The sequence below is a fragment of the Equus caballus genome, chromosome 15 (assembly GCF_041296265.1).
Source record: "Equus caballus isolate H_3958 breed thoroughbred chromosome 15, TB-T2T, whole genome shotgun sequence".
Lineage (NCBI taxonomy): Eukaryota > Metazoa > Chordata > Mammalia > Perissodactyla > Equidae > Equus > Equus caballus.
The window spans coordinates 28,441,631-28,584,956 of record NC_091698.1 but is presented as its reverse complement, the minus strand read 5'-3'; the positions used below and the strand labels follow the sequence as shown (position 1 = coordinate 28,584,956).

The following is a 143,326-nucleotide window of genomic DNA, read 5'->3' as shown; positions in this document are numbered from 1 at the left end:
ACATATAGTCTATCCTGGACAATGCCCTGAGTGAAAGTGAGAAGAATGTGTATTCTGTTGGATAGAGTGTTCTGTGTGTGTCAGCTAGACTTTGTTGGTTTGTTGTGTCATTTACGTCCTCTATTTCTTTACTTATGTTCTCTCATGCTGTTCTATCCATTATTATTAGTGCGGTACTGAAGTCTTCCCCATGTCTTCCCCTGGAAGTTGCAGGCCTTTATGATTCCAGAGTTCCAAAATAGTTACAACAAACAGATTCCACCACTGCAGCTGTTGTCCAGGTGGGGAGAGAGATTCCTGGTGCTTCCTACTCCTCCATCTTCCCAGAATCCTCTGACTGACAGCTGTACTTCTTAATCGGAAACTTTGTCATCTTTGTAAATGGAAAAACAGCATAGTACCATATATAAAAAGGAACTCTGAAAATAGATACTATGAAAGCCAAAGAGCAGGATTACATTCCAGAAGATTATGTGGCCACACTGGGGTCTCCACTGGGGCCTGAGAATGTGTGGAGATATAGATCCAATGACAGCATAAGAAGGATGAGATCCACTGGCCCTCAGGGTACAGCCTCATCTGCAGCTCCCTGTGGAGTGGGCTAACTTGACTCTCACTCCCCCAGGGCAGGGCTCCTGTCACTCCACATCTCCAGCACCCAGCATTGCCAAGTTCTTTAAATTTTGTCAATCTTAAGGGTCTGAGATGGTATTTAGAGGCATTCTTTATTTTTTTGTTTTGTTTTGTTTTTTGTTTTTTTGGTTTTTTTTGGAGGAAGATTAGCCCTCAGCTAACTACTGCCAGTCCTCCTCTTTTTGCTGAGGAAGCCTGGCTCTGAGCTAACATCCGTGCCCATCTTCCTCTAGTTTATACGTGGGACGCCTACCACAGCATGGCTGCCAAGCAGTGCCATGTCCGCACCCGGGATCCGAACCAGCGAACCCCGGGCCGCCGAGAAGCGGAACGTGCGAACTTAACCGCTGCGCCACCGGGCCGGCCCCTAGAGGCATTCTTTATATTTTCTACTCTTGTGACACTTTTATTCTTTGCAAATGTCTTTTCCAGTCTGTGACTTCTGGGACAGAAGTTAGTTTGTTTTTAGTGAAGGAGACTTTATCAGGCTTCTCTCTTATGGTTTGTGTTTTATGTGTCTTAAGAAGTTCTTCTCTATCTCAAGATAATGGTTTTCTTTTCTCATTTAGGACTTTAATACAAATGGAATTGGTATTTGTGTGTGGTGAAGGTAGAGATCCAATTCCATTTTTTCATATGATGGGTCATTGTCCCAGCAACATTCACGGAATTGTCCAGACTGCTCCACTGCTCTGGAACCTACCTTTAGATGCCTGGGACATTTGGGACACATGCACAAGAAGTTGGTAGCACTAGTTGCCTCCTGGGAGGTCAAGTGGGTGGTTGGGGAGAAAAGGGTGGAAAGAAAAATTATTTTTCCCCATTCACCATTTGGTATATTATGAGTTTCTTTGAACTAATCAATAAAATAAAAAGAATGATTTATTGAAAAGGGAACACTTTTCTCACTGTAATTTGGTGCTACTTACAACCTGAAATCCCCTGGCTCAGGCACTCAGTTCTGAGGGAGGGAGGGGGTGTAAGGAATGCATTCACACCACTGAAGGAAGAGACCGGCTCAAGTAGGGCCCCTGGGGAACTGTCAGGCTCCTCCCCACAGGCCAAGAACTGACTGGACAAACCCTCCCTGAATCTTTCTTGGTTGTTCATGTTCTTAACAAGCAAAGGACAGCTGGCTCCCTGGACTTTGCAGATAACTTGAAGACACTTCACGGAGCAACTCCTCAGGGACTTTCTAAGCACTGCTAAGGCTGGTAATCATAAATGATAAGCTTGTTACTCAAGTTTTTTCTAGGGCCCTAGTTCAGTATTTCCCTGAGAAATCTGTCTGGTGAGGAGTGTTAGGCTAAGGCTCCCACTACTAGGTCTCACTCTCATGAAAGTGGGTATAATTTTTACAATTTTGAGGAAGATCACCATAAAACAAGAGTCATCCTGAGTTTCTCATGGGTTTCAATAGCTATTTCACTTGTATTAATTAATACAGCCTTAGAACAATTTATGCTTTCTTTTGTTGATTGCTTTGTTCCTGTGTCAATGCATCATTTCTATTTTGAACTTTGTGGTCACCAAATTCTTCCTGCATTGGAAAGCAAGAACAGTGTGGTGGTCGGCCACCAAAAAACTTGCAACCCTTGGCTCAAAAGCCCACAAGGGGCCAGAAGAGAAGACAGTTCTCAGCTCCCTGTTCTGGGTTCTGTCTGCTAGTGTGTTCAGTAGAGAAAGATAATAAGTCAGATGTGTTTTCATCAGCTATGACCTGATCAGCAGAGTCTACAGCATGGAGAAGAGCGCCCAACTCTTGAGCAAGCAGGAGGAGAACCGGAGGCTCTGCCCAGGGCAGGGGGTCGGGTGGGACCAAAGCAGAAAAAGGGTGGTAGGGAAGTAGGGCCTGTGGAGCCCTAGGAAGCAGAAGTGAGAGTGAGGCTGGAAGGCACCTCTCTCCTGCTCTAACCTGAGCCTGCGGACACCCATTGGGCAGCATGATCTCCTCTCATCAGCTTCACACCAAAGCCCGGGAAGTTTCCAAAAGATCTCACCCATCCATCCATTCTCTCCTCTCCCTCACCGCCCTGCTCCAAGCCTGAGGCCGCCCTGGCTGGGGCCCCTGGGCAGCCTCCTTGTGGGTCTGGAGGAGGCTTCTCGAGCTATGCTCAGGGCACTTCGAGCCCGTGCTCACATCTTCTGATGGCCTCTCCTCCACAGCGCTGCCCGGTTCCCCTGCCCCCCAGCCTCATCTCGGTTGTTGGGGCTGTTCAGGTCTCACCGCCCCTCCTCTCCACTCCTCAGACAGAGGAAGCCTGTCCCCACGTCAGGGCCTTTGTGCTCTCTCCACTCAAAACCCTTCTTCCTGGAGGACACAGTCATGTGATCTCCTCTTAGAGAGACTTTCCCTGACACGCCCACCCCAAAAGACCCTTCCTCCCCACATCACTTATTGTGTCCCCCTGATCACTTCTCATGGCACTTTCTTCTATTGAGAATTGTCCTATGTTTACTTGTTTAATGAATGCTCACCCTCTGGAAGGCTTGCCTTGTCCTCCATCCTGGAATAATGCTGGCACAGAGAAGGCCCTCAATAAACAGCTGTTGGGTGAGTCAATGCATCTCATAAGGTAATATGGTGAGATCCTTCCAGAAACTGGAAGCTAGCCTAGTTCAGAAGGTGCAGCTGGTCCTTTTGTTCATACTGATGAGAGTTAATCTGCAGTTGGCACTTGCTGCTGAGCTCTCTGGGAGCCAGCGCCCACCACAGCATCCCAGGATGGAGATGCCGTGTCTGCGAGTGGGGTCAGGAGGTACCACGTTCTGAATCGTCTACAGTCTGACTCATGATCTGCACTGCTTATGTGAGGCTGCCCCGCCTTCTTGCATCTCCAATCAACATCATCATTTTTTCTGTCAGTGCACATTTCCTCCCCCTCAGAGATCCGTCAGAATTCCCTCAGTGTGCACTTTTTGTGACCTAGAACTGATGTCTGATGTGATGCTCGCAGGTCCTTTGCGTGGCAACCAGAACTTTCTTTCCTTTCTCTGCATCTGTGCATTCACCTTCCACTCTCTTTTCCACTTGCCTCTTGACCCAAGGTACCACCTGTGTAGCCCCCACATGTCTCCTTCCTCCACGCCCTAGGGCAGCTCCTTCCCAGACCTCTTGTGTCACTTTATTCACCTAGCATTTCTCTACGTTAATTATTCACTAACCCCCAGAACAGGTCTGGGAGTTTTCAAGGAAACAACAATTTATGTGTGTGTGTGAGGAAGATTGGTCCTGAGTTAACATCTGTGCCAATCTTCCTCTATTTTATGTGTAGTGCAGCCACAGCGTGGCTCATCAAACAGTGCTAGGTCTACACCTGGGATCCGAACCTACAAAGCCTGGGCCGCTGAAGTGGCGTGCGCGAACTTAACCACTGTGTCACAGGGCTGGCCCCAAGGAAAGAACAATTTTAATCATCTTTCTATCCTTAAGGCCTGGGGCATAACTGTCTGATAAGCGGGTGAATGACCAAGTCCCTAAATATGTGAATGACTGAGGGAATGAATAAATGAATGAGTGAGTGAGTGAATGAGCAAATGAATATGTGAATATCTGAGTGAGTGAATGAATGATCTATCCTCCCTGGCTGTCATGGCACCTACACAGTGGTTCTGACAGAGGACTTACAGGGGACAGACGTGGGCTGGCAGCAAAGTTCCTCCTTTGGGGCTGACCTTGGAGGCAGCCTACTCACATCCATCCCCATCTTGCCGTCTTCCTGGCTCAAGACCCAGACTTCCATCAGGTCCTGGGCCCCTATAAGTTCCACAGCACCTTCCCAGAGCCAGTGCTTCCCAACCACTCGTGAGTCAGAGAGCATTTGGTGCACTGGTGTTTTATAAAATTTAAAGATTCTTTGATGGTGAACACAACACGCTGACACTTGGGTAGATGAAAAGCATCTGGCAAGGGACTGAGTAGGGGAGGCCGCCCCCTCCTGCAGGGGGAACATGCAGAGGGCCGAGGGGTGGCTCCATCCTAGATCAAGGAGGCCTCTGTAGCCGTGCTGAGTTTGTGGGGTGTTGCCTTCACGACCCGAGGCAGCTGGGTGCAGAGGGTCACAGGCTCAGGTCCGTGAGGGCCTCTGTGTGCAGGAGAGCCCGGGACGTGGTCAGCCATTGGTGATCCACTGTGGGCAGACGGAGCTGAGAAGGGCAGGCTCTGCCTCAGAAGCCCAGGGGCAACTGCGGGGCAGCACAGGCCGCCCAGAGACCCCAGGAGCCCGAGGGGAGGCTGGGACCTCCTCTGCAGGGAAGGGGTTTCTAGAGCCCTGGCAGGAGCGCCTGTTGATGGGCATCTGGAAGCTTCCAGAGCCTTTGGTTGGTGAGGGCCCCACGGAAGGAGGGCTGGTTTGTAAGGAGTAGCACCAGTGAGATTAAGTAGAATTTGTCAGTGAGGAATTGTTGCCTCCAGAGCTCAAACGGACTAAAGGATGCTGGACTGTGTGTCCTCAATGAAGCATTAAGCACAATTCCCTGGAGGAGGACGTCATCCCTGTAACGTCACAGCCGTGCTCCTGGGCAAAAGGGGTGCAGGTAAGATCTTGCCTGGAAGACTGTGCAATGGCAGAGCTATGGGGGGACCCCTGGGTAGCCCAGAAAAGGTGCATTGTGTCCTCTGGAGTGTTTTACAGTGTAGATTTTATGATTATTCAGGTCTGGCGAGGCCAACAGCTCAGTGTTCAGATGCCACTGAAAAGACAGTTTGCAGCTCACAGTCCCAGGAGGAGGGGCACGCCCCAGCACAGGGGTCACGTGGGGAGGCATCAAGGTCAGTGAGGGGGCAGAGGGAGTGGGAGCCTTGTTGTGGATTCACAGGAAGGAGCGGGCAGGGCAGGGTGAGCAGGCTGAGGATGGGCCACTTTGAGTCATTTCTGAGGGCTCTGGGGCTGAGCGGTGGCCCTAGGTGTCCTGTCCTGGCCCTGGGGATTAGGGAAGAGGAATACTGGCTTCTGGAGGGTGAGAGCCAGGTGGGAGGGGGCGGCCAGGGGGCGGGGGGGCGTGGGCTTTGCATTGATTGGTTTGCAAATGAGTTGCCTGTATCTCTAAGAAATAGCTAAACTTGGGAGAGGTGGTCTCTCTTTATCAGCAAGACCTCAGATGCCACAGCATCAAGAACACAGGAAATGAGAAAACACAGTTACTCCACAGGGGCAGGCACCCTGCAGCTGGGAGGCTACTGAAACAGGCACTGAACAGCACACACCATCCAAATCCACAACAGCAGAGCAGTCACTGGCTGCTGACTGGATGGAGTCAGTGATTTCAACAATGGGTACTGGGTATGGGGGTCTGACTGGATGGACCACAGCACGGAGGCTGCAATAATTCACCATGAGGGGCCACATATCTTTTCAGGCTTAAGAGCAGGCAAAACTGGGCTGTCAATGGAGAAGCAGCGGGGATAACCACCCAGTCATTCATTACATCTTATATAGTAAGTTCAATCCTAGACGGCCTTGCTATAGCTTACATAGGACCACAGTAAATATTATATCTTGGGATCTGAGAGATTCCATTTTGTCAAACCAATTTGTAAGTGCCCAAGACTTAACTTAATTTTAACTTATTACTCATTGTGTGAGAACATCGTGGGATATTTTAGGGCAATGAGTATGTTGACACAAATAATCCATAACCAATCTAGAAATCAAAATTGGGGTGAGCTTATTATGAACCAGATCTGAGGACTAGCCCAGGGCCTTCCTTCCCCAAGGAAGAAAAGGCACCAAAGACGTCAGATGTACTGAGTGGTTATATACCATCTTGGAACAAGCATACATCACATATGCTAAGAATGTCCCTCTTATAATCATCATAAGATTGCTTTGCTGGCATAGCAGATAGGTGAACATAGCAGGTCACCAGGTGAGTGGTCACAAGGTCACAAGCAAGTCAGTAATTAATCCTTAGTTTAGGGAGAGATGCTTATCCTAAAGGAAATGCCAATATGGGGGAACTTACCTCCCTATCTTTAAGGGCAGTATTCTTGTCTTTGGGACATAGTATATTTAAAGCAGTTGTACAATGCATGCGCGGCAGGCCACGTCAGGCCCTTTTAGAAAAACAAGGTCAGAACAAATTCGTTTTAAACCAAATGGCTTCCTCGTATACTCCAATCTATCATATTGCTTTTCATTTATTTATTAGTTACTGTAACTATGAGAATTTATCCAAGGCTACAGTTAAAGGGAGGCACACCTATCTTTTCTCTAGCTTATATTTAGTTACTTCCTTAAGATTACAGGGGTGTCATGTTTAATTGTAGTGGGGTTCCCCAGGTATAACTACAATTAGAGCCCCAATATTGATTCAGTCCATGAAATTTTGTCAATTGGTGCATTTAAACAAATGTTAAAGTTAATTTAGAATCAATGCTGTCTGGACAAAAAGCTGATCAGCACTCTTTTATTTTTTTTGTTACATCATTTTTTAAAGTAAAGTTTAGATTTCAATTGAGTCACGTTATAGACTTTCATTTCAATTTAATTATACATGTATGTATATAAATGTGTAATTACATATATGTATTTTAACCTCCTTTGCACATCCCTTATCCAAGTGTCTTTCTTTTTTTTTTTGGAAGGAGTCTCCCAGCAGCCTAGAGCCCTGGTTTAGTTTCTGTCTCTGAGAACTGATGGTGTGGCCCTTCTAGGAGGTTACTGGAAAAGGAGGGGCAGGGGCCACCCCTTCCGGGGTCTGGGTTTGCTCTGAGGAGAGAGAGCAGCCACTCCTGGGACAGCACAGTTACCCCGTCTGAGGTCTCAGGCCCTTTGCACGTGGACATGCGGGGCCCTCACTCAGGCCCAAGCACACTGGCAGGGGCCCTGCAGTATTTAAGCAGCTGGGTAACTTCTGCGGGTGTTGGGGTGGGGGAGGGTATAACTCACAACACCCCTGAGGACCTGGGGGCAGCAAGTGTGAGGTGACAGCAGTGAGGTACAAGCAGCAAAGAGACAGGTGGGCCACTACCTGCACTTGAGCCACACCCACAGTGAGACTGGGGTGCCATTTCTCTATCACAGGGGAGGCCAACCAACGTCTTCTTCCACAAAGGTCACCCGAGACACACCAGGGTTCTGCCCCAAAGAATAATAAGCACAAATGACACTGAAGCAATGCTCTAAATTGGGCCTCGCCTGAGCTGGCATGCAGCCCCCAGAGTTGGGCCAATTAGCACCTCGTTTGCAATATCCCCACACTGAGGAAATTGGGGTCAGGAGAGAGTGGTGACCACTGGCAGACACAGCAGTGGGCAACAGGGCCAACACGCCAGCTCTGTGCCAAGCCCCTCTCCATGGACTGGACCAATTAACAAACCAAGAGCAGTCTCCCCATGAGGCCATGCAAGAAGGAGAGCTCAGGGCCACACCATCCTGTCACAGCACCAATTGTTCCATGAGATTTAAAGGTTCCTTTGATGGGGGACACAATACAAAGACCCTCAGATGAAAGGCAGGCTCCTTGTTACTTACAGCTCCAAACCAGGGCCAGCTGCCAGGCAGGGCCACACAGGGGCTTGCCCCAGGGACAGGGGACAGGCAGCTGGAGCTGTAGGGACAGCCTGTGTGTGGCAAGTGCACCAGGAGGAGGTGAGCGGCAGGGGCCGTGGGAAGCAGGCTTCCCAGCAACCAGGGGTCAGGGGAGGTTCCCAGAGGAGGCTGGATTGGCCTGTCTGAATAATCCCCTGGGCTGGCAGGGAGCTGACACCTGCTGCTCAGGGATAAACAGGAGCCGTGCCTGGTCCCTTGATAAGGAGGTTGGTTTGGCAGGGCCCTCATCCACGGGCAGAGCGGGGAGGGGAAGGTGCAGTCAGACCAGTCAGTCCTCCTGTTTCACCAGACGTCAAGGCAGCACATGAAGCTGGGCCTTAGTTTTAGGCCTCACAACACAGAGGGGTGCTCTGCACCGTGGCTTTTTCATGTTCTTGGATATTACTGTGTGAAGATATGATGCTTGAAGCTGCAGCAGCCTCCCTAAGATGATGAGGGAAAGCCATGGAAATAACAGAGAGGCTGACCCATGAACTGACTGGGGTTGAGCTACCGAATTAATCCACCCTGGAGAACCAGGCCTCCATGCTTTTCAGAAGGTGAGATCCAGCACTAGATTCCTTATAGTTTGAGGCGCTTTGTTTGGGGATTCTGTTCCCTGCACTCAGAAGCAGCCTGACTCACTGTCCACACTGCATGATTCCGTGCATTTCAGGGCCCCAGCTCCACATGGCCAAGGAGCTTAGACCTGCTGTGGGTCCCTCTGCGTCTCTCTGTGTGTCTCTGATGTGCCCTTTATACAAAGCCTCACAAGCCCCCAATCTCCTGGAGTGTACTGGGGGACAGGTCCCCCAGGGGCTGCCCAGCCCTGGAGAGGCCGGTGCTGTCCCAGGCAGGACGCCCACCTCTGACTTGGAGTCAGCGAGGCTGAGGGCAGTCACCGGTCAGCCTGGCAGTGGGGGAGGTCAGAGTCAGTGACACACTGAACCAGACAAGGGGAAGCTGGAGGAAAGGGGACCGTCCCCTCTGCTGTGGTCACTAATGACCTGAGAACCTGAGGAGAAGGTCGAAGTGCTGACCACCGTGAGGCCAAGGTGCTGGGACCAAGGCCCTGAGCCCTGGGCCACAGGGGGCTCTGCACCCAGGAGGAAGGGAGCCCCTGGGAGGGTGAGGCCCTGGCAGCCTGTCCCAGGGCCAGAGAACACTCTCCAGTGGGCTGGGCGCTGTTGGGGGCTGTCCCTTGCAGCCCATGACTTCTAGGCAAGGTCGTTGGTGCATGGAGCTGTGTGCCAGGTTTCCTGTTGATGACTAGAGCCACGCCCCAGGTCCCTTCTGAGAATCAGAGGGTGGCAGTGGTGATATATTGGCCATATATTAAGTGCCAAGGGCTTTTTAGCCATGACCTCTGATCTTCACAACCATCCTTATTCACAAAGAAAGTGATGCTCAGAGAGGCCAAGTGACTTCCCTAAGCTCACACAGCAAGGAAGTGGGGAGCCTGATTTGTCCCAGATCTGGCCTGGAATGCAGAGTCTGCTCTTCCTTCTGGCCATCAGCCTGGGTATCCAAAGCCTTGGGCAGTCGCTACAGTTGCCACCGTGGTGATGAGGACAGGTGGGGACGTTACTTCATCCCTGAGCTTCATCTGTAGAGTGGATCCCTCATCTGTAAAGTGGGGGTGGTCCTGCTGTCATTAGAGTTGACAGGGATGTGTGAGGGGCCTGGCTCAGAGCAGCCCTTGACCGCTGCGTGACTGGTCTCTTGCTGGACTGCCTCCTTTAAAATTTACCTCCATCCATTAGAGTAAAGAGAGGAGATGGAGCTATGATGGCAGCATGGAGTCAAGCCCTAGGCCTTTAAGAAGATCACAGATGACCCCACCATCTCGTCTCCCCCACTGCAAAGCCCAAGGTGCAGAGCCCCTTGTCCTCACAGCCCCCAGTGTGCTAGGAGCTGAAGTTACACAGGCCGCTGTGCACACACATGGGTGGGGCTGCCAACATGCTCCAGGGTTTATTGGCTGGCAAGAGACCTTGGAATTTAATCTTTGTTTCCATCACTCTGCAGCCAGAACAGGACTGGTCAATACCGGTTCCTGTTGGGCTGGGCAGTTGGTCACTGGGCGCCTCTAAATCTTCCTTCCAAGGCTGACTGGCAGGTCTGGAGCCAGAGAGCCAACAGTGTGACTCATTGACTGATTGGGGGGAGAGCTGGTTCCTGATCCTGCAGCTCTGCAGGCTCCAACAGCATAGGATGGAGTGGACGTGGGAAGGCCCACTCTAACTCCTGGCTCCTGGAGGGGAGGACATGGTGGCTGTGGGGTGAGGACAGAGGAGTCTAAGGAATGGGCCCTCGGTGGGTGCTGTGAGGCCTGCTGGGAGCTGGGTCACAGAGCATGAGTTCAAGTCCACTTCTGTCACCTGGAAGCTGAGGCAAGTCACTTCACTCAAGACTCAATCTCCTCCTTGTGAAGCAGATACACTCGTGGTCCTCCCCTTGGGATCCTTAGGTATCCACTGAGTCTTTCCCGTCTTGAGTGTATCCCATCTGAGCGGCTAACAAAGGAGAGCCTCAGGCACTAGTTATCACCCAGAATCCTCCCCACCTCTCCCCGCTCTGTGCATCCACCCAGCCTGCATTCCCACCCCTGGGCCTTCCCCCTGTCCTGGTCCAGGACAGCCCCTTCCTCCCACCTTCAAATCCTGCCCCTCCCACAAGATCCTCCGTGAGCCTTCCAGCCTGCGGGAGCCTCAGGCAGAGTGGGACACTCATCTGAGACACCACTTTGCCCGCAGTGGGAGGAAAGGCAGCAGCGTGCAGTGAGAGGACCATCTCCTGACGGAAGGAAGCCCTCGTGTGGCCCCGTCTCCTGGCCTGTTGTCTCCTGGATGTGCTCCTGCTGTCTGTCCTCCAGGCCTTTGCTCAGCATGGTCTCCCCGTGCCATGTGCCCTCGCCCCGCACTCGTCCTCCATGGAGTCTGCAGCTGCCGAGGTGCTATGGGCTGAACTGTGTTCCCCCAGGTTCCCAGGGGGAAGCCCTCACCACTGTGGTGAGGTAGCTGGAGGGGGCCTTGGGAGGTGACTAGGTTTAGATGAGGTCATGAGAGTGGGGCCCCAGGATGGGATTAATGTCCTTAGGAGAAGAAAAGAGAGACCAGAGCTCCCTCTCTCCACCATGTAAGGACAGAGGAACAACGCAGCCGTCTGCAAGCCAGGGAGAGAGCCCTCACCAAGGACAGAATCTGCCAGCACCGTGATCCTGGACGTCCCAGCCTCCAGAACTATGAGAAATAAATGTCTGCTGTGAAGCCCCCAGTAGATGATGTTACAGCAGCCCGAGCTGATTCATACACAAGGGGAGAGTCTCCACCCTTGATTCCAGCTGTAAACCCACCACGTCCACTAAGAGCCACCAAGTGTCCTGGGCAGCAGCCACTGCCCTGAAGCTGATGGAGATGAGCCCACACCAGCTCTATCAGGAAGTCTGCGGGAATGCCCACTGTAAGGACAGGAAACAGGGGCACAGAAAGATAGAGTCACTCGCCTGAAGTCACACAGCTGGAAAGTTGGGATTTGCACCTGTTCTGCTGGGCTCCAGAGCCCATGGTCTTAACCACAGTGCTGGATTCTGCCCCAACCCAGAGAACATGCCTCTGGGTCTCAGCAATTCAAATTTAGAATTGTTATTTATACACTCACAGTTTGCAAAACTTACATAAAACTTAGCTACTTGAGCCCAACACTAAGGGCCCCTCCCAGGGCCATGGAAGGGCCTAGAAGCTGAGGCTTCACAGCTTCACAGCAAATCCTCCCCTGCTCCTGGTCTAGGCCAGCAAACCTTACAAACAACTGAAGAGCAGATTGATTAAATAATAGGTTTCATGGGGGATTTTGAAATTACTGCCTAGACAATGGAAATTTAGAGCAATAATAAAAATTGTGGCTCCTAGAGAGAAATCAGGTCTTACCTGGACTAGACTTCCTGTTTTCATCACGGCTTCTTCTTCTTTTCCCTCTTTTTTTAGTCCGTTTCTCTGCCCACAGGGCTTGGGCTTTGGGGTCACTGTGGTCCCTCTCCAGCCCCCCAGGAGGCCTCCTCCATGGCCCCTGTCGTCATCCCTGAGGGAGGGTTGGGGCAGGACCCGTCAGGCAGAGCTTCCTCCACTTTACAGTTTAACACCCAACCCACCAGACTCACAAATTCAAAACTGAAGCATTAATTTCAGCCAACACATTTTTAAACTTTACATATTTTATCTTACATATTTAGCAATCATTGTAAAGGTGCCCTTATTTCCTGATAATTAAATTCCTTTAAGCCTTTAAAAGTGTATTTACAAATAGTAATAGTTTGTCTTTTCCTTTTAACTATTCTAATTATTTGATTTATACAAACCTACCTGAATATTTAAATAACTCAAAAATCTAATAAGTTAAATTTAGAACCAAGTATGTTTTAAGTTTTCCACATATTTTATGCTGATGATAAATTTAGGACATTTTAACTTAAAATGACAAACCTCAATTGATGACATATTTTAAACTAATCAAACCTTTTGTTCTACTAGGCCAAATTATTTTCAGCTTGACATCTAGGACGTGAAATGTGTACAAATTTACATGCAAAATTATTATCACAGGTTTAATTCTCAGGTAATTCTGTACTTCATTCTAAACCTTCCTGGGCCCTGGTTGCACAGAGGGGGAGGAGCCAGGACGGCAGGGCAGAGGGAAGGCTGGAGCAATGGCGCTGGCAGAGGTGACCAGCAGCCCTGAGAGGCCAGCAGCCCTGGGTCAGGCCCGGCCTGTGGGAAGAGCGAGGCAGCCAGGGCATGTCCCTGCCCAGGAGGGGAGGCTGGTTCCCTCTCAGGTGCCACACTGCGTTCCAGGCGGCGGTCACAGAACCGGGGGCCTCGAGCCAAGCTAGAGAGGTGTCATCGCACCTGCCTCGCAGGGATTCTGGGATCTGCCCCGTGGAAACTGCAGTGTGAACCTACAGGAACACGGAAAGATGTTCCAATCCGCTACACGGAAGGGCGTGCGCAGTGTGAGCCCGTTTCCCTTCCCACGTGCGCAGCAGGCGTTCCCATGGAAACGTCAGTGGAGGCACCCACACTTCACAGGAGGGGCTGGACCCCTGGGGAACAGCAGGGGAGGGGCCAGGTGCGACCCACCGGAGCCCAGAAGCCGGGTTCTCACTGGACCATGTGAGGACGTGGAGGATGCTGGGGCGCAGGTGCGCAGCTGTGCAGGAGGAAGATGCTGTGGAACAGAGACCAGAGCGCCCGCTCAGAGCGGGACCATCTTTACCTGAGTGAGGGCAGCACCATGACGTCACGGTCTGAACGCGCGTTTGCAGGTGGATGAACCCCAGAGAGGGCCTGGAGTTGGTCCTGCGACCCTGCTGCTTTAGGACTCACTTAGGGAGCTCTTGCTGGACTGAGAGGGGAGGCTCTCGTGGGCACCCCAGGCCCTCTGCTCCCTTTCTCTCCTCACCATTGTCACCCCTTCCTGTCAATAACCTCATCCCTGGACAGCTGTGCAACTGTGGTTTCGTCCTGGGACAACCACCTGCCGAATTTCCACCGAGGGGGTGAAAACTCTTACAAGACTCCCCACAGCTCCCTCACATGGGATAAAAGGCTGAGAAATGAGGAAGGGCTTTTGGGAGCCAGGGGCTGATCCCCAAGGGGAGGGGGAGGGGCCCACCTGCTTGTCTCCAGTCGAGGTTGTGAGGAGCTGCAGGAAGACTTTAACCTGTGACCCGCAGTTTGAGGGACCCAGGGGCTGCTCTCAGAGTCAAGCTTGAAAAATCCAGAGTGAGTGACAGGCTGGCTAGTGCCCAAGTGGGTCAGGGCGAAGGATGCCAGCAAGGTTTGCCACAGACCAGACGGTGGCCAGACAGGAGGGGTCCTGAGGTGTTTTTGGCTCCTGTGGGAAGAGGACAGCACTGAGGGGCTGGAGGCGAGGCTGGCTGCCCAGGGCCTCCTTGGTAAGCAGCCCAGGTGGACAGAGCCACATCCTGCCTCCTTCAGGGTCTGCAGGCCAAAGGGGACAGCAGAGCACCTGGGGGATGGGAGGGGAATGTCCTCAGAAGTCATGGAAACACCTGTCTGAGGAAGAGGCAGCTTCCCACCTCTGCCAGTGCCCCTCACACCATAGGACCCATCTGGAAAAACCTCACCCTGCCGCTCCTGCATCTTTCCTGGTTCACCCTGGGAGGGTCAGAAACTGCACTGGCAAGAAGGGGCCTGAAGGAGAGTGGAGGAGCCTGCCATGCCCCCTCCTGGGATGCAACAGGCTGAGCCGTGGGGGTGGGAGGGAGCGGGGTTAGAAGGAACTCAACATGGGACCCAGTCTCCATCACCTAGGAACACCTGACAGCCGGCCCTCCTCTGCATCCAGGATAAGAACCAGCCCCAAGAGTGAGTTAAAGGGACAGAGGGAAATTCAAATGCAGCTGCTTTCTGACTGCTTGCACAAGTCCCCCTGAACATCACAGGCTGTTGAAGGGACCCGGCTGGTAGGAAAAGTGGAAGCAACTTTCCTCCTTCCCCCTCCTGCCTCTTCAAATGCCAAGCAGAGTCCTTCCTGCCCACTCCTGGGTGAGGTCTCAGCTTATCTGCTCCCAGCAGCACTGTCCCGCAGAGAGAGAGTGACAGCCATAGCTGTGCAGACCTGAGTGTCAACATTCTGGGGCCGCAGGAGAAAAAGTCGAACGGAACAGGTAGAATTAATCGTAACTATGTATTTTATTTGGCCCAATATATGCAAAACATTATCATTTAAATATTTAATTAATATAGAAGTTATTGAGAATTTTACATTCTTACTTTATCCATACTAAGTCTTTGAAATGCCGTGTGCATTTCACACTTAACAGCGTATCTTTATTCGGACCGGCCTCATTCCAAGTGCTCGGTAGCTGTGTCTGGTCTGACATCAGGGATGGCTTTGTTTTCAGGTGTTCAAATATCCAGTGCAGTCTAGAACCAAAGCTGTGATGTTTTATTCCCTTCACACGTCCCTCTCCCAGCCCAGGGTGACTTGGGCTGGGACCCCTGCAGTGGCAGGGGCAGCTGGGGGCTTTCTCTCTCCCTCACTTCGTCTTTTCTTCCACTCGAGAGCTGCTCTTTCTGCCCCCGGCACCCTCTTCCTCTGCCAGGACAAGGGGGCAGAGGCAGTTAGAGGACAAGGACAGAAGCCTGGGCCGCCCGGTCTCCCTGCAGTCCTCTCTGCCGGGGTCATGTCCTGGGCAGCCGTTCCCTCACTGGGGGCTTTTGTGCTGGGGACTCCACTTGTGGGTCCTTCACGGGGCTCCCCATTTGTTTGCAGCTCAGCTCTGGGCTGCTGGCTGTCCACCCCAGGCTGGATTCCCCTGGGGGAGGTCACCCTGCCTCCCCCAGCCTCCCAGGCCCCTTGGGGATGCTCGTGCCTGTGGCTGCCCCTGCTGCCCAGGGAAGGCGGTGCGAGCCCTCCATCACTCTCTCCGCCCTCTGCAGGAGAGGCCCCTCCAGCCACCTGTCCTGCTCTGAGATTTCCCAGACACAAATCTGGAGCTGGGCACTGGCGCTGACCTCCCCACACTCCCGGGGGACCCAGCCAAGTTTTCGGAACACTCTCCTGCTGCCTCTTATTTGGTTTGAGGGCACTCTCCTGTCTCCTCTATCATCAAAGTGGGTAAGGACCCCATTGTCACCCTGTCACATCTACACCTACAGTCAGGAAGGGCTTGTCCACGCCAAAAGATTAACATTGACCGTCCCTGGGGAGGAGCGTTCCAAGGGATTTTTCTTTTCACTTTTTGTGTCTTGAAATTTTCTAAAATGTTTTCCAAATGTCTACAATTTATTATTCCTATAATGAGAATTTTTTCTGAGAAAACCAAGGACTCCCGGGAGTCAGATAAGATAAGGATATGAATGTCTAGAAAAATGCACATCAAGACTGAAGTAAAGAACAGGTGTTGGTGTGCAGTGTCTGTGCACACATGTGTAAGCAGGAGGCTGTGTATTTGGAAGGAAAACTTCTCAGACAGCCCCTCCCCTCCTTTCTCTGCTCTGCGTCGTCTCCCAGGCTCCTGGCTGCGGGGTTCTGTCGCTGGCCCAGGTGGGCTCCGGCAGGACAGCGGGAGGAGGGTGGAGGGGAGAAGCCGGTGTTCTTTCCTCTGCTGCTGGGGGTGGTTCTGGCTGCAGCAGCCATGGGCTCCAGTGGCTCCTGTGGCCGTGGTCCCACTGCTGCAGCATCAGCGGCATTGTCCCCCTGGCTGTGGTGTCACCACCTCCCTCTGTGTCCCTCCCTCCCTCAGGGCTGTCCCGACTTCCTGCAGTTACTCATCTCTGAGCTCCCTCTCGTTCCCCTTTTGATTCCTTCAGCCCTTTCACACGGTCTGTAACCAGTTCCCTGAATTAAAACCCTCCTGTGAGATACCTAACATGGCTGCTGTTTTCTGAACTGGACTCTGGCTGATTCAGTCAGCCGAGCACTGTCCCCACGTCAGCCTGGGCAGCTGTGTGGGCCCAGCATCCTCCTCCTCACTCTTCACTCTGCAGCTCCTGGCTGCTCCCCCTCTGGCCAGGTGCTCTGCCTCCCACAGGGAGCAGGTGTGTGGTCATGACGTGGAGCATCTGACCTGGGCCTGCAGAGCAAGTGACCCCTCAGGCCAGGACTCCTGGTCTCTGGTACCTAACACCCTGTGCCATGCCTGGCCCTGAGACCCTCCCCCCCACCCCAGGGGGCAGGACAGCCCCTGGAGGCCTGTCTGTTCTCTACACCTGAGGAGCCTCTCACTGTGGCCTCAGGCCACACCAACCCCACAGCCGTGACTCCAGACTGTCCACAGTGAAGGACACCTTCGGGACATTTAAACCTTGATTTTCCAGATAAGGCAACAAAAGTGAAAAAGAAGCAGAGGGAGAAGTGACATGCCCAGGTCACACAGTGACTTGATGGAACAGCCACGGCCACATCCCAGGTCTCCTGCCTCCTCATCCAAAGCACTTAAAAAAAAACCCAAGTTTTAATTTTAAATCATTGTAGAGTCACATGTGGTTTTAGGAAGTAATACAGAGAAACTCCATGTGCCCTTTGCCCTGTTTCCTTCAATAGTAACATCTTGCAAACACAGTGCACCATCACAACCAGGGTACGGGCATGGACACAGTCCACGGATCTGTTCAGATGTCCCAGTGTTACTTGTACTTGTTGTGTGTGTGTGTGTGTGTGTGTGTATTTAGTTCTATAGAGTTTTATCACATGTGTACATTTGTGTATCCACCACCACAGTCAAGACACAGAACACGTCCATCCCCACAAGGACCCCTCCTGAGCCCTTTATAATCACACTCATGTCCCTCCTGCCCCACCCCCTCTTTAACTCCTGACCCCCTAATCTCCTCTCCATTTCTATCATTTTGTCATTTTAAGAATATTATTTCCATGGAATCATACAGTGTGCAACATTTGGGGATTGGTGTTTTTCAAGTCGGCATAATTCTCTGGAGATTTATCCAGGTTGTTGTGTCTCTCAGTAGTGTGTTCCTCCTAATTACTGAGTAGTGTTCCATCGTGTGGATCGGCCACAGCTGTTTAACCATCCTTCTGTGGAAGGACACCTGGCTCATTTCTGGTTTGGGGCTGTTACAAATAGAGCTGCTGTGAGCATGCGTGTACAGGTGTCGTGTGAATGTAAGTTTTCGTTTCTCTGGGGTAAGCGCCCAGCAGTACGATTACTGGATCGTGTAGTAATTTCATGTTTAGTTTCACAGATTTTACATACATTCCCATCAGCAATGTGTAAATTTTCCAGTTTTCCTGCATCCTTCCCAGTTTTTGGTGTTGTCATTATTTTAAATTTTACCATTCTGATAGGTGCATGTGTTTAATATCGGTTTTCCTAGTAGTGAATGAAGTTAAACAACTTTGTACATACTTATTGGCCACTTGTATATCTTTTTTTCATTCAGATCCTTTGTCCACTTTTTAATGGGATTTTGTCTTTTTGTTACCGAGCTGTAAGAGTTTATATATTCTAGATACAATCCCTTATCAGGTATTTGATTTGCAAATATCTTCTCCCATTCTGAAAGCTGTCATTTGACTCTTTTAATATTGTCCTTTGAAGCATAAACATTTTTACTTTTCATCAAGTTCAGTTTATTTTTTCTTTGTTTTCCTTTGCTTTTGGTGTTGTATCTAAGAAACCACCGCCTAATCCAAGGTCACAAACATTTACTCTTCTGTTTTCTTATAAGCCTTCAGTAGTCTTAGCTCTGACACTTAGGTCTTTGATCCATTTTGAGTTATTTTTTTGTATCTGGTGCGAAGTAGGGTCCAACTTCATTCTTTTGCGCGTGGATACCCAGTTGTCCCAGCACTGTTGATGGAAAAGATAATTCTTTCCCCACTAAATTGTCTTGGCATTCATGTCAAAAATCAATTGACCGTAAGTGTGAGGGTGTAATTCTGGATTTTCAGTTCTATTGCTGTGAGCCATATGTCTAACCTTTTGCCAGTCCCCCACTGTATTGATTACTGTACTTTGTATTAAGTTTTGAAAGTGAGAAATGAGAGTCCTCCGACTTTATTTTTCTTTTTCACTTTCTTTTTGACTATTCTGGGTCCTGTGCGTTTCCATATGAATTTGGGGGTCAGTTTGTCAATTTCTGCAAAACCTGCCAGTGGGCTTTTGGGAGGGATCCCACCGAATCTGTTGGTTCCTTTGGAGGAATGTTGCCATCTGACAATGTCAAGTCTTCTGATCCAGAAACACAGGATGTCTTTCTATTTACTCAGGCCTTTTAAAGTTTCTTTCAACAATGCTTTGTAGTTTTCAGTGTACAAGTCTTACACTTTTTAAATGAAATTTATTCCTAAGTATTTTATTCTTTTTGATGCTATTGTACATGGAATTGTTTCCTTAATTATATTTTTGGATGATTCGTTGATAGTGACAGCCAGCAATCACTTTCAATGGGTCTTTGATTAACATTTGGTTTCAATTGAAAACTTAGTTAAGGAAATACCTTCCCATATTTTAAACTGTTTTTATAAGTTTAATATGCACTTTTTTTAAGAACTTCAACAGTGTGACAACAAAGTCATTTTGAGCCTTTTAATTTCAAATATTGAATTTGAAATATGATGAACCTCACATTGTCTTAAACGTTCCGACTCTTTACAAACCTCGATTTCAGCCTAAAACCATGAGTCTAAAGCCATGAGTTGGCTCTCACACCAGAGTCAGAGAGTCTCAGGTCTCTAACCCGTTACCTGCATAAAGCTCCAGAAATGAGATTCCTCCTCAACACCCAGGCCCTGGTGTCTACACTTCTGAACCCAGGCACAGTCTCTCTGAGATGGGCATGTGAGCGCCTGCTGGGAGGGCGGTGACCGTCCGGGTACCTGCAGACCTGGGGCCATTCCACTCACTCCGCTGAGCGATGAGCTAAAGTCCTGAGCAGGGATCGACCGCAGCCAGTTCACGCAAACACACCTACACCAAAACGTTTCTACAAAAATGCAAGAGCAAGTTTTCTTGAACAGACTTTATTTTGATGTTTCATAAGAATTCTACATTTAACATCTCCCCTAGTACTTTTAAATTTGTTTTTATCATATTTAAGTATATATATAAAGATAATGTAAGAATTTTTTCACTAAGCCCCACATAGTTATCTCAGTTTATCTGAATGTGAAAAAATTGTATTATTTGCTATTTGATCTACATTGTGTAAAAGTTGGGAAGTAAGATGTAAGGAGGTTCTACCATGTGCCAGGCTGTTGAGCCCCATTAACTCACTTAATTCTCACAACAGAGGCCAAGAAAGAGGATGAACTGGCCAGGATGGAGCCTCTGACTGCCAGCCCATCGGCTCTCAGTAAACATTTGCTGAGGAAGGAATGGCCTTTATCTACCATTTACACTTTAGTGTGAATTTGTTTCTAGAGCATTATTTCACCTCTGCTTGTGAAATGAAAGGCAAACGTTCCCTTTAACCTGCACCAGGAAGAGACGCCTGTGAGCCTGGCTGGTTTCATCCATGCCAGTGCTTCCACCCAGGGCTGCAGAGCACTCCAGCCTCATCCAGCACTGAACACAGAGGTGTGGGTCTTGGGCAGATGAATCCACCCACCTTGGGAACTGTGACTGCACTTCAGGCAGAGGGAGCCAGCAGCCTCCTGGGGCAGCCCCCCTCTTTGCAGACAAGGTGCCCCCTGAGCTGGGGCCACTCACTCCCTGCTTCATCTTGCCCTCCTCTGGAATGCATGGGGGGTGTGGCTAGTCCATTTCTCACACAGCCGCCTGAGGACCCAGGAGCCAGGAGGGCAGGGGAGGAGCCCTCATCCCCCGGGCCTTCCCCTCAGCAGCACAGGCCAAGGGGCTTCAGATGCTCAGTCCTAGGCCTGACCATGGCCCCATCGGTCATCCACTTCATGAGCTGAGGGCTGCTGTGTCCCTTCTCTCACTGTCCAGGAGCCCTTAACTCACACCGAACAAGGACGCAGACCTCCGTCCCAGGGACATGGGCACTAGGGACTGACTCAGCTGTGCCAGGATGGGTGCCTTGGGGACCAGCCCTCAGCCTGTAAGCTTCCATCAAAAGAAAGCACTTGTCACTCACTTGTTGGGAGGCAGCGAGGGTGTCACTTAACACCTGCCGCATCTACTCACAGGTGCACATCCCGATGACCAGGGAGAAATGTCCGTGTGAGGGCTTAGGACCTACGAGGCCCTATGAGAATGTTGGCTAGTATTGTAACTACTGATTTAAATTACTAATTTACTGCTAACATGGGAAGTGTCATCCTCCTTATACATGTATCATGATGTGGGATCCAAATCGGTGGTGTTCAGTTCTCAGAGAACTCAAGTTCACAGATTGTCGAGCGGGACAGAAGCACCAGGAGGCTGTGGTCACCTCCCTGAGTGTCCTCCCCTGCTCGGGAGGCCAGGGTGGCCAGTGCAGGCACAAGGACCTGCCATCCCTGCTTGACCGCCCCCCTCCACCCCAGCTCCCCATCTCTGCAGGAGAATCTTGGGACAGCTCCAACTGGGAGCCCCACAGACTCCAGGCCAGGCACTGTGCTGCTCAGCCCCAGGCTGGCTGCTGTGGCTCCTGAGACACGGCTGCTCCGAGCCTCCAGGCCCTTCCTCATGCTGTTCCCCATCCTGCGTGCCCTCCCCTCCCGGCTGCTCCTCATCCTCTAGATCTCCTGCCGGGGCAGCTCTAGGCCGGGAAGGGCATGTGGGTGACACTGATCATTCTGGGAACTTTCTGGAGCTCCTGTTTTCTAGGCAGCCTCTGTAAATCCCTCCCCTCCCTTTCCAGGTGGAGTCAGTGCCCTGTCCCCTAAGCCATGAGCCCTCTGGGCCCCGCCCACCCCCTCCTGGGTTCCTGAGAGCAGAGTCCTGCCCAGGGCAGGGGGGCAGCAGGTGCTCAGCAGACACGCAGGCCCTGGAACCGAACCTGCGAGTGTGGGCTGACAGCACAGCCCACGGCCGCTCCCAGAAGGCACGTGCCCAGCAGGGCCCTGCCCTCTCCCGAGGTCTCAGCTTCACCTGCCCCGTGTCTCCTGAGTCCACACGGAGGAGTCTGGCTTGGAGGGACCTCGGGTTTGACTTGGGCTTGTGACCTGCCTCTCACTGCATGGAAGTGGCCTGGGGTCTCTCCCCTCTATTCGCCTCCAGCCTCCCTGTCCCCCTCTCCAGGAGGAGGTAGTGGTCCCAAGGGGCCTTTGAGGGCATCTTGCGTCCCCCTCAGCCCACCGAGAAGTAGACCGAGGCACAGAGGAAAGGCCCATGCCTAGGAGTGTGGGCATTAGTGCACGTGGGGGTGGCCCCTCCTCAGATCCAGCTGCAGAATTTCAGCCACAGCAGGTCCAGACTGCAGGGCTGAGGCCTGAAACACCTGCACAAATTTGTCTGTTCAGGGATCCTGGAGGGGGAGGCTGGGGAGCTGGGACAGGTCAGGAAGCTTCTGGATACCTGGGCATGTACCAGACAGGCAGAAGCTGATTAAGGGAACAGGTTGGTGACCCTGTGTCCCGACATCCTCCCCCATCTCCCTCAGCTGCCCCTGGGAGCTGCATGTGTCTCACTTCCTGTTCAGCGTGTGACCCTCTCCATCACAGGCCCCTCCCCCAGGGCCCAGGAGGCCGTGGGCTCTCGGTGAACACAGCTGAACAGAAAGGGGAGGAGGGGGTGGGGATGGGCAGGGAGGATCAGACAGAAGCCCCTCCACGCCCTTCCAGGCAGAGCTGGCCTTTCCCCATGGCTTGGGCCCAGCCATCACCTGCCACAGCAACAGGGGATGCACAGAGGGGCCTCTGAGCGATACCCACCCCATTCCTTCAGCTCTGCCGCAACATGCAAACCGTGTGAAGGTGCAGTCTGTCCCTAAGCCTCAGTTTCCCCCTGTGTGAGGCAGTGGGCAAAGCTCCGAGGGCAGGGGGCACCTCTGTGCAGCAGGGCGGCCTTCCCTGGAAGATCCCCAAAGACTCTGCCTGGGTCGGGCCCCGCACCTTCTGACTCTGACCACCTGGTACCAGCAGGAAAGACCACTCCTCTGGCATCAGAGTGCAGCCCATACGCCACCCAGTGGAGAACTCGGGGAACTGCACCAGCCCCTCCTACCAGTTTCCTGCCTGCATCAGGCTCCTGAATGATTTTCCCTTAAAAGAGTCTTAGCTCTGACAGGAGAAATTGTCCCATCATCTTAAGCGCAGTGGGGTTGTCTCTTATCACCGCTGAAGGAAGGGACATATTTCAGGGGCGCCCTTGTGGGTTCCTGCCAGGTCGGTCACACAAGTCAGTGATGATCACACCTCATAGGCTCCCGAGCCCCCTGATGACCCAGCTTCTACATGGACCTCACGGTGCCCCACCCTCACTGCCCCCTGAGACGACTCCACGTAAATGCACCTTAACTTGACCACATCCTGATATAGCCGCCCCTTAGCCTCTCAGCACCTTGACGTAGCTGCCCCCTGACGTCTCTGAATCTTGCACAGCCGCATCTTGACGTAAATACACCGTGACGTTACCACACCTTGGAGGAATGACACCTGAACCTACTGTCCCTGGACCTACAGGAGCCTCTGCCCTCTTCACCCTGGCATAGCCCCACCTGACACGTCTCCGTCCTGATGGGCCTGCCCTGGGTGTTCCAGGGTAGGGACACCCACGCCTCCCAGGTCATGGATAAGACATGAGTCTTGAAGCCGTGACATCCCTGCCTGAGCTCACAGGGCTGGAAGAGGCAGGGGCAGCGTCCTCTGCACTCTCCTCGCCGCCCTCCGCCGTCCTCCTCGGTCGGGCAGGGAGCTGGGTGGAGCTGCCCAGGGAGCTGGCCCTGCCCTCCCTTCCTCCTGGAGGGGGCGTGGGTCTCCACGTGAAGAAAAACAGGCACCAGGAAGGGGCGCCCTAAAAAGAGCTGCCGCAACCGCTGCCAGCCTTCCCCACACGGGAGTGACGAGGACTCCGCCCAGTCCCACTCGAAGGCCACAGTCGCCCCCCTGGACCCAAATCCACAGGCCTCTCAGGTCCAGCCTGACACTTTGGAAGCCTGGTTGTGGCAGTTCTCTCAGAGTTGCTCCTTGACACTCGGGCCTTGGGGCTCCAGGGACACTTAATGCCTATGTCAGCCCTGCTCTGTGCAGGCCCAGGACCAGGGAGCACTGGGAAGCGGCTGTCAGCCCAGGGAGCTCCAGCATCCACGGTGCTGCCTGCAGTGGGGCCCCAAGGCCACCAGAGCGGCACTGGGCCCTGGAGGTGGTGGCTGGGCTCTTCCTCACTGTAGATGAGGTTCTGGGGAGAAAGGAGCTAAACTGCCACACAGGAGTCCAGGAGGAAAAGGAACGGGGCAGAGAACAGCCCTTTGTCCCGGGATGGCAGAGCGTGGGCTGGAGGTGAGGACCTGGAGGGCTCAGGAGTCACCTCTGCCATCAGTCCCTGCAGCCTGGCTGTGGCCTTTGCACATCCCTGTCCCTGTCACCTGTGCAGGGGCAGAGCACTCAGAGCTGAGGGTGGCAGGGCCCAGCCAGGGAGGGTAGGGAAAGGCAAAGATGATAAAAACATCCAAGAGCCCAACCCCTGCCCTTGAAACCTCCTGGTCCAGTGGGGAGACTCCAGAGCGCAGGGGGCAGTGCAGTGGGACACAGCACACGCCCCAGGGGCAGAGACAGCTGAGGGGGCCATGATTACCCTTAGGGGATGAGGAAGGCATCCTGCAAGATGAACCTGAGTTTCTCATGTGGATGAGCAGGTCAGGGCCTTCGTGTCCCCAGGAGGAGGGAAAGGAGTGTCCACCACATGCAGGACACAACAGCAGGCTGAGCGGCCCCAGCAGCTGTCCTGACACATCAGGGCGGGGTGAGGGCAGGTGGGGCAGGGTGGGGATGCAGCTGGTCATGGGTAGGGGCCAGACCTGCATTTCGGGCCTGGGTGGCCACTTCCCAAGGGGTTTGGACTTTATCTGAGGGCGGTGAGGGATATGAGCCAGGGAGGGACAGAATCTGATCCGTGGCTGGGGGACAGGCCAGGTGTTCCTGCAGTTGGTGCCTGGCTCTGGGGACGCAGGTCCTGCGGTTCCCAGTGATGAGGGCCTGGGGGGCAGTAGGGAGAAGACGGATTCCAGATCCTGCAGGAGGAAGAGCTGGGGTCAGGCCTGAGGGGAGGCCAGGCATTGGAGATGGAGGGGAAGGCGGGAAGCAGCCCGCCTCTCAGGTCGCAGCGCCCTCAGCTGCTGTGTTAGCAAGCTCACCATGAGGGATTAAACAGAGAGCCATCTTTCTACACTGTGCGGAGGCCGAGGAAGGAGGCGGCTGGTGCTGGTCCAACAGCCACCAGTGTCCGGCTGTCCTTGCCCTCTCCTTGGCAGTAGCCCTGGCCGTGTTGTCCTTGCTCAAGGCAGGAAGAGGAGGTGACAGTGTAGTGGGTGAGGTGGTGTCTGCCCAGGTCACCTCTTCAGGCTGATGGACCCCCAGCTGCTGGGGAGAGCAGTGACCACTCACCCATTACGGTCTCGACCTGGAAGCAGTGATGGCTGATGTGGGGACACAGGCTCTGCCCTCTTGCCTCAGGCAGACACGCTGCAGGGGTGGTCAGCTCATGGGCCGGGGCCTCAGCTGCGAACTTATTGCAGACCAGCTTCCCCCTCTGCCCGGTCCTGCCTCCCTCACCTGTCCCAGGGGCATCTTCCAAGAGCCCTCCCCAGTAAGCCTGCACACACAGCCTCGGTCTCGGAGTCCATGTCCAGGAAACTCAGTCTAAGACAGCCAGTTATGTCTGAGCCCTTAATCAGGAAAGTAAGAGGTTTCCCAGATGCCCCACCCCTTCCTCCCCTGGAGCAGATCTCTGCTGTCTCTCAGGGGCCAGAATTGAGCCCTAGGTGCGAGGGAGCCTGCCCACATTGCCGCCCTCAGCAGCATCAGGGTCCTGTTAGCAAAGGAGAAGCCAGAAATGGGTGTCAGGGGCCTGACTGTGATATACAATTTATCAATCTGCAGCTGATGGGAAAGTGGGAAAAGAGCTTGGCTCAGGGCTAGTTAACATTCCTGGGGCAACATTCTGCATGTTTGATAAATTGGGTAATGTTTTTCTGTTTGCTATGCTTTGAAAACTTTTCCTTACAGCTAAGGGTCAAGACAAGGAAGAAAACGTGGAGAAACAGCGGGGTTGATGGTTGAGAGGCCTTGATCTACGACTTGAACGTCCAGTGTAGCATTCTGGGTGTCAAATCCGGGACGTCTTCTTCTTCTGTAAGGTGAGGATCTGGTGCCTCTGAGTGGGCTGGTCCAGGGAGCAGGGCCTGGTGGGGAGGCCTGGGGAGCAGGGATGGAGATCCGCGGGGGCAGGGCAGGGAGGGAAAGTGGGGACCAGAGATGCCCCTCCTGGCTTGAATCCCCTGTGAGGTGCAGCCACAGGCTCTGGAGCAAAGGTAGAAGGTCAGGGGACTCGGGTCAATGGGACGCTGTGGGTGGGCAAAAAGCAGTGTGCTTCCTGGATGCCCCTGGTGGCTGCCTTAGAATAAAAGAGGCCTCTAGATGGGGCCTTGACTCACCCCAGGGGCTTAGTCACTAACCCCGACATCCCTTCTCTGAGGACACACACACGTGGGAGATGGAGGGGCTTAGAGTCCTGTTCCAGACTTGCACACAGAGATAAACCTCAATGCACTGAGGCCCTGGTCCCCTAAGTCAGTAAAGGTTCCTAGGAGTTAAGCCTTGGGGTGGTCCAGTGTCACCGTGGAAACATCACACACACACCCCCACCATCTGTGAACTGCTGGAGGTGATGGCGGAACTGCTGTGTGATGACGAGGCTTGGAGAAAGGGTTGATCTGTAGCCTTGGAGATGGCTGACAGAGGGACAGGTGTGTGGGGAGCAAGGGGACTTGTCATCCTCTGGGGTCCCAGGAAGGGCGAGATCCAGCAGAGGGAGAATCCAGCAGCAGAGCGAGGGATGTGAGCTCTGCAGATTTAGGGGGTTGGCGCTGCTCCCTCAGCGCCCATCACGTTGACCACGAGCCTGCACGCGCGCGGTTCTCCCCGGTCAGCGTCCAGTTTTCGCTGAGACGAGCTCCCCTCCCAGTTCCTCCTACGAAGGTCGGGCACAGATTTGGGGGCAGGAGGAGGGGACCAACACCCTGCCAGCTGAGGGGTTCTCCTGTCCCGCTGTGGCTACCCCAGAAGTGAAGATGCTGTTTATTTTCAAATTTTAACATTTTTTAAATTTTTTCCTATTTTTTTAAATGATCATAGCCCAGTTCTGGGTGAAGTGGAACCTCTGTCTGTCCTGGACAAAGCCACACATCAAACCTACCACCGGCTTGCTCAGCGTGGGGCATAGGGTGTGGCTTGTGGGACCTGCGTCCCAACGCCCTGGGACCCCAGAGCCCAGCTCATGCTCAGTGCTCAGGACATGGTTGTGGGTCATCTTAATCTGAGTTCCCCTGAAAGCTGACCCTGAGGCGAGGACTTGTGTGCAGGAGGCCGGGAGCCCTGTGGGAGAGTGGAGCACAGATGAGGTCAGGGAGCAGAGGCAGTAAAGCCGGCACCCTGGCCCAGGGGGCACACTCCTGCTGGAGCTCTGAGGAGCCATGCGGGGCCCTTGGGTCTTCCTGCAGAGACAGGAGCCTGGGGCGGCCCTGGAGAGAGGAGAGCTGGCCCCCAAGGTGGGAAGGGGGCAGGGAGCTGGGAGCTGCAGCAACTGCAGTGACCTCGGGGGGCCCTGGGCTCAGGGCTGGTCCACACGTCTGCACAGTGATGGGGAGCTCGCAGTGTGGGACAGAAGGACAGCACCCGGTGAGGAAGAGCAGGAACAGGAGGCAGAGGACAGCAAGGGTCCACTGCCCACCCACCGAGGCCTCTGCACCTCCCAAGCCGGCCAGTGCATCCCCAACTTTGCCTAAGCTGTGGGTTTGGTTTCTGGAACTGGCACCCAAACGGTCCTTACTGAAGTTACACCAGGAGCCCCGAGCCCTGGGGACAAACTTGGCCTCCCCACGGCTGCCCCACAAGCAAGGCTGGGTGGGCTGGGGCCTCCAAACCCTCACGGGGCACTCTGGGTGCAATTGCTGTCAGGACCTGTGACATGGGAGCCAGTTCCAGCTGCTGCCATCACGAAAGCCACCAGCTCAGTACTTTTACTGTGCAAACACCTTTTATTTGGATGTGGCTACTCAGCAAATATCGAACAGGGATCGTCCCCGATGGCTGCCAGGCAACAAAGTGAGAGAGAAACGGTGGCCTCTCAAGATCTCGGGGCGGTTAGCCAGCAAGCCGTCAAGGACAGTGAAGCCAGAGGTTTCTCTCTGGTGACTCCCTGTGCCCCACCCCCGCCAGGCGCAGAGAACGGTTGACACAACTGTAAGGCCCGGAATCGGCAAGGACAAGTCCCTTCCACGTAATAAGTTATTTCATTTCAGAAAGACAGTGGCACCTGCGGTCACGGGGCTATGCCCAACCGGCCGGGGTCAGGAGCCCCAGCACAGAGACCGAGGACCAGGGGCTGGAGCCCCGCACAGCTGGACAAATGCCAGAGCACAACCTTCTGCTGGAGAACAGTGACTTTGAACCAAGCACCTTGATGTTGTGTTTCTGTGCGCACAACGCCAGCCTTTTGCTTGAGAACCGCCCCAAAGAGCAAATGCCTGCGCAGGTCCAGGCCCCTATGAGCTCCTCATGCATGAGGCTACTGATTGTCCCAGGCCCCACTCAAGGGGGTGGAGGGCAGTGGGCACACACAAAAGAGCACGGACCTGGGATGGGGTCGTGTCTGGCCTCCTGAGATGTCCCACGTGGTGACAGGAGCCCAGAGGAGAATCCTTGCACGCGATGTCCTGCCTCCTTCCTTGAGGGTCTTGTCTGAGGGACAAGGTGGCTCTAGTCCTTACGGGGTGGGCACTTGGAGGCCTCACACAGGCATCCGCAGCCCCACAGTTCTCTAAGAGCCCTGACTTATGGAGAAGCAGGTCACACCCTCCCCTCTCTGTCCCCTCCACCCCTCCCCAGGTCTTACTGTCTGACAATTTTGTAGTCGGTCACTTATTTTCCCCACAAATCTACCCTCAGAATTGACTTTAGGCAGATTTCCCTTGGATCTCAGAGCTGGGAGGGAAGGGCAGGGAAGTGGAGCGGGGGATGGCAGTGTGCTCCTCCCCGTCAGCATCTCTGGGATGGGGAGGGGTCTGGATCACTCTCCAGAGCAGAGGCAGAGCCTGGAGCCGGAGCAGGTCCGTGGATCTTCTTTGGATCTGGAGGCGTCGGCAGCACCATTTCGATTTTAAGAAAGTGAGGCTGGATGTTCCCATAAACCTGCCACAGGGAACCTCGCTGCTGAGGCGGAAGCCGCAGGTGGGGAGACAGTGGCTGGTCTGGGAGCCTCAACGGCGAGGCCGGGAATTAGTTTTCTAGAAGATGGAGTTCCATGTCAGATAATTCCAAGAGACAGGTACTTTTCCAGGCCAAAAAAAAAAAAAAAACAGTAAAAACAGTTTTTCATATTCATCCTAATGAATTAAAATGTCCCAAACAGATGTGCCAGAGTGTGGCTTCATCGCTCAGTCTGAAAAGATGGTCTGTCAATTCCATTGATGTTTTTGTTGATCTTCTGTTTATCACCCAGATGGCAGACGTTGAAGATCACTTTTGGGAGCCAATCACCCAGGTTCTGAAAGGGCTTTCTCGCGGCCGCGTGGCTCCCGGCCCCTTCAGTGGTAATAGTTGCTGAAGGCATGGAGAATGTACAGCAGGGTGGTGATAAAGGCAAAGAGCTGGAAGAGGACGGGAGAAGGAGTGTGTGAGAGACGCCACTGCCCTCAGCCCCTGCAGCCCGGAGGCCACGTGTTCCGACCCCACTTCACCCCCTGCGCACTGCCTGGCCTGAGGGCAGCACCACTGGACAACTGCTCCATCCTCCTTGAGACTCGCCATCCCCCGGCATCCTGAGGTCGCACTCCCCGTGTCCTGCTCAGACCACGCAGTCTCCATCTCCCCTGCAGACGTGTCCACCTCCACCTGCCATAAAGGTGGCTCGTCTCCACCCTGCCCCTGCCCACCGTCCGTCACTGCCTGTGCTCTGACCACTCCCACAGTCTCACTCATGGCCCAGAATTCTGCTTTGGGCGTCTGTCTGTCCCCTCCATAAAGGCCTCAGAGGCCCCCAGCTCTCAGCGGTTCACCCTGAACTCCTGAGATGTCCTCACCGGCCTCCACAGCTCAGTGGGCTCCAGGACCCGCCTCTCCTCTGGTCCAGTCACCAAGCCAGGAACCTGGGACCCCTCCCTCTCCTCCTTCCCCACCCGCCACGGCCAAAGCCCCCCAGAGTCGCCTGATTGTCCTGCCTGACCATCTCTTGGTGCGTCCACTTCTCCCTCGTCTCAGCCGCCCTCATCCGTCGCCAGGACCTCCCATGGCCTCAGCTTGTCCACTTCTGCCCCCTCCTCCCTCTAATCCGCCCCAAGAGGAAACATGGTCTGGCTGCTCTGTCACATCGTTAGACGGTGTGATGGCTCCCACTTCCCAGGACAGAGGCCATCGTCCCAACACACCTTCCAGGCTGGCCGGCCGTTCCAGCCTCACTTTGCCCCACTGTCCATTCACAGTCTGTTCTCATTCATTCATTCATTCATTTATTCCTTCAACAAATATCCTTTAGGCACCTGCTCTGCTTCAAAACTGACAGTGGCTATAACAGCAAACAAAATGTTCAAACACCCCTGTCTTCATGGAGCTTACATTCTAGTGGCAGAAGCAGGAAATAAGCCCAATAAACAGCAGGAGAGTAGGTTAGCTGGGGACACGGGCCCAGGAGGAAATAAAGCAGGAGGGGGAGGGGATGCGGGGGGGTCAGGGAGGGCCTCACTGAGAGGGCGACATGTGAGAAAGGAACAGAAGGGGTGAGAGAGCTGCCTCCTGGAGCAAGGGCGTCCTTGCCAAGGCTGAGAGAACAGTGTGTCTGTGTGTTCAGGAGGCCAGTGTGGCTGGCAGCGCACCCGGGGCGAGCAGCAGGAGGGGAGGTGGGAGCAGTGCTGGGCCGGGCTCTGAGCGGGGGGGCCTCGGCTGGAGGGCCGAGTTGAAGGCAGTTAGAGGCTTGATGCGGAGAGAACGGAGGCAGACAGGCCGGGAAGGCAGCTCAGCTACCTTGCGGCCCCCCAGTGCGTCACTGTGCTGGCCCGCACCCCATCTCATGCTGGGGACAGCACCCCATACTGGACCCCTTCTTCCTGCCGCCTGATCCCTCAGGAGCCCCCAGCCTGACACAGGACTCCACCTTTCTGATCACAGTGACTGGTCAGGGGTGGACTCAGACCTAGTCCTTCCTGGGGGGTTTTCAGGGGAAGATTAAGGAGGAAGGTCAGGGGGCTCCAGAGGAGGAATCTTCTGGCTGTGAGCTCCCTGCCACGTGAGGGCGCCATTCCACCAACAGAGAAAGAGGCTGCTGTGCAGAGCCTGGAGAGGGGAGGCAGGGCTGCCTTGAGTCTCTGCTCCCAGGGGGCCTGAGGTCTAGGGGTCCTGCTCCTCCCACAATTCTCCTGGACCACCTTGCCTGGGGTCTGTCAGCCACCATCTTCCCCTTGTGGACTTCTGTCATTGCAGGACACACAGTTCAGCCATGCTGGGGAATTGGGGCTCCATCCACAAGCAGTGGGAGCCACCAAAGATCTTCAGTAGGAGAGAGATGTGTTTCAATTTGTGTTTTGTAAAAAATATTCTGAGTCAGTGCAGTGGCTGGAAGAGGGTGCAAGGCTGAGGTGGGAAAACAGAAGACAGAGCTGACACCTGAGCTCCGGCCTGGTGCTCCGTGAGGTGGGCACACCTGTTCACACAGGCACAGACACACACACACACACACACCCTCCCCCATCCTCCAAGCTCCCTCAGCCTGAGGCTCAGGTTGTCTGCTCCCCATGAGACAGAGTTAAGCCTCAGGCGATGCCCCTGTGCCGTGGCAGTCACTGTCCCAGCACTCACCGAGGCTGTGGTGTTGATGAAGTAGTTGGTCAGGTTCTGGGTCTCAGAGACGATTGTGGAGTGCACCTGCAAGACGGCCGCACTCATGTACAGGATGGCGGTGGTCCCGTGGTACAGGCTGTCCTGGAAGGCAGAGCAGAGGCCTTGTCACGTCGGCACGTGAACAGGTGAGCACTTTCCACTCGGACTGTACAGCTGAGAGGAGGGAGGGAAAGAGACAAGGCGGCTCCTGAAACTCCTGCTTTTTTAGGGGGGCAGTGTTTCTAATGAAATATTTACGTAGCCAACAATAGTAGATTAATAAATGGCAATAATAATATTAACACTAGCCAACATTCATTGGGTGCTTATTCCATGCCAAGCTCTATGCTAAGCCCTTCTCTCATTTATCTCATTGAACCTTGTCAATTTGGAGGAAATGAAAGCTCAAGGTTAAGGTCAATGAGTAAATGGATGAGCCAGGATTTGAACCCAGGACACATTAACTCCAATGCTCTTAACCATGAGTGTTGTGAAGACCTACTATGTGCTGGCACTGTCCTCACAATGTGCACATGTTGTCTCCTTTCATTTCCACAGCTAATTTCATAAGGCTGCTTCTATCATAATCTCCAATTCACAGCTGAGGAAACTGAGGCTTAGCTACCAGGTGGGAGGGCTGGGAGCGTCAGGCCCATCCGACTCTAGATTTCCAAATTTGATCCTCTGTGTTAAATCTCAGCAGTGTTCTTCATGTCGTGTAGTCATTAAAAACGGTGATCAGTTCCGGAAGGAAGGTCATAATAGGCAAATCGGCATTTTGCATCCCCTAATGAAACAGTCAGTTCAGGAAAACTCATCAGTAGGTGATTGAAAGCATTAGAGAAAGAATTGATGGAGTAAGGCTGCCACACGGAAAGAGGGACCGCCAGTCACCATGTGTGATGTGACGTGAAGCCACCTGTGAAGCGTTCTTACTGGAAAGGTTTAACCCATATTCCACGAAGCCTTTAGTGCTGACTCCCAGTCGACAGGAAATTCAGGACTAGAGAAGCAATTCAGGTCACACCAGGAAGAAGCCAACAGACAAACCCCAAATGGGGGACCTTCTACAGGACGGCCGACCCAGGGTCCTCAGCAAGTCACTGTAGGGGGAGCCCTTCTAGATGAAAGGGGCCCAGGATCTCTACCTACCCAGGGCAGTGCATGGCCTCGTGAGGACCCGGATTCAAACAGGCCAGCTGCATGAGGCACTTCAGACGCAACCAGGGGAACACGAATGTGACCCGGGTCCCAGACGGTGCTGAGGGATCCCCGTCAGCTTTACGTACGTGTGACAGTGTGAGACAGTTTGCAGGGTCTTTGGAGGCTACTGACGTGTGTAGAATGGGACAACGTGATGTTTGGGATTTGCTTTAGAATTCATCAGGAAAATGAAAGGCTTGATGTAGCAAGTGTGGTAAAGTCTTGATGATGCTGGAATCTGGGTTATGGTTATATGAGGGTCCATGATGGAATCCTCCCTACTTTTGTAAATGTTTCAAATTGTTCAATATAGAAAAGTTTTAAATGGTTATCATGATGATGAAAACCTAAAAAAATTAATGACCTAATATTAAATGAAAGAATCAACATCCAGAATTATTGGATCAGTGTGATTCTATACACATTTTGCATAAAATTTACCAGAAATATGGAAGAATGAACCCAGTGACTGTGATAGGACCTTGAGATTGGGGTGATTTCTTTCCTACTAACGTTTCCTTCAGTGCTTCTCCAGTGATTTCACCATAAATAAAATGCATCAGGACGGGCTCTCACAGGAACGTACAGAGCGTGTGTACTCCGGACGAGGACAGCATGGAGGGGGCGGCAATGGAAGGTTTACTCCAGCAGACGATGCCTTCATTCCAGTTTAATAGGAGACACACGGAAATAAAAAGTCCTGGTTCCATGGGGGCTGAGCCCAGGAAAGGTCTCTGGACCCTTGTCTCTCGTCCTCCCTCCCTCCCAGAGGGCCGTTGTCCTCACATCACCCAGGACGTCAGTCTGGGAGGAGCTCGAGGCCTGGGCCACCCTCGCTCTTCTTACTAGGACTTTCCAGGACTTGTATTTTTTGTAAAATCCAAGCAAGTAAGACAACAGGAACATGAGTGAGATAAGGAACGAGGTGAGCGAGACGTACATCACTCATCCTTGCAGCAATGGCTGTGCTACCCGGGTGGCGGCCACCAGGATCCAGACGCAGCACCAGAACACCTGTAAGAGAAAACCATGAACAAGGGGCTTCATTTGTCTGTGCGGGCACGTTTCCCTTTGCTGGGCATACTTTTTGTTTTTTTTTTTTAAGAGATTGGAACCTGAGCTAACATGTGTTGCCAATCTTTTCTTTTTATTCTCCCTAAAGCCTTCCCAATACCTGGTTGTATATTCTAGTTGTAGGTCCTTCTGGCTCTCCTATGTTGGATGCCGCCTCAGCATGACTTGATGAGTGGTGCTAGGTCTGTGCCCAAGATCCGAACCAGCAAAACCCTGGGCTGCTGAAGCAGAGCATGTGAACTTAACCACTCAGTCACAGGGCCCGCCGCAGTTGCGAACATTTAAAACATCAAACATTTTCACATCAAAAATCCAGATTTCAGACATTTCCTGAGAAATCCACAATTCTGGCCACAGTGAACTCATTTCCTAGGGCTGAGTAGGCTGAAACAAGTTGTGACTGTCTCTTTAAAAAGGATCTAGAGTCCTCAGTGGACCACATCCCCCCTCCTCCAACCCTATGCCATAGTGTTGCACTTTCCCTGTTGCTCACTGTCCCTGTGGAATAGTGCTCTCCTTCTCCTGGCTGCCTTCACCCACTGACAGTGCCTGCCTGGTCCTGAGGACATTTGGTTTGGAGCCTCCAGAGTTATAGTATCTGATGCCCTGGGGTCAGTAACCAGCTCGGCGATTCGGTTCCAGCTTAGTCAGCTCTCAACTCTGTCCAGCCATTGATTATTTCTTTGATGGACAAACCACACCTTTGTCCTGTCCTGTCTGGGCTCTGCCTCTGTTTGCTTTGGGGCTGGGCTTGCCGCATGTTGCTGAGCCCAGGGGAGGAAGTAAGTGTCCACCAGACGGCGTGTTTAGTTAGAGGCCTGGAGAGAAGATGGACACGAGCACCAAGTGTTTTGTCGTCGGTTTGTCTCAGACGTTTTGAGCCCCTCTCCTTCCTGGGCCTCCTCGGGACGTCACTGTGAGCCTCCTCAGCTCTCCCTCCTCACTCCTGTTACGTCTGCGTTTTTAGGTGCCACAGAGGCTGGCAATCCCAGGAACCCCCCTCAGTCCATTTCTCCCTGCGGCCTTCAGCCCCACACGTCCACTTGCCCACTGGACGTCTCTACTTGGACGTCCCTCTGTGGGGGCCAACCCTGCACTTGCATGACCCTGAGAGAGAGAGCGCCTCATTAATTTTGTCCCTAGACTCCTCATTTGCTTCATCCTAGTTCTGGCCCTGCCCCTCAAGCTCCTCAAATCCAACAGGTACAGAATCTGAACCCATGGTCACTCCCAAATTCCTTCAGAACCCACCTGCCTCAGCACCTTCTGAGAGAGAGTTACGGGATTGGGAATGAGGGTACAGAGCCCTTCAAAGATCAGGATAATGTCCTATTTCTTACACTGAATACTGGTTACACAGGAGTTTATCTTTCATAAAGTAATAAAATAATTTCAAAAAAGAGGAAGAACTTGAATTATGAGACCACTGGAGATTTGTGTTGATTGAGAGGGGGAGCCAAGGATGGCTCCTGAGTATGTGGTTTGGAGGAATCACAATACCAGATTTTAACACTTTCTATAAAGTTACAGTAATCAAAAGAGTTGCCAGTGCAGGTGACTCACATTTCTGCCCATCTCAGGAGATAGCTCATCCCCTCCCCTAGTTCTGCTGCCTTTCCACATAAACTTTAGAATCAGCTTGTAAATAACAACAATATTTATCTGCTAGGATTTTGATCTTATTAATGGTATAGATCAATTTAAGAAGAACTGACATCTTTACTATGATGAATCTTCTGATCCATGAACATGGTATGCCTCTCCAATGATTAAGATGTTCTTTGACTACAAATTTGTTATACATTTGTCTTCTTGATTCTTTGGAATTCTTTCTAATAATGTGGGTCTCATTGACTATTATAAATATTTCAGATGTATTCTGCCAGCACATGTGTCATACATTTTATGGTGCCTTTTAATGAACTAAGTCCTACATTTTAATGTGTTGAATATGTTCATCTTTTCCTTTGCAGACTGTACTTTTTTAGTCAAGTTTGTGAAATCTTTCCCTACCTTGAGTCATAAAGATGTTTTTGCATCTCAGATATTCCTTTGGGAATTATGTTTTTTCTTCCTGAAGTTCAATTGTTAGTAGTTTCTTTAGGAAAGGTCAGTTGGTAGTAGTCAGTTTGATCTGTCAGAAAATGTCCTTATTTTTCAGCTGACAATTATTTCCTCTCAGCACTTCCAAGACATTTTCCCCCTGTGTTCTACATCTTTCCATGTTATTCCACTGTAGTCTGGCTCCCATTGTTGCTGCTGAGAGGCCAGCTGTCAATTGAACTGCTGCTCCTTTGTTGGACTCTGTCTTCACTATCTGGCTGCTTTTAGAGTCTTCTCTCTATCTTTGGTGTTCTGCAGTTTATGAGATAGTGATACAATATGTCAAAGTGTGGATATCCTTTAATAATTTTGCTTGATATTCATTTTATATTCATTTCCCTTTATATTCATATTCATTATATGCCATATCTGATAATTCCATTATTTCAGTTTTGGTAGCCTGATTCTGCAGTCTATGGTTTCTGTTAACTTTCATTCCTGTTCTCTTTTTCTCTCCTATGTTTCATGAATTTTGATTGAGAGCTCATGACTGTGGGGTGGCTCAGTTCTGAGTGATGCTGTCAGAACCTTCTAGACTAAACACCTCCACTTACTTCTGTCCAGCTTAGCTGAAAGATACACAAGCTTCAGGTTCTCCTTTTCATGACATCTCCCTGGCTTTCTGGGACAGGCAGTTCTCATCTCACAAACAATACGCAGACATGGACATGTCCCCCCATCCCTGGTGAGGCTCCACTGCTGCTGGCCTGGGGAGGAAGAGCACTTTAGAATTTATGGAGGATTCATGGCCTCTTCAGGAGAGAAAGGGAGCAGGAGGTGAGAGGCCAGAATAGACCAGGGAGTTGACCACAAGCCAAAGACCCCTGGGCTCTTATAGGGCTGGACAACATTCCAGAAGCCTGGCTCCCTTTCAGCACCAGCTCTGGGAGCACATCTCCCCGACCCTAACATCAATCTCCAAGGGAATTGTGGGAGTCCTGGGCTGGGCCTGGGACCTCTTGTGAGTGCATTGGGGCTACCTTGTCCTGAGGAGGGGGCGTGGAGGGACAGAAGCTGCTGGGTACACAGGGCATCAGACAGGTTTCATTGTTTAAAAAAAAAAAAGATGCCCCTGACTGAAGAGAAAACATGAGTCTCTCAATGGCAGACGCCCTGCCCCTGTGGGACTGTCCCCTCTGGTTAGACCAACTGCCTCTGTGCCTCACTCTTTGGCCCCAGCATTACTGAAACTGTCTCTCTCATGTCCCCATATTTTTCTCATGCATCAGAAACCATAAAGCTGCCCACACCCGTCAGTCACGACACATTTCACATGAACACGGGAGACAGTCCGTGAGGAGACGCCCTGAGGAAGGCTCTCTCCCCTCGTGCTGTGCGTTCACCGAGAGGGATGCACGGCAACACTTTCTCTCACTCGGAATGCCCCACCTCTGGCTTCGTGCTAAGAATAAGCCAGATGATTAAAAAATGAAAAGGTGGAACTCAGGAATTAAAGATTCTACAGAAAAATGCCCTCCACAGTGGGGAGGGACATGGTTTCATTTCCTTCCAACAAGACCCCAGGGGCCTGAGAGGAGGCGACTCAGCGATGGAGTGGGGAAAGGCCCTGTGCACTCGCCGTCTCCACTCGAAGGCAGAAACCCTCTCCCTCTGGCCAGCAGGAGCCGGGGGGCCAGGGTCCCAGAGAAGGGGAGTCTCGCCTGGGAGGGGATGGGGCCACCACATCGTGACTGGCAAGTGGGCAGTGTCTGGAGGCTCAGTTTCCCTGTCCCTGAGGGTGGAGGGGACGCAGAGGGACCGAGTCTCTAGAATCAGCTCCTGGAGACGGAGTGGAAGGTCTTTTCCAAGGCCAAGCTCTCCTGTCACGTTTGTGGGGGACCCTCTCTTCCCATGTCTGTTTCTGAGATGAAGGCCCAAGTTCAGTGTAGGGGAAGAGTGTAGGGTGAGCTTCTGAGATGCAGCCCAGAAGTTTCCTAACATGCTGGAGCTCTAAGCCAAACGCCTCTATTAAGGCAGCTGCTGTCAAAAAAAGTCCCTCAGTTGGTACTCTGATCATTTAGGTTAAATTCCTTCAAATTTGATCATGTCTTTCTTTAAACAGCCGTCTCATGTTTCATCTTCACATGCAGTTCTTAAAGATTTGCACCGACGAGGGGAACATCTTAGGCTGTAGGAAATGACACACGGCTTCTCTACTTGGCATATTACCTGTGCCTCTTGCCAGCTCTGACCTTAGGGAAACTATCTAACCAGCCCGGCCTATTTCCTCAGCAGTGATTTAGAAAAACCCAGTATCTACCTCTTACAATAGTTGTGAGGACTAACCCAGTTAATTGAGGACACATACAGTAGGCACTCAATAAATGCCCGCTGTACCATTATTACGAATGGTGAAGGACTGGGACACTTTACCAGCAGTCACAAGTTTATTTGAAATGCACTAAAATCTTTGTTCTTTGACGCAGGGGTGGGGTAACTCGTTCCTCAAAGCCTGAAAGTTGTTTTTTTGTTTGTTTTTTTAAGAGCACTTATTTATTTATTTTTATTAATGTTATGATAGATTACAACCTTGTGAGATTTCAGTTGTACATTTTTGTTAGTCATGTTGTGGGTACACCACTTCCCCCTTTGTGCCCTCCCCCCACCCCCCCTTTTCCCTGGTAACCACCGATCAGATCTCCTTGTCAATATACTAACTTCCACCTATGAGTGGAGTCATATAGAGTTCATCTTTCTCTGACTGGCTTATTTCGCTTAACATAATACTCTCGAGGTCCATCCACGTTGCTGTGAATGGGCCAATTTTGTCTTTTTTTATGGCTGAGTAGTATTCCATTGTGTATATATACCACATCTTCTTTATCCAATCATCAGTTTCTGGGCATGTAGGTTGGTTCCACGTCTTGGCTATTGTAAATAATGCTGCGATGAACATAGGGGTGCAAGGGACTCTTGGGATTTCTGATTTCAGGTTCTTAGGATAGATACCTAGTAATGGGATGGCTGGGTCATAGGGTATTTCAATTTTTAACTTTTTGAGAAATCTCCATACTGTTTTCCATAGTGGCTGTACCAGTTTGCATTCCCACCAACAGTGTATGAGGGTTCCTTTTTCTCTACAACCTCTCCAATATTTGTCGCTCTTGGTTTTGGATGTTTTTGCCAATCTAACGGGTGTAAGGTGATATCTTAGTGTAGTTTTGATTTGCATTTCCCTGATGATTAGCAATGATGAACATCTTTTCATGTGTCTGTTGGCCATATTCATATCTTCTTTTGAGAAATGTCTGTTCATGTCCTCTGCCAATGTTTTGATCGGGTTGTTTGTTTTTTTCTTGTTGAGCCGTGTGAGTTCTTTGTATATTATGGAGATTAACCCTTTGTCGGATAAGTGGCTTGTAAATATTTTTTCCCAATTAGTGGGCTGTTTTCTTGTTTCAATCCTGTTTTCCCTTGCCTTGAAGAAGCTCTTTAGTCTGATGAAGTCCCATTTGTTTATTCTTTCTATTGTTTCCCTCAACTGAGGAGTTATAGTGTCTGAAAAGATTCTTTTGAAACTGATGTCAAAGAGTGTACTGCCTATATTCTCTTTAAGAGCACTTATTAAAGGGACTCAAAAAGGCAAGATAGGATTTTGCTTTTGTGCCTAATTAGGTTAAATCACATTCAAATATTAGACTGAATTAAGTGATCAATAACACTACTTTCTCAAATAGATTGCTCTGATTTTCCCTTCATTTCACAACATAAGTTTTATTAGCAATAATCATATATTTATATATTCTAGATACTTGACTCTTATCAGATATTTGATTTATAAATATCTTCTCCCATTGTGTAGATTGTATTTTCATTTTCTTGAATAATCATAAATTTAGCTTTTGGTGAAATCTTGGTTTTACACAAATCTATAGATACAGTCAAATTAAATTTGTTACTTGGTCTTTTGAAAAAACTTCTCTTTAAATTGAGATATAATAGTATTCTTTATAAGAATTTATTTTATTGTATTAAAACATACTCCAATTATCAGATCAATATTTCTAATGGAATGTGGGCTGTACAAGAAAGAGTAAAGCCTAACTCATGATGCGACCGTTACTTTGGTTTCTGTCGCTTTATTCAGGTCACCGTGGAGGGTGCATCAGGGCCACGCTGTCAGGCTGCATTCTTTCTTATTTCTCCCAAGAAGTCATAGGTCTGCTCTGAAACGTCAAAGGGGTCATGGAGCCCATCTGGGGACAGCAGAGCGTGGAGGGCGCCCCCGTTCTCTCGGGTTTCTGTGAGGAAGTCAGCGATCACCTTCCAGCGGGCAGCCTCAGCCTCTCCTTCCGCCCACCTGAACGGGGGCAGGAGTGTCGACTGGAGGAGAGGGAGCGCGCAGTCGTGGTAGACCAGGACGAGCGCAGCCTTCAGGAGCTCTTTGTCTCTCTGGGGACACCAGAACCACAAGCAACTATGAAAGGATCTGCATCGTCATATTTTCAGTGCTAAATTTATGAACTCTGTTAACTAGAAGACATCTAATGGGAGGGACAGAGGGACCAGCAGTGCCTGGCAGGTGATGGCTCTGAACCAGCTGCTCAGTCAGGAAACAGCGCTCTGTGCAGCGGAAGCAGCAAGAGTCACCGCGGAGCAGAGGCGAGCACTTCTCCCCAAGAGTCCGGGAGCGGCTCCTTGAGACCTGGGCGTCTCCTAAGCTCCACGAGGCTGTTCCACACATCCCATCAAGGAAAGCGGGGGATGAAACCTAATTCTGGGGACAAGGATGTGGCTCCAGGTAAATATGACTAAAGCACAATGTGAAGTCAGCTGTGTCCACTTAATTCGGTTACAGCGCATCAGAGACATTGTCGAGTTGTCAGAAGAGAAGGGGAGCAAGCGTTCCACACGAGACCCAGAGAAAGGAGACCCAACGAGCAGTGTGGTCAGACCCTCCCCAGGTAACATGAGGCCTGCCGTATCAGCACAGTCAGTGACCCCCAACACCGACAGGCCGGGTGGGAACCTCAGAGCGCACAGCAGCCGACGGTGGAGATGTCTGTGCGCAGCAGGGTCTGCACACATATGTCACCTCTCCCAGCACAGCACGTGTGTAGGGGGCAATTTCTACAGGCCTGAGGCCCAGCACCTTGGCCACTGCTGTGCTAGAATTGCATCAAATCTGCCAATTTTAGCAAAGTGTAGATGGTACTGGTCATATGGAAACTCAAAGAAAGACACAATGTGAATTTTTTTCACTGTTTAGGGTTTTTGGTTGGTTTGTTCTCCCACGTTCCTGGTAGATAATTAACCCTTTAGAAGTCCAGAAACCATGGACCGTGGTCAACTGTGGCCCACTGCCTCTTTTTATAACTCAAGTTTTATAGAAACACAGGCCTGCTCAGACATTTACGTAGTCAGTAGCTGCTGTGTATCACAATGGCAGAGTTGAGCAGCTGTGACAGAGGCCGCAGGGCCTACAGAGCCAAGAATATTTACTATCTTATTTACTGAACAAGTCTGTTGAGTCCTGGGTTGGAGCGTGAAGCCCCCACTCACTGACTAAGGCAAGTTCTGGTTGGTAACGACCGCACCTCTGTGGCGATGTAAGCACCAGCCGTGAACCTTTTCAGTGTGTGACACAGCTTACAATTTTCTCCCTTCTCCTTACCGGATATGGACTTGAGAGCTAGAGGAGCTTTTTAAAAACAAGAGAAATTTCATAGCCAACTGGGAGACTTTGGTTTAGAAACTTTCCCTCAATTCAATAAAACTCAGTGGTCTGAAATGACTGTCTCGATGACGTGTTTCTTTTCACATTAGAAATTGATCACCCGTACCCTTCTTGGAAAGCGTCTCTGCAACCACAGTGACACAGTTGACCTGATTCAGAGGGATGTGACTCTGGCTACTTTAGCTGAAGCAGAGGCATTATTAGAAGGTGCAAGCAAACAGTGAGCACAGCAAACATTAAGTGCAGCTGGAAAATCAGATTACCTTCTCTGATCTCTTCAATGTGCTTTCTTTCTCAGCCCACGAACTCTAAAAAGAAAACAGAAATATGATAGTAAGCCGAGTATTCACAAGTCTTCGTCACACTTCTGCAAGGTCACTGTAATGAAACTCATGAACAGGGCTAAAAACATGGGACAGAACCTACACACGTAAGAAGTGGGTCTGTGGCACCTGTTCCAACAACCCAGAACCAGACTGACTGGGCCGAGAAAGATACCTCAGGGGCCCACGATTCTTACAAGTCAAAATTAATTTAAGAACAGAATCAGTGAAACACTAACACATCCATGAAAACACAGCACCTGAACAATAAAATACTAGTGAGCTTTTAAGGTGAGACACTAACGAAAAAGAAAACTGCCAAATACCATACTTCTCTACAATTCTGTCTGCCATGATGATGACAACAGTCGGGGTGAATAAATTGAAGGACAGCTTTGCAAGTAAATACTCTCAATCTATCCAAAGGGCTTCGCAAAGCTTCTCTGAAGAAATAAGAAACCCAGAGTTCCATTAACCCCACGGCAGTGTGAACTGAAGGCACTCAGTGCCGGTTCTGGGCAGACTGTGAGCGTGGGGCAGTGTGCAGTCTCCCGGCTGCTCCTTCCAGGGCCTCGGTTTCATGTCTGTCTGCAGGTTTCCTCCTGTTGGGGCCTGATTTCATGGGTCACACAAAAGCATCAGCACTTTTCAGTATGGAGGCCCTGGGGTGAACATGACATCTGGCACCAAGAAAGAGATGCTCCATGAAATAAAAGAGAAGTTTCCACCAAGAGACCACAGGCTGTGCACTCACGTACCGCATCTTGGAATGGTCTGTTATTACTGAGAAGGAACTATCTTACGGGACTGTGGTTCTCCACCCTATTGACGGCTGTGCCTGTGGGTCCCGGCGAGTGTGAAGAGGACCCTGAGAGAGCCAGAGTGTCTTACTAAACAGGCCAGGTGCCATCATTAACATTAAAACCCCAACAACAAACTGAACCTAGCTAACTTCACACTGCGAGGCTCACACACTTCACAATGTGAACTTCAAAAGGTACCTGGCTTAACGGGAATATCATGAGACAATTTTAGACTTATGTCTGGTGAAATCTGCCTACTGTTTGTCAGTTAAGCATCAAGGTCCCACCGCACTTGCACTGAGCCCCAGCCAGCTGTAGAGTGTTTCACTTATGGTAACTCAGTGGGGAACAGCAAAAGTGGGGGAGTCACCACTACGCACCAAGATCCCCTTCTCCCTTCCTTCCAGAGCAAACAGAAGACCAGACCTCCCAGCTCCCCTGAAGTTAAGTGGGGCCACGTGACTGGTTCCGGCCAATGAAATCTGAGCAGAAGCGCCAGTGCTGCCTCGGGGCAAGGGCAGTGGAGAGTCCAAGGACGATGCTCCATTCTCTCTTTTCCTGGAGGGTGACTGGCAACAGAGGAAGCCGCTCCTTCCAGATGATGCCATAAGGAAGTGAAACCTCCACTGGCCTGCACCCTCGGGTGACTATGGAGCAGGGTCTCCCATTGATCCATCTGGAAGGTACCATGAGTGAGAAATACACCTGTGCAGCTACCACCACACAGCCTGGCTTATCCTTAGTGACACAGGACGCCACGAGGAGAAGGCTCAAGGGTGCAGGAGCAAACCACTCTTTTTATTTCTATCATTTATTATACAAATAATCCATGGTGGAAAAACTAACGAAATACAGATCAACAAAATAACCCGTGATCCAGAGGTAATCGTTGCTAACTTCCTAGGGTTTATTCTTCCAGACCTTTCCACAGTCAGATGTACAAATATAAATATATATGTTTAAATATTATTATTACACCTCAAAATTTTTTTCACTTCATAATATCCATGAACAACTTTACCCACAAGCCTTTTCTAGAAGAGCCTGTGGCATATCTGGATGCACCCAGAGCTGACCTGCAGTGACAGCCTTGGCCCGGCCACTGCTGAGCTCCACAGCCAGCCAGGTCACTGCACTTCTCTGAGCCATCTGCTCATCAGGAAATGCAGAATTCAGGCTAGATTAGTCTTAAGGTTCGTCCTGACAACAAAGTCCAGATTCCATGAATGTTCCACTTCTAGAGAAATGCTCCAGAGCCTGGCACAGTGCCTTAGCCATCGTGGGCTCTCATGACATATTTATTGAATGAATCACTGAACGTATGTTTTGTATAATGAATAAATGTTGTGATACTAATGATTATATAAAGGAAGACTGAGAAATTCTGTATTATCTAGCAATAGTGCCAAATGAATTTGTCTGAAATTATGGGTAATCGGATGCCATGAATATTTTCTTGTTTTTCTACTGAAGATTTCATCATTACTGATGACACCCCTACCCTAGCCAAACCAGCACATGAAATCAGTTTAGAAGTCTAACAGAAACCTCTGCAGATGATTGCTTCCTCCTTCCATGTCTCTGTCAGGCTCAAATGACCTCCCTCCTTATCAACAGGGGCCACCTCCTAACACAGCTCACCTCTCTCCTGCATGGGTGCTTTTCGACCTCTCTGTGCTGCCAGGAGTTTTCCTGAAGCAAAAACTTTCACGGGTTGCCCCCTACCTCCCACACTCCTCACCTTCAGCTGAGGCTCAGATGGACCTTGCCCACCGACAGACGACACCAAACGTGCCAGCTGGATCATCCGCTTCTCTCAAGAGCGCTCTCTAATCCTTCCTGCCTCAGAATGTCTGCTCGTGCTCATCCTCCCACCTGTAATGTCTTCCCCTCCCCTCTCAGCAGGTCAAAACCCGACTGGGCCCTCAACCTGTCATCAGGTCCAGCTCGCTGAGGACCTCTTCAGTGAATCAGACTCCTGAGCCTCACTGCCACCTTCTTCAAACCTCCAAGGACCTGGATTATGCTCCCCTGGGGCATTTGTCATCTTATCTGAGTATTTGCCTCACAGGCATACGGGTCTTCTAATGTTTGTTGCCCTTGATATATTAAGCTGAACTTTATGAAACTGTCATTTTTGAAGGTCAAAACAACAGATGAAAATTAAAGGTTTTATATGGTTCAACCTAATATTTGGCTATTTCACAGACAGAATATATCAAATTAAATTAAAAATTATATACATGCCCTGACTCTCCCCTGAAAATTCAGTTCATTTATGTAACAAACTATTTTGGATTTTTGCTCTTAGGACACAGTCAGTGGCCATCTGAAGTCAGGGAACAAACGACAGCCAAGAGGTCACAATAGTGTATGTAGCACATACGCCATCTACTTATTGGGTCAGGAAGGCGGCCCTGGGGAAGCAACATTCATACTAAGAAAGGAAGGATGAGACCAAGTTAGCTAGACAATGGACAAGGATTGGGAGACATCATCCAAATAGGGAAAGAACAACGTAGAGCAGGTGTCAGAACGCAGTAATGTGGTGAGTGTAACTGCTTTCAGAGCCCGTCAGGTTTCCATCATGATGCAGCCTACCCACCCTGAGAGCGTCCCTCACATCAGGCTGCTCCCAGAGCCTGGGGAAGGTGGCCAGCACAGGATTACTCATTAAATCTGAAATACAAAGAACAAAAAGGGTTTTATACAAAATTTATCCTGTCTATTTTACTGCAGTAGGCATAAAAACATCAAATTACTGTGCCACATGATTTGTTGATAACACACTCTATAACCTTAACCTCTGGGAGAGCTCAAAGCTGTCCCCTCCACCTCACCTGCCCCTACAACATCCACACCCCAGGGAGCTCTGAAGTGAGTCTTGGCCCAAGTAGACAGGACTTCTAGGGTGGGAGTGAAGTGGCTCTGACAGAATAAGACTAGAAAACTTTGTTCTTCTTTCTATGTTTTTTTCAACCTCTCTTTCCTCCTCATGACTGTGGTGTGGTAAAAGGAATCTTCCAGTTAGGAGGCCCCCCTGCTCATGGAAGGCAGAGCAGGAACCAGGAAGGCAGTGGAAAGGCGGCGCAGGGTAGGCTGCTCCAGTCTGACTCCCATCCACCAGTGCTCAGGGAAGGACCCCAGACTGGTGTCTGGGCATCAATGGATGTTGGAGAAGGAAACTGGAGGGAAGCATGAGTTCAGACTGTTCGTGGTTCTGGGTAGAATGTGGGAGGGGGTGGCAGACTTGGACTGAATTCTGACTTTGCTACTTCCTAGCTATGAGACTTTGGGTTAATTAATTATTTTCCTTGTGCTTTAGTTTCCTCATTTGTAGAATGCAGATAGTAATAGCTGCCTTTCAAAAGGTTACTAAAAGGATTAAAATGAGGTAAATGTGAGAGGGGTGGGACCAAGATGGCGGAGTGAGAGGTCTTCTTTGTCTCTCCCCTGTCAAATCTACAACTAATTGGACATTCACCGATTAACAAAGGCTATCCAGATAGCATCTCAAGACGCCTAAAAGTCTTGTGCTACTACACATCGGAAGGCGGACGGACTTCCCCCCGGGAGGAGGTGGAAATAGGTGAAAACTCTCTGACCCCCGACCCCCGACCCCTGGACAGCCTAGTTCCTGCAGGAGGCTCTCTTCCAGCGGAGTCCCCCATAGCATCACCACACACCAAGGGCAGGAGTGTGCACTCACCAGTGGAGCAACGGTGGAAACAGGTGACAACACTCCTACCCAAGCCCCCCGCGATCACATCTAAGCCCAGAGGGAATTCCCCAGGGTCCCACACCCACCAGCAGGGAAGGCCTCTGCCTGCCATTAGCAGGGAGGCCCTGCCCAGAAGCCAGAACAAAGAGAAGTTCCTGGCGGGCCCAGCACAGCACCAGACCGCTCACGGTCTCTGGTGTGCGGCTCGGTGCAGGGGGCACCCAGACTTCCCGTAGATGTGCTTGGGGACACGGTTGGGGCTCCAGTGCCTGGCTCTGTGGTGTGGGGGAAGGCTCCAGGGTCCCGCATCTCCCCAGCAGGGAAAGTCTCTGCTCACCATTAGCAGGGAGGCCACCCCCAGAAGCCAGGACAAAGGGAAGCTCCCAGTGGGCGGATCCCCCAGGGAAGCTCCAGACTACAAGCTGCCGCTGGGCTCACGGTCTCCAGTGCACGGGTCACTGCAGGGGGTGCCCGGACTTCCCATGGATGCACTTGGGGACTGGGTGGAGCTCCAACACCCAGCTCTGTGGCCCGGGGGGTTGCACCAGGGTCCTGCACCCCCCCAGCAGGGAGGGCCTCTGCTCACCATTGGCAGGGAGGCTCCTCCCAGCATTTGGAACACCAGTAAGCTCCCTAGAGCAGAATTCCCCACAAGGCAGCAGCTTACAAGCCACGGCCAGGCCCACAGACTCTGGCCATGTCCCAGACGAGGCAAGGGGCTTCCAGAGATCCTGTGAGAGTGAAGTGGGGCAGAGTAGAGCTCCGGTGAAACGGCTACGTAGCCCAGGGGGGAACTCCAGGTTCTTACAGCAGCCTCAGCGAAAGCCTCTGCACAGCACTAGTGGAGAGGTCCCGACTGGCAATCGCAAGGCGGGAAGGCCCTGGGGCAAAAGTAGCACAGCTAGGTGAGCTAACGACAGACTGCAGAAGATAGCCACAGCTCTGCTGGGACCTATAGTGGACAAGTGTGTTCTGGTGGGCTCTGTTAGGGACAAATCGGAGATTATAGGTGATCCTGCTCCTAGCTGATGGGTAAGCCCACAACACCACTGCAGACCACAAGGAGGGTGCGCATCTAGGTGGGCTGCAGCAGTAGGTACCAGCAGCCTGAGGTCCCCCTTGCGATTGCCCCCACAACCAATGAGGAACACCACAGGACCACTGTGACTACAAGGAGGGGTCCAGGCCCAGTCAGTAACAGCGGACAGGGTTCCTGGTTGGGGCAGTCTAAACAGCTGCCCCCCCACACACACACCAGTCGCAACAAGTGGAAGCAGTGACTAAACTCTATCTCTATGTGGAGGCACAAATCCGCGCCATTAAGCAGTATGGAAAAATATATTAAATCTCCAGAACAGAAGGAAAATGATAAGCACCCAGAAAACAATCCCAAAGACAATGAAATCTATACCCTAAATGACGAAGATTTCAAACCTGCCATTATGAAAAAACTCAACGACCTAAAAGAGAATTCAGATAGACAACTTAATGAGTTCAGGAGCTATGTCACAAAAGAGCTTGACACTATAAAGAAGAACCAATTCGAAATATTGGAGATGAAGAACACAATGGAGGAGATTAAGAAAAATCTGGACTCTCTGAACAGTAGAGTCGATAATATGGAGGACAGAATTAGCAATTTGGAGGATAGGAATATAGAAATGCTGCAGGCAGAGGAGGAGAGAGAATTAAGATTAAAAAGAAATGAAGAAACTCTCCGAGAATTATCCGACTGAATTAGGAGATGCAAGATAAGGATTATAGGTATACCAGAAGGAGAAGAGAAGGAGAAGGGGGCAGAAGGCCTGTTCAAAGAAATAATAGCTGAGAACTTTCCAAACTTGGGAAGAGAGATGGAACTTCATGTGACAGAAGCCAATAGATCTCCAAACTTTCTTAATGAAAGAAGACCAACCCTAAGACATATAGTAGTGAAACTAGCAAAAGTCAATGACAAAGAGGAAATACTAAGGGCAGCCAAGCAGAAGAAAATAACTTACAAAGGCATCCCATAAGGCTGTCAGCAGATTTCTCAGGAGAGACCTTACAGGCTATAAGAGATTGGAATGAAATATTCAAAACTCTGAAGGACAAAAACCTGCAGCCAAGAATACTCTACCCAGCAAAAATATCCTTCAAATATGAAGGAGAAATAAAAACTTTCCCAGACAAACAAAAGTTAAGGGAGTTCATCACCACAAAACCTCCTCTTCAAGAATTGTCCAGGAAGAAACTCATTCCTGAAAAATCAAAAAAAAGGAAAGGGGTTACAAAATGCAGAACAAAGGAGATAAGCAGAAGGTCAATAACACAAAGTAACAGCTCTCCATGAGGACAAAATGCAAAAGAACGGGAAAACAAGTGATAAAATTGCAACAGTAGGCCCCCACGTTTCAATAATCACACTAAACATGAATGGATTGAACTCTCCAATCAAAAGGCACAGAGTGGCAAGATGGATCAAAGAACAAGATCCAACAATATGCTGCCTCCAGGAAACACACCTCAGCCCCAAAGACAAACACAGACTCAAAGTGAAGGGATGGAAGACAATACTCCAAGCTAATAATGAACAAAAGAAAGCAGGTGTTGCCACACTTATATCAGACAAAGTAGACTTCAAAGCAAAACAGATAAAGAAAGACAAAGAGGGGCAGTATATAATGATAAAAGGGATGCTCCACTAAGATGACATAACACTTATAAATATATACGCACCTAACACAAGAGCACCAAAATTTGTAAAGAAACTATTAACAAAACTAAAAGGAGACATCAACAGCAATAAAATAATAGTAGGGGACCTCAACACCCCATTAACACCAATGGACAGATCACCCAGACAGAAAATCAACAAGGAAATTATAGAATTAAATGAAAAATTAGATCAGATGGACCTAATAGATATATATAGGACTCTTCATCCAAAAACAGAAGGTTACACATTCTTCTCAAGCGTGCATGGAACATTCTCAAGGATAGACCATATCTTGGGAAACAAAGCAAGCATCAATAAGTTCAAGAGGGTTGAAATAATATCAAGCATCTTTTCTGATCACAATGCTATGAAACTAGAAATCAACTGCAAGAATAAAGTTGGGAAAGGGCCAAAAATGTGGAGACTAAACAACACGCTACTGAACAAACAATGGATTATTGAAGAAATTAAAGAAGAAATCAAATATTATCGGGAGACAAATGAAAATGAAAACACACCATACCAAATGATTTGAGATGCAGCAAAGGCAGTCCTAAGAGGGAAATTCATTGCAATACAGGCTCACCTCAATAAGCAAGAAAAATCTCACATAAACAACTTCAAATGACACCTAATGGAATTAGAAAAAGAAGAAACAGAGCCCAAAGTCAGTAGAAGGAGGGAAATAAATGATATTGAAACAATATCAGAAATAAGCAGAAATAAATGATATTGAAACAAAAAAGACAGTAGAAAGGATCAATGAAACAAAGAGTTGGTTCTTCGAAAAAATTAACAAAATCAACAAACACTTAGCCAGACTCACTAAAAAAAAAGAGAGAAATCTCAAATAAATAAAATTAGAAACGAGAGAGGAGAAATCACAACAGATACTGAAGAAATACAAAGGATCATAAGAGAATACTATGAAAAACTATATGCCAACAACTTGAACAACCTAGAAGAAATGGATAAATTTCTAGACTCATACAACCTACCCAAACTGAATCAGGAAGAAATAGAGAATCTGAATAGACCAATCACAAGTAAAGAAATAGAAACAGTAATCAAAAACCTCCCCAAAAATAAGAGTCCAGGACCAGACGGCTTCTCTGGAGAATTCCACCAAACATCCAAAGAAGATTTAAAACCTATCCTTCTCAAACTATTCCAGAAAATAGAGGAAGATGGAGCACTCCCTAATACATTCTATGAAGCCAACATTACCCTAATCCCCAAACCTGACAAGGACAACACAAAGAAGGAAAACTACAGGCCAATATCACTGATGAACATAGATGCAAAAATCCTCAACAAAATTTTGGCAAACCAAAAACAGCAATATATCAAAAAGATTATACACCATGATCAAGTGAGATTTATACCAGGGACACAGGGATGGTTCAACATCCGCAAGTCAATCAATGTGATTCACTACATTAACAATATGAGAAACAAAAACCACATGATCATCTCAATAGATGCAGAGAAAGCATTCGACAAGATCTAACATCCATTTATGATAAAAACCCTCAATAAAATAGGTATAGAAGGAAAGTACCTCAACATAATAAAGGCCATATATGACAAGCCCACAGCCAACATAATACTCAACGGACAAAAACTGAAACCCATCCCTCTCAGAACAGGAACAAGACAAGGGTGCCCACTTTCACCACTCTTATTCAACATTGTAGTGGAGGTTTTTCCCAGAGCAATTCGGCAGGAAAAAGAAATAAAAGGAATCCAAATAGGCAACGAAGAAGTAAAACTCTCGCTGTTTGCAGACGACATGATCTTATATATAGAAAACCCCAAAGAATCCATAGAAAAACTATTAGAAACAATCAACAACTACAGCAAAGTTACAGGGTATAAAATCAACATACATAAATCAGTAGCATTTCTATATGCTAACAATGAACTAACAGAAAAAGATCTCAAGAACTCAATCCCATTCACAATCGCAACAAAAAGAATAAAATACCTTGGGATAAATTTAACCAAGGAAGTGAAAGATCTATACAACGAAAACTACAAGACCTTCTTGAAAGAAATTGACGACGACATAAAGAGATGGAAAGACATTCCATGCACATGGATTGGAAGAATAAACATAGTTAAAATGTCCATACTACCTAAATCAATCTACAGATTCGACACTATCCCAATCAGAATTCCAATGTCATTCTTTACAGAAATTGAACAAAGAATCCAAAAATTCATATGGGGCAAGAAAAGATCCCGAATTGCTAAAGCAATCCTGAGAAAGAAGAACAAAGCTGGAGGCATCACAATCCCTGACTTCAAAACATACTACAAAGCCACAGTAATCAAAACAGCATCGTACTGGTACAAAAACAGATGCACAGATCAATGGAACAGAATTGAAAGCCCAGAAATAAAACCACACATCTATGGACAGCTAATCTTTGACAAAGGAGCTGAGGGCCTACAACGGAGGAAAGAAAGTCTCTTCAACAAATGGTGCTGGGAAAACTAGACAGCGACATGTAAAAGAATGAAAATCGACCATTCTTTTTCACCATTTACCAAAATAAATTCAAAATGGATCAAAGACCTAAAGATTAGGCCTGAAAAAATAAGTCTTCTAAAAGAGAATATTGGCAGCACACTCTTTGACATCAGCTTCAAAAGAATCTTTTCAGACACCATAACCCCTCACATGAGGGAAACAATAGAAAGAATAAACAAATGGGACTTCATCAGACTAAAGAGCTTCTTCAAGGCAAGGGAAAACAGGATTGAAATGAAAAAAACAGCCCACTAATTGGGAAAAAATATTCACAAGTTATTTATCTGACAAAGGGTTAATCTCCATAATATACAAAGAACTCACACAACTCAACAATAAAAAATCAAATAACCCAATTACAAAATGGGCAGGGGACGTGAACAGACATTTCTCCAAAGAAGATATTTGGATGGCCAATAGACACATGAAAAGATGCTCATCATCACTAATCATCAGGAAAATGCAAATCAAAACTACACTAAGATATCACCTTACACCTGTTACAATGGCAAAAATATCCAAAACCAAGAGTGACAAATGTTGGAGAGGCTGTGGAGAAAAGGGAACACTTATACACTGTTGGTGGGAATGCAAACTGGTACAGCCACTATGGAAAACAGTATGGAGATTCCTCAAAAAGTTAAGAATAGAAATACCTTATGACCCAGCCATCCCACTACTGGGTATCTATCCTAAGAACCTGAAATCAGCAATTCCAGAAGATCCATGCAACCCTATCTTCATTGCAGCATTATTCACAATAGCCAAGTCATGGAACCAACCTAAGTGCCCAACAACTGATGATTCGATAAAGAAGTTGTGGTATATATATACAACGGAATACTATTCAGCCATAAAAAAGGACAAAGTCGTCCCATTCACAACAACATGGATAGACCTTGAGAGTATTATGTTGAGTGAAATAAGCCAGACAGAGAAAGATGAACTCTGTATGACTCCATTCATAGGTGGTAGTTAACATATGCACAAAGAGAACTGATCAGTGGTTGCCAGGGGAAAGGGGGGTGGGGGGAGGGCGCTAGGGGTGAAGTGGTGTACCTACAACATGACTAATAATAATGTACAACTGTAATTTCACAAGGATGTTATCTTTTATAACCTTAATTTAAAAAATGAGGTAAATGTGGAGTGCTTAATGCAATGGCTGGTACCCAGTAAGGGCTCAAAAACAGGAAAAAAAATGTCAATATTGAAGTTGTTAGTATCAGTTTAAAATAGATTGTCATAACTTTCAGATGTTATATGTAATCCCCACACTAACTACAAGAAAAAAATCTACAGAATATACACAAAAGGAAATGAAAGGGGAATCTAAATGTGTCACCATTAAAAATCAATTAAACACAAAGGAAGGCAGTAAGGGAGGAAATGAGAGAAAAGAAATCTACAAGACAGAAAACAAATTTAAAAAATGGCAATAGTAAGTCCTTCCCTATCAGTAATTACCTTAAATAGAAATGGAATAAACTCTTAAATCAAAAGACACAGATTAGCAGAATGGATGATAAGATCCAACTATATTCTACCTACAAGACACTCACTTTAGCTCTAAGGACACTCACAGGTTGAAAATGAAAGGATAGACAAAGATATTCCATTAAAATAGTAAACAAAAGAGAACAGAGGTGGCTATAATATCAGACAAAATAGACTTTAAGCCAAAAAACTGTTACAAGAGACAAAGAATGCTATTATATATTGATAAAAGAGTCAATTCACCAAAAAGACATAACAACTATAAATATATATTTACCAAACATTAGAGCTCCTAAATGCGTGAAGCAAACATTGACAAAATTGAAGAGATAAACACATGAATCTACAATAATAGTAGGAGACTTCAATATCCCACTTTCAATAAAGGATAGAACAACCAGACAGAAGATCAATAAGGAAATAGAGGCCATGAACAACACTGTAGACCAACTGTAATTAACAGACACATACAGAACACTCTGCCCAACCATAACAGAACACACATTTTTCTCAAGGGCACATGGAACATTCTCCAGGATAGACCATCTTAGGCCACAAAACAATTCTTAATAAATTTACAAGGCTGAAATCATACAAAATATCTTTTCTAATCACAAGGGAATGAAACTAGAAATCAATAGCAGAAGGAAAACTGGAAAAACTGGAAAATTAAACACCACACTCTTAAACAACCAATGGATCAAAGAAGAAATCACAAGGTAAATTAGAATATACTGAGAGATGAATGAAAAAGAAAATGCAACATATCAAAATGGTGGGACAGAGTGAAAGCAGGATTAAGGGGGAAATGTATACCTACAAATATTTACATTAAAAAAATAAGGAAGATCCCAAATCAGTAACCTAGCTTAACAACTTAAGGAACTAGAAAAAGAAGAACAAACTAAACCCAAAGCTAGCAGAAGGAAGGAAACAATAAACATCAGTGCAGAGATAAATAAAATAGATGCTAGAAAAGCAATAGAAAAATTCAATTAAACCAAAACTTCTTTCTTTGAAAAGATGACCGAATTGACAATCTTTAGCTAGATGTACTAAAAAATGAGAAGACTCAAATTACTAAAATCAGAACTGAGAATGTTCTGGATATTACTGGGAATATGTTGAACACAAGAGTCAACCTGAGAAGACGCCCCTGTATGGCATCTGCTGTGACAGTCCCTGCCCTCAAAGAGCTTATGATTCAGTGACAGAAAATGGAATAAATAGAGAGTTGGCAAACTTTCTCTGCAAAGGGCCAGACAGTAAATATTTTCAGCTTTGTGAGCCATATGGTCTCTGTTACAACTATTTAGCTCTGCTGTTGGAGCACAAAAAAAGTCACAGACAACACATGATTGAATGGGCAGAGCTGTGTTCCAATAAAACTTTATTAACGAAAACAAGTGGTGAGCCGGATTTGGCCCATGGGCTTTAGTTTGCCAACCCCTGGAACCCATGATAGTTTATACGTGTGTTTTCTATCTCTCTTTTTTTTTTTTGATCGTAAATTTTTTTTTTTACTGCGTTCATAATAGTTTACATCAACGTGAGATTTCAGTTGTACATTATTTCTTGACTGTCAACACATAAGATCTCCCCTTCACTCCCAGTGGCTCCTCCACCCTGCTTTGCCTGGTATCCACTGAACTGTTTTCTTTGTCCCAGTACTTGTTGATATTCCACATATGAGTGAAATCATCTGGTGTTTGTCTTTCTCAGACTGGCTTACTTCACTTAGCATAATTCCCTCTAGGTCCTTCCACGTTATTGCAAATGGGATGAATTTGTGTTTTCTTCTGGCTGAGTAGTATTCCATTGTATATATATATACCACATCTTCTTTATCCAATCATCAGTCGATGGGCACTTGGGTTGCTTCCTTGTCTTGGCTATTGTAAATAGTGCTGCAATGAACGTAGGGGTACATATGTTACTTAGGATTGTTGATTTCAAATTCTTTGGGTAGACACCCGGTAGTGGGAGAGCTGGTTCATATTGTAGGTCTATTTTTAGTTTTTTGAGGAATCTCCGTACTGTTTTCCATAGAGGTTGCACCAGTTTGCATTCCTACCAGCAGTGTATGAGGGTTGCCTTCTCCCAACACCTTCTCTAACATTTGTTATTTTTAGACTTAGTGGTTACAGTCATTTTAACAGGCGTAAGGTGGTATCTTAGAGTAGTTTTGATTTGCACTTCCCTGATGATTAGTGATGTTGAGCATCTTTTCATGTGTTTATTGGCCACCTGTATATCTTCTTTGGAAAAATGTCTGTTCACCTCCTCTGCCCACTTTTTGAGTGGGTTGTTTGCTTTTTTATCGTTCATTTGTGTGAGTTCCTTATATATTATGGAGATTAACTCCTTGTCAGATATATGATTTGCAAATATTTTCACCCAATTGGTGGGTTGTCTCTTTGTTTTGATCCTAGTTTCTTCTGCCTTGCAAAAGAAATTCCCACTTGTTTATTTTTTCTTTTGTTTCCCTTGTCTGAGAGGACATGGTATTTGAAAAGAACCTGTTCAGTTCAATCTCAAAGAGTGTACTACTAATATTATCTTCCAGGAGTTTTATAGTTTCAGGATGCATGTTCAAGTCTTTGATCCATTTTGAGTTTATTTTTATGTATGGTGTGAGATAATGGTCTACCTTCATTCTTTTGCATGTGGCTGTCCAGTTTTCCCAACACCATTTTTTGAAGAGACTATCTTTTCTCCATTGTATGTTCTTGGCTCTTTTGTCAAAGATTAGCTGTCCGTAGATGTGTGGTTTTATTTCTGGGCTTTCAGTTCTATTCCATTGATCTGTGTGCCTGTTTTCGCACCAGTACCATGCCATTTTGGTCACTATGGCTTTGTAGCACATTTTGAAGTCAGGGATTGTGATCCCTCCAGCTTTGTTCTTTTTTCTCAGGAATGCCTTAGCAATTCGGGGTCTTTGATTGCCCCATATGAATTTTAGTATTCTTTGTTCTTTTTCCATGAAGAACGTCATTGGGATTCTGATAAAGATTGCATTGAATCTGTAGAATGCTTTGGGAAGTATGGAGATTTTAACTATGTTTATTCTTCCAGTCCATGAGCAAGGAATCTCTTTCCATCTCTTTAAGTCATTATCAATTTCTCTCAGTAATGTCTTATAGTTTTCATTGTATAAGTCCTTCACCTACTTGGTTAAATTTATTCCTAGGTACTGTATTTTGTCAGTTGCAATTGCAAATGGAATTATATTTTTGAGTTCTCTTTCTGTAAGTTTGTTATTGGAGTATAGAAAAGCAACTGATTTTTGTAAGTTGACTCTGTACCCTGCAACTTTACTGTAGTTGCTAATTATTTCTATTAGTTTTCCAATGGATTTTTGGAGGTTTTCTATATATAAGATCATGTAATCTGCAAACAGTGAGAGTTTCACTTCTTCACTCCCTATTTGGATTTCTTTTATTCCTTTTCTTGCCTAATTGCTCTGGCCAAAACCTCCAGTACTATGTTGAATAAGAGTGGTGATAGTGGACATCCTTGTCTGGTGCCTGTTCTCAGGGGGATGGCACTCAGTTTTTCCCCATTGAGTATGATGTTGGCTGTGGGTTTGTCATATATGGCCTTTATTATGTTGAGGTAATTTCCTTCTATCCCCGTTTTGTTCAGAGTTTTTATCATAAATAGCTGTTGGATCTTGTCTAATGCCTTCTCTCCATCTATTGAGATGGTCATGTGATTTTTTTCCCTCAATTTGTAGATGTGGTGTATCATGTTAATTGATTTGCAGATGTTGAGTCATCCCTGTGTCCCTGGTATGAATCCCACTTGATCGTGATGTATGATCCTTTTGATGTATTGCTGAATTCAGGTTGCCAAAATTTTGTTGAGAATTTTTGCGTCTATGTTCATCAGCAATATTGGCCTGTAGTTTTCCTTTTTGTGTTGTCCTTGTCAGCCTTTGGTATCAGAGTGATGTTGGCCTCGTAGAATGTGTTAGGAAGTGTTCCATCCTCCCTAATTTTTTGGAGTAGCTTGAAAAGGATAGGCATTAAATCCTCTCTGAAAGTTTGGTAGAATTCCCCAGGAAAGCCATCTGGTCCTGAGGTTTTATTATTTGGGATGCTTTTGATTGCTGTTTCAATCTCTTTCTTTGTGATTAGTCTGTTCAGATTGTCTACTTCTTCTTGACTTAACTTTGGAAGGTTGTAAGAGTCTAAGAATTTATCCATTTCCTCTAAGTTATCAATTTTGTTGGCATATAGTTGTTCATAGTATTCTCTTATATTCCTTTGTATTTCTGTGGAGTCTGCTGTTATTTCTCCTCTTTCATTTCTGATTTTGTTTATGTGAGCTTTCTCTCCTTTTTTCTTTGAAAGATTGGCTAGGGGTTTGTCTGTTTTGTTTATCTTCTCAAAGAACCAGCTCTTTGTTTCATTGATCCTTTCTACTTCCTTTTTTGTTTCAATAGCATTTATTTCTGCTCTGATTTTCATTCTCTCTCTCTTTCTGCTGACTTTGGGCTTTGTTTGTTCCTCCTTTTCTAATTCCGTTAGGTGTAATTTGAGATTGCTTATCTGGGATGTTTCTTGTTTGTTAAGGTGAGCTTGTATTGCAAAGAGCTCTTAATAGAGCTTTTGCTGCATCCCATTCGAGTTGGTGTGGCATATTATCATTTTCATTTGTCTCCAGATTTTTTTTATTTCTTCTTTAACTTCTTCAATGATCCATTGCTTGTTCAATAGCATATTGTTTAGTCTCCACATCTTTGTCCCTTTCTCAGTTTTTTTCTTGTAATTAATTTCTAGCTTTATAGCATTATCGTCAGAGAAGACACTTTTATTATTTTTATTTTTTTAAATTTATAGAGGCTTGCCTTGTGTCCCAACATATGGCCTATCCTTGAGAATGTTCCATTCACACTTGAGAAGAATGTGTATTATGCTGTTTTGGGGTGAAGTGTTCAATATATGTCCAATAAGTACAACTGGTTTAGCTTTTCATTTAATTCCACTGTTTCCTTGTTGATTTTCTGTCTGGATGATCTGTCCAATGATGAGAGTGGAGTGTTGAGGTCCCCTGCTATTATTGTGTTAATATTACTATCTTCTTTTAGGTTTGTTAATAGTTGCTTTATGAACTTTGGTGCTCCTTTGTTGGGTGCATATTTATAAGCGTTATTTCTTCTTGATGTAGTGTCCCTTTGATCATTATATATTGCCCCTCTTTGTCTCTCTTTACCTGCCTTATCTTGAAGTCCACTTTGTCTGATATAAGTATTGTGACACCTGCTTTCTTTTGTTTGCCATTAGCTTGGACTATCGTCTTCCACCCCTTCACTCTGAGCCTGTATTTGTCATTGGAGCTGAGATGTGTTTCCTGGAGGCAACAAATTGTTGGATCTTGTTCTTTAATCCATCTTGCTACTCTGTGTCTTTTTATGGGAGAGTTCAATCCATTTACATTGAGGGTGATTATTGATGTATGAGGGCTTAATGCTGTCACTATATCTCTTATTTTCTGGTTTTCCTGCATTTCCTTTGTTCCTTGTCCTGTGTGTTTTGGTCTACCAATTGAATTATGCAGTTTTTTATGATGTGTTTCTTTGTTTTCTCCTTATTTATTTTTTGTGTCTCTGTTCTGCTTTTTAGCTTAGTGGCTACCCTGAAGTTTGTATTCAGAATCTCATGCATGACATAGTCCATTTTCTGATAGCCTCTTATTTCCTTAGCCTAAACTGATTCAGTCCCTTTCCTCCTCCCCTCCTAAGTTATTGTTCTCATATCTTATTCCAACTTGTGTTGTGAATTTGTGGTTAAAGTGACAGGATTGTCTTTGTTTTTGGTGTTTTCCTTCCCTTTATCCTAATGCTATAGTTGAATATTTGCTATCCTATTCTGATTCTATTTGTCTCCTTACTCTGTGTTTTGTGACCCTTTTTTTCTTTTTTCAGGTATGAGGGCATTCTTGAGGATTTCTTCTAGGGGAGGTCTCGTGGCTACAAAGTCCCTTAGCTTTTGTCTGGGAAAGATTTAATTTCTCCCTCATATCTGAAGGATACTTTTGCTGGATAGAGTATTCTTGGCTGAAGATTTTTATCTTTTAAAGTTTTGGATACGTCATTCCATTCTCTCCTATCTTGTAAGGTTTCTGCAGAGAAATCTGCTGAAAGTCCGATAGGGGTTCCTTTGCAGGTTATTTTCTTCTGCCTTGCTGCCCTGAGCATTCTTTCTTTGTCATTCATTTTTGCCAGTTTTACCACTACATGCCTTGCAGTAGGTCTTTTTACATTGACAAATCTAGGAGGTCTGAAAGCTTCCTCCACACACATTTCCCTCTCATTCTCTAGATTTGGGACGTTCTCTGCTATTATTTCTTTGAGCACACTTTCTGCTCCATTCTCCTCTTCACCTTCTTGAATACCTATAATTCTTATGTTGCATTTCCTCATTGAGTGGGATATTTCTCAGAGACTTTCTTCATTTCTTTTTACTCTTAGTTCTCTCTCCTCCTCTGTCTGGAGCATTTCAACATGTCTATCTTCGATTATGCTGATTTGCTCCTCTATGATGTCCACAGGAGCATTCAAGGAATCTGTATTTTGTTTTATCTCTTCCATTGTGACTTTCATCTCTAATATTTCCAATTGGTTCTTCTTTATAGTTTCATTCTCGTTTGTGAAGTAGCTCCTGAACTCATTGAATTGTTTCTCTATATGCTCTTTTACCTCATTGAGTTTTTTGACGATGACTATTTTTAATTCATTGCCATTTAGTTTTCATATTTCTGTGTCCTCAGGACTGAGTTCTGGGTGCTTATTGTTCTCTCTCTGGTCTGCAGATTTGATGAACTGCCTGATGTTGGAAGGTCAGGTCTTTCTCATTCTGATATTATTCACTTGCAGTTACAGCCTATCACCACTGGGTGATGGTTGAGAGCTGTGTATTAAGAGCCCTCCGCCTCCAGCCGGGATGGCACAGCATGGGTCAGGGTAGGGGCACTTTCTCCTGAGTGCAGTCCCGGGTTTCTCTATCAGCTCTTGCTATCTGGTCTTCTGGGGTCTTGGCTTGATGAGGTCACCCCACATGAAAGCTTTCACCCCTTTAGAGGGCTTTCCCCTGGAAAGGCCCTAGGGAGTCCTGGGTGATCCCACGGATGTTCAACCCCTCCCCCACTCCTTCCTTCACAGATCCTCCCACGGCAGTGACCACAGTCTTTAGGGGAGGGAGCAAAGATCTCTCTTACATCGTTCCAGCTCCTCCAAGGGGAGCCCCAGCCTCTCTGCCCTCTGTCATGTGCCTGCTATTACTCTCCGAGGATTTTTGTGCTTTTAGAGTATTTTCTGTTGAAATATTGTTCCTCCTTTTTGTTGTATGTTGGAGGTAAGAGAGTCCTGGGCAAGCTCACTCTGCCATGACGCTGATGTCCTATACTTGTGTTTTCTGAAGAATAAAAATAGTACCGTGTACTTGAGTCAACATTTTGTACTGTGCTTGCTAACAAATTATCTTTGATAGTACTAGCCTTCTGGGTGAAAGAAAACACCTTCTACTGTATTTATAGCATTTCTGGATATTGCACATCTACTTAAATATTTTTCTCTATGACTTCTCTTGTTTTAACGTTTTTTAAAATTATAATAATCATACATATATATACCCTCTTGGTAAAAAATTCAAAGACTATACAGAAACCTAAAGTGCCCCTTGATGCTCTTTCTGTCTCCCCCAATCACTGTTGCCACCCGCAGGGAAACCACTGATCTCATTTTTGTTTGTTTCCTTCTGACATTTTTTAATGCTTTTATATATATAAGAACCCTAAAGGAAATATATGATTTCTTCTTTTTAGAAATAATTAAATCATATCATATGGTACATACTCTATTATAATTAACTTTTTCACTCAATAGGTCTTGGAAATTGTTACACATCAGAACATATACAGCAACCTCATTTCTTCCATTTAGGACAGAATCCTTCATAGGTTGGATATGCTGCATTTCATTTAGCTATTCCAATAGTGCAGGACATTGAGATTGTTTGTGTTTTTTGCCTTTACAAATAACGCTTCAGTGGACATCCTTGTCCGAGCACACAGTGCTTTGTACCTGTGTGGAGGGTTTCTTTAGGTGACACCATGAAGAGGAATTACTAGCTGTTAGGGTGGGTGCATTTACAATGTTAATAGACAGTGCTGAGTCACCTGCCAAGTGATGTATGTTATTTTAAGTTCCCACTAGAAGTATCATTATCTATACACCCATTGCCTGGTGCTTTAACACTCAAGAAATGAACACCTTAAAAAAATTCTCATTTATGTATGTTTTTAAACCTTCAGGGCATCATGGCTTCCTATGGCCTGGTCTGAATGTCCCTCTTCTGAGAAATGGAGCTGTGCAGACCATTGCCCAAAGAAGCAAAGAAGAGCAGGAGAAGGTGGAGGCTGAGATGGTCCAGCAGAGAGAGGAGTGGGACCGGAAGAGGAAGATGAAGCTTAAACGGGAGCGAGGATGGAGCGGAAACATGAGGGGAGGTGTCAGTCTCGGCACCCAGACCCTGCTCCCAGTGGAGGTATCAGAGTCTTGGTTCTGTTACCTTTGTGACAGAGAGAGCACTTGTAGTTCTGGGATTCCTTATTACAATTTTATTTACTTGTCTGTTTAAATTGCCTTTTTCCAAAAAAGGATTTGAACATCATTGAAATAACTCCATATTATTATCCAACTGTATTTGATGGAACACTAGAGGCCCATAACCAAGAAGATTCCACAAACGAGCTGCACAGCCCTGGGTTCTGGCGTCTTTATTGTGCCACTTCTCAGAGCCATCAATGTGGTGGGGGCATCAAGGATCTGGACAGGCCCCGACAGGACGCAGTTTCCCAAACACAGTTGGTCCTGTGGGCCCGAGGAGCAGCAGAGCTGGGGAGAGCTGCTTCTGTAACAGAAGACAACCCGATGGGATGGTTGTCACCAAGCCTCATGAAAGCACACAGGAAATAAAAACTGATAAAATTTATCAGGCCAAATTAGAAAACAAAGCCCTCCCCCTGCCCTGAGTCTGTAAAGAAGTAAAAATCCTCTGAAAATTGATTCCTGTCGATGAGTCGGAGATGAGGAGTCAGACCAGAGTTTGGCTGCTTCCTTCAGTTTGGCTTAAGGAGGAGAGGAGAGGCTGGGATGGAGAGGCTTAGGCAGGATGCTTAGAACTGAGCAAAGTGCTTCCCTTGAGAGGATGAAGACACGGGAAGGAGAGAAAAAACCCTACAAACTCAGTCAGTCCGTAATGAGGGCCCAAATCCAGAGTGTAGATAAGTGGATTAACTCTGACAGAAGAAACAGCAGACTGCAGGTTCAGGGGAGCCCGGAGTGTTGGTGGTGGAGATGCGTGTGGGGTGGGGTGTGTGAGTGTATCTGTCTGGTGACCTCATTTAGTCTGTGAGGAGGAGATGGGGTCATCTGCTGAAAGTAGGGTGGGGGCACTGATGAGCACAGCCACCAGAATATTGATGAAAAGGTGGGGTATCTGGGACTGGCTCCAGAATTATCCAGGGGAGTGAGAAGTGGACAGAGTTTAGAGTAAAGAAGATTGGCCATGAGGTGATAATTGTTGAACCTGGCTAATGGGTACAAGCTTTCACTCAGCAGTTCTATTTTTGGATATGATTGAAATTTTCTACAGCAAAAAGTTGATAAAAATAGAAGCACACACAGAGTGTTTGAAATGGCTGCTATGGTGAGTGGGGACAGAGCTAACTAAAGGGACCTGAAAGGCCAGCAGGCAGCAGGGAGGACATGACTGACTTGGAGACCATGAGTTTCTAGTGGCCCAAGTGTGTACTATGCTTTGACTTCTCTCCAGCAGCACCCAGCAGGCCAGGTGTGGCCAGACAGCTGCTTGGATTCGGGCCTCGATAGTGCGGTGGAGGGAGAAGAGGGTGAGGGAGTTGAGGACACTCACCAGATCTGGTGGAGGTGATGGACTGTGGTGTCCTGGCCGAGCGGGAGAGGCTGTGAGGACCAGAGGGAGTGAGAGGGAAGGGGAGGACAGTGGGCAAGAGTCTGGAGGTGCTGGGGAGCTCCAAGAACCCTTGTCTTGGGAGTGGACGAGTGAGCAAACTGGAGGGTTAGGAGTATGCAGTCAGGGAGATGGTGGCCGAGGTGATGAGTTTAGCGGTGGAGCCGTCTCTGGGGATGATGGAGGACCAGGGTGTGGCCTTGGGAGTGGCACCAAAAGATCTGAGGTTCTTCTCACTTAAAAGTAGGTGATGGTGCCTGTGTTGAAAAGCGCTTTCAGGCACTAACTGTGCAGACACATTTATCTGTATGCCTGTTTCTTCTCTCCCTCCAGAAACATATGACGATTTTGATACCAGGGTTCTTGAGGTAGGCATGCTAATTAAATACCCAGTTAAGCCTTAGGGGAAGCTGGGTGGGCGGTGGGGATGGAGCAAGAGGAACAGCCAGGAAAAGATTTGGTGCATGACTTTTCTGAGACACAGAGCTGATCTGATTAAGTAAATAATGGAACTGGAATTTCAGTCACTTGATAGTGGCTCTCCTGACTGCTGCCCTTCTTGGGGGCTACCTGTTGAGGTCTCATGACATGGTGACTTCGGAGGTATTGTCGGTAACGGAATTTGGAGATGACCTTTAAATTTCCTCCTTCCTGAAGCTAAGATAGCATTAGGAATCTGTCCTAGAATTATAAACAGCTGCATGTGGGACTGAATTCAGGGAGCTGAGCCTGAGAGGAGCCATGGGACGGGGGTAGGAAGCTTGGAGTGGCCGTGAATGCCCAGCTCTTGATGGGAAGTGACCTGCTGGGCTGTTTGCAGGCACCTGAAACTGAAGCCTGTCCCCGGTGAGTTTCAGCCGCTCTTTCCAGGGTGTTCCCTACAGTGGTCAACGTCCCTATGAGCTCGTGCTGCACACGTGGTGTTAATACCACATGGAATGATCATTTACTGAGTTTGTGAATGAATATGTATATTGTTTCTTCAATGACAGTTGCATTATAGAATTTAAATTGCTTACAAGTATTTTATGTCTTTGGTCCCAGTTTATACCTTTTGGAAGTTAATCTCTTTGAACAATTCTTGTGTATGTGGTGATTTCCTGTAAGATTATCCACAGGCATAGACAGGAGCTCCCTTTTCGTTTAACCACAATTTTTGGAAAAGCGGCTGCCAGGTAAGCAGTTAACAGCTTCATAGTTCCTGCCCTTTAAATATGCCAAAAAATGCAGATTTTCCTGTAGTTCATAATAAGCAATGTCCCAATTTTCTACTCTCAGCTGAACCTAATCCTTATCACAGAGATCCAGTCCTATGCTGATCCTGTCTATATACTGCATTTCATCATTTGTAAGATGCACGTGTTTTCATATTTTAACATCTCTGACATTGGGTATGTCTTATAGTCAATCAGTTAGAAACCATGTCAAAGTATAATCACCTTTTTTTATTGTCATTCATTCATGAAAATAGGGCGTGCTGAGTTGTACAGTTTCAGTTTCCTTTAAAAGTTTCCTCAATTGAAACTTCTAACAATGCTGTGAAATAGGAAGAGAAAGTCTTATTTCCATTTTGCTCCTGAAGAAACCGTCCCGACAGAGGTTTCCTTGGGGAAAGTTTGCAGTTTGTGCTCGTAGACTTGGAGGACGATGGACAATTCACCATGTGTGCGTGTGTGTAAGGTCGTCACTCCAGTTCCTACTTCAGAATTTTATTCAGGTGTAATATTCATGAGACACTTTGTCTTTTAGGTCAGAAATGTTTTCCATATGACGGCAAAAGAGGGAAGAAAGAAATCAATCCGCGTCCTGGTCGCTGTGGGGAACGGCAGAGGAGCTGCAGGTGAACTCGGTGCTGGTGGTGGTGGCAGAGGACAGGTGTGGCCGGGCTGCACTGTGGGGTCGCCGGGTTCAGGCTGCGGCCAGACTTTTCCTCCTGGTTAAATCTGTATGTGGTCCAGGCTCACAGTCTTGCGTAAGCCCGTGAGATCCCTTAGAGGGACAAGAAAGACTAGATCTTCCTACACCTGCCCTTTCCGGTGAGGACAACGGATATTTAAAAAGGCTCAAGATACCATTGTATTATAATTAATAGGAAAAATTAGGGGGGAAAACATTAGGTAGTCAACAATAGGGACATAGTTACAGAGAGAGTATAGCCACAAATTGTAATGTTCTGTGGCCACTAAAGAATTAGGGAAAATCACTTACAAAATAATGCTAAATAAAGAAGAAACTTCACATAAGACTGTATAATATACTCCCAGTTTTTGTTTTTTAAAGAAAGTATGTGTAAATGCAAGAAAAAAAACTGGAAAGATATGCAACGAAAAGGTTAATAAAGTTTACTCTAATTAGTAGGTTTGCCAGTCATTTAAACTTTCTTCCTCATACTTTTCTGTAAAGTTTCCATAGTGAACATCTGTTTTTGAAACATATACATGAATGTGTAAGGGAAGAAAACTGGAAAACTGTCCATTTAACCCATAAAGACACTTTCCAAACTAGTAATGTGTCTAGATAGTATTTGCCAAAGGAAGCCACTGTGGGTGGGTCCAGGGGGAGGAAGGGCGGTCTGGGGGAAGCAAAAGCAAGACCAGGAGAGGGCATGTTTGAGGCTGCCCGTCCCATAATATCCAAGGAGAATAGGATGCAAATGAAACTGAAAATTTCACGCTGACTCAAGATGGGAGGAACGAGAGTCGTGTCAGAGCGTCATCTGCAAAGCCTTAGACTATAAGGGTTTAATCCTGAGACCAATTCACAACCAAAAAAGAGAAAACAGAGAAAGACCAGATCAAGATCTCTTTTAAGGGAATGATTAAAATTTCAAAACACGAGAAACTCTTGGCAATTCAACTAAGCCTTTGATTTCTTCCTTCCGATGAGGGTCAACAAAGCGCCTCTGTCAGCATCACGGTGCTGGCTCCCCAGACTGTGATGAGTGGTTTTGTTGAAAAAAATGAGACTTCCCTCGATCAACGCTTGATTGCAAATTTTGTGAAACACACGACAAACTTCCTATCATTTCTTAATTTGTACTTTAAGTTTCGAGGATAAAGCTCCAATCAAACCTTTTGCTCCTAATTTACAATGAAGTTTTTTATTTAAATTCTGTTTTACATGAACTCACTAAAAGTGGCTCTTTTCTGGAATGATTATCTGGGGATAACAAAGAACCTCCTGGAGACGACGCTGAGACTCAATTTAGTCATGGGGTCCCCAAGATGGAGGGTAAGGAAAATGTCAACTAGTTAAACCTCTGCCTGAGGCTGGAAGCTTTGCCTTCATGGCTCCGAGCCAGAGGTCAGCCAGCCCTGCCCGTCCGCCTCCACGGCTGGGGGCTGACCAGTTTCTGAGGCTCCTGGTCTAGAGCCCCAGCTCTGGAACATCATGGATTCTTTGAGTGAAGGGATGAAGGAGCACTTCATGCCAGGAGCTGACTCTCAGGATTCCTCACTGAGTGTCCCCTTCCTCTTATTTCCTCTCCTCTCAACCCGGGCATCTCATCCCCAGGATGTGGCACTCAGTACTTGTCACCACACTTCCTGTCACTCTGCAGTCTTATCCCCTTTCTCCCCTATGGAGTGGCCCAAGGAAATTCTAAACCCAGCTTATTATCCGCATCACTAACTGGAACAGAACACACAGCCCACTGCCCAGAACATCTCTGATCAGCTTCACAGAGTGAGAGGAAACTTCGGCATCTGGTTTCTTGTGGCTTGAGGACTTTCTAATTGAGCACAGACCCCTTTGTCTTGTAGGAAAAAGAAGGGACCCCAGGCTGGTACATGGCGAGTTTCCAGAGAGGGTGGAGCCATCTGAGGCCTCTGGTAGCTGGGGAGGGTGGGAGACCAAGTACCGGGCTCTCTGAGTGCAGTGGCCGAGCACACACAGCTGTATCTGAACTGCCACTTGATGCCACCTCTAGAGATTCAGTCTAAGCCCAGGATTCCTCAGAAAGAAAGCTGGAAAGATGGTGTTCTGATACTGGGGAATTGAAACAAAACCAAGAAAACACCGCACAAAAGTATTGAACATAAAGGCACCTTGTAAATTATTTCAAAGCTTTATCATCTTCCCCTGTGGACATCTGCAAGTACTTGTTGGGTGAGTTTTATCCTTATGACAGGGAGAATCTCCATGAAGACTTAGAAACACGCCACCAGATGGGGGCTCAAAAGAGCCTGTGGAAGATTCCAGCAGAGAGTTCTCAAGATCCAGTCCAGGGGTCAGCAGGGGATCTTTGTTTTGTGGTCTCTCAGGTCACAGTCCCCACACTCCACCCACCGCCCCCTTTCACAAATAGGAGATGACCGTGAAAGACGGCTCAGGAGTTGGAGGTTAAACACAGCAAGTCCCAACCCTGACAGGAGGGACAGGGGAGAGTCTGCATAACACCCTCAAGACACACAGCATTGCTCTTCTTTTGGTTTCTTAGTTCCTCCATGGAGAGCATTTCTGCATGCTGGAAGGTGGGCTGATCGGTTACCACCATCTGGGTTTTTAGCCAAAGTTCTTCAGCTGTTGTTCACTGAAGGCCACTTCCATCTGACTACAGAAAACACTGCATGGACCACGTACAGCAGAGCGGCTACGTATGAAAACATCTGAAACCAAGATAAATGACCATAAATGGGCACGAGAAGGGAGAGGGCAAGACATGGGTCATCCACACTGGGCTGGCCGTTCCCATGGTCCTCGGGATGATGGACCTGAAGTGTGTGGACTGTGACTGCTTCCCATCACCCACACAGACATCTTCTTGCTGAGCACAGATGTGGCCCTCAATGCTTTCAGAACAGAGCTCCAGGTGACCTCACGACCCACCAGATGTGGTGTGCAAGGTCAACTACCTGCCATCTCACACCATCACGCTGGTGCCACCAACGGGAAACAGAGGCCCTCAGAGGCCCCTCAAATGATCCTCACAGGCGAGTATCAACTGCTTTCCATGAGAAACTTGCTTCCTCCACACCAGGAAGAGCCGGGTGCACTAGCTGTGAGCCCAGCAGCCTCGGTTGGAGAACATGAACACAGGGTTTGCTGGCCCTGGTGAAGGTCTCGATGCTGCCTGGACGTCCTCAGACCCATCAGAATGTTATTCTAGGATCATGATCTCACAGACAGGGGCGAGGAGCCAGGCTCACGGGACTGAGGGACAGGGACAGGGAGGCGGGATTGTGAGATTCTGCAAAGGAGGGGCTCCTGAGAAAGCTGCTGGGAAGATCCAGTTTGCTGTTTTGACGCTGGGAACAAAGGCCCTGGAAAGATGGCAAACGGTCACCTGTGGCCTGTCAGGCTCCTGACGTGCTGTGCTCACTGGGCACCATCTACTCCTAAAGGCCCGCTGCCCCCGAGTCCCATATCTGCTCCTGGATCTGTGACCTGGGGCGTGGGGTCAGGAGTGTCCAACCAGACACGACACTGAGAGCGGCTACGCGTCCGTGACTTGTGAAAATACCCACAGACAGCAGCCGTCACCAGGCCTGCCCTCTCCCGCCCCACACAGGGCGAACACTTCACCCTCATTGGCCAGAGGCGATGAGTCAGCCGAGTATTTGATCGCACATCTGAGAGAGCTCATCCGGGAACTCTGAGGCAGCCTGCCTGACAGCAGCAGTCACCATGGGTGAGCAGCCCCCAAAACACCTCAGCCCGTCAGGCGGGAGCAGGTTACTGTCCGGGCATCTCCAGACCCTGCGAGAAACCTTGGCAGAGGCGCCTCAGAAGTCCCCACAGGAACAGGACACAGAGCTTAGTTTCCAAGTGAGGGCAAGAAATGGGACCTTGGGGACACGGACAGCAGGGACATGAAGGGACATCCTGAGGTTTTCAGAAACCCCTTTCTCTAAATGGCTGTCATCATTGCCCCCCACTGCTAGGATCCAGAAACCTCCAGATTTCTGCAGAAATTTCCAGCTCCCCTCAGTCGGCTCCCGCCAACCCCAGGGATCCCTTTGGTGCAGAAACTCTACTGTCAGCAAACGGGGGAGAAGCTCAGCTCCTGAGGCAGGTCCCAGTTAGGAGTCACAGAGGGCGAGAGGCAGGCCAGATGCTCCCAAAGGCCAGGGGTGTGAGGAGAAGGTCTTGAGACACCTCCCACATCCCGGACGGGCCTCCCTGAGACCATGGGAGGCTGTGTGATGGCTGGGCAGGGTCTGGGGTTGAACCCTGAGTGACCAGGACTCCTTCCTCTGTGCACGGACACAGCTGATATTCTGAACAGAAAGGCCGGACTACACATTGAACCGGGCTTGTGTTCCCCTTGATGGTTTCAGCCCAGCGCCCCTGCCTGCTGAGAACATTGTGATTCCTGGTTCTGGCACTCCTGACTCTGCCTGGGCGTACTCACGTTTCTCCAACTCAGCTAACAGAAAGGGGGGCACAATCAATTGTGGATTAGATAAAGAGACGCTGGGATAGTCATGAATGGAATACTCTACAGCAACAAGAAGAAACAGTCTGCATCTCCACCCAACAGTGGGATGAGCCTCACAAACTTAAGGCGGAGAGAAAGAAGCCAGAGAGAAAAGATGCACACTGTGCAATTCCATTCACATGAAGTTCAAAATCAGGCAAAATCGAGGGAGGCAGCTAGGAGTCAGGCCTGTGGTCATCCTTGGTGTGGGCGCACAGTGACGGCGGCAGGACAGGAAGGGGGTTTCTGGGAGCTGTTTATGATGCTCTATTTCTTAATCTGCATGCTTGTTACATAGAGGGGTTCACTTTATGGAAATTCATCAAGCTGTGCACTTGCATCCTGCTCACTTCTCTGGATGTGTGCTGCATTTCGATAAAGAGAAGTTGGAACAGGGTAGAGCCCAGCGGTTCTCAGCTAGAGATCAGTCCAGCGGGCAAGGACATTAATCCACCCCATCTGGGTTCTTCCGCCAATTGCTGACCCACTAGCCATGTTCCATCTACATGTCATTACTGTTGTCTGCAATGACTTTACGGAACTTGTTGGGAAATGCCTTGCTGATGTCTGTTCAGAGAGAAGGCTCCTGGGGTTGGGATGGGGGAGGTATAAGGCTCTCTAGATGACTGGAGATGAAACAGAGTCATTTGAAGGATGATGAAGGAGGTGGATGACCAGCCTCCCAAGGGAAGGAAGAGCATCCTAGGGGCTGCCTGGCTGTGCTACTGTTTAGAAACCAGCCATCTTGGGAGATGAGCCAAAAAGGGAGACATTCCCACACTGTGGGACAGTTGAGGGGTGCAGGGACCATGAGGTGGTCATGTTGATGGAACTTGGGAATAGGCTGGGAGCTTAAGAGGAGCATGTGGGCTCCACGGGGCAGGGGACAGGCCCACAAGGATCAGCAGACAAGGCTTTGAGGAACCTTCTCCACAGCCCAATAGTGCCCACCCTGTGGGATTTCCCTCAGCCTCTGCTCTGTCCTCTCCAAACTGGGGGGACGACACAGCTTTGGCTCCTGGAGGTGACATCTTGTGATCTGTCATTATGTTTGACCTCAGAATTTCCATTATTCAGAGGTTGACCTCTAGGAATCTGAGGAGTGTTATTTCTGAAACTTTTTCTTATTTTTTAAACAATACCCTTGCCTAGAAATACATCTGATATGGTGAGTTAGCACACGTGTGCAAGCCCACCATGCACAGCTCTGGAAAAACGTTTCTGAAACAATACATTCTCCAACTCCTGTCATTCTGACCCATTCCATAAAAACAAAATCCAGGTCATGACCTCACATAACCTCCCCCACCAGTGGGTCTGGCCCCGCAGTGGAGAACGTTCCTTTTAGAGCTCAGAGACCTGCACACACCGTGCCCCCAGTCACACAGAGTCGGCCCCCGTGTTTGTTCTGCTGACGGGGTGAACGAGGCTCAAGCCCTGTTCCCCCAGGGCCCCTGTGAGGCCTTGGCAGGAAGCTGTTCAACATCCACAGTCCTCGAGGGGAAGGGACAGGAATCGCTGTCCCACTTCACAGAGGAGCAGGCCGAGGCTCAGGGAGCACAGGGGACGTGCACAGGGAGCTGGTGGAGACGTGACCTCCGGCCCCTCCTCCTCCCACAGGTGCTCAGAGCTGTGGGGCAGGAGACGCCGTCACGAGGAGCCAAGGCCTGATCGCACAGCAAACACCCACAGCTGGGGGTCTGGACTCGCTGGGCCCAGAAGGGCCTCCCCACAGCCCAGCCCAGAGCCAGGGCCTGGGGAGACCCCGGACACTCGATTTTCATCCCAGGCCTCAGTCTCCCGCCCCTGACTGTGCTTCCATGGAAGACCGCTCAGGGGGCCAGGACACCCAGGGGCCAGACTCACTGCTCCAAGCTGGTGCTGAGGGTGCTGACAGGGCACCTGGCCTGACACGAGCCCCACCCATTCCCGGGGACCTTGGAGCACGTTATCCTGCTCGTGGTGCCCTGGCTCTCCATCTGTGAAATGGGGATGACACAGCGCCCACACCCCAGGGCTGCTGTGAGGGCTCAATACGATGGTTCACGGAGAGCTCGGATGGTGCCGGGCATCAGCATTCCTGTCCTCACACACCCGCCCTCTGCAAAGCCCACCCAGGCCCAGACCCTGGGCCAGCCCATGCCTGGACAGCACAGCTCTGACCAGGTGACGAAGGGAGTCTTAGGCACGTCCCCTCCCTTCTCGGGGACTTGTGTCTTCATGATGAGGGGAAGGTCTATTTATTCAAAAGTCAGTGAACTAAAAACAGAGGGGAGGGCTTGGGCAGCCTTCCGCTCAGACCCTGTCAGTGGGCGGTGGGAGCTGTGAGCACGGGCGGGTTGACGGGGCACTCACCGCAGCAAAGATGTTTTCAAGGTAATGTTCGTACGTGACTTTATCTTCCATGAGAATCATGGCCAAAGCCTCCAGGATGGCGGCGCTGAGGTAAAACAAGGCAGCAACACTGTGGTAGGCTGCGTCCTGCAGGGTCAAAAAGGGCCGTCACAGAGATGGGGAGCCCAAACACAGGGATGTGGGGCAGCTGTGGTCCCAGCAGGGCCCATCCAGCCCACCTGTCCCCACCAGGCATGGCTCCGGTCCCTTGGTCATCTTCTGCTACTTCCTTTGACTCCCCCCACCCCATCCACCATCACCACACCCCCTAACCCCCTCCTCACAGAGGTCGTTGGTCCAGCTGAGTTTCATCTCGCTGGTTTGGGGGCAGAGTAAGGGCTTCAGTGGAGAAGGGACACTGCTCTCCCTTGACGGGGGATCAAGTAGGGGCGCAGCTTGGGACTGAATAGGCAGAAGTTGGTTCTGGGCCTGAGAAATGTCATCCATGGTCACAGTCCTGGTTCCAGTGTGGCCTCAGGGACCAGTGAAGGGGAGAGAGGAGGAGGCAGGGGGCTCCAGGTGTGTTTACAAGCAAAAAAGCACTAGACTGGGGTTTGAGTAGCTGTAATTGGAGGTGATTTCTCAAGTGTAAGAAGGAGACCTTTTGCGAGTGAGAGGCCTGGCCAAATGGCCCCACCCCTTCCAGGGGACGTAAGGTACAGGGGTCCATGTGTAAGTTTCACCCTCTTTATGGGCCTCAAGGCAGAATTTATGCAGAACACAGAGACCACAGGCCATCTCTCTCCCCCACCAACTCCCTCTCTGGTGACCCAGCTTTAGAAGCTGTGACATGGAGCTGGGCAGTAAGCATGGCCTCACACTGGGCAGCCCAGGCCAGCCCCCAGGACTCTGCTCCCAAGAGATGGAAACCAGCCCTCCTGCATGATGGGAGGTGCCAACAGACCCCTGGCAGGTGCAGGTGGGATGGGAGGGGGGTTGGGCAGCTGGTTACCCAAGAAAAAGGCAGTCACACAGGAGGAAGCAGAGTAGATGGTGACAGTCAACCTCTGCCGTCACCTTCTCCTGACCTGGCTGCAGGGAGCCCTGGGCTGCTGTGCACAGCTCAGAGCTGAAGGCCCAGCCAGCTCAGCCTTGGAACATGGGTGGAAGACAGCTAGAGGGCAGCCTCACCCAGCACTGGAAAAGCCAGCCTCCCAGGGGAGAGGGTCCTACCCACCCCACCCAAACACCCAGAGCTGGGACTCACCAGGGAGACCCAGGAAGTCTCACCACCATGGGCACCAATTAGGTACAGGAAGAGCAGGGCAGTGGTGCCCACGAAGCAGAACACGGACACGAACATCACCCAGCCCTGGAGCAGGGGGAGGGGCACCAGGGACGAGGCGATCAGGATCCACACGAGGCCCCCAAAGACCTGCAGAGGGAAGGGGGGCAGGGTGAGCATCGGGCCGGGAGAGCCCACGCCCAGGAAGGGCCAGACCAGAGGTCACGCTGGGGCACGAGGGGCAGAAGAACAGCAAGGAGGCAGAGCACAGCGGGGGGCATTTCCTCACCAAGAATGACTCTTTCAGCCCCAAGGCTCTATCCTGATCTCCAATCTCAGTCTTTCCCAATCCTCTGCTTCCTTGCCTTCATTCACTATTTAAATACACTTCATTATTTTTTATTTAACGAGCACTTATATCACATTTATATGCCAGAGACTGTCCTACCACTTTACAAATATTAACTCAGTTAGTCCTCACACAACCCTATGAACAACATACTGACCCATTTGTCAGATGGGTAAACTGAGGCAAGTGGAAGTTAAGTAATTCATCATCCCAAGAAAAGACTTACACCGTCCAATATTATCATTAGAAGGGCTAATTCTATGATCATATCATTCCTTGTATTTTTGATATAAAAATATCCTTTCTGTTATGAAATGGTAGTGACCAGAAGATTCTTTTGGTCTTCATTAGCAAAATAAATTAGCCACGCTATGTCACTAGCGTTTTTAAAAGAATTGACCCCTTAGATCTCCAAGTCCCAGAAGTTGAGCTGGAGTTGGGCTGTAGAAAGGACACAGGTCAGACAGGTCTCCTTGGGTGGCGGAGGACGGCATGAGAGCAGCACTCCCTCATCGTCACCCAGATTCCACCCCAGTTGATGTTTGCAGGGTCAGTGAGCCCCAATCAAAGAGGAGCATAGGGACAGATGTGGGGTCACAACACCCCTCAGTGCCACAGTCCCGCCCACCCTGTGGACAAGCTCACCCCAAACTGGGACTCTGTACTTCTCTTCCCTTCTCCTTCTGCCTCTGCATCCCAGTGACATCAGCTCAGCCTATTTACCATCCACACCCAAGTAAGGACTGTGTTGGTCGTGGGCTAGGACATGGGGGGAGATGGCTTTGCCATCAGAAGCACCAAGGTGCTGTGACCCTTGGCACCATCCTCCTGAGCATTTGAGGATGGACTGCTTCCCAGGCCTACACCCCCTGTGGTGTGGACTCAAGTGGCACCTTGACCTCGTTTCCCTGTCCCACTGCCCACCTGCTGGATAAGAGACACCACTGTCCTCACAGGGGTTCTCCAAGACTCTCAGCTGAGAAGCATCGGGAGAGAATCGCAGTTGGTAGGAAAATCAGTGCGATGAAGAATCTGCAGTGATAAAACCAAGCTGGGCCTCATGAATCAGATCTGGGCATCTCTGCCCAGAAGACTTCCTGTACTGATGAACCTGAGATGGCCTGGAGGAAGGCAGGTGACAGAGTGAGTGGGACACACTTTACAACATACAGTAATTGGAGCAAAATCAGTTAAACACAAATCCTCAGACTGCCTCAGATGAGACGTGTGTGTCCATCTCATCCACAATTGCCTTTAAGGTCAAACAGGTCACTTGGCCTTTCCCATAATGTCCATGGACACAAGGACATGAGCATGTCAATAGCTGAGATGGATTTCAGAGGCACAAGAGTGTGGCATGGAGAGGAGGGAGGATCGGGCATGTCCATCCCGTGGGCAAAGGCAAGGGCCTGGGACACACTTCTCCTAGGCGTCCTCTGCTAGTCAACCGGTGACCATCCAAAGATGACCAATCTAAGCTAGGTCCCCATTCACATGCTCTCAGGGAGCCCTGCACTGACCCTTGGAAGCACCCAGCGCAAGACAGGTTCATCTGGTTAGTCACAAAGTGGCCCTGTCCCTGACCAGGTGAGGGAGGAGTGGGGTCCCCCTTGCTCAGGGCTGACTCTTGGGTGTGGGACACGGGGAAGACCCGTCCAGCCGTATGTCAGGGTCTGAGTTAGTTCCCTGACCTTCAGGGTCTCCTGGGAGATGAGTTCGCCCAAACAAGCGACTGATGGACCAAATCCCAGAGGAGCAGCTGGCGCTGCACGTGGAGGGGAGAGCCCTCCGTTATGGAATCCCACGTGAGACCCAGCTGGCCCGAGGTGCTTGTATGTGGCCAGTGGACATGGCATTGAGGGACACTGAATGCCACATCAGGAAAATGGTTCTCTTTTTCGCTCTCTTAAGTTTTCTGACTAAGGCAAGGAGAAGGGCTCAGGGGGCAGCCAGGCATCTGGAGCTCCCCTGGAGCATGAGCTCCAAGGATGGGCAGGCAGAGGTGACCTGGAGAAGGGCATGGCTTTTATTTTTAAGGTAGTGACATAGTTCTGGAAAAATTAACTTTAACATATATAGGAGGTAAATTAAGGCACGGGGTACCCGGAAGTGGCACAATCTGAGAAGGTGGCTCTCAGACCCTGGTCTCAGGCTCAGTGCCCTGCACCTCGTTCAGCTCAGTTCCTCCCCGTGTGGCTCAGTCAGGAATCAAAGGCAGGAAGAGTGAGGGGAAGTCAGAGCGCAGTCCCCACACTGAGTGCTCATCACAGAGTCCTGAGTGGGCGCCAGCGAGACGGGGCCGCAGCTCTGGGCTGAGCTCCCAGTCCCCAGTGCAGAGGGAAGCTTCGAGGTTACCCCGACTCTCCACCTGCTTTGGGTGTGTGCTTCCACCAGTGTGAGGAAGACCGTGTTCCAGCTCCCTAGGAATGCTCCCTGTCACACACACTCACACACACACACACCCTTATGCAGATCCCCAGGAGCTCTGGTAAGAATCCCGTCCACAGGAGCAAAGCCCACCCTGTGCTCCATCCCAGCCCTGCCCTCTGGGACCTCAGGACCCTGTCCCACCTCTGGGTGCACCACCTTGCAAAGGTCCTTTAAGAATCATGCTGACTTTTTCTTTGTGTGCTTTCTCTGTAGCACTGAGTTTCATGGTAAGATGGCGGGGAGAAGTTCTCTCTCTTAGACAGCTTTAAAGACAGAGAACTCACACACTACACAGCTCACCCATGTAAAGTGACAATTCAATGGTTTAGGATGATCACAGACATGTGCAGCCATTATCTCCAGAGCCAATTTTAGCACATTTTCATCACCTCAAAGAAGCCCTGTGCCCTTTAGCTATGGCTCCCTCCACCCCTCCCTTCCCTCAGTGACCACTGACCGACTTCCTGTCTCTATGGATTCCCCTATGAACTTTCACATGAGCTGAATCATATATAAAAGGTGGACTTTTGTGACGAGCTTCTTTCATTTAGAATAAATGTCTTTCCAGGTTAGAAATTCCCTCTCGAGGGGACTTTCACAAAATGCCTCCACCATCACAGCACCGTCCACCGGCCATTCTGACCCACCATGTGGGGACACTGAGTGAATGTGGCTCATCTCTCTGGAGCCTCCAACTGGAAAGAGCTGAGGAGCCTCTGGTGCCCAGGGACCTTCTCATAGGAAACATGGAACCAGGTCCCGTCTGTCCAGAAACATATTCTAAGTGACACGTCATGTGAAGGGAATGTCCTCACACAGAGGAAATGATTAAACCCTGGGGGGGTTGCTCCCAGGAGATGGGCAGTGGGCCTGCCCTGTACCCCTCACAGCCCTTCCCTGCAGATGTCCAGGGGACAAATGCAGGACGACCTGCCCAGGGGACCATCTGGGAGGGGGCTGAGGTGGGTGCAGAACAGCCCTGAGAGAGGACGGGTGGAACTAGGAAAAGAGATGAGGCTGAGAACAGAGGGTCTATTCCAGCTGGACGTCTGGGAGCAGCGCCCTGGACACAGACATGGATGCTGTGAGAGCTCCAGTGCAGATGCGTGCTGGAAGGGGTCACAGCTGGAACAGCTGTGCAGGTGTGAAGGCCCCGTTCCTCCCGGGCACATGCCAGCTCCCGCAGCACCTGCACCCACGCAGCGTCTGCACGGGCGGGGCTGCACGTGAGCCCTGGAGAGGGGCTCTCCCCGCATGTGCTGGAGGAGCTGGAGCATGGACTCGCCCTCTTGGGCCTCGGCTTCCTCGTCTGTAACGGGATTTTTCAGCTGTCTCCCAACACTGCGGGCTGGTGCAAACTGGCTGAAACCATGGACGTGAGTGTGAAGCTCTGGCACCATGGCCAGCACCACCCAACAACTGGGGTAGGACACTGTTCACCCAGGAGGCCCACAGCCCAGTGGAGACAGACGCAGAGGCAGCCCGTTACAATGCAGGATGATGCCCACCTGAATGGGCCAAGCAGCCTGGACTGGGGCGTGGAGTCCCGAAGGGAGAGGTGGACGTCACTGGCTGACCTGGCCACAGAGTCACCAAGTAGCTCTCCAGGTGGAGGGAAGCGTACACGCCGAGTGCAGAGGATGCTGGAGCACCCCTGAGGGCTTCCGAAGGCTGGGGAGCCACACACGAGGTGGGGGACAAGGAGTGGCAGGAGATGGGGCTTGAGGGAGGGTGAGCCTGAGAAAGAACTGATCGCTCGGCCAGTGTGGAGACCTCCAGGCCCCGCTCAGTGCAAAGCTGGGATTCGGCGTGAATCACGGACACAGCCAGTGCCTGCCGCCCTCCCCCTACTCAGTGTGCAGAGAGCACCAGGGAGAGCGGGCGCTGTGCCCAAACCCAGGGAGACCAGGCCTCCTGGGCAGGGAGCAGCCCACCCCATCCTGACATCAGGACCCCGCTGGAGAAATATTTGTCAAAAGCAAAGGGGTAGGCGAGAGTTCAAGCATTTTCCTTCGTAAAGAAAACTCTAAGAGGCTCCCAGCTTCCAGGCGGCAAATGCTCAGAGACGATCACCTTGAAACATCAGGCACACAAGTGGAGGCACGGCCTCAGTTTCCCTTCATTTCTGTCTACAGTACAGGCTGGACTTCCCACCACCCCCGCCTGCCCCTGGGTCACCGTCCTCCACACCAGAGAGGGTGCAGCTGGCTGGTGTGCTCTCAGACGAAGGTCTCTAAGTCGGAGGGCCAACAGTCACCTGGGTGGAGCTCTCTCTCTGGGCCCAGGTCCCCAAGCTGGAAAATGGGGGCGGGGCCTGGGCTAACGCTCTGTGGTTCTCAGCCCTCAGTCTACACTAGAGTCACTGACACACCTGGAAAAACACCGATGCCCAGGTCTGACTAGACTGCAGAGAAGCAGAGTTACAGGGCAGGGAACAGACACCCAGGCTCTTTGTCAAAGGCCTGGGGATGTGTCCACACCACATGAGCCCGTGGAAGATGCTCTGGTGACCCTGTCAGACAGAAGAAGAAGTGCCTGCTGTCTGCACGCCCTGCCCAGCTCAGCGACGGCAGCCCGGACGCTCTGCAGTTCCCGCCTGGACATGGGCAAACTTCCCTCTCCTCTCCTCTCCTCTCCGCTTCTCTCCTTAAGCTTCAGTCCCTGTCTTGCCTTGAACATGAGACTAGCTCGACCTTGGGTGTCCTCTAGATGCTGGGACCAGGCCTCAGTGTCTGTGAATGGGGTTGACCTGGTGATCTGAGGCCCCACCCACCCTGGTGTTTCAGGACTGGAAACCACCCATCTTTAATTCAGTCCAGTTTAGGATGCTGAGCAGAGCTGAGGTTCTCTAAGAACCAAGGAGACCGTACAAAATGAGACAAAAAATTTCCAAAGACATAAAAGAGTTTACATCCGAGGTCTACCTGATCAAATGACTTTTGTGAAAAAAATTTCCTCAGGAGCTAGTCATGGGGGGAGCTCTTGTGTAATCTCAGAGAAGGTTCTCTCTTTTTCTTTCTGAATTAATCCACAGGAGGCAGGCGAGGGGGATGAAGGGTGTAGACTTTAGAGCCAGAGTTACCGAGTTTGTATCAGCTCTGTCACTTACTAGCTGGGTGGCCTGTTGTCCCTGGAGGAGTTACTTAACCTCTCTGTTCCCTCTCTGAAAAACACTGATAACAGCAGTGCCCACCTCATGGGGTTGGGCCCGAGTGCCTGGCCCGTGGGGAGCACTCGAAGTGCTCGCTGTCACAGCTGTCATGTGATGAGGCAGAGCCTCCCCTGTAACCACGTGACATCTCAGGAGGGCTAGGATCTCACCGTGCACAGGGACCCCCTCCACACCCGGGTGCAAACCAGGATTTAAAGGTAACTTCAACAGCATCAAAGAGAAAAACCTGTGATCCCCAGGAAACCAGAGTGGAGGAAAATGTGTGTGCCTCCGCAGAAGGACACAGAGGATGTAAAAATATGAGCAAGTCCTCCTGCAAACGGTGAGCCTTGCTCACAAAGGGAAAGGGATCCCCCGGCACGTTCTTGAGATCCGTGTGGCGTCCCCTGCTCGTGCGGGGCTGGAGGAGCTCCGCGTGCACAACCGTCCAGTGTTCTTGCTGCAGGACGTGGACACCTGAGGTCAGTGCAGAGGAATTGCTCAAATTCTCTGGATTTTCTCGGGGGCTCCATCTTACTGTGTCAGGGTCTCCACAAGCGACCCTCTTCCAATAACAAGTCAAGACGTGAACCACAGAGCGCTTCCCACACACACATCTGCTCGTGCGGCCCCTCGGAGCCCAGCGTCAGAACTCCCACCAGCTCCGAGGGCACGGGGTGCACCCTGAAGGTGCGTGTGACAGGAGTTTGTGCCTTGGACTCGAGAAGTAAAGGACTCTGAGCACAGAACACAGGCTGTGCACCCAACACTCAGCCATCTCGTCACTTACGTCAGGCAGGCAAAAGTCATCCTCCAGGAAGGTACAGAAAAGCTGGCCACACTGGATGAGGCTCATCCCAGGTGCTATGCACTCTGGGCCCTGGGTGCTCTCCCAAGGCCACAGGATCAGCAGCCCTGATTCTGCTGCTGGAAGCGTTTGTCCCCACTGAGCTCTGTCAGCAGTGAGGGACCACGCAATGCCAGGAGGGGTGCTGTGGAGGGGACTGACCAGCACAGTGACCGTGTGCCCAAGGAGAGGCCCAGCAGTCCCAGGTCCATGGGGTGCTGACTCAAAAGTGAGTCATTCTGTGAGTTAGAGTAGAGGGCATGTCCCGTGTGTGTGTGTGTGTGTCTGTGTGTGTAGACACTGGTTAAGGATGAGCTCCTGCAGGGAAGGGCAGTGGCATCAAGGTGACATCAAGAGGACATGAGCACCAGGGGACAGGAGAAGCACAGAGTGGAAGTCAGAGGAGAAAGACCAAACCCCCAACACACTGGGGCCTCCCAGACCCCAGAGAACGGGGCTGAGGGCAGCCGGGGCTGAGAGGCAGGGAGAGCAGGAGGCAAACACGGAGGGGCTTCTGCCAGAGCCCTAGTTCTGTGTGAGCCCCACCCCCTCGTATGGAGTTTCTCAACTCAGCAAGCCGAAGGAGGGACTTCCTTCACTTGCTCACTTGCTCACCCACTCATTCATTCATTCATGCATTTAACAGATGCCGAGGGTGACCATGACCACGGTCAGCACTGAGGGCAGGTCCATCCAGGGACATAGACTTTATTAAAGACACACAAATAAATGGAGCCCGTCTCTCCCTTCCTGTCCTCTCTCTTCCAGTCCTGCCACCAGGCCCACTGGAGCAGCTCTGGGTCCAGCAAGGGCAGAGTCAGGTCCTGGTGACAGTGTCAGGGCCTCAGCGAGGGTGAACACTGCTCAGCACCTCTCCCCAGGACAAGGGCCCAGAAATCTGCACAGGACCCCCATTCTGACCCCAGGGGACATGTCTGGAAGGAGGCAGAAGACTCCTGTGTGGGGACCCCTACCTCTCTGCCAATTATTGGGAATCTGAGCTCTGAGGCTACTCCCAAAGTGAAAACAAACAGTGGTGTTGAGGCCCCCTGACTCAGTTTACCTGCTCCAGTTGCTCTGGCCTCCCAGGCCCTTCATCAGCAGGCTCCCTCCTTCCAGGGGACCTATCATGCACCATCCTCTCAAGGCAGCTTAGATCCTGTCCTTTCATCTACACTGTAGGCAAACCCAGGACTCAGGGGCCCTTGAGTCTGTTTGTAAAGAGAAGGATAGAGATTTGGGATTCAAAGAGAGAGGAGATGGGGCCAGTCCCGTGGCCAAGTGGTTAAGTTGGTGCGCTCCTTTTCAGAGGCCCGGGGTTTTGCTGGTTTGGATCCTGGGCGCAGATACGGTACTGCTCATCAGGTCATGCTAAGGCAACATCCCACATGCCATAACTAGAAGGATCCACAACTAAAATATACGCAACTATGTACCAGGGGGATTTTGGGAGAAAAAGCAGAAAGAAAGAAAAAAAAGAAGATTGGCAACAGTTGTTAACTCAGGTGTCAATCTTTAAAATAAAAAAGAGAGAGGAGGAGTGTTCAGGTCTGTAGCTGATGTTACCAGGGCGAGGGTACCCTGGGAGAGGCCCTGCTCAGGCCTCCCCCCTTCCCGAAGTCCCCGGGCAGTCTGCTCTCCCTAGTACCCGCTAGCCCTCTGCTCCACAGCACTGGCCGTGAGCATGATGGACGATCGCTGACCAGTGTCAGCCTCCCTCACGAGCCAGAAGACAGTCATCAGCTCCTGAGGGAAGGACACTCCCCTAGATGACAAAGCTGGGGGCTCTCACACAGGCCTGTCCTCGTCTGGGTGGAAATGTTTCCCCATCAACCTGTACCCCCTGGCTTTACCCACAGGATGAACAGAGACAAGGAGGTTCCATGAAAAATACAGTAAGCCACCTCTAAGAGACAAAATCTGTGGAAATGTAGACCAGACGGGAGAGGCTTTGGTCTGAGAAAAACAAAAGGTATTGATGGGAGTCACCAAATAAGTCAGCAATGTGGTCAGCCAACAAAACAGGTGTGTACCTGCTGACAGTGAGAAGAAACCCCCATCAATGGCCCAAAGCATCTCTGAGGGTCCCAGGGGTCTCCCTCATGAGTGGTGGTGACTGTCAGTTTCACCCTCTGTCTGTCCTTGGGGTCAAGGACTGTCTTATGATTTATAAAAATTATCCACGCAGGAGATGAAATCCTAGCCCCTTTCCCACCAATGCACGCTGATAACAAATGTCTCAGAGGGCACCGTCTGGGCAGGGACATGGGCAGACTCAGGGTCCAGGTGGGAGACAGACCACAAGCAAGGGCCTGCAGGACAGGAAAGGGGTTCCTGCAGGTGGGCTTCTGGGTGGAGATGTTGGGTAAGACAGGCCTGAAGGACAGAGGACTTAGCCCCTCCATGCCACCTGCACCAAAGGAGCGTCACAAATGGAGAGCAGCGAGGACTGTGGGGCTGGTTCTGGAAAGAGTCCTAAGATGTAAAAGCTGGGTGGTTCCTTCCCGCCAGGGCCCTCAGTCCAACCGTCCCTGGCTTATCACCAAGCAGCCACAAGGCTGGGGAGGTGGGGCATGACTATGTGCTAGAGAATGTCCCCTCCCTGAAGCAACGCCCTCCCAAACAGTGATGCACTGACACCGACGACAAATCAGTTTTAAAGGTTTGATCCTGGAAACTGGTCCTGATGAGGATCAAGGCTGCCACAGGGAGAGAAGTCCAAGGCATCCTGACCTGCATTCCGGTCTATATCATCCTCCGGGAAGCACAGGACGTCCTGACCTGATTCCTATCCAAAGTTGTAAGACCACCTGATAACCAGACCCCACCTGAACTGATACCATTTTAAAGATTTCTTTCATGATCTTTCCTTTGTCTTGTAATGAAATAACTCACACACCTATGCCTTATAAATTTAGCCCTGACCTCAACCCATTGCAGCTCTTCACCGCCCAGGGGTCCTGTCCCCATGCTACTCCACGTTATTCTCTGAATGAAAGAGCACTACTGCCAGACCTTGAGAGCCAAGAAATCTTTCTTTTGACTCCTCGACTCCCCGAGCCCGCATCAGTCCCTTCCCCTTCAGCAGATGCAGCAATTTGCTTGGCTCTCAGAATTCATACAGTTTTCCCCCAACACGACCTGGCACCAGGCTGGCAGGGCAGTGCAGAGAGAGGCTCAGGAAGTCCCCACCCCCAAGGCAGAAGGCAGGACAGGATTGCCACGGCCCCCTCTTTCCTTTGGCCACCCTGTCAGGCTGACTAGGGGCAGCTCCAAGCACAGGAGCCACTGGAAAGCCCTACAGAGGGTGGTGTCTGTGCAGTACTTGGGGACCCCAGGGACAAGTCACGTGTGCCTCCACAGCCCGGCCCACCCCCTAATCTCACTCTCCCCCTACCACGTGCACTCTGCCCGGGAAGGGCATGGAAGGTCAAAGGTGGTGGGGATTGGCCGCACAGCCCCTCTTGCAGTTGCCCCCTTTGAGCGTGGATCGGCCAGCTGATCAGAGCAGCTGTTTGACTTATTAGTAAATTAATGATAATTGCACCTAATAGCCATTGAGCAGGAGCTGCGGGCACCATGTGGTTTGAAGAGCTTTGCATACGTTACACTCACTTAGTCCTCACAGCAATCCTGGAGGTGGGTGCTATTACAGGCCATTTCATTGATGCAGAAACTGAGGTGCAGTGGCTGCTCACATGCCCATATCTGCTGAGGGCCAGCTCTGACAGGCTGGTTGTGGAGCCAGGTCAGGACGGCCCTGTGTGTGGCAGTCACCCAAGGCCACACACAGGCAGTTCACCATGAAATCTCCCATGTGTAGGGCCGGCTTTGGAAATGGCCATGAGAACAGTAACACGGAGGGAGAGGAGACTGCCCGGTAGCCTTCATACTGCTCCCTCTGCCCCAGGCCTAGAGAAGCAGAGAACCCAAAGGAGGAGGTGATGGGAGGCAGCCTCCTCTCCCCAACCCTCCACTGGCTAACAGGCTCTGTCCCTTCAGCGGAAAGAACACCAAGGTGTGTGTTTAAGACCAAAAACAAGCAAAAGACCCGAACCCTGAAGGACATCGCTCCCTCTTCAGCAGACACAGGCCTGTGTTCCTCATCCCCGGGTCCATCAACACGACCTTTGTCACCCTCACCTCCACCCCTACTACGAGGGTCGGGATGTGGCCTTCATCTCCTGTCCTTCCACCTTTGCTCTTTTCCTGGAGTGTCCCCCCCAAAGCCTGTGCCCTGGGCCCTCTAATGGCCTCCTTCAAAGGTGGATCCAGGAATTGCAGGGTCCTCCCCCTCCTCCTCCTCTTCCTGCCCCCTCCTCTCCAGCCCAACTGCCTTCTAACAGGAGTGGGGGCTCTGGGGTGTAATTTCAGTTCAGCTGAGAGGGGCTGGGTGGCCCTGGGCCTTTCTCTTCCCACTCTCTGTGCAGATCAAGGGGTGATGGCTGGTGACAAGGCTTTTCTTCTGGTTCCAGCACATTTTTCTCAGGCCCCAGGGCCTTGGTGCCACAAAGTGATTCACCACAGGGGTGGTTCTGCCCCAGTGTGGACAGAACAGCAGCTATTAATGAGCTGGGAGTGCTAAAGAGCCTGGAGCAGAGAATCAAGGCCAGTCCATCCCCCTAGGAAATCATTTCACTGCTGAGGCCCAGCAGGAGCCAATCAGGAACCAAACCTTCCACCAGAATGCAGAGGGCAAGTCAGGGCCCAGGATGCAGAGAACCCAGGGAGCTGCTCCTGCTCCCGGGACAGTCTGCAACCTGTGAGGAGTCGGCCACACTTTCCCATGGCATCAGTGCTCCAGGGACAAGGGGGCCCACCCACTGTCCTCGTCCATCAGCACCCGAGGAGGACACCTGCTGGGCCATCTCACCAGGGCCTGACCTTGGTGGCCTTTGGTCCCAAACACTATTTCCAGGGACTGAGAGTTGAAAGGCCAGGAGGGAGCCCAGACAGACTTGTATCACAGGTAGGAGCTAGGGCTCAGCTCTGGATCCATCAGGAGTCAGCCCCCAGCCCCCATCCAGTCTAGACTGGCTGGCCCCCTCCCACCTCAAGGCAGGGCCCAGGGGGCTGAGTCCCCCACCCCCAGCCCTTCCCTCAGAGGATGTGCCTGAGCCCAGAGCAAAGCCACCCATTCCTAAGGCTGCAGACCCGGCCTCGGCCAGCAGCCCAATGCGCTCTCCCACTCTCTGTGGGCCTGTGGGTGCAACAGTCAGCCTTTGTCCCTGTCTGACCTGAGCCTGAGCTCTCCCTGCCATGGCATCTGCCTGCGGTCCTCCTGCTCTCTCCTGAAAACACTAGGACAGAGAGGGTGCCTCGTACCACTCCCGATATTACCCCATCTGTGTCAAGTGGAGGAGTGACTTAGGGAAAATTTAAAAGCAATCTTTCTCCATGTGGCTTGGTAGTGACGACATGCATGACGCCCATCACTAACTGAACTGCAGAACTCAAGCATAGGTTCTGAAGCATTTACGTGTTTAAGAGATGCAATCGCCAACCACTCTGGACCAGACCAAGCCTCACCACAAGAGCGAGGCCTATGACCTTTGCCTCACTTTAATGCTGAGATCTCTCAGGAGGAGCTTAGGCCTTATTCCTGTAACCTGTAGTGTATGTGGAAGCGTGTTTTCCAACTGAGCCTGCTCAAGGGAATACCCACTCCTCCCTTTTGAATATTCATTCTTCATCCATAATAAAAGGCCCCTGGGTCCCTTTGTTCCTGGAGGCCACGACTTTGGAAATGATTCCATGTGGCCTCCCATTTGCTGCAAATAAGTTCCACTTTGTGTGACAACTACTTCTGGTCGAGAGTCTGATTTTAATCTGCCAGGATGTGAACTCACTTTTGGTTAGGTAACAAAAATGGCAACCACGAAGGGACAAACTTCTTCATCCTTGTGTCACCAGCTTGACGTCACTGCCCCATCGGGGGACCCAGAGGTTGCCCTGAGAACTTTGCTCAGAGGATCTCTTGACGGTGGTGAGTGGTGCCACCTCTCACCTACATGCCACAGCATGGCTATAAGAATTATTTCTTTAAATTGTCTCACAAAATATGTTTAAGCCTGGTTCTGTCTTTAGAGGGTTTGAAGGCCCCGTGCCTGTCTTTCGGGGCTTGAGACGCCTCTGCAGTGATTAAGGGATTACATGACCCAGCCATTGGAGAGGCCCAGTGCTTTGGGTCTGGCAAAATGGGAGTGTTCCGACCTTTGACTAGTCATTAATGGGGTTTGATTCCCTTCTGGAGTGATGAGGTGGGGGTTCGAGGTCCCCGTGGAGTCACTGAGTCTGCCCTATGTGGGCTTGAGGCGCTCTGGAACTGCTGAGTTTGTGTAGTCTGTGCCTGTGTCTGTGACAAAAGGAGGGGTCGCCTTAGATGGAGTTAAATTCCCTGTGGATTTGAGTCTAGCTTTATGGTCGGGACACCTGACACTTAGCCAGGTACCTGAGGGGTTCTGCAGATATTAAGGCAATTTGCTGTTTTTCCTGTTTAACTAGAGGGGTGACTCATGGGTCTCGAGGATTCGTGAGCTTGTTTTCCAGAGGATTCGTGAGCTTGTTTTACAAAGAAAGAGAATGCCTTGAGAGAGGCCACAATCACCAAATGGCCAGCCCTCAGCAGTCATTGAAACCCAGAAGTCAGACGGCTCAGGGGCTTATTGGGAGGGACCTTTTATTTCCCTGAGGCTCCTCCTGCCAAGTGCCTTAGCTCTGTAAACAAACCGCCCCCCCCCCACGCTTTCTGTTCTTTGGGAGGTGGGCTTAAGGGAACCCAGGCTGCTGCCTACTCATTTCAGCCAATTCAAATAAACCTTTCTCCATCTCCAAGCACCAGTGTCTCAGTGTCTGACTTGCTGGGCATCCGGCACACGAACTTGAGATTGAGAGGTTTGGCGTCAGTTCTGCTGAGCCAGCCAGGAGTCTTGTGCCGTGGTCGGATGGCCCTGGTGAGGGTTCGTGTGGTTGGTGGTCTCCAGCAGCTGTGTGTGTGTGAGTGCGTGTGTGTGTAAGTTTGTTGGTTTGCCTGAAATGGGCATGTTCTCAAAGTTATAAGTAGTGGCAGCAGCCCAGAGGGGAAGGCGGCACAGAAGGTGGAGGAGGACAGCCCAGAGCTCCTGCGCCATCATGGCAGCAGCGGCGGCCCCAGCCATGATAGTGACGGTGGTGGCAGCAGTGGCAGCCCCAGCCGCAGGTGGGCGCCTCTGTGCTGGGCCTGGCCCAGCTTGGCCCAGGTGCTACAAGCAGCAGAAGAGGCAGCAGCGGTGGAAAACCCCTTGGCCCCTTTTTCCATCAATAACCAGGATTTAACTGAGGATGAAAGAGAAGACAAGAAGATGAAAAGGCAAACCGCCTGGCTGGCTGTGGCCCGCCAGACTGTTCAAGGTAACCTGAGGGAAAGGAGGACGCATTTCCTTCCCAAATTCCGAAAGGGGGTTGGGGGGGTGGGGTTATCTGCTGGTACATTGTGAGAGAAGCTTCCTCTTGGGGCCCTGGGCAGAGCTGAGACAAGCAGCGTCCTATGTTAACATCCTGTGCTGTGAATGGGGACCCAGTGTCATGAAGCCCCTGGCTTAGAAGGAGAAGGAGGAGGAAGAAACAGAGACTGTGGTTCCAAAAGGAATGTCCCCCTTGGGTGGGGACAGGGAACAGGCCAGAAGCAGAGCCCTGGGTGCAGCTGTTGGGGAGGGGAGACCCTGAATGTTCCACCGGGGCCTGTGTGGGGTGCACTGGGACCCACCGCCTGCAACAGCAGTGTGGCCTGTGGGCTCGGGGGGCTCAGAGAGGCAGGGTCACAGCCCTGGCTGGGCTGCCTTCCACCTCCCGTGAGGACCCTGAGCTTTCAGAGGGCAGGGGCTCTGGGCTGAGGTGCTGGGCAGGGTAAGGTTGCCAGGCCCCACCCTGAGCCATCGCCCTTCCCTGCTCTGGTGGGCAGTGTCCCTGCTTTGGGAGAGGAAGGGAGCCCCACCCTGTTGGTCCTGGAGGCCAAGGGTTTCACATCTGCCCCTCCCAGGCTATTAGGAGCTCAGGCATGGAAATAGGAACTCTGAGTAATCAACTCGCTGGATGACAGATCTAAAAACTAATCAAGCATTTCACACCCATTGGACTAAGAGAAAATTACAAAGTCTGACGCTACCAAGTGTGGCCAAGATGATGCACAACGGGGACTTTCATCTGCTGCTGGTGGGAGTCAGGAAGGTCCAGGGTTAGCCTGAAGCTTATACAATTTGGGGACCTTTATAAAAGAATGAAAAATGAGTCTGAGTCTTGGAAGGGGCCTGAGCAAGTGCGGGTCCTGAGCTCAATTAAGCTTTATAAGCTTCCCAGTGACTCCGCTCCCGGGCTGTGTGAATTGGAATAACCCTTTTGGACAGCAATGTGGTAACTCTGGGAAGATGAAGATGTGTGTTCCCTATGACCCAGCGAGTCCAATCCTCTGTGTGTCCCCCAGGAAATTCCCAACATGTAACCACAGAGGCCAATACAAGAATGTTCTTTGGCAATGCCGTCTGCAACAGCAAAAAGCCACAACTGGAAATGGCCAAAATGTCCATCATCAGAAGAATGGACAAACAGCATCAATGTATATAAACCTCAACACCGTTGCGTGGAAAGCTCGCTGCAGAAGGACATGACAGGACTACACTATTTCCATGAAGTGTGAAAACACAGAACACAGCGCCTGTGGAGCTCACAGGCAGTCAGGGTGCAGGGAAGGGCTGACCCTGCCTGGGCGTCAGGACCACCACGTCCAGCCCGGGGCTCCTGAGGATGGAGGGAGGGGAGTAAGACAGCGGCACATCCAGGGCTTAGAAGCCTCCTGAAAAGCTTATTTGCTTCACACTAAAAGGAAATACGGCAAAATATTAAGATTTGACAAAGCTGAGTGATAATTATGTGGGTGTCTATTAAAGTATTATATATACTTTTCTGTAATATTTGAAATATTTCTTAATTTTTGTTTTTTTAAAAAATTGAAGTTCACATAATATCAAACTAACCATTTTACATTGCCCAGTTCAATGGAATTTAATACACTCACGATGTTGTGCAGCCGCCACCTCTGTCTAACCCCAAACATTTCCATCCCCCAAAAGGAAACCCCGCACCCATTACGCAGCTGCTCCCCATTCCCCTCCTCCCAGCCCCTGGCAAACCTCCAGTCTGTGCTCTGTCTGTGGATTTGCCCATTCTGGGTATTTTATATGAACGGAATCACACAGTATGTGACCCTCCTGTCTGGCTCCTTTTACTCAGCACAGTGTTTCCAACTGTGTGGAATGTCTCAGTGCTTCCTCCCTTTCTAGGGCTGCATAATATTCCACTGTGTGAATATGTCACAGTTTGTACATTTCATCCATTGACTGGACATTTCGGCTGTTTCCACCTGCTGGTTACTGTGAATAGAGCTGCTATGAACACGCATGTCCATGTGCCTATTCAGGTCCCTGCTTTCAATTCTGCTGGGTATACACCTAAGCATGGAATTGCTGGGTTATGGTGTAATTTTTTTGAGGAACCACCAAACTGATTTCAACAGCAGATGAACCATTTGATCTTTCCACCAGCAATGTGTGAGGACTCCAATTTCTCCACATCCTGGCTCACACTTGCTATTTCCCGTTGTTTTTTTTTTTATATAATAGTCATCCTAATTTCATGTGAAATGGTACCTCACTGCGGTTTTGATTTCATTTTCTTAATGACTAAAGATGGTGAGTATCTTTTCATGTGCTTAGTGGCCATTCATACATCATCTTTGGAGAAAAGTCTATTTGAGTCCTTTGTCCATTTTCTAACTGGCTTGTTTATCTTTTTGTTGTTGTGTTGTAATGGTCCATAATTTTAAAAAAACTCTCCCAGGGCGGCCAGCACCTCCTTGGGCCCTTTCATTCTCTGCTCTTTCACACACCAAGCACGTCCAGCTTTATACATACAATCCCTGCAGAGGAAACTTAAAGGACTGGTGTCTGCTCTCTTTCCTGTTCTAGGCACCCTGCGAGCCACCTGCAATCTAGGGAGGAGGAAAGAGATTGACGGTGAAAACAGAGGGATCCAGAGCCTCTCAGAAAGTTGGAAGGGTTGGCTTTAGGGGAGCATGTCTCAGATGGAGGAGAAAAAACATCTTCTAAGACAGCTGAAAGTGAAGTGTAGAAAATGGAGAATTATTTCTTCTAGAAGCCCCTACTATCACAAGTCAGAAAACTGCCTTGTAGGAGAAAGTCTCCACTAATCCAGGGCTCTGAGATTTCCTACCCCCCTGCTCTCTCCTTTCACTTGGTGGGATGGGGGGATCCTCCTGTCCCCTCCCCCACAGACCACCTGCCTGGCTGGGCTGTCCTTCCCCCAGGGGCACTCCTTCCTCTGGGCTGGGATACCAAGAGGAGGCAGTGGGCACTGGGCTGTGCCTTCTGTGAAGCCAGGTCCCCCCCACCTGCCATCTCCTGCTGCCACCTGAGCCAGCTCTTGTGAAGGCAAGAGAAGGAGGTGTCCCAGAGTCTTCTGCATGAAGCCCAGCTAATACCCTCTCATGATTCTTGTCACAGTGCTCCCCAAACAGCTGCAAAGGCAGAGGAAGCCCCTCATTAGGGCAATGCAAAAGACACTAGGAGGACCTTTTGTTGTTTAAAAATCTCTCTGCCCATCACACCTCACCGTCAGCCACCATCTCTTTTGGTCATGAATCTGCCTTTGTAAACACAGTGGCCTCTGAAAGAATCACCACCACTCATCCCAGGTCCTGGGCATTGTGCGCTCATCTTCAGACATCCAACCTCAGGCAAGCACAGGCCCAGTGCTGAACAGACGCACCCAGAGGAGCCACTTGGGGAAAGGATGTGCCAGTGGGTGCAAGCCCCTCCCCACTCTGGGCCTGGGTGTCCCTATCTATAAATGGTGGGACTGGGCACAGTAGTGTCAAGCGTTTCTTCTAGATGTCACTTCCTGGGGCCTGACTGGCCCCAGGACTTGATGTCACTCTGGATACATGCAGGTGTGAGCTCAACTCAACGCTCACAAATGCAGTGAAATGGTGCCACCAGGCAACCTCAGTCCCCTTAGCCCTTTCTCCAAACCCTCCATGGATGACAGAACCTGCTCCCTGTGCTGGTCACACCCTCCCGCCTCCAATCAGGCAAGAAGAAGCTGGGGTCCTGTTTTTAAACAGGTTTGGAAAAACTCTTTTCCAACAAGCTCTTCTGCAGCAGGGGTGCTGGGAATGGAGTCTCCGTGGCTGCAACACTCAGCACCCATAGAACACACACAGCAGCCCCTCCCAGGTAAGGGCCTGTGGCCCCTGGGGAGTTTAGGCTGAGGGGCGCGATGGCCATGACATAGTGAGCACTTTACCAGGAGCCCAGAGTAAGAAGTGCTTTCTGGCAGCCACCTGGAGAGCCTTGTGGTTGCAGTATCAGGATGGACCAATCACAGGTAGGGAGGCCTTAGGACTGCTCAAGGTCAGCCAAGGCACTGGACCACTAGCGCCAGCCCCCTCCCTCCCCTCACTCCACACACAGGGCAGAAAGACTGTGGCAGAGCAAGGGTGGCCTGTTTTATTATTTCCAGATCAAAGTTGTCGCAAATGTGTTCTCTCTCCAGAAACTATCAAAGGTCAAAAGAGAATACTCCGGATTCAGCTCCTCCTAGGACACAAACCCAGTCCCCAAACCTCAGTTGGTGATGCTCAGGCTTCTTTTGTTCATTTTTGTAAACGAAATCCTAACCATGGACAAAGCTGGGCAGCTCCACAAGGACGTCGCTCTCCCATAAAGGCTTCCTCTGCGCCCATGGGAGGCGGGTCGGAGCGCAGCTTCGGAACCAGCGCGCAACGGATGGACCCTGGCCAGCTTCCTACATCTGACCTACGTTGCGAATTTGATTTTCCTACCTAAGTCCCGGAGACTGTTTCCCCCATTATCATTGGTCTAGAAAAGGCCAAACGACTCGAGTTGGGAGACTTTCCTCACCCTGGCCCTGGTATCCCAAAGCTCCCAGGACACGCGCAACTTGTGGATCTGGTTGGATCTCTGAGAGGAACCCCCACGATACCGCGCAGCCCATCCCGCCCCCTCCCAGGCTCGGGCGCCAGCCACTCACAAATTCTAAACTGAAAAGCAGATCTGGGCAGGTGGTGAAGACTTTGATGCCGCTGGGCAGGGGTCCGTCATCCATGCTGGCGTGCTGGCGTGGCCTCGGGACAGGACGCAAGGCTCTGGCTCGGCGGTGATCGCTCACCTGCTCTCGGAGCCCAGCGGCCCGGTCCCCCCGAGCGCGGGGAGGATTAAGAGCAGAGGCGCCCGGGACCCAGGAGGGAGGAGCCCAGGCCGCCCTCCCCGCCCCGTCCGAACCAGCCCTGCGCGCCCCAAGGGACCCGCCAAAGTGCCTCGGGCGCCGCCCTGAACCATCCGAGGGCACGCAGCGGGCCTGCCGACCTGGGACGGGGACCCGACTCCTGCGTCCACCTCCGGGCGCCATCTCCCGTGGGGAGCAGGAAAAGCCACTGAAGAATGAGAACCATCAATAACGAGGCTCCCAAAACTCCCCACTGCGGCACCGCTCGGGTCACGATTACTTTGTTCTTGAGTTGTGTCTCCATCTTTCAGTGGTTGCTTTCATATGAGCGACCTCCGCGTCCAAACTCGCCGTGGGACGAGCTCCTGGTCCTGCCCGCAGCTGCAGGCTGGGGGTCTGCAGGGGCGTCTTTGGGACCGGCTCTGGCCACCACCCCTTCGCCCTGCGGCTTCGGAGCGCCGGGAACTCTGCACCCACAGTCCGTTCCACTGGGTGCTGGAGCTTCAGTCTGTCCGTCTGAGGGGAGGAGGCCGCTCTCAGCCCTGCCAGCCCCGGAGGAGGGCGGTGGAGGCGGCGCTCGGGCGGATCTGCATTGAATCCAAGGGACAGGAAGGGCCTCCTAGAGCAGATCCCTGCCCTTCTCTCAGAGGGGGCGGCCCTGCGTCTCTGCGGTGGCAGGACTCCCTCCCCACGTCCTTGCACTACCCTTTGCTGCTGGTTTTCTTTTTTTCTGAACCACAGTTTTTAAATTACTTTTTGGTATATTTTTTACACAAGAATCATACTTCAGTGGTTTGCTGTTTATTTTAGTTTACATACTAGTACTCAGTTCTCTCCTACAAATCCTAGCCAGCAGTCCAGTGCATGCTAGATCAGACTCCCCAGCGCTTCTGTGGTTTCACCCACAGCCCCAGCTGGCACAGACCCCTCTCTCCAGTGGGACCCTTACCCTTTCTCTCTACACAACTCTTTCCTTCCTAGTCCTTATGAAGAGAGGTCAGTCCCTGGACTCACTTTCCAAAAAGAAAAAAGAAAACAAAACCCATGCCACAAGCTGTCCATTCTGACACTTACAGAGACAGACTCGGCATTTAAAATGATAAAATAGCACTGCCTTCTCTGTGAGCCTCCTCTGAACTGCTGGCCTTGCTGGCCTCAGACCTACGTTGCCATTGTGCCAGGGCCCATGGATCCCCACCAGGGCCCCAGGGCAGGACCTGATGCCTGGATGAGACTTCCTGGGCTGGAAGGGCTGTGAGATTGTCAGCCCCCACCCCCACCCCCTGGCTCCTCATTCTCTGGGGGCATCTTACACTCACTCAGCAGAGCCTGCTGGCCCTGGGAGGACATCTTCCTGGCCAGGAGACTCTGGTGGGGACAAGCCACAAGCCGCCCTCAAGCAAATCCATCCAAAGCTGTTTGGCAATTTCACTGTCAGTATTCACTAATTAAATACACAAAGGTCTTCTAAACTCTTGATAACCTCTTCACCCAGACTTGAAGTTTTTGTTTGTTTATTTTTCGGTTGGGTTTTCTGCTGGCTGTTTCAAACCTTTGCTGCTAAATTCCACAGCCTTGGGCTTGTGACTCTGGGGAGACAGCGCAGCTCCCTGATGCAGCCCAGTGAGGCTGATGAGCTCCAGCCTCCTTTGATGAGGCCCAAGAGCCACAAGGATTTAGGAAGGACCCTTTCCCTGTGACCCTCATCTCACCTGCCATCTTTGCTTGATGGTCCTCTTCCTGACCACACTCTGCCCTCTGCAGGGCAGCCCCCACCCCATCCCCATCCGCCTGTCTCCTTCCTGCCACATCACGTCCTCAGTGCCCACCAAGACCCCAGCCCATGCACAGTGCTCAGTAAATACCTGCCCTCTGCCGGGATGGACCCGGCCTTGTTGGTGCTTGACCGCCCGAGGAGGAAGTGCAATGACTCTGTTTGAATGTAGAGTGTGGTCAGTAGAGACGGTCTGTCTGCATGTCACAGAGCTGCCCCAGGGTGCTCTGGGCCACGAGCCGATGATGTAGGGGGTTCATGTCCATAAGAAGACAGGACCACACTTTGGTCTCCTGTAGGACATGAGAAAACACCCTCAGCCCATAATGACTCACTGCAGGGTCCTCGGTCCTCCTGGCAGCACAGTGGGTGTGAACATGGGGTCAGTCTGGGAGGATCTGGGGCTTCTGTCAAAATAAGAACATGGCCTGGGTTGGGTTTCTACAAAGTAGGACCTAGAAAGTGACAATTGCTGTGCCAGCCCGGGGGTGGAAGAGGTCACCTCCAGCTGGTGTGTGTCAGGGGAGGGAATTGGGGGTGGGAGAAGGGACTAGGGGACAGGGACGTGTCAGGGAAAGATTCATGGGGCAGGACTTGCCAGTAATAATAGTAGGTGGGACTACTTTTGGGTTCTGCAGAATGACCCCCATTTTACTGATGAGGTGATGGAGGCTCAGAAAGGTTAAGTAGCTGCCCAAGGCCACACAGCAGGTGAGTGGGGGAGCTCAGCCTTGAACCTGAGTGACGCTGCGCCTCCATAGCTGCAAGCCCTTGATCAAGACTGTGCTTAATAGATGGATGGATGGACGGAGGAGGAAGTCGTGGTATATACAGACAATGAAATATTACTCAGCCATAGTAAACGAGGAAATCCTGCTATTGTGACAACATGGATGGACCTTGAAGGCATCATGCTGAGTGAAATAAGTCAGACAGAAAGAGACAAATACTGTATGACCCCACTTATATGTGGAACCTAAAAAAACAAAAAACAGCAACAAAAATCCCACCAAACTCATAGAAAAAGAGGTCAGACAGAGATGGGGTCTGGGGGGAGGGGGATTGGAAGAAGGTCAAAAGGTACAAACTTCCAGTTCTAAGATGAATAAGTACCAGGGACATAGTGTCCAGCACGGTGACTACAGCGAACACAGCTGTGTGAGATGCAGGAAAGTTGTTAAGAGAGTAGAGCCTAAGAGTTCTCATCACAAGGAGAACTTTCTTTTTCTTTTCTTTTTATTGTATCTGTATGAGATGATGGATGTTCAGTAACCTATTGTGGTAATCACTTCACATTTATATGTAAATCAAACCATCATGCTGTACGCCTGAGACATACAGTGATGTCAATTATTCCTCAGTAAAACTGGAAAAAATTCAAACAGTACAGAAATTTTTTAAAAACCATAGTGAGGTGCCTGCCCAATGGCCAAGTGGTTAAGTTTGCACGCTCTGCTTCGGTGGCCCAGGGTTTCACCAGTTTGGATCCTGGGTGCAGAAATGGCACCACTCATCAGGCCATGCTAAGGCGGCATCCCACATGCCACAACTAGAAGGATCCACAGCTAAAAATACACAGCTATGTACCGGGGGGCTTTGGGGAGAAAAAGGAAAAATAAAATCTTTAAAAAAAAAAGTCAAATTTTTTAAAAACCATGGACAATTGCCAGTCAAATGCTGAGTTCCATGCAGACCATCGGCAGCCACCAAATCCAGTCTTCATGTTCATCTCAAACTTGGCCCTGGGCACTGGCTCCCTGAGGCATCTCTGCCCGGCTCACAGGGCTCTGGACCTTTCCTTCCCTGACTAGGAACACAAGGTTGGAGGTCATCACCCTCATTATGGACGGGGAAGCTGGGTGAAGGCCGAGTTCAGAGAGCTGCCCTGGGCCAGCACTGACCCCAAGGGATTGTGTCTGTTTCACAGTCACCCGCAGCCCTGGATTCCCACTCCTGGCAGAAGCAACAAGGGCACCTGCTGGGCTGATGGACTAATGGAGTCCCAGCTGCCTTGACCCCAGGAGGGCAGAGGGGAGACAGCACTGCTGAGGGCCTACGAAGTGCCCAGCCCCACCATAGGCACTTTGCCCACACGACCTCATTAATCCCATGGAGGCTTTCTGACAGCTGTCGCCCCACCCTGCAGGCTCAGATGGGGAGGGAACATGCTCAGGCGACATGGAGGACATCCGGACTGCTTGACTCCAGAAGACAGATGGTCCCCACTGCCTCTGTGCCTACTGCATAAAGTCCACACACTTGAAACCAGGGTGGTGAGTGGCTTGCTCACCAGAGAGCTGTGCTGTGATGGGCTGACAGGGCACCTGTGCTCTGCGGCCTCCAGTGACAATGAGCCACCACATGTGATCTTTCTCACTTGCTCCCATCCTCTTCTAGGTTCGTGTCTCCTCATTCCAGGGAGATAGGCACTCCCCCACCGCCTGAGAGAGTCATCACCAAGCTCCAGATTCCGAGCACGCAGCAGGGGCTTGTGTTGTCTGGTGTCTCAGGGACAGGAACTGAGGGTGGAGGGTCTGGGAGTAGGGAAGACAGAGTCCCTGCTCCCTAGGCGAGTTCCATCCCAAAAGGTCAGTAAATAGACCCCTGGGCTGGGTCTGCACTGGGCACTTTCCCTGTCTCTGCAGGCCAGACACTGTTAGCAATAAGCCAATCAGTACTCTTTTAATTTTTTTGTTACATAATTTTTTTAGGTAAAGTTTAGCTTTCCAATTGAGTCAGACTATGGACTTTTGTTTCATTTTAATTATGCATATATGTATATATGTGTATTATTTTATGTATATATAAATATTTTAACCTCCTCGCACACCCCAGATCCAGGTTTCTTTTCCCATTTTTTGGAAGGGAGGCTTCCAGCAGCCTAAAGCCCTGGTTTAGTTTCTGTCTCTGAGAACTGATGGTGTGGGCCTTCTAGGAGGTTACAGGAAAAGGAGGGGCATGCGCCTCCCCTCCCAGGGATCCAGGTTTGCTCTGAGGAGAGAGAGCAGCCTCTCCTGGGACAGCACAGTTACCCCTGTCTGAGGTCTCAGGTCCTTTGCACGTGGACATGTGGGGCCCTCACTCAGGCCCAAGCACACTGGCAGGGGCCCTGCAGTATTTAAGCAGCTGGGTAACTTCTGCAGGCATTGGGGTGGGGGAGGGTGTAACTCACAATACCCCTGAGGACCTGGGGGCAGGAAGTGTGAGGTGACAGCAGCAAGGTGTGAGCCGCTACCCTCACCTGGGCTACATCCACGTGAGACCAAGGAGCCATTTCTCTACCCCAGGGGAGGCCAACCAATGCCTTCTTCCACCGGGGTCACCCGAGACACGCCAGGGTTCTGCCCCAAAGAATAATAAGCACAAATGACACTGAAGCAGTGCCCTAAAATGAGCCTTGCCTGAGCTGGCATGCAGTCCCCAGAGTTGGGACAATTAGCATTTCATGTGCAATATCCCCACACTGAGGAAACTGGGTTCAGGAGAGAGTGGTGACCACTGGCAGACATAGCAGCGGGCAACAAGGCCAACATGCAGGCTCTGTGCCAAGCACCTCTCCATGGTCGGGACCAATTAACAAACCAAGAGCAGTCTCTCCATGAGGCCATCCAGGAGCCAGAGGTCACAGCCACACCATCCTGTCACAGCACCAATTGTTCCATGAGATTTAAAAGTACCTCTGGTGGGTACGCAATGCAAAGACCCTCAGAGGAAAGTCAGGCTCCTTGTCACTTACAGCTCCAAACCAGGGCCAGCTGCCAGGCAGGGCCACACAGGAGCTTGCCCCAGGGACAGGGGACAGGCAGCTGGAGCTGTAGGGACAGCCTGTGTGTGGCAAGTGCACCAGGAGGAGGTGAGCGGCAGGGGCCATGGGAGGCAGGCTTCCCAGCAACCAGGGGTCAGGGGAGGTCTCCAGAGGAGGTGGATTGGCCTCTCTGAATAATCCCCTGGGCCGGCAGGGAGTGGACACCTGCTGCTCAGGGATAAACAGGAGCCCGCGCCTGCTCCATTGATAAGGAGGCTGGTTTGGCAGGGGCCTCATCCACGGGCAGAGCAGGGAGGGGAAGGTGAGGTCAGACCAGTCAGTCCTCCCGTCTCACCAGACGTCAAGGCGGCACATGATGCTGGGCCTTAGTTTTAGGTCTCACAACACAGAGGGGTGCTCTGCACTGTGGCTTTTTCATGTCCTTGGATATTACTGTGTGAAGATATGATGCTTGGAGCTGTGGCAGCCTCCCTGAGATGATGAGGGAAAGCCATGGAAATAACAGAGAGGCTGAGCCAGGACCTGACTGTGTTGAGCTACCGAATTAATCCACCCTGCAGGCACCATGCCTCTGGGCTTTTCAGTATGTGAGATCCGACACTAGATTCTGTATAGTTTGAGCCACTTTGTTTGGGGATTCTGTTCCCTGCACTCAGAAGCAGCCTGATTCATTGTCCACAATGCAGGATTCTGTGCATTTCAGGGGCCGAGCAATGGGTTCACTCTGCTCACTGTGATCTGAGCCAATTAATCACAATGAGTTAGGGATCGATAAAGGAGGTTTTCATTTGATCAGCAGCCATAATCAGAACACAGGTGCTCTTGTCTCAAAAAACCATCTTCAGGGATCACAGAATCTTGAGGTAGTTAGATAGTGACAATGGGCAGTAAGGAGGGTTCAGAAATGTCAGGCTTCAGGCAGGATGGACTCCAGGCTCCTTCATTGTTCTTTTCTTCTGTCAGTGATGAAGAACATCTTGTAGGTGTGTTTCCTGCCTGTGGTCAGCCTGTTCCTGGAGAGAAAGAAAGTTTTAATTTATCAAGCTATAGAGGAGTACACATGTAAGCTGAGGCCATGAATCAGGAAATGATGAATTATTTTCCAGTACGTGCAGAGCAGCAAATAGGCACACACAGGGGCTGGGGCCATTTAGCATAAGAAGGTGGCCTCACTTATGTTCACTGACATTAGCTCTACTTAGAGGCGCTGTGGGTCCCTCTGCATCTCTCTGTGTCTCTGATGTGCCATTTATACACAAAGTCCAGCAAGCCCCCAGTCTCCTGGAGTGTACTGGGGGGTCCCCCAGGGCTGCACAGCCCTGGAGAGGCTGGGTGCTGTCCCAGGCAGGACGCCCACCTCTGACTTGGAGTCAGCGAGGCTGAAGGCAGTCACGGGCCAGCCTGGCAGTGGGGGAGGTCAGAGTCAGTGATACACTGAACCAGACCAGGCGAAGCTGGAGGAGAGGGGACTGTCCCCTCTGCTGTGGTCACTAATGACCTGAGGACCTGAGGAGAAGGTTGAAGTGCTGAATACCGTGCAGCCAAGGTGCTGGGACCAATGCCCTGAGCCCTGGGCCACAGGGGGCTCTGCACCCAGGAGGAAGGGAGCCCCTGGGAGGGCGAGGCCCTGGCAGCCTGTCCCAGGGCCAGAGAACACACCCCGGTGGGCTGGGTGCTGTTGGGGGCTGTCCCTTGCAGCCCATGACTTCTAGGCAAGGTCATTGGTGCAAAGAGCTGTGTGCCAGGTCTCCCGTTGGTGGCTAGAGCCACGTCCCAGGTCCCTTCTGAGAGTTAGAGGGTGGCAGTGGCCATTTATTGACCTTGTATTAAGTGCCAAGTGTTTTTTACCCATCATCTCTGATCTTCACAACCATCTTTATTCACAAAGAAAGTGATGCTCAGAGAGGCCAAGAGACTTTCCTAAGCTCACACAGCAAGGAAGTGGGGAGCCTGATTGGTCCCAGGTCTGTCCCGGAATGCAGAGCCCACTGTTCCTCCTGGCCACCATCCCAGGTATCAAAGCTTTGGGCCGCTGCTGCAGTGGCCGAGATGGTGATGAGGACATCATCCCTCATCCCTGAGCCTCAGTGCCCTCATCTGTAAAGTGGGGGTGGTGCTGCTCTGTCAGGAAATCTGCTGGAATGCCCACTGGTAAGGACAGGAAATGCAGGCACAGAAAGATGGAGTAACTTGCCTGAGGTCACACAGCTAGAAAGTCCAGATTTGCACCTGGTTCTGCTGGGCTCCAGAGTCCATGGTCCTAACCACAGAGCTGGATTCTGCCCCAAACCAGCGAAGATTCCTCTGGGTCTCAGTAATTCAAATTTAGAATTGTAATTTATACACTCACAGTTTGCAAAATTTATATAAAATGTAACTACTTGAGCTCATTACCAGGGTCACCTCCCTGAGCCGTGGAAGGGCCTGGAAGCTGAGGCTTCACAGCTTCACAGCAAATCCTCCCCTGCTCCTGGTCTAGCTCTCCAAACCTTACAAACAACTGGAGAGCAGATTGATTAAATAATAGGGTACATGATGGATTTTGAAATTACTGGCTGGATAATGCAAATTTAGAGCAATAATACAAACTGTGGCTCCTAGAGAGAAATCAGGTCTTACGTGGACTAGACTTCATCTGTTATGATCACGGCTCCTTCTTCTTTTCATTCTTTTTAGTCCATCCCTCTGCCCACAGGGCTTTGGCTTTGGGGTCACTGTGGTCTCTGTCCAGCCCTCCAGGAGGCCTCCTCCATGGCCCCTGTCGTCGTCCCTGAGGGAGGGGTTGGGGCAGGACCCGTCAGGCAGAGTTTCCTCCACTTTACAGCTTAACACCCAACCCACCAGACTCACAAACTCAACACCTAGTGTCACTGAAGCTTTAATTTCAGCCAACACAATTTTAAATTTTACAATTTTTATCCATCATATTTAGCAATCAAAGGTGCCTTTATTTCTTGATAATTAAATTCCCTCTAGCTTTTAAAGTTGTACTTATAAATGTAATAATTTCTTTTTGCTTTAATGATTCCAATTAGTTGATTTATATAAACCTTCCTGAGTATTTAAATAACTCATAAATGTAATAAATTAAATTTCAAAATACTGTGTGTTTAAGTTCTCAGAAATATTGTAATACTGCTGATAAATTTAGAATGTTTCAGCTTAAAATGACAGACCTCAACTTCTGACACATTTTAAACTATGAAAACTTTTATTCTACTAGGCCAAATTCTTTTAACCTTGACATCCAGAATGTGAAACATGTACAAAACTTATGTGCAAAATTACTATCACAGGTTTAACTCTCAAACAATTCTGTGCTCCATCCTAAACCTTCCTGGGCCCTGGTTGCACAGACGGGGCAGAGCCAGGACAGCAGAGCAGAGGGAAGGCTGGAGCAATGGCGCTGGCTGAAGTGACAAGCAGGCCTGAGAGGCCGGCAGCCCTGGGTCAGGCCTGGCCTGTGGGAGGAGCGAGGCAGCCAGGGCATGTCCCTGCCCAGGAGGGGAGGCTGGTTTCCTCTCAGGTGCCACATTGCTTTCCAGGCGGCGACCACAGAAACGGGGGCCTCAAGCCAAGCTGGAGGGGTGTCATCGCACCTGCCTCGCAGGGATTCTGGGATCTGCCCTGTGGAAACTGCAGTGTGAACCTACAGGAACACGGAAAGACGTTCCAATCCGCTATACGGAAGGGCGTGTGCAGTGTGAGCCCGTTTCCCTTCCCACATGCGCAGCAGGTGTTCCCATGGAAACCTCAGTGGAGGCACCCACACTTCACAAGAGGGGCTGGACCCCTGGGGCACAGCAGGAGGAGGGCGCAAGTGCGACCCACCAGATCCCAGAAGCCTGGTTCTTAACTCAATAATCAGAGGACGTGGAGGATGCTGGTGCACAGCTTTGCTGGAGGAAGATGCTGTGGAACAGAGACCAGAGCACCCACTCAGTGCGAGACCATCTTTACCATCTTTATGTGAGTGAGCGCAGAGCCATGACGTCACGAGTGTGAATGTGCCCCCATTTGCTGGTGGATGAACCTCAGAGAGGGCCTTGGAGGTGGGCCTGCAACAGCGCTGCTTTAGGAGACATAATTTTGTTTCTTTTCAAAGAACTAGCTCTTCATTTCATTGATTTTTTTCTTTTTTTCTTTTTTGGTCTCTATTTCATATATTTCTGCTCTGATTTTCATTATTTCCTTTCTTCTACTGATTTTGGGCTTTGTTCTTCTTTTTCTAGCTCCTATAGGAGCACTGTTAGATTGTTTATTTGAGATTTTTCTTGTTTGGTGAAGTAGACATGTATTGCTATAAACTTCCCCCTTACAATCACTTTTGCTGTATCCCATAAATTTTGGCATGTTGTATTTTCATTTTCATTCCTCTCCAGGTATTTTTTTATTTCTCCTTTGATATCTTTGTTGGCCCTATCATTGTTCAGTAGTGTTTTGTTTAATCTCCACATATTTGTGGCTTTTCTGATTTTCTTCCTGTTGCTGATTTCTAGTTTCATACTGTTGTGGTCAGAAAATATGTTTGATATTATTTCAATCTTAAATTTATTGAGACTTGCTTTCTGGCCTAATATGTGATCAATCCTGGAGACTGTTCCATGTGCATTTGCAAAGAACGTCTATTCTGTGGTTTTTGGATGGAATGTTCTGTATGTATCTAAGTCCATCTGGCCTAATGTGTCATTTAAGGCCAATCTTTCCCTGTTGCTCTTCGCTTTGGATGATCTATCCGTTGGTGTAAGTAGAATGTTAAGGTCCCCTACTATTATTGTGTTACTGTCTATTTCATGTTTTATGACTGTTAATAACTGCTTTGTATATTTAGGTGCTCCTTTGTTAGGTGCATAGATATTTATAAGTGTTATATCCTCCTGTTGGATTGTCCCCTTAATCATTATGTATTGGCTTCTCTGTCTTTTCTTAAGAGTTTTTGTTTTAAAGTCTATTTTGTCTGATATCAGTATTGCTACTCTAGCTTTCTTTTCATTGCCATTTGCATGGAGTATCTTTTTCCATCACTTCAGTTTCAGTTTTTGAGTGTCTTTATGTCTAAGATGTGTCTCTTGTATGCAGCAAATATATGGGTCTTGTTTTTTTATCCAGTCAGCCACTCTGTCTTTTGATAGGAGTATTTAGTCCGTTGACATTTAAAGTAGCTATGGGAAAGTACATACTTATTACCATTGTGTTACCTTTCTTCTGGGTGTTTTAGTACTTCTTCTCTGTTCCATTCTTCTTCTCTTGCTCTCTTCCTTTGTGGTTTGATGTCTCTCTTTAGTACTATGTTTGGGTTTCTTTCTCTTAAGTTTTTGTGCATTTATTATAGGTTTCTAGTTTGTGATTACTGTGAGGTTCATATCTAACAAGCTATGAATATAGCAACCTATATTAAGTTCATGGTCTCTTAAGTTTGACTTCTTGCTAAAAACTCTACTCTTTTACTCCCTGCCTCCCACATTTTATGTTTTTGATATCATATTTAACCTCTTTTTTGTGCCTGTGTATCCATTACCCTCTTATCATGGAATAGATAATTTTAGTACTTTTGTCTTTTGACTTTTGTATTAACTTCATAGGTAGTTGATCTTTTGCCTTTAGTGTATATTTGCCTTTACCAGTGATATTATTGGTGTAGCCACAGATTGCAAAGTTCTGTAGCCATTAAAGCATTATCACAAAATAATGCTAAATTAAAAAAAATTAATGTAAGTCTATGTAATATAAACCCAAATTTTGTTTTTTAATAAAGTATGTTTATGTGCAAAGAAAAGACAAGAATACATGCCATAAAAAGGGTAATAATGTTTACTCTAATTAGTAGGTTTGCCAATCATTTAAATTTCCTTCTTTATATTTTTCTATAAAATTTCTGTAGTGAACATCTCTCTTTGAAATGTATACATGAATGTGTAAGGGAAAGAAAACTGGAAAACTGTCTTTAACTTTTAACCTATATTGGCACTCTAACATTCAACCCATACTGACACTTTCAAAACAAGTACTAGGCCTAGATAGTATTTGCCAAAGGAAACCACTCTTAGTAGTTACTTTTGTATCTTTCTGGATTTCTGTATTCATATATCACCATGTCTCTTTTAAAAATTGACACAAAGGGATCCTATTGTATCCATAATTTAGCCCCTTGCTTTTGGTGCTTAGTATTATACCCAGAGATCTTCTTATATCGGCAGAAACAGATCCCATGAATTCTTTGTATTGATCGCATATTGTTTCATTTTGCGGATTAACATAATTTTTGTAACCTTCTCCCTGTTGCTGACTATTTATGTTGTTTCAAAGTTTTTACTGTTTGCAAAAAGTAGTGAGCTAGTTGCACATATAATTTGCTGTACTTTTGCTAGTATATTGATAGGGGAAATTTCTTGCTGAAACTGCTACCTCAAAGTTCTATGCATTTTAAATATTGAGTATTGCCAGATTGCCCTCCAAAATGTTGCATCAGTTTATCATCATCTGTAGCACCGCTTTCTTGGGGGCTTGTCAATATGCTGTGGGAAACGTATCTCTTAGTTCTGATTCGCATTTCTTTAATTATGCAAGTTTGGACATCATTTCACATGTTTATTGGCTGCAATTATTTACCTTTAGAGATCTGTTAGTTCACGTGTTTTACCCATTTTTCTACTGGGTGATTGTTCTTCTTTATTGATGGTATAAGCTCTTTGTAAGGTATGGACATTTGCCCTTTGTCTATCATATTTGACTTAGTTTTTAATTTTTTTCTATACAAAGTTTTAAATCGACGGAAGTGTTAAACTTTTATATAGCAAGTTTATTAATCTTTTATCACTTCTGGTTTAGTGTCTTGCATAGAAAGCCTTCATTTGAAGATTATATGTTCACCCATATTTTCCTCCAGAACTTACATGGTTTAGTTTGTTTTGTTTGAACTGTGAACTGGAATCCTCAGCCCCTTTTCTCCCAGGTTCTCAGGTGTTTTGTGTGTCTCACGGAGCAGTATCCTCTTATGTTACTTCCCTGGGTATAATTTAAAAATAAAATACATCCTTCAAAATAAATAATGGTGACAGAAAATAATGGAAGCATTTCTGTTAACCTGAGATAAAATCTCATTTCACAGGGTTGAACATTCATGAACTCAACAATCATTATTTTATTTCCTGATTAATTGAAATTTGAATTGCATTTGAAAGTTCCAGGGAAATTGTGGTTTTATGCTATAGCAGTGTATGCTTTTTCCCAACCTTTCTGGTTACCCTAATCTATTTTCAAAAATGTTCAAAGCCATTTACCTTATTAGTTTATAGCATTTTTAATTGAGTATATTTAGCTTTATCTAGAGAGTTATAAAGGCTAATGTTATGCATCTAACCTTGGATTTCATAGATACTCTCAAATGTAATATTTCCCAAATACCCCAATACAGAGAAGCAAATCTCTTTAGGCTCCTGCTCTGTCATTCGTTTTGCGCAGCACATTTTCTCTGGGCAGAAGAAAACTGAAGTGTGATGAAATATGGTAGGAGCTGAAACTTAAAATGCGATGAAAGATATTACATGTAAAATTCATGCCCCTTGTCTTATTTTTGCTTTTTCTCTGACAGGTTTGCCATTGGGAAAGCCACTGAAACAGGGCGGACGCTTTCAGAAAAGTATGTACATTTTTCCTGTCTTGACAGTAAAAGATCAATAAGCCATGTGCTAGTCACCATCAGAACCACAAAAAAATAAAATTAAAATAGGAACCCTCCCCTCATGCTCACTGTCAAAGGTCACATGTCATAACAAGCAGTTTAGAAGTGCCTGTACTCTTTTCCATCATTTTTATCAGACTTGTGATTGTGACAAGATTATGAGACAACTGGGAAAGTTTGAACACTGACAGAATGTTGAAAAATACTAAGGAATTATTACTATTTTTAGGTGTGATAGTAATATTCTGCTTATGATTTTTTAAATTAAATCCCTAGCTTTAGAAGGATACACTGAGATTTTTGTGTGTTTGAAATTTTCCATAACAAAATAATTTATGCAAGGTATTTTTTGAGATCTCTAAGAAAATGTAAATTCCAACAATAGATTTAAGAAAAATATTTCCCTTCTTTCAGGCAAAGAACAAAGCAGTTCACTATCCTCATTATATAGAACAATATGAAGACCACACAAGTGAGTGTTAGTCTTTTCTTGTAAAATTCGCAGGATTACACTTGTTTCATTATGGGAGGCAGTGTCTCTCTACGGGTGTCTTTGTGTTTCTCTGCTTGTTGCTATGTTCTTACAAATCAATATATAAAGTGTAGAAACAAACTTTCTCTCCCGAGGAGGTTAGTAATAAGTGACATCAGAGTCTGTCGCTCATCCTCGGCCAGGGTGTGCTGTCTGCTTGGGGTGGTATTAGCTGCGCTGTGATATTTGCAAGGGCAGTAATACTACACAGCCAATCCTCCTTGTGTTTTTGTGTTTACCCTCCAGCATTCCATGATATTTCTTGAAAATTTCAAAGGACGCGTATCAAGATGAAGAAACAACCCAGAAGTAAGCAAAGACTCATATTTGTTGAAGATAAAGCAGAGAAATCTCACACCCATCCTGTCCTCTACTTTTGCTCACGTTTGCTAGAACTCATTTAGAAAATACTAGAATCAAAAGGACTAAGCTAGATTGAAGAAGGCTGAAGCTCCCAGGGAAATAAAGGTAGTCAACCTACCCAGGCTCCCGTGAGCACAGGCATGTTCCAGGGGTAGTTCCAGGAGAGAAGAGCACACCATGAAGAGGAAACAGCCACTGAGTGAGTAGCTGGGTTTGGATGAGCAGGAACCTTGGTTCCTCCAGGAGAATCACTGATGCTCTGAGACGGTTCTGTTCTCAGAGCTCTTTCGGTTCCAGTCATGACTCTCATCATCGGGGACTGATGGAACGTCTCTGTGAGCCAGGTGCTGCGCCAAGCTGTGTGGATGCAGAGATGGACCTACCTCCTGTCCTGTGAGGGAGCAGGCGGGAGGGCAGGCAGCGCCCAGGGTCCCGGGGCTGTGGCAGTCGTGCCCAGTGGGCTCCACGTGCAGAATTCTTGAACATTCTGATTTGTGGTTCATCTGCGGTTCCACAGTAAAAATGATTTCACATAACTCTAGGTATATCTTTAAAAGTTTGCATGAGAAGATTAAATATTACATTTTTATTTCAAAGCTTCTAGTACACTTATGCTAGAGCTATGGCATGGAAATAAATAAAGAAAATAAATCAAATACATACTGATCGTGCCAGTATACCAGATTTTTGGTATGTGCTTTAAAGTCATAATTAGTCATTTGAATGCCTGAGAAAAAACCCTTATTTTATCATTAGAGAAAGTACTGAGCACTTAGACACCAAGGTGTAGACCTGCGTGGGGCCACATCGTAGGTACTGGCCTGAGTGGCTACAGAGCACTTGAAATGTGGTTACTGAGGTCGGCTGTAAGCGTCAAGTACACACCAGAGCTCAAAGACTTAGTATGAAAAGAAGAATGGAAAATATCTCAAAAATATTATTGTATTGATTACATGTTGAAATGATAGTATTTTGGACATTGGGTTAATAAAATATATTACTAAAATTAATTTATCATTTTTAAACTTTTTTAATGCATCTATGAGAAAATTTTAAATTAACGTATGGCTTGCATCATATTTCTGTTGAACAGCGTTGGTTTAGATACATTTATGTCTGAGTGATTTTTGTAAGCCTGTTACAATTTTAATTTAATTGTAAAATTTACCTTTTTTATCTTCCCTGTCATCTAATCAAAGCTGTATTTTTTAGGCTGCTATGTAGTTAACCCATTACTTCGGCATTGGCATTAAATATTCTGATTTTGAAGCTAAAACAGTATGATTCTTTATAGACAGCATTTCCTAAATTATGTTCCTGTATGTCACTGTTTCTGTGAGGAGAGAGTAATAGGTCTCACTCCAAAAAGGGTGCCAAGTGGGAAAATCAGATTAGGAAAAGTCAGAAGGCGTTTGCACATGTTTGTGATCGTCGCACTCTTTAATGCACCACTGTGCAATGTGAGTGTCCCAGAGGGGGATGGAGAACACAACGCTACCAAACTTACTAACCCTGGGATGGGACACTTCTACGTTGGCCGCAGGACAGCACTTAATGCCTCACACAGCTCTGCAAAGCTTTTCCCTTATAATAAACACACACACACATTAATTTGACTTTTTTTTTTTTAAAGATTTTATTTTTTCCTTTTTCTCCCCAAAGTCCCCCAGTACATAGTTGTGTATTCTTCGTTGTGGGTTCTTCTAGTTGTGGCATGTGGGACGCTGCCTCAGCGTGGTCTGATGAGCAGTGCCATGTCCGCACCCAGGATTCAAACTAACGAAACACTGGGCCGCCTGCAGCGGAGCGCGCGAACTTAACCACTCGGCCACGGGGCCAGCCCCTAATTTGACTTTTATTAAACAAGGGTTCCTTGACACAGTCCCTGCCTGGGAGTCTTCACAATCGAAGTACAGTCGAATAGTTACCACAGGACAGTGACTGCAGTTATATGGACGTTTGTGTATGTGCTAAACAGTGGCTACCATTCATGGAGAGCCTCGGGTGCTGCAGGTGCTCTGCAGTGCGCATGCTCCCCCTGGAGCTCACCTCCAGCTCTGCTAAGCAGGTGTCGCAGGGAGGGGAGGATCTTGCCCAGGGTCATCCAGCAGGCAGTGGCAGGGGACAGTCTGCCTCCCAGGCCCTTCCGAAGGTCTGCCTTGCACTCCACTGTGTGTGCACCTCTCTCTCTGTGCATCTGTACACATCTGTGCCTGCATGCATGGACACGTGTTTTGTACGTGTCTAACTCCACACACAGAAGAACAAACTGAAACCAAGAATGAAGAAGTTAAAAAATCTTCCCTGGGGGCCAGCCTTGCGGCATAGTGTTAAGTTTAGCATGCGCCACTTCAGCAGCCTGGGTTCAAGGGTCCAGATCCCGGGTGCAGACCTACCCCACTCATCAGCCATGCTGTGTTGGCAACCCACATATAAAGTGGAGGAAGCTTGGCGCAGACGTTAGCTCAGGGTTAATCTTCCTCAAGCAAAAAAAAAAAAACAATAGGAGGCTTGGCAATGGGGTAATGGATGTTAGTTCAGGGCTAATCTTCCTCAGACCAAAAAAAAAAAAAGCTTCCCTGGGCTAAATGAACTAAAGGAAGAGAAAAAACACATTGAGACAAGCTTTGCTAACTGCAGCTGTGTCTACTCGGGATAATCAACTGTGGAACCAATCGTTGTTAGAATTGGTTGTAAAGGAAGCTGAGAGCAAAATAAGGGGACTTTTCTCAACGGGGTGGAAATTTTTAGACTTTTAAAAAAAATAAGCTAAATAAGACAGTGGGGTAAATAAGACAAATATTAAAAGGAGGAAAAACAAAGAGGAAACAGAAAAGGAAGAGTCACAGGACTCATCTCAGCACGGTGAGTATCTACAGCTAGTTATTAGAAAGAAAACTGGGATAAATGAAATGAACATTAATGTCCAAACAAGAGTTTTGATCAAACTCTGCCTAAGGTTGGGGGGGCTACAGGGACCCCCAGTGTCCCCTCCCTGGCCACATTAAAGGACTTCAAACAAGCCCGTTCTATTCAGCCCAGTTTGAAAAAATTTAAAAAGCCACAAGGCAGAAATCACAATGAGAAACCTAACCAACAATCATTTGGGGCAACAGGTCACTAACGTTGATAAAATTATACAGATTAAAAGATTTGTGCTAATATTATATGAAGAGGTCGTGTCAAGCTTGCCTGAGTGAATTTTGGGAATGGATGTTGTCTGGCTAGGATGCCTCCCCTACACAATATTATGAGACTAAGACTCACGGATGGAGTCCTAATGGAAGCTGTGAATAGACATATGAGAGTTGACAAAATTTAGATAGAGTTTTGTAAAACATTGGTATATTTTAATGGGCTTTATGTGAAATTATTGCATCTCTTTTGCCAGATTCTATAAATTATGTTGTAGAGATAAACATTGCCTCTACCTGGGGAACGTTTCCCCGCCTGATATTGTAAGAGCATATAAACCCACCCTCCAGACTATGTTAATTAAACATGCTAAAGGAGATCTCACTTCAAAATGGCCAAAATGGGCCAATTTCAGTTTACCCAAACTGGTGTATTTGCAAATGCAATTGGAAGAAGCCAGCTATGCTAGTGTAATGAAACCAAATCTGTTTCTCCTCTCTCTTCTCTTGCTTAGTTCCCCTACGTAAACACCCTCAAAATTCCCGATCTAAAATTAAGCAAGTGAAAATGGGTAAACTTTTGAGATAATTAAACATAATGGCCATTCTGAGGAACCTCTGTTTCAGATGAGGCCCCCTTAAGAGTCACCCATAATAGAGAGGATTCAAAACCTCTCAGACACAATGGAATGCAATCATTGATTAATATGCAGAAACATCTAAAAGATAAAATCATTTCAAAAACAGCTCTGAAAAGGATACCTACAGCCAAAAGAGAAGGACCTTTAATGAAAATCTTTGACCATCTGAGCAGATCCATCTACCAAAGAGAAATTTAGATCCAACTGTTCTTCTGAGTTTTGTACCTGAGACCTGGTTAAAATTTTAAAGATCTCTGTTTGTGTCTATCTGTATGAGTCTCTCTATATACATTTGTCTCCAGATGATATACTTTCTTAAGGGACTCTATTTTATTGCCTTGAAGTAAGTGCTTATATAAACTATTTCTAAACGTAATAGAAATTCGCCCAGATGTCTTTCAAGTTAACATGATATAAAATGATCTTTGGTAAATGGAGAGCTGGTTTAAGTTTGTTGGTTTGGTTGAAATAAATAAACATATTTTCACATTTACCAGCACTGGATGTGATACAGACATGTTATCTCTGTTACAAAACTAGTCAGCAAAAAAAAATAACTTAGAATAATAGCTGATTTTGTCTGTCTCATGAGGGTTTGTAGGCAATCTAAATATAATTATTGGGAAAAAGTAAACTAAATAAATGTGAAAATTATGAAAGTTTTGGGGGAACTTTTCAATAGGAAGGTGTTATGGTGTATATACTTAAAACAACTCAAGATGATGGCCAAATAATGTCACGACGTTTTTGTGAGTAATCTAAGCATAATTGTTGAGCACAAATAATTTAGATAGATAAAAATGGGTAACAGTTTTTGGGTACAATAATTATGTTTAACAGTTATATGCTTGAAAAGTTAACTTCCAAACTCTTTTTGATAATTTAAAACTTTAGAGTTTCACTAAATTAAGTTAAATGATAAAAATTTGTTGAGTATCTAGGTCATTTCCACATAAGATAAAATATTAGAAATTGATTACTAAGCATAGATTTGTCTGCCTTTGCATTCTCAGAGAAACTAAAACATGCTTTGGTTTGTTGATAAACATGTTTTGTACATGTTGAGAAATATTCTGTGAAAAAGTACATATTTCCAGAAAGTCTGTATACAAGGAAAGTAAAGCATGCTTTCAGTAAAGAAGGTATAAAGAACAGAGTTATTTTTGTTTGTTTTGTTAAGGAAGATAAATGTATGCTTAGTAGTCAATTTCTAATATTTTATCTTATATGGAAATGACCTAGATACTCAACAAGTTTTTATCATTTAACTTAGGAAAACTCTAAAGTACTGAACTCTAAAGTCCTGAAGTCCTAGGAAAGAAAACAGGAAAGAAAACATGGGACAAATTCTGAATGTAAGTGACAGGAGGTTTGTGGAAGTAAAATGCTGAGGAGTTTTGTGCATGGTCAAGTTGGCTGAGATTAAAAGAAATTCAATTAGGGGCTGGCTCCATGGCCGAGTGGTTAGGTTCACGCACTCTGCTTCAGTGGTCCAGGGTTTCACCAGTTCAGATCCTGGGTGCAGACATGGCACTGCTCATCAGGCCACACTGAGGGGGCATCCTACATGCCACAACTAGAAGGACCCACAACTAAAATATACAACTATGTACTGAGGGGCTTTGGAGAGAAGAAGAGGAATTTAAAAAAAAGAAGATTGGCAACAAATGTTAGCTCAGGTGCCAATCTTTAAAAAAATAAATTAATAAAAATAAATTCAATTAAATGAATGAGTTTTAATATCAAAAGCAAGCTGGTGTTTTGGGCCAGGCCCATGGCCAAGTAGTTAAGTTCACGCACTCTGCTTCGGCGGCCCAGGGTTCGGATCCTTGGCATGGACATGGCACCGCTCATTAGGCCACATTGAGGTGGCATCCCACATGCCACAACTAGAAGGACCCACAACTAAAATATATACAACTATGTACTGGGGGAATTTGGGGAGAAAAAAGCAGGGGGAAAAATGAAAATAATAAGCTGGTGCAAAATTAAAATTTGGCTTTCTCTCTTAAAAAGATAATTCCTTGAACTCTTAATCTGCTCTTGATAAAAAGCTTAGAAAATGCTTTTCTTTACTTTGGAGTAAGTTTACCAATAACACAGAAAACCTACGATTTGTTAAAATAATTTCCTATGTTCAAAAAGACTGAAGTCTCTCTGTTAAGGTATTTTTCATTGTTTCTGTTGTCACCTTGATCGAATGGATAATTAAGCATTGTTTCCTATTTGACCAAGTGTCTTAAAAATTTTTTGATATTTTTGACAAACTTCCCCCAAAATTAGTCTCTCTTTTGACTTAGAAAGAAAACTTTAAGAGTGACATCAGCATCATGGCAGAGAGAGTGCTCCCAGCAATCTCTCGCTTCCACATGCAATGAAAGACATTCATACTCCAACAGAGGGCATAAACACAATATAAAACACGTCTGTGAGACCCATGCAGCCATATGTTGGAGGGTGGAGAGGCTGGAGCCCCCTTGGAGGAGGTGGAACAGGGTCAGAGAAAACTTCACTCCTCCCCAAAAGACTGCAATCCAGCTTCTGAGAGGGAAGGAAGGGGGAGGGGACTCTCATTCACGGGAACATCAAAGATCCTGGACGTCCCACGCAGCCTAGGGGAAAGCCCCTCCCAAGGTGAAAGCAATATGGGGGTGACCTCATGAAGCCAACACCCCAGGAGAGCAGGTAGTGAAGGAGAGCAAGTAGGACAGCGAAAGCACACCGAAGAAAGTGCCTCTCCCCCACACCCGCCCAGTGAGGACTCCAGCCCCTGGGATCCTGCTGAAATGCAGAGGGCTCAGAACATGTGGCTCTTGACCCCCACCCAGTGGCAAAAGGTGGTAACTGTGACCAAATAATACCAGGATGTGAAAGACCAAAGCCAGGACCTATAGTAGTATCAAAAATTATATTAAATCTCTGACCAGAGAGAAAATGACAAGTACACAGAAATCAGTCCTGAAGACACTGACTTATCATCATACAAGGAAAGTGTGCAGACCTACACGATGTTGCTCCCTGAGCTTATCTTCCAGGAAGGGGGCTCACAGATACTGGTGAAACTTCCCTGAGACCATGGGCCCTGATTTATTGTCTTTGCCTGCTCCCCTGAGAAGGAGAAATCATCATGTGATAGGGTCCGGGTGTCCAGAAGGCTGCCAGAACAATGGCTGCAGGATTGGTTCAACAATAGTCGATCAATGTAATTTTGTAACAGTTTAAAAGGGGAAAAGCTTGGGATCTCTCCAAGAGAGGGCAGAAAAACTGATCAAAGTCACTCCCACTCTGGATAAAATCTCTTGGCAAACTAGAAGTAGAAGGGAACTTCCTTCCTGTGATAAACAGTACTGACCAGAGTAAACCCAGAACTTAATGGTAAACCTTGGGAACATTCCTTCCATTCCAGGAAAGAACAGGACATGTATGCCCACTCCTCCAGCATTCAATTCTGTCCTGGGGGTTGACCCAGCAAAGCAACAAGAAGAGGAACAGGAAGGAACAAAGCAGACTTCCTTTACAGGGGACATGATTGTCCACCTAGATAGTCCAAGAAGATCAATGGACAGACTCTTAGAGTGAGCACAAGGGAGGTTCAAGGTGGCCAGATGGAGGTGACCTCATGGGAAATCATCGGGTGGCCAGTGCTCCAGAACGGCCAGTCAGAAAAAGTAACATAACTCTTTCTCAGTCATGATAGCAACATAAACTATATAGAGCACTGGAACACATGCGACAAAAAGTATGCAAGATTTTTAAAGGGAAAACAGTAAATCTCTACTGAAGGTTGAAAACATCTTGATCAAATGGAGACACGTGACGGTCATGGATGGGGGCACTCGGTAGGCAGTTGTGTACATGGATCTGGAGCTTGGGAGACAGGTAGGTGATAAATGGACCATGCATCACTGACATGGGTCTCAGTGATTTCTCCAGGGAAGAATGTGGACACGGGGAAGAGAAGATGGCCCCAGATGGAGTGCTGAAGGTTATCAAGCCAGAGAAATAGGTGGGAGACCAGGACAGTGTGAGGTCAGTGAAGCCCACGAAGGGAGCAGTGTCAGGGAGGGAGGCCCACTGGCATCAGATGCTGGTGAGAGGTCAGGAAGAGAGGGGTTGATTGGGGCTCATTGTACTTGGTAAAGAGGAGTTAACTAGTGACCTGAGAAGGAGCCATTTTCTGAGGAATCGTGGGGTCAGAAGCCAGATTGCAGTGGATTGAAAATAAAAAGGAATTCTTGGAGGGGTGTAAATATGGCAGATTAAACATACATATCTACTTTACTGCTTTCTTGAAACTACACTCAAATGACAGTAAAGCTTGTTTTTCAAGGGCATAAACCTACAAAGATAGGAATAATGGGATAAAAAAGCCACAAAATTTTGGAAGCTGGACTATAACTGATATTTCAGACTAAAAAGCCCCCTGGATCTGGAGGAGGCAACAGGGAAAGTCTAGAACCAAACCAGTCTGTAATACAGAATCCTCAAAAGGCTCAGGAATTGTCGACACCACAGAGCTCTAGAGGTGGGACTGAGGAAGGAGTTTGAAACAAGAATGGTTGGAAGATGTTTAAAAAGGAGTAAGATCCTCCCATTCCCTCCTCCACCCTGTATAGCTGGGAGATTTCTCTGGAGACAGTGAATCAAGTCCCGCCCCCCCCCCCCCAAGCCGGGCCCCAGATCCAACCCTCTCTGTGGACTGAGGGACACCTGAGCCTGGACCAGGTGAGCAGGCGCAGGGCACGCCACTCACACAGGAGCATCCAGGAACGTCCCTCCTGGATGCTGTCCTCCTGGTCTCCCACAAGACAGGCCGCCAGCCTTTCACCATCAGGCTGGAGAGTGGAAGAGGCTGCTCTGGGGAATCTGACCAGGCAAGAGGACAGACTCACAGAGAGTGATACTAGAGATTCCTTCACTGAACAGCCTGTCCGATCACCCTACAGCGATGCTCCAGGAAAGCCCTGCCTCGCACTCAGGATACCAATCGGCCTTTAGACCCCAATTCAAATATGAGTGTCACACAGAGAAAACTCCAGGTCCAGATTAATTCAACCAAACATTTAAAGAATAAAATAATATTAATCCTACACAACCACAGAAATTGAAAAAGGAGGGGAAATTTCCCATCTCATTCTATGGGGCCAGCATACCTTAATACCAAAACTAGACAAATATATTACAAGAAAACTAAGAACTAATAACCCTTATGAACAAAGAGACAAAATTTTTTGGCAAAATATTAGAAAGTTGAATCCAGCAAAATATACTTTTATATGAAAATGTTAGAAATACACCATGACTAAATGGAATTCCTCCTAGGAATTCAAAGTTGGTTTAACATTAAAAAATAATGTCATGCAATTCACAATATTAAAGGAATTTAAAAACCCACATGATCATCGCAACAGATACAGAAAAAGCATTTGACAAAATTTGGCAAAATTCAACAAGTGTGCATGGTAAAATCTCTCATAAAAGTGAAAATAGAAGGAAATTTCTTCAAACTGATAAGGAACACAACTGTGAAAAACCTGCAACAATATGATATTAATGATGAAAGACAGAGTGGTTTCTCTCTAATACTGGAAACAAAGCAAGAATGCCCACTCTCACCCCATCTGTTCAACTGGTCCTAGCCAGTGTAATAAGGCAGGAAAAAGAAGTAAAAGGCATCCAGATTGAAAAGGAAAAAGTAAAACTGTCTTTATTCACAGATGATATGATTGTCTATGTATAAAATCCAAAGGGATTTATGAAAAACTACTAGAACTAATAAGTGAGTTCAGCAAGTTGTACAAGATCAATACACAAAAATCAATTGTATTTCTATATATAGCACCAAACATTTAAACGTTAAAATTAAAACAACATCATTTGTAATAATATAGAAAAAGGAGAAAATTAACAGTATGTGTAAGATACATATTAGCAAATAAAACAGTGCTAAGAGAAATTAAAGAAATTAAATAAGTAGAGAGATATACCACATTTAAAGATTAGAAGACTCACTATTGTTAAGGTGTCCGTTCTCCCCAAATGGATCTGCGGATTCAATGCAATCCCAATCACAGATCCATCGAACTTTTTTGCTGAAACTGACAAAAATATTTGTATGGAAATATAAAGGATGTAGAAGAGTCAAAACAATTTTGAAAAAGGAGAAAAATGGGGGCTTAAATACCTGATCTCAAGACTCATTATAAAGGTACAATAATCAAAACAGTATGATATTGGCAAAAGTACAGACACAGAGATCAATGGTACACAAAAGAGATCCAGAAATAGACCTATACATATACGGTCGACTGATTTTTTTCCTGAGGAAGATTTTCCCTGAGCTAACTTCTGTAACAATCTTATTCTATTTTGGATGTGGGTCACCACCACATCATGGCCACTGCTGAGTGGAGTCGGTCAGCAGCCAGGAACCAAACCTGGGCCACCAGGTGGAGCATGCTGAGCTTAACTACTAGGCTATGGGGCTGGCCCCCCATGGTCAACTGATTTTTGACAAAGTCTCCAAGGTAATTCAATGAGGAAAAGGATACTCTTTTGAACATGCAATGCTGGAACCCTTGGATATTCATAAGGAAACAATAAATCTCAATGTTACTTTAGGCTACATACCAAAATTAACTCAAAATGGATCACAAACCTAAATATAAAAGTCAGTGTTTGTGGTGACTTCATAGAACATAACTGCTGCAAATAAGGAGAGTCAAACATATATCTGATACACACACACACATACATGTATATAGAGAGAGAGCCCAATAGAAAATGTGCAAAATATCTCAACACACACTTGACAAAAGAAGATGTACAAATGGCCGATAAGCACATGAAGAGTTGCTTGACGTCATTGATTATTAGGGGAAGTGCACATTAAAATCTCAATGGGATACGACCATGCACCCACGAGGATGGCTAAAATTTAAAGACTGACAATATCAAGTATTGGTAAGGATGTGGAGGAACTGGAACTCACATACATTTCTGTGAGAGTGTAAAATGGTACAACCATTTGGGAAAACAAAATAGTTTCCCTATAAACCTAAATATTCATTGACTACATGACCCAGTCATTCAACAACTAGGTTTTGACCCAAGAATAAAGAAACCATATGTCCACATAAAGACAAAGTTTTGTTCTTAATAGCTCAAGCTGAACCAACCCAAATATCCATGGACAGATGAACAGCTAAACAAATTATGACATAGTCATACAATGGGATACTAGGGGGAAAGGGCAAGAGAAGAAATGAACTGCTGGGAACTCAACAACAGGGATGAATTTCATAGCCATCATGCTGGGCAGAAGAAGCCAGGTACAAAAGAGTACATTCTGTAAGGTTCCATTTACACGAACCTCTAGAAATGATAAACCTAATCTGCAGTGACAGAAAGCAGACTAGATGTTGTCTGGGGCTGAGGGCTGGGATTTGGGGTGGCACAAATAGGAAGGAGCACAAGGGAACTTTTTTTGAGGAAGATTAGCCCTGAGCTAACATCTGTGTCCATCTTCTTCTACTTTTAGGTGGGTCCCCTGCCACAGCATGGCTTGATGAGCAGCACGTAGGTCCGTGCCTGGGATCCAAACTGGCGAACCCTAGGCTGCTGACATAGAGTGTGTGACCTTAACCACTGTGCCACCAGGTCGGCCCCCCAAGGGAACTTTTCTATGTGATGAGAATGTTCCATATTTTGATTGCTATGATTGTTACATGGGAGTATGTATTGGTCAAACTTATCAAAATGTATGTGCAAAATGGGGGCATTTTATTATATGTGAATTATACCTCAATAAAGTTGGCTTAAAAATATGAGCTAACAACTAAAGACTAACAAACATCTCAAGAGTGCCTCTAACATGAAATAGAGAGGCTGCACAAAGGGAAAGGGCAACTTGGAAGAAAAAGAGATTATAAAGTGGGAAGAAAGCATCCTCAAAATTATTAGTATCCTCGGAGAACAAAAGAGGATACAGATCCATGACGCAAGAGAAGAACACCTTAGAAGGGAAAATCAGAGCACAAAAGAAAGCTCTTGAAAATTAAAAAACAAATAAAGCAACAGTGAAAAATGAAAATGTCAACAGAAGAGTTGGATAATAAATGTGAAGGACTTCCCAGGAAGGAGAGCAAAGTGACAGAGATAAAAACAGGAAAGTAAAGAAACTCAGAGAACCAGTTTAGAAATTCTAATACCCAAATAATGGAAGTTCTGGAAAAATACAGAAAAAAAGAGAAGAGAGAAAAATCATTCAAAAAAAACAAGCAACTCTGGAATGTTGACTGCAACAGAACAATGCTTCCCACATATCAAAGGGAAATTATTTTTAACCCAAATTCCATACCCAGCTAAACTACTAATCAAGTGTGAAGGTAGAATAAAACACTTTCCACAGGAACAGTCTAAAAAGCAATCACCCCAATTCCCACTACACTATTTCCTAGGAGGTTACTAGAGCACGTGCTCCCCCAAATGAAGGTGTGAACCAACAAGGGGCAAGGACTGTATGGACCACAGGAAACCGCAGAGCAGCATGGGAGAGACGAGGGAGCACACAGGGGACGATGAGGGGACGGCCGGGCACCAGGTGTCGAGGGGACCTACGCAGGCTGGAAGGCTCTGGAGGGACTTCTTCAGGAAGAGGAGACTGACAGAATAGCTGATGCGTCTGACAATCTGGAGAGAGACCGAGGAAACTGCCACAGTATTCGGGTTGAATTAATGATCAATAAGTAGAAAAAATAAACCCCTACCCTTAAGAATAACACAAAACAAAAAACACAGACAATTATTAACTGTATGGAAAATAAAACAACAGTAAACCTAAATAAAGGAAAGGCGCCATGGCACACCGGTGGCTCATCTCCCAACAGGCGAGGAGCCGACTCGGAAGTCTGGCTGTGAGGGAGAAGAGCAGGACTCATGCAGGGGCTTCCCTGTGGTTTGGTTTGACTGGGTTGTTGTTAGTTTCTTGTGTTTGGTTTTGCTGTTTCTTTGTTGATGCGTTTGGGTTGGTGTTGGCATTGGCATTGTCCTGAGGAGGCAGGTATTTGAGAACACGCTGTGGTGGGAGCCCCAGCGGGGACCAGGGCAGCCACTGAGTACTGGGGCTGGGGGAGTGTTGGAAGGAGCCCGGGGTCCGGAGAGTGTGGAGAGCACAGGCCTCGGGCAGGGGGAGGGCTCCACATGACCAGGGGGATGGAGGTAGGTTTGTATGGAGGGAGGGACGGGGCGGGAAGAGGAGCCCAGGAAGGATGAGGCATGAGGTCTTCTTCATCTCCTTCTTCTTCTCCTTCTTCTTTAGGAGCAGAATGTGAGGTCACTGGCTGTGCTGGAGGGGGTGACCAACAGGGGCTTGAGGGGAGACGTGAGTCTCAAATCAGGTGATGGCTGGGCCTCCACTGCTGGCTGAGGGCCTGCTGAAATCAGAGGCAGGGAGGGCGGTGGCAGACGCACCAGCTCTGCAAGTCACAGAGTTCTCATCACCCTGGGTAGGAGGACAGAGAAAGAGAGACCCGTCTCTCCTTGACAGGGAGGAAGGAAGGGTCCAGGTGCCCACCCTCCGGGCAGGTGACAGGAGAGTGGTCTTGAACTTCGTCTTGTTCCTACTGCTGATACAGAGCCCCAGAGGGAGCCAGAAATCAGGCCACAAACACCCATCTGCCCACGTGGTTGTGCCCAGGAAAGGAAGGGGCCTCTCCATCCTCACCCGTCACCTCTCCCAGCCACCCGCCACCTCACAGGCCCTGACGGCCTCTGCAGCCACATCTGCTCTTCCTCACAGCTGTCTGGGAAACAGCTTCTCTGGACCCGAAGAGACAGAGTTTGCTTAAGCAAGCTGGGGGCTTCCTCCTGCTCATCACAGATCGGGGGGTCCACTCCTTGTGGGTTGTTCTCCCCACCCAGCAGGAAGAACATGCTCACTGAGAGCAAAGTTTCAGGGCACAAAAGAGCCGGGTCCTGGGGCCTGAGACACACCGTGAGAGCCTTCCTTGAGGATTCTCCAGGGCCTCCTGCTAAACTGCCAGCATCTTCGGGATCAGCTGCCCTTTTAAGACCCAAAGGTGACGGGGGCAGCTGAGAACCTGCATCCAGCCAGGCCTGGGGACGGGGAAGTGGGGAGACCAGTGGTCAAGGGATGCAGGGAACATGGGGGACACATTAGTCTATGGGACACTTCTGCAGGGACGGCTCCAGCCCTGCCTGGGCTCTGGGTCTGCCTGCCCTGGTTCAGGCCTGGCTCACCACTTAGCAGGGTCCTCAGATGGGCATCATTCGGTGTCCAAGAACCTGCTTCCTCATGCGCACAGTGGAAATGATAATAGGACTGTTGTGGGATGGTTGTGAGGTGACAGCAGAGAACATCTGTGGAGCTCTTAGTTTCAGTCACATGGAGAAGGTACACTGGCCCCTGGGGACCCTCGTGTGTAACAGGGGAGGGAGCAAAGCTGAGCAGATGGGAAGGGGCTTTCTCAATCCCTCCATCACCCTCTCCCCCACCTCCCTGCCCAGTGAGGCCAGAACCCCTGCCCCTTCCATTACAGCCAGGGCTGCATCAGGGCACAGAGATCGCCTGAACGTGTCAATCATATTTTGCCTGTTATTATCAGGTCCCAGAAAACTGCTGGACTCAGGTAAATGGGGTGAAGGGCAGGGCAGCCCTAGCGGAGCATCTGGTCAACAACCCCGGAATGCTGGGCACACTGTCTCAGGTGCATTCCTGTCATTGTTTGCCCAAGGCAGAGGACAGGCCAAGAGTGGGGACCCAAGCCCTGCTTATAGCATAAGAGTCCGTGGAAATATGCAGTTTGTCTCCTGCACTTCCCCTGCTGGCTGCCCCTTCCTGGCCTGGGTGATGGGAATGAGTCCTGAGAGGGGCTCTCGGAGCCCTTAACCTCCTCGTCTGTCTGCCACAGTCCATCCTGGGGGCTGAGCAGAGCCCCTGGGTCCTGCTGGCCTCCCTCTGTCCTATTGGGGCTGGGTATGGGCAAGCATCTGCAGAGAACTGGTCAGGGCATCTGCCTGGGAGATGGGGGGTGGGAAGGGGAGCTTGCAGTTCTAAGGAGCAGAGGCTGGGGGTGTGGAGAGCCAGGATACCCAGGAGCTGGCTGGGGATGGGGACAGCTCCCTGGAGGATGTGATATGCCAGCTGTGCAGGAATGAGGCAGGCGGATGACATTGTCATCATCATCATTATCACTGACATCCACGGTACACTGGATGTAGAGTGTGCTGAGTGATTTGTGCATGATGCTCGGGGACAGCCATGCCCCCACTATAGCCACTGGTGGATGCATGTCCTGTGTGACCCACAAGATTGTCATCAACACTGGGTGACACAAGGTCCCCCCATGGGCCACAGAGTCTGGGCACTGTGTCCTCACACTCACAGGGTGGCTCTTTCACCCCTGGCCATGTCCATGCAGGTCGCTAATTCAGCCCCTCTCTGCTCGGCCTCAGTGCAAGAGCAGAAGGCAGCGGGCTTCTTAAAAGAGGAGGGCACAACGCCCTGGGGGTCCAGCCATGTTGTTGCAAATGGGAGCATGTCCTTCCTTCTTTTTATAGCTGAACAGTATTCCACTGTGTATATACCACATTTTCTTTATCCATTCATGTGTCAGTGACACGTAGGTTGTTTCCCGGTCTCGGCTATTGTGAAAAATGCGGCAATGAACGTGGGGTGCAGATGTCTCTTTGGGATAGTGATTTCCTTATGCTGAGTGAGATGAGTCAGACAGAGAGAAAAATACTGTGTGATTTCACTATGTGTGGAATTTAAAACAAACAAACTCACAGAAACAGAGATCAGGTTTGTGGTTGCCATAGGTGGGGTAGGGGGTGGGGGAACTGGGTGAAGGGGCTCAAAAGGTACACACTTCCAGTTATAATAAAAACACGTTCAGGGATGAAATGTGCAGCATGATGACTACAGCTGACAACATTGTTCTGTATATTGGAAAGTTGCTAAAAGAGTAGATCTTAAAAGTTGTCAACACAAGGAAAAACAACTAGTAACTACGTGAGGGGAAGGATGTTAACTAGACCTATTGTGGAGATCGTTTCACAGTACATACAGACACCAAATCAGTAATGTTGTCCACCTCAACCTTATACAATGTTATCTGACAATTGTATCTCAATAAAATGAGGGGAAAGAGGAGGACAGCAGGGGCAGGAAGCCGAGTGGGCGTGGCAGAGGAGGGTGCCTGAGGCCGAGGCCCAGCTCCTGCGCTAACCTGCCGGGTGCTCTGCAGGAGTCTCTGGGCCTCTGGGGTCCCCTGTTCTTCATCGGTAACGTCCCTGCTCCCTCCCAGCACTGCTGTCCCCAAGGGGTGAGGCTGCTCCGGGCTGGCTGCTCAGGCCCAGGTGACAGAGGATCCAAAGCGTCTGATGGGATGACCCTGACCCTCTGGGGCCTCATGGTGCACTTCACTCAGTGGTCAGAGGGCTCTGGCAGAAATGGCCTCCTTCCCAACGGACTGAAGTTGGTTTACTAGATGGGGCCATTTTAACCTCTGACATGGCCAATTAAGGGTTCAGTTCTGGGAGGAAAAGCAAAACTATCGATCCAAGTTTATGACAATGTCAGGGCCGTGGTTAACGAATCCTGAACAGAGAGTGAATAACCATCGTCTGCCCAGGGTAGAAACTTCAGGATCATTCTAGACCTTTCCCTGCTTCGTTCCCATAATGGTGACCGCAGCTGGCACGTCCTCATCCTTCCTCGGTCCGGGGCTGACCTGAACTGAGTCCTTGAATCCTCCAACAGCCCACGAGACAGGATGGCTGTTCCTGCTCTGCAGGCAAGGGAGCTGAGCTGAGAGAGGCGCACACTCAGGCGGCTCAGGGGTCCGCAGAGTCCCCTCCACTGGCTCTCAGTTCCCCAGCATCTGGTCAAGTCTGTCCCCTCCACAGCCCAGCCTATCTGCCTGTCCCACTGCTGCAGCCCACCCACAGCATCTCTCACCTGGCCAGCTGCCACTGTCCCACAGGAAGTCCCCGCAGGTGCCCCTGGGTACACACCAGGCTGCAGCCTTGCCTTCAGGGCCCCTGGGTCTCATAACCTCCTGAGCCCTCCCCTCCCCTCCTGCCTGGCTGGGTCACTGCCCCGCTCTGCCTAGGAAAGCCCTCCCTGCCTTCTCTGCCTGGTAAAGCCCCTCATCCCAGACACTCCTCCCAGGAGGGTGGGCTCCTGGCTGGGTTTCCCGACACTCCTCGTGTGCCCTTCAGAAACTTCAGTATCGTCCACCAGTGTTGTCAGTGTTGTGCGTGTGAAGGACTGGCTGGGCATGTCTGTGGCCCCTGCTCCCAGGGGGACAGGACCCTGTCACAGTGAGATGTGGCACATGACAGGTAACTTTGGGAGACAGGAGACAGACACATGGAAATCACGCCTACTTGCTGTGTGACCTTGGGTAAATCATTTAACCTCTCTGTGCCTCAGACTCCTCATCTGAATGCTACCAACCACACATGGCTGTCACAGGGGTTAGCTGAAGAAGTAAAGTAAAATTTGAAACACCGAGAAAGCCTTGGGAAATTCCACTAAGCCTTTGGTTTTTTCCTTCAGACGAGGGTCAACAGAGCGCCTCTGTCGGCATCGCAGTGCTGCGCCCGGGACTGTGAACAGTGGTTTTGTTGAAAAAATGAGACTTCCCTCGATCAACACTTGATTGCAAATTTTGTGAAACACGTGACCAACTTCCTAACATTTCTTAATTTGTACTTTAATTTTCCAGGATAAAGCCCCGATTAAACCCCGTGCTCCTAATTTACAATGAAGTTTTTTACTTAAGTTTTGTTTTACGTGGACTCGCTAAAAGTGGCCGTTTCCTGGAATAATTATCCTGGGATAACAGAAGACATCCTGGAGATGCCACTGAGACCCAATTTAGTCATGAGGTCCCCAAGGTGGGAGGGAAGGAAAATGTCAACTAGTCAAACCTCCGCCTGAGGCTGGAAGCTTTGCCCTCATGGCCATGATCCAGAGGTCAGCCAGCCCTGCCGGTCCGCCTCCATGGCTGGGGGCTGACCAGTTTCTGAGCCTCCTGGTCTAGGGCCCCAGCTCTGGGACATCATGGATTCTTCGAGTGAAGGGATGAAGGAGCACTTCATGCCAGGAGCTGACTCTCAGGATTCCTCACTGAGTGCCCCCTTCCCATTATCTCCTCTCCTCTCAACCCGGGCATCTCATCCCCAGGATGTGGCACTCAGTACTTGTCACCTCACTTCCTGTCACTCTGCAGTCTGGTCCCCTTTCATCCCTATGGAGTGGCCCAAGGAAATTCTAAAAACAGTTTATTATCCACATCACTAAATGGAACAGAACACACAGCCCACTGCCCAGAACATCTCTGATCAGCTTCACAGAGTGAGAGGAAACTTCTGCACCTTGTTTTCTTGTAGCTTGAGGACTTTCCAATTGAGCACAGACCCCTTTGTCTTGTAGGAAAAAGAATAGAAGCACCAGGCTGGTACGTAGCAAGTTTCCAGAGAGGTGAAGCCATCTGAGGCCCCTGGTAGCTGGGGAGGGTGGGAGACTGAGTGCCCGGCTCTCTGAGTGCAGTGGCCGAGCACACGCAGCTGTCATCTGAACTGCCACTGCATGTCGCCTCTAGAGATTCAGTCTAAGCCCAGGATTCCTCAGAAAGAAAGCTGGAATAATGGTCCTGATACTGGGGAGTCAAAACAAAACCCACAAAACACCTGACAAAAGTATTGAACATAAAGGCACTTTGTAAAGTATTTCAAAGGTTTATCATCTTCCCCTGTGGACATCTGCAAGTACTTGTTGGGTGAGTTTTATCCTATGACAGGGAGAATCTCCATGAAGACTTAGAAACACCCACCACATGGGGGCTCAAAAGAGCCTGTGGAAGATTCCAGCAGAGAGTTCGCAAGATCCGGTCCAGGGCTCAGCAGGGATCTTTGTTTCATGGTCTCTCAGGTCACAGTCCCCACACTCCACCCCACCGCCCCCTTTCACAAATAGATGACCCTGAAAGATGGCTCAGGAGTAGGAGGTTAAACGCAGCAGGTCCCAACCCTGACAGGAAGGACAGGGGAGAGTCCGCATAACACCCTCAAGACACACAGCATTGCTCTTCTTTGGGTTTCTTTTTTCCACCATGGAGAGCATTTCTGCATGCTGAAAAGCTATGCCAGAGGGCGGCCAATCAGTTGTCACCATCTGGGTTTTCAGCTAAAGTTCTTCTGCTGCTTTCTTCCATCTGATTAAAGAAAACACCGCATGGACCATGTAGAGCAGAGTGGCTACATATGAAAACACCTGAAAACAAGATAAATGACCATTAATGGGCATGCCTGATCGACACTAGGCTGGCTAGATTGGTGCTTGGGACAATAGACATGAACTGTGTGGACGGCCACTGCTTCCCGTCACTCAAACAGACGTGCTTTCTGGCTGAGCCCAGCCGTGGCCCTGAATGCTTTTGGCACAGAGCTCCAGGTGACCTCATGACCCACTGGATGTGGCGTGCAAGGTCAGGCATCTGCCATCTCACATCAGCATCATGGTGCCACCCAACTGGAAACCAGGGTCCTCAGAGGCCCCTCAAATGATACTCACAGGTGAGTATCAACTGGTCTCCATGGGAAACTTGCTTCCTCCACACCGGGAAGAGCCGGGTACACCAGCTGTGAGCCCAGCGGCCTCGGCTGGAGAACATGAACACAGCGTTTGCTGGCTCTGATCAAGGTCTCGATGCTGCCTGGATGTCCTCACACCCATCAGAATGTTATTCTAGGGTCATAATCTCACAGACACGGGCAAGGAGCCAGGCTCACAGGACTGAGGGACAGGGAGGTGGGATTGTGAGATTCTGCAAAGGAGGGGCTCCTGAGAAAGCTGCTGGGAAGATGCAGTCAGCTGTTTTGACAATGGGAACAAAGGCCCTGGAAAGGTGGCAAACGGTCACCCGTGGCCTGTCAAGCCCCTGACGTGCTGTGCTCACTGGGCACCATCTACTCCTAAAGGCCTGCTTACCCCAAGTCCCATATCTGCTCCTGGATCTGTGACCTGGGGCGTGGGGTCAGGAGTGTGCAACCAGGCACGACACTTAGGGTGGCTACGCGTCTGTGACCCGTGAAAATGCCCACAGACACCAGCCGTCCCCAGGCCTGCCCTCTCCCATCCCACACAGGGCGAACCCTTCACCCTCCTTGGCCAGAGGCGATGAGTCAGCCGAGTGTTTGATCACACATCTGAGAGAGCTCATCCGGGAACTCTGAGGCAGCCCGCCTGAAAGGAGCAGTCACCATGGGTGAGCAGCCCTGCAAAACACCTCAGCCCATCAGGCGGGAGCAGGTTACTGTCCGGGCAACTCCAGACCCAGTGAGAACCCTTGGCAGAGGAGCCTCAGAAGTCCCCACAGGAACAGGACACAGAGCTTATTTTCCAAGCAAGGGCAAGAAATGGCAGCTTGGGGACACGGACAGCAGGGACATGAAGGGACATCCTGAGGTTTTCAGAAACCCCTCTCCCTAAATGGCTGCCATCATTGCTCCCCACTGTTAGGATCCAGAAACCTCCAGATTTCTGCAGAAATTTCCAGCTTCCCTCAGTCGGCTCCCACCAACCCCAGGGATCCCTTTGGAGCAGACACTCTGCTGTCAGCAAACAGGGGAGAAGCTCAGCTCCTGAGACAGGTCCCAGCTAGGAGTCACAGAGGGCGAGAGGCAAGCCAGATGCTCCCCAAGGCCAGGGGTGTGTGGAGAAGGTCTTGAGACACCTCCCACAGCCCAGACGGGCCTCCCCGAGACCATGGGAGGCCGTGTGATGGCTGGGCAGGGTCTGGGGTTGAACTCTGAGTGACCAGGACTCCTTCCCCTGTGCATGGACACAGCTGATATTCTGAACAGAAAGGTGGGACTTCACATTGAACCGGGCTCATGTTCCCCTTGATGGTTTCAGCCCAGCGCCCCTGCCTGCTGAGAACATCGTGATCCCTGGTTCTGGCACTCCTGACTCTGCCTGGGCATGCTCACGTTTCTCCAAGTCAGCTAACAGAAAGGGGGACACAATCAATTGTGGCCTGGATAAAGAGACGCTGAGATAGTCATGAATGGAATACTCTACAGCAACGAGAAGAAACACACTGCATCTCCACCCAACAGTGAGACGAGCCTCACAAACCTAAGGTGGAGAGAAAGAAGCCAGAGAGAAAAGACACACACTGTGCAATTCCACTCACATGAAGTTCAAAAGCAGGAAAAATCGAGCTAGGCAGCCAGGAATCAGGCCCATGGTCATCCTTGGTGTGGGCGCACGGTGATGGCGGCAGCACAGGAAGGGGGTTTCTGGGAGCTGTTTATGATGCTCTATTTCTTAATCTGGATGCTTGTTACACAGAAGGGTTCACTTTATGGAAATTCATCAAGCTGTGCACTTGCATCCTGCTCACTTCTCTGGATGTGTGTTGCATTTTACTAAAAACTAAAAGAGAAGTCGGAACACGGTAGAGCCCAGTGGTTCTCAGCTAGAGATCTGCCCAGCGGGCAGGGGCATTAATCCACCCCATCTATGTTGTTCCGACAAGTGCTGACCACTAGTCACATTCCATCTACATTTCATTACCATTGTCTGCAATAATTTTACGGAAGTTGTTGGCAAATGCGTTGATGATGTCTGTTTGGAGAGAAGCTTCTAGGGTTGGGATGGGGGAGATATAAGGCTCTCTAGATGACTGGAGATGAAACAGAGTCATTTGAAGGTTGATGAAGGAGTGGATGACCAGCCTCCCAAGGGAAAGAAGAGCATCCTAGGGGCTGCCTGGCTGTGCTACTGTTTAGAAACCAGCCATCTTGAGAGATGAGGCAATACGGGAGACATTCCCACACTGTGGGACACATGAGGGGTGCAGGGACCATGAGGTGGCCATGTTAATGGACCTGGAGAGTAGGCTGAGAGCTTAAGAGGAGCATATGGCTTCCATGGGGCAGGGGACAGGCCCACAGGGACAAGCAGACATGACTTTGAGGAACCTTCCCCAGAGCCCAACAGTGCCCACCCTGTGGGATTCTCTCAGCCTCTGCTCTGTCTTCTCCAAAATGGGGGGACGGCACAGCTTTGGCTCCTGGAGCTGACGTCTTCTTACTGTTTAAACAATAACCATGGCTAGAAATACATCCAATATGGTGAGTTAGCATGCTGCTGCAAGCCCACCATGCACAGCTCTGGAAAAGGTTTTGTGAAACAATGCATTCTCTTCCATCCCATTAAAAAGGAAATCCAGGTCATGACCTCACATGACCTCCCCCATCAGTGGGTCTGGCCCGCAGTGGAGAACATTCCTTTTAGAGCTCAGAGACCTGCACACACCATGCCCCCCAGTCACACACAGTCGGCCCCTGCGTTTGTTCTGCTGACGGGGTGAATGAGGCTCAAGCCCTGCTCCCCCCAGGGCTCCTGTGAGGCCTCGGCAGGAAGCTGTTCAACATCCACAGTCCTCAAGGGGAAGGGACAGGAATCGCCATCCCATTTCACAGAGGATCAGGCCGAGGCTCAGGGAGCACAGGGGACGTGCACGGGGAGCTGGTGGAGACGCGACCTCCGGCCCCTCCTCCTCCCACAGGTTCTCAGAGCTGTGGGGCAGGAAACGCCGTCACGAGGAGCCGAGGCCTGATGGCACAGCAAACACCCACAGCTGGGGGTCTGGACTCGCTGGGCCCAGAAGGGCCTCCCCTCAGCCCAGCCCAGAGCCAGGGCCTGGGGAGACCCCGGCCACTCGATTTTCACCCCAGGCCCCAGTCTCCCGCCCCTGACTGTGCTTCCATGGAAGACCGCTCAGGGGGCCAGGACACCCAGGGGCCAGACTCACTGCTCCAAGCTGGTGCTGAGGGTGCTGACAGGGCACCTGGCCTGACACCAGCCCCACCCATTCCCGGTGACCTTGGAGCACGTTATCCTGCTCGTGGTGCCCTGGTTCTCCATCTGTGAAATGGGGACGACACAGCGCCCACACCCCAGGGCTGCTGTGAGGGCTCAATATGATGGTTCACGGAGAGCTCGGACGGTGCCGGGCATCAGCGGTCACGTCCTCACACACCCGCCCTCTGCAAAGCCCACCCAGGCCGGGACCCTAGGCGAGCCCAGGCCTGGGCAGCGCAGCCCTGATCGGGTGACAAAGGAAGTCTTGGGCACGTCCCCTCCCTTCTCCATGACTTTGTTTCTTCATGATGAGGGGAAGGTCTATTTCATTCAAAAGTCAGTGAACTAAAAACAGAGGGGAGGGCTCGGGCAGCCTTCCGCTCAGACCCCGTCAGTGAGCGGTGGGAGCTGTGAGCACGGGCGGGTTGACGGGGGACTCACCGCAGCAAAGACATTTTCAAGGTAATGTTCCTGAGTGAAGCTGTCTCTCATTGTGCTGGCGGCCCAAGCTTCCAGGATGAAGGCGCTGAGGTAAAATAGGGCAGCAGTACTATGGCAGACTGCATCCTGCAGGGTCAGAAAGGGCCGTCAGAGAGATCGGGAGACCAGACGTGAGGATGTGGGGCAGCTGTGGCTTAGGTCCCTTGGTCATCTTTTGATACTTTTTGACTCCCCCCACCCCATCCACCCATCACTACACCCTCCACCGCCTCCTCACAGAGGTCGTTGGACCAGCTGAGTTTCATCTCGCTGGTTTGGGGGCAGAGTAAGGACTTCAGTGGAGAAGGGACGCTGCTCTCCCTTGAGGGGGGAATCAAGTGAGGGGGGCAGCTTGGGAGTGAATAGGCAGAACTTGGTTCTGGACCCAAGAAGTGTCATACATGGTCACAGTCCTGGTTCGGATGTGGGCTCAGTGACCAGTGCAGGGGAGAGAGGGGGAGGCAGGGGGGTCCAGGTGTGTTTACAAGCAAAACAGCACTAGACTGGGGTTCTGAGTAGCTGTAGTTGGAGGTGGTTTCACAAGTGTAAGTAGGAGACCTTTTGAGAGTGAGAGGCCTGGCCAAATGGCCCCACCCCTTCCAGGGGACATAAGGGACAGGGGTCCATGTGTAAGTTTCACCCTCTTCATGGGCCTCAAGGAAGATTTTATGCAGAACAGAGACCACAGGCCATCTCTCTCCCCCATCAGCTCCCTCTCTGGTGACCCAGTTTTAGAAGCTGTGACATGGAGCTGGGCAGTAAGCATGGCCTCACAGTGGGCAGCCCAGGCTAGCCCCCAGGACCCTGCTCCCAGGAGATGGAAACCAGTCCTCCTGCATGATGGGAGGTGCCAACAGGCCCCTGGAGGGGAGGCAGCATGGGAGGGGGTTGGGGAGCTGGTTACCCATGAAAAAGGCAGTCACGCAGGAGGAAGCAGAGCAGACGGTGACAGTCAACCTCTGCCGTCACCTTCTCCTGACCTCCTTGCTGCAGGGAGCCCCGGGCTGCTGTGCACAGCTAGGAGCTGAAGGCCCAGCCAGCTCAGCCTTGGAACATGGGTGGGAGATGTCTACAGGGCAGCCTCAGCCAGAGCTGGAAAAGCCAGCCTCCCAGGGGAGATGGCTCTACCCACCCTCCTCAAACACCCAGGGCCGGGACTCACATGCTTCCTCCAGAAACTCTCCACATAGTGGGCACCAGTCACATAGCCTAAGACCACGGTTAACCAGGGAGTCTCCTCATTGTCACTGCCACACATGTACAGGAAGAGCAGGACAGTGGTGCCTGTGAAGCAGAACACAGACACGAACATCACCCAGCCCTGGGCCAGGGGGAGGGGCACCAGGGATGAGGCGATCAGGATCCACACGAGGCCCCCAAAGACCTGCAGAGGGAAGGAGGGCAGGGTGAGCATCGGGCCAGGAGAGCCCACGCCCAGGAAGGGCCAGACCCAGAGGTCACGCTGGGGCACGAGGGGCAGAAATACAGGATGGAGGCAGAGCACAGCAGTGGGCATTTTCTTCACCAAGAATGACTCTTTCAGCCCTGCAGGGTCTAGCCTGATTGCCAATCTCAGTCTTTTCCAGTGCTCTGCATGCTTGCCTTTATTCAATTTTTAAATACACTTTTTTATTTTTTTATGTAACAAGCACTTATATCACATTTATATGCCAGGCACTCTCCTAAGCGGCTTACAAATATGAACTCAGTTAGTCCTTACACAATCCTACGAGCAAGGTACTGACCCATTTGTCAGATGGGGAAACTGAGGCAGAGGAAAGTTAAGTAATTCATCATCCCTTGAAAGGATTTATATCATCCAGTATTGTTATTAGAGGAGCTAATTCTAAGATTATATCCTTCGTAGTATTTTTTATATAAAAATATACTTTCTTTTATGAAATGTTAGTGACCAGAAGATTGCTTTGGTCTTTACTGGCAAAATATATTAACCACACTATGACTAGCATTACTTTTCTGGTGAGGAAGACTGGCCCCGAGCTAGCATCTGTGCCAATCTTTCTCTGTTTTGTATGTGGGATCCCACCACAGCATGGCTTGACCAGTGGTGTGTAGTTTCAAGTCCAGGATCCGAACCCACGAATCCCAGGCCACGGAAGGAGAGTGCTGAACTTAATCATGTGCAACTGGGTCGGCCCCATAAAAAATACTGAGCCCTTAAATCCCCAAGTCCAGGAAGTGCTCTGAGTACTGGCATTGGCGCCGGAGAGAGGGCCCAGCCAGGCTCCTCGGGTGACCGAGGACGGCATGAGAGCAGCACTTCCCCATCATCACCCGGAAGACACCCCAGTACTGTTCACATGGTCAGTGAGCCCCCATCAAAGAGGAGCATAAGGACAGACATGGGGGTCACAACACCCCTCAGTGTCACAGTCCCGCTCCCCTGTAGACAAGCTCACCCCAAGCTGGGACTCTCTGTACGTCTCTTCCCTTCTGCTTGTCCCTCTTCATCCCAATGAGGTCAGCTCAGCCTCATCCACCGTCCCCACTCAGATAAGGACTGTGCTGAACGTGGGCTGGGACACTGAGGGGATGGCTTTGCAGTCAGAGGTTCCAAGTTGCTGTGACCCTTGGCACATCCTCCTGAGCATCTGGGGGCTGAGGACGGGCTGTTTCCCAGTCCTACGGCCCCTGTGGTGTGAACTCAAGTGGTCCCTTGACCTCGTCTCCCTGTCCCGCTGCCCACCTGCTGGGTAAGAGACACGACTGTCCTCACAGGGGTTCTCCGAGACTCTCAGATGAGAAGCATCAGGAGAGAATCAGATTTGGTAGAAAAATCAGCACAATGAAGAATCTGGAGTGATCAAAACCAAGCTGGGCTTAATGAATCGGATCTGGGCATCTCTGCCCAGAAGACTTCCTCTACTGATGAACCTGAGATGGCCTGGAGGAAGGCACGTGACAGAGCCAGAGGGACACACTTTACACCTTTCATTAATTGGAGCAAAATCAGTTAAATCCAGATCCTCAGATTGCCACAGATAAAACATGTGTGTCGATCTCATCCACACTTGCCTTTAAGATTAAAAGGGTTACTTGGCCTTTTCAATTACGGGCACTGACACAGGGACATGAGTGTGCTGATGGTTAACACAGACTAGGATTTAGAAGGCATGAGAGTGTGGCATGGAGAAGAGGGAGGATCGGGCATGTCCATCCTGTGAGCAGAGACAACGGCCTGGGACACACTTCTCCTAGGCGTCCTGTGCCTAGTCAACCGGTGACCATCCAAAGAGGACCAATCTAAGCTAGGTCCCCATTCACATGCTCTCAGGGATCCCTGCACTGCCTCTTTGCAGCCTGCAGCACAAGACAGGTGCATCTGGTTAGTCACAAAGTGGCCCTGTCCCTGACCAGGTGAGGGAGGGGGTGAGGTCCCCCTTGCTCAGGGCTGACTCTTGGGTGTGGGACACAGGGAAGACCCGTCCAGCTGTGTGTCAGTGTCTGAGTTAGTTCCCTGGCCTTCAGGGTCTCCTGGGAGATGGGTGGGCCCAAACAAGCAGCTGATGGACCAAATCCCAGAGGAGCAGCTGGCACTGCACGCGGAGGGGAGAGCCCTCAGTGATGGAATCCCACATGGGGACCAGCGAGCCCGAGGTGCTTCTATGTGGCCAGTGGACATGGCATTGAGGGACACTGAATGCCACATTGGGGAAACAGTTCTCTTTGCCATTCTCTTCAGTTTTCCTGGCTAAGGCAAGGAGAAGGGCTCAGGGGACAGCCAGGGGTCTGGAGCTCCCCCAGGAGCATGAGCTCCAAGGACGGGCAGGCAGAGGTGACCTGGAGAAGGGCATGGTTTATTCTTAAGGGAGTGATACAGTTATTCTGGAAAAATTAACTGTAAAATACATAGTAAATTAAGGCACGGGGGTACCCGGAAATGGCACAATCTGAGAAGGCGGCTCTCAAACCCTGGTCTCAGGCTCAGTGCCCTGCACCTCGTTCAGCTCGATTCCTCCCCGTGTGGCTCGGTCAGGAATCAAAGGCAGGAAGAGTGAGGGGAAGTCAGAGCGCAGTCCCCACACTGAAAGCTCGTCACAGAGTCCTGAGTGAGCACCAGCGAGACGGGGCCTCAACTCTGGGCTGAGCTCCGGCCCCCAGTACAGAGGAAGCTTCGAGGTTACCCCGACTCTCCACCTGCTTTGGGTGTGAGCTTCCACCAGTGTGAGGAAGACCGTGTTCCAGCTCCCTAGGAATGCTCTCTCTCACACACACACTCACACACACACACTCACACATACTCACACCCTTATGCAGATCCCTGGGGTCTCTGGTAAGAATCCCATGCACAGGAGCAAAGCCCACCCTGTGCTCCATCCCAGCCCTGGCCCCTGGGACCTCAGGTCCCTGTCCTGCCTCTGGGTGCACCACCTTGCAAAGGGCCTTTAAGAATCATGCTGACTTTTTCTTTGTGTGCTTTCTCTGTAGCGCTGAGTTTCATGGTAAGATGGCGGGGAGAAGTTCTCTCTCTCTTAGACAGCTTTAATGAGAGACAACTCACACACTACACAGCTCACCCATGTAAAGTGACAACTCATGGTTTAGGATGATCACAGACATGTGCAGCCATCATCTCCAGAGCCAATTTAGGACACTTTCGTCACCTCGAAGAAACTCTGTGCCCTTTAGCTATGGCCCCCTCAACCCCTCCCATCCCTCAGTGACCACTGATCCACTTCCCGTCTCTATGGATTCCCCTGTTCTGACCTCTCACGAGTTGACTCATATAATAAAAGGTGGACTTTTCTAATGGGCTTCTCTCATGTAACATAACGTCTTTCAAGGTGAGAAATTCTCCCTCAAGGGGACCTTTACGAAATATCTCCACCATCACAGAACAGCCCACCGGCCATTCTGACCCACCGTGTGGGGACACTGAGTGAATGTGGCTCAGCTCTCTGGAGCCTCCAACTGGGAGGGGCTGAGGAACCTCTGGTTCCCAGGGACGTTCTCATAGGACACATGCCACCAGGCCCCATCTGTCCCAGAAACATATCCTAAGTGACACATCATGTGAAGGGAATGTCCTCACACAGAGAAAATCATTAAACCCTGGGCTTTTGCTCCCAGGAGATGGGCAGTGGGCCTGCCCTGTATCCCTCACAGCCCTGCCCAGCAGGTGCCCAGGGGACAAATGCAGGGCGACCTGCACAGGGGACCACCTGGGAGGGGCTGAGGTGGGTGCAGAACACCCCTGAGAGAGGACGGGAGGAGCAAGGAAAAGAGATGAGGCTGAGAACAGAGGTTCTATTCCAGCTTGACGTCTGTGAACAGCACCCTGGACACAGACACGGCTGCTGTGAGAGCTCCAGTGCAGATGTGTGCTGGAAGGGGTCACAGCTGGAACAGCTGTGCAGGTGTGAAGGCCCCACTCCTCCCGGGCACATGCCAGCTCCCGGAGCACCTGCACCCACGCAGCGTCTGCACGGGCGGGGCTGCACGTGAGCCCTGGAGAGGGGCTCTCCCCGCATGTGCTGGAGGAGCTGGAGCATGGACTCGCCCTCTTGGGCCTCGGCTTCCTCGTCTGTAACGGGATTTTTCAGCTGTCTCCCAACACTGCGGGCTGGTGCAAACTGGCTGAAACCATGGAGGTGAGTGTGAAGCTCTGGCACCACGGCCAGCACCACCCAACAACTGGGGTAGGACACTGTTCACCCAGGAGGCCCACAGCCCAGTGGAGACAGACGCAGAGGCAGCCCGTTACAATGCAGGATGATGCCCGCCTGAGTGGGCCAAGCAGCCTGGACTGGGGCGTGGAGTCCCGAAGGGAGAGGTGGACGTCACTGGCTGACCTGGCCACAGAGTCACCAAGTAGCTCTCCAGGTGGAGGGAAGCGTACACGCCGAGTGCAGAGGATGCCGGAGCACCCCTGAGGGCTTCCGAAGGCTGGGGAGCCACACACGAGGTGGGGGACAAGGAGTGGCAGGAGATGGGGCTCGAGGGAGGGTGAGACTGAGAAAGAACTGATTGCTCGGCCAGTGTGGAGACCTCCAGGCCCCGCTAAGTGCAAAGCTGGGATTTGGCGTGAATCACGGACACAGCCAGTGCCTGCCGCCCTCCCCCTACTCAGTGTGCAGAGAGCACCAGGGAGAGCGGGCGCTGTGCCCAAACCCAGGGAGACCAGGCCTCCTGGGCAGGGAGCAGCCCACCCCATCCTGACATCAGGACCCCGCTGGAGAAATATTTGTCAAAAGCAAAGGGGTAGGCGAGGGTTCAAGCATTTTCCTTTGTAAAGAAAACTCTAAGCGGGTCCCAGCTTCCAGGCGGCAAATGCTCAGAGACGATCACCTTGAAACATCAGGCGCACAAGTGGAGGCACGGCCTCAGTTTCCCTTCATTTCTGTCTACAGTACAGGCTGGACTTCCCACCACCCCCGCCTGCCCCTGGGTCACCGTCCTCCACACCAGAGAGGGTGCAGCTGGCTGGTGTGCTCTCAGACGAAGGTCTCTAAGTCGGGGGGCTGATAGTCACCTGGGTGGAGCTCTCTCTCTGGGCCCAGGTCCCCAAGCTGGAAAATGGGGGTGGGGCCTGGGTTAACGCTCTGTGGTTCTCAGCCCTCAGTCTACACTAGAGTCACTGACACACCTGGAAAAACACCGATGCCCAGGTCTGGGGCCCAGGGTCTGACTAGACTGCAGAGAAGCAGAGTTACAGGGCAGGGAACAGACACCAGGCTCTTTGTCAAAGGCCGGGGGATGTGTCTACACCACACGAGCCTGTGGACGATGCTCTGGTGACCCCATCAGACAGAAGAAGAAGCGCCTGCTGTCTGCACGCCCTGCCCGGCTCAGTGACAGCGGCCTGATGCCCTGCAGTTCCCGCCTGGACATAGGCAAACTCACTCCTCCCCTCTCCTCTCCATAAGCTTCAGTCCCTGTCTTGCCTTGAACATGAGACTAGCTCGACCTTGGGTGTCCTCTAGACGCTGGGACCCAGCCTCAGTGTCTGTGAATGAGGTTGACCTGGTGATCTGAGGCCCCACCCACCCTGGTGTTTCAGGACTGGAAACCGCCCGTCTTTAATTCAGTCCAGTTTAGGATGCTGAGCAGAGCTGAGGTTCTCTAAGCACCAAGGATAACGTACAAAACGAGACAAAAATTTCCAAAGGCTTAATAGAGTTTACGTCCGTGGTCTGCCCGATCAAATGACTTTTGTGAAAAAAATTTCCTCATGAGATAGCCATGGGGGGAGCTCTTGTGTAAACTTATAGAAGATTCTCTCTTTTTCTTTCTGAATTAATCCACAGCAGGCAGGTGAGGGCAGTGAAAGGTGTAAACTTTAGAGCCAGAGTTACCGAGTTTGAATCAGCTCTGTCACTTACTAGCTGGGTGGCCTGTTGTCCCTGGAGGAGTTACTAAACCTCTCTGTTCCCTCTCTGAAAAACAGTGATAACAGCAGTGCCCGCATCATGGGGTTGGGCCCAGGAGCCTGGCACGTGGGGAGCACTTGAAGTGCTCACTGTCACAGCTGTCATGTGATGAGGCAGAGCCTCCCCTGTAACCACGTGACATCTCAGGAGGGCTAGGATCTCACCGTGCACAGGGACCCCCTCCTCACCCGGGTGCGACCCAGGATTTAAAGGCACCTTCAAAATCACCAAAAAGAGAAAACCCTATGATCACCCAGAAACTGAAAGTTGAGGAAAAGGTCTCCTTTTGCTGAAGAAAACACAAAGAACGTAAAAATATGAGCAAGTCCTCCTGCAAACAGTGAGCCTCCGTCACAAAGGGAAAGGGATCCTCCGGCACGTTCTTGTGATCTTTGTGGTGTCCCCCTGCTCGTGCAGGGCTGAAGGAGCTCAGTGTGCACAACCGTCCAGTGTTCTTGCTGCAGGACGTGGACACCTGAGGTCAGTGCAGAGGAATTGCTCATATTCTCTAGAATTTTCTCGGGGGCTCCATCTTACGGTGTCAGGGTCTCCACAAGCAGACCCTCTTCCAATAACCAGTCAAGACGTGAACCACAGAGCACTTCCCACACACACGTCTGCTCGTACGGCCCCTCGGAGCCCAGCGTCAGAACTCCCACCAGCTCCGAGGGCACGGGGTGTGCCCTGAAGGTGCGTGTGACAGGACTTTATGCCTTGGACTCGAGAAGTAAAGGACTCTGAGCACAGAACACAGGCTGTGCTCCCAACACTCAGCCATCTTGTCACTTAGGTCAGACGGGCAAAAGTCATCCTCTGGGAAGGTACAGAAAAGCTGGCCACACCGGATGAGACTCGTCCCAGCTGCTGTGCGCTCTGGGCCCTGGGTGCTCTCCCAAGGCCACAGGATCAGCAGCCCTGATTCTGCTGCTGGAAGCGTTTGTCCCCACTGAGCTCTGTCAGCAGTCAGGGACCACGCAATGCCAGGAGGGGTGCTGTGGAGGGGACTGACGAGCGCAGTGACCGTGTGCCCAAGGAGAGGCCCAGCAGTCCCAGGTCCAAGGGTTGCTGACTCAAAAGTGAGTCATTCTGTGAGTTAGAGTAGAGGACATGTCCCGTGTGTGTGTGTGTGTGTGTGTGTTTGTGTGTGCGTGTGTGTGTGTGTGTGTGTGTGTGTGTGTGTGTGAGAGTGTGTGTGGAGGCTGGTTAAGGATGAGCTCCTGCAGGGAAGGGCAGTGGCATCAAAGTGAAGTCAAGAGGACATGAGCCCAGGGGGCAGGAGAAGCACGGATAGGAGGTCAGAGGAGAAAGACCAAGCCCCCGACACACTGGAGCCTCCCAGACCCCAGAGAACGGGGCTGAGGGCGGCCGGGGCCTGAGAGGCAGGGAGAGCAGGAGGCAAACCCAGAGGGGCTTCTGCCAGCCCCCTAGTTCTGTGTGAGCCCCACCCCTTGTATGGAGGAGCTCAGCTCAGCAAGTCCACGGAGGGGCTTCCTTCACTTGCTACTCACTCACCTGCTCATTCATTCATACATTCATTCCTTCATGCATTCATGCTTTTAACAGATGCACAGAGTGACCATGACCACGGTCAGCACTTAGGGCAGATCCATCCAGGGAGACAGACTTTATTCAAAGACACACACAAATAAATGGAGCCCACCTCTCCCTTCCTGTCCTCTCTCTTCCAGTGCTGCCACCAGACCCACTGGAGCAGCTCTGGGTCCAGCAAGGGCAGAGTCAGATTCTGGTGACACTGTCGGGGCCCCAGCGAGGGTGAACACAGCTCAGCTCCTCTGACCAGGACACGGGGCCCAGAAACCCGCACAGGACCCCTATTCTGACCCCAGGGGACATGTCTGGAGGGAGGCAGAAGACTCCTGTGTGAGGACACCCTCCCACTCTACCAATTATTGGGAATCTGAGCTCTGTGCCTGCTCCCAAAGTGAAAACAAGCAGTGGTGTTGAGGCCCCCTGACTCAGTTTACCTGCTCCAGTTGCTCTGCCCTCCCAGACCCTTCATGAGTAGGCTCCCTCCTTACAGGGGACCTATCCTGTCACCATCCCTCCCAAGGCAGCTTAGATCGTGTCCTTTCAACTACACTGAAGGCGAACCCAGGACTCAGGGGCGTTGAGTCTGTTTGTAAAAAGAGGGACAGAGATTTGAGATTCACAGAGAGAGGAGGGGCATTCAGGTCTGTAGCTGATGTTACCAGGGGGAGGGTACCCTGGGAGAGGCCCTGCTCAGGCCTCCCCCCACTTCCCGAAGTCCCTGGGCAGTCTGCTCTCCGTAGTAGCCACTAGCCCTCTGCTCCCCAGCACTGGCCATGAGCATGACGGACGATCGCTGACCAGTGTCGGCCTCCCGCCCGAGACAAAGGACAGTCACCAGCTCCTGAGGGAAGGACACTCCGCTAGACCACAAAGCTGGGGCTCTCACACAGGCCTGTCCTCGTCTAGGTGGAAATGTTTCCCCACCACGACTGTACCCACTGGATTTACCTGCAGGATGAACAGAAACAAGGAGGTTCCATGAAAAATATGGGTAAGCCACCTCTAAAAGACAAAATCCATGGAAAGGTAGACCAGATGAGAGGGAGAGGCTTCAGTGCAAGAAAAACAAAAAGTAATGATGGGAGTCACCAAATAGGTGAGCAATGTGGTCTGCCAGCAAAACAGGTGTGCAACTGCCGACAGCGAGAAGAAACCAGCAATCAAAGGCCTGGCACTCCCCTGAGGGTCCCGGGGGGTCTCCCTCTGGAGTGGTGGTGACTGTCAGTTTCACCCTCTGTCTGCCCTTGGGGTCAAGGACTCTCTTGTGATTCATAAATATTATCCAGGTGGGAGACGAAACCCTACCCCTTTCCCACCAACGCACGCTGAGAACAAGTGTCTCAGAGGGCACCATCTGGGCCAGGACACATGTAGACTCAGGGTCCAGGTGAGAGACAGACCACAAGCAAGGGTCTGCAGGACAGGAAAGGGGTGCGTGCAGGGTGGGCTTCCAGGTGGAGGCATTGGGTAAGCCAGTCCTGAAGGACAGAGGACTTAGCCCCACCATGCCACCTGCACCAAAGGAGCATCACAAATGGAGAGCAGCGAGGACTGTGGGACTGGTTCTGGAAAGAGTCCTAAAATGTAAAAGCTGGGTGGTTCCTTCCTGCCAGGGCCCTCAGTCCAACCGTCCCTGGCTTATCACCAAGCAGCTGCAGGGCAGGATGGAGGCTGGGGAGGTGGGCACGATTATGTGCCAGACACTGCCCCCTCCCGAACCAACGCCCTCCCAAATGGTGATGCACTGACACCAATGACAAACCAGTTTTAAAGGTTTGATCCTGGGTTCACTGGGAACTGGTTCCTTGGCCTTCAAGCAGATGCAGCAATTTGCTTGGCTCCCAGAATTCAGAGCTTTCCCCTGATGGGGCCTGGCACCAGGCTGGCAGGATGGCACAGAGAGAGGCTCAGGAAGTCCCCACCCCCAAGGCAGAAGGCAGGACAGGACTGCTACGGCCCCCTCTTCCCTTTGGCCACCCCATCAGGCTGACCGGGGACAGCTCCAAGCACAGGAGCCACTGGAAAGCCCTACAGAGGGTGGTGTCTGTGCAGTACTTGGGGACCCCAGGGACAAGTCACATGTGCCTCCACAGCCTCGCCCACCCCCTAATCTCACTCTCCCCCTGCCTGGAGCACCCTGCCCGGGAAGGGCATGGAAGGTCAAAGTTGGTGGGGATCGGCCTTACGGCCCCTCCTGCAGTTGCCCCCTTTGAGTGTGGATCGGCCAGTTGATCGGAGCAGGTGTTTGACTTATTAGTAAATTAATGACAATTGCACCTAATAGCTACTGGGCAGGAGCTGCCGGCACCATGTGGTTTGAAGGGCTTTGCGTACATTACACTCACTCAGTCCTCACAGCGATCCTTGAGGTGGATGCTATTATAGCCCACTTCATTGATGCAGAAACTGAGGCACAGTGGCCCAATCACACGCCCACAGCTGCTGAGGGCCAGCTCTGACAGGCTGGTTGTGGAACCTGGTCAGGACGGCCCTGTGTGTGGCAGTCACCCAAGGCCACACACGGGCAGTTCACCATGAAACCTCCCGTGTGTAGGGCCAACTCTGGCAATGGCCATGAGAACCATGGAGGGAGAGGAGACTGCCCGGTAGCCTTCGTCCTGCTCCCAGCCACCCCGGGTCTATAGGAGCAAAGAAGCCAAATGAGGAGGTGATGGCAGGCAGCCTCCCCTCCCCCACCCTCCACTGGCTAACAGGCTCTGTCCCTTCAGAGGAAAGAACACCAAAGTGTGTGTTTAAGACCAAAAACAAGCAAAAGATCCAAACCCTGAAGGACATCGCTCCCCCCTCGGCAGGCACAGGCCTGGGGGTCATCATCCCCGGGGCCATCAACAGGACCTTTGTCACCCCACCCCCACACCTACTGCCAGGGTCAGGATGTGGCCTTCATCTCCTGTCCTTCCTCCTTTATTGTTTTCCTGGAGTGTCTGCCCCCAAAGCCTGTGACCTGGGCCCTCTAAGGGCCTCCTTCCAAGGTGGATCCAGGAGTTGCAGGGTCCTCCCGCTCCTCCTCCTCTACCTGCCCCCTCCTCTCCAGCCCAACAGCCTTCTAACAGGAGGGGGACTCTGAGGTGCAATTTCAGGTCAGCTGAGAGGGGCTGGGTGGCCCTGGGCCTTTCTCTTCCCACTCCCTGTGCAGATCAAGGTGTGATGGCTAGTGACAAGGCTTTTCTTCTGGTTCCTGCGTATTTTTTCAGGCCCCAGGGCCTTGGTGCACTACAGGGATTAAACACAAGGGTGGTTCTGACCCAGTATGGAGAGAACAGCAGCTATTAATGAGCTGGGAGTGCTAGAGAGCCTGGAGCAGAGAATCAAGGCCAGTCCATCCCTCTAGGAAGTCGTTATGCTGCTGCGGCCCAGCAGGAGCCAACCAGGAACCAAACCTTCCACCAGAATGCAGAAGGCAAGTCAGGGCCCAGGACGCAGAGAACCCAGGGAGCTGCTCCTGCTCCCGGGACAGTCTGCAACCTGTGAGGAGTTGGCCACACTTCCCCATGGCAGCAGAGCTCCAAGGACCAGGGGGCCCACCCACTGTCCTCATCCATCAGCACCTGAGGAGGACACCTGCTGGGGTATCTCATAGGGCCTGCCCTTGGTGGACTGTCCTCATCCATTGGCACCCGAGAAGGACACCTGCTGAGCCATCTCATCAGGGCCTGCCCTTGGTGGCCTTTGGTCCAAAACACCATTTCCAGGGACTGAGACTTGAGAGACCAGGAGGGAGCCCAGACGGGCTTGTGTCAGAGGTGGGAGCCAGGGCTCAGCTCTGAATCAATCAGGAGTCAGCCCCCAGCCCCCATCCAGTCTAGACTGGCTGGCCTCCTCCCACCTCAAGGCAGGCCCCAGGGGACCCAGTCCGCCACCCCAACCCCTCCCTCAGAGGATGTGCCTGAGCCCAGAGCAAAGCCATCCATTCCTAAGGCTGCAGACCCAGCCTCGGCCAGCAGCCCAATGCGCTCTCCCACTCTCTGTGGGCCTGTGGGTGCAACAGTCAGCCTTTGTCCCTGTCTGACCTGAGCCTGAGCTCTCCCTGCCATGCATCTGGGACCCTCCTGCTCTCTCCTGAAAGCACTGGGACAGAGAGATTACCCCACCTGTGTCAGGTCAGGTAGAGGAGTGACTTATGGAAAGGTTAAGAGAAATCTTTCTCAGCGGAGCTTGGTTGTGATGACACACACATGAGCCCCACCATCACACTTAGTGTCCAGAGAACAGCTCAGACTCACTGACTGCTGATCAAAGCAGGCCCCTGGTTCTAGAAAACAGGAAAAGTCACTTCTCAACTCCCAGAACAAACCCCTGAGAGACCTCTGCCTGTAATTCCCCCCTTTAGAGAGGGGGAAGGAGAAACCCGGGCAGTGTCCTCACCCCTTCCAAACAGCCACAGAGAGAGGCCCACAGCACAGGAAGGCGACACAGGGCCAGGGGTCAGTGGGCACAGCCAGGGAAGGCCAGCCTCACCCACTGTCCTGCTCTGGGCAGCAGGGCCACCCCCACTCTCTGGGGACTGTATGAGGGTTCCTGGCTGGGGCAGCACAGAGAGGGTGCCTGCCCTGAACCCTGGAGACCCTCAGGACCCTGGCTTCCTGCCTCAGCCTCTCACTGAGAACTGTCCCCACTGTCCTCTCCCCCATAACAACGTCGAGGGGGTGGCCTAGCCTACTGATGCCCACTCCAAACCTCGCTGGATCCATGGGGGCTGGGCAGTGCTTATCAAATGCAGATTCC

General features: G+C 49.6%; 2 protein-coding genes and 1 long non-coding RNA gene across 4 annotated transcripts in view; all 3 read right to left on the bottom strand.

Moving 5' to 3' along the window:
- Positions 1-39,941: 39,941 nt before the first annotated feature.
- LOC106781692 (uncharacterized) lies at positions 39,942-45,589 on the bottom strand. Its single transcript, XR_001378376.3, has 3 exons — positions 45,411-45,589; positions 41,943-41,987; positions 39,942-40,394 (listed from the first exon to the last, which is right to left on the bottom strand). It is a non-coding gene; the product is annotated as an uncharacterized lncRNA (long non-coding RNA).
- Positions 45,590-64,676: 19,087 nt separating this feature from the next.
- Positions 64,677-92,881, bottom strand: LOC102147863 (myelin and lymphocyte protein). The gene is made up of 4 exons (XM_005600244.4): positions 92,169-92,881; positions 73,272-73,439; positions 72,026-72,151; positions 64,677-67,859 (listed from the first exon to the last, which is right to left on the bottom strand). Exons 1-4 carry the CDS (start codon positions 92,544-92,546, stop codon positions 67,770-67,772), a joined length of 762 nt encoding a protein of 253 aa, XP_005600301.2. The 5' UTR covers positions 92,547-92,881; the 3' UTR covers positions 64,677-67,769.
- A 32,106-nt stretch (positions 92,882-124,987) lies between these two features.
- LOC102147820 (myelin and lymphocyte protein) overlaps positions 124,988-143,326 on the bottom strand; it is a 24,857-nt gene continuing 6,518 nt past the window's right edge. The window contains exons 2-5 of one of the 2 annotated variants that reach the window (XR_011426291.1): positions 130,801-131,022; positions 129,600-129,725; positions 127,483-127,724; positions 124,988-125,558 (exon numbers count right to left, since the gene is read on the bottom strand). Coding sequence is in view for 1 of the 2 variants with exons in the window: in XM_014731017.3 (XP_014586503.1) it covers positions 125,472-125,558; positions 129,600-129,725; positions 130,801-131,022 (435 nt within the window). In the remaining variant the exon portion in view is untranslated. The remainder of the gene's footprint in view (positions 125,559-127,482; positions 127,725-129,599; positions 129,726-130,800; positions 131,023-143,326) is intronic. The other variant, XM_014731017.3, reaches the window with a different exon arrangement.

Excerpts from the sequence above, each read along its gene's own strand:
- LOC102147863 (XM_005600244.4), bottom strand. The coding sequence starts at position 92,546 with ATGGCGCCCGGAGGTGGACGCAGGAGTCGGGTCCCCGTCCCAGGTCGG. Across the intron at positions 73,440-92,168 it reads TGCTTTTCAGTTTAGAATTT|GTCTTTGGGGGCCTCGTGTG; the intron begins GTGAGTGGCTGG and ends TTCCCTCTGCAG. Across the intron at positions 67,860-72,025 it reads TTGAAAACATCTTTGCTGCG|ATGTTTTCATACGTAGCCGC; the intron begins GTGAGTGCCCCG and ends TCTTGGTTTCAG.